Here is a 144179-nt window from a genome sequence, read left to right as displayed (position 1 = left end):
GATAACGGTACCGAGACTTCAACGAAAGGTTGAAGAGGCGTGGTTTGAGTGAATTGGAGATACTGACAAGTAGAATCATAATAAAAGAGTGGACCTTGCGCATTCGGGTCCAAAACGGGTTGCCCATGGGCATCATACGACCCCCCTCCTGGAACAGGACCAGAAGAGGGTTGAGCACTTTGTGCAGGGTCGACGACTCCAGATGAAAGTTCCGGCTGGCCATTACTCACTTGACCGTGAGAGGGATCAGCACCAGTGTTTGTAGATGAAGACGCTGTCACGGCACTGACGACCGGAGTCGAGTATGCTACACAAACAGTTGGATTCATGGGAACCGAGGTAACAGGTGTAGTATGGGGTTGTGAAACAAAGGGTTCCGTGGTGGGAATGACATGAGGATCCCACATAGTCGTAGCAGGAGTCCTGGCAGCTATTCTATCCCTTAGCGACTGAAAACGCGGGGGGAGTGGAGAAGTAGCTGGGATGGGAGTGTCAATATTCGACACCACAGGTGTCTCACTTGCACTGGGAGATGTCTCATCCATGTGGGAAGTAGACATTGGAGACGAAACACCAAGAGGGGTAACAGGAATATCGTCCTCGTCAGGCTCCCAGATAGGGTTCCAATCTTCTTCGTAATCCTCGTCGCCCGGGGCACGTATGTTGATAGGTTGGATACTCGGGATAACAGGAAGAGTATCGCTTACAACTGGTACCTCAGGAGCAACAGAAGATGGAGAACCTTGATCACTTGGACCGGGAGTTGACGGGTCAGCCAGGATGACAAACCCCACACAAAACCTAAAGGAAACTAACGATAAAGACCCTACTCAAGCTAACGCACACAAGATCTAACCAGGTAATGTTATCGTGGCCGAATAAATTTTTAAGACACAGGAACTAAACTTGACCTTTTCATGTTTCAAGAGTCGAGAAAAGGATGAAAAGATGACTCTAGTCTCCTTCGAATGTTTAATGAGCACGAAGTGACAAGACGCTCACTGGCACCTTTTCTTTTAGGGAGTCCGAAAAGGATCAAAAGTGACTGCTCTGGAGACTCTAGGCAAAGGGTTTACCAAGCAATCCGTAAAACTGCTTATACACCTTGGCAATCGTATGAGAACCAAGGACTTTCCGTACTGCAGTCAATCTTCCCGAATGTTGTGTTCGGTGCGTTACGGTTCGCAGGGCGGCAGACTCGGCTTCCTATGGATCAAGGATAAAAGCCTAGTGGGGTCTCCCTATATACGCGACGGTACGTGGGAGCACAGTCCATGTTAGACCACTATCGAGTCACAGAAGGAGGAATCACCCAACCGTAATGTGAAACAATAGTGACTATGTTTAAAGACGCCGGAACATGTCTCTAGCCTAGACCTCTAGATGTTTGCGTTAGGTTCTAATGCGTTTTTAGGTTTATTCGGTTTATTTTATGGTTGATCTTGAATTAAGTTTCGGTTTCAGGCCCTATCGTGTGATCTCTCACAATTACCTAGATGCAAACTACATGCCAAAGAATACCATTTCGTTCGATGAATTCTAACTATGAGAGGGTTAAGAGTTTTCAATCAAACAAAATGAACTCAGTCAATCAAACAATCTAATGCAACTAATGGCAAAGGAATGAGACTTTTCTTTTGAGAACACAAATCAATGAAATGCTCTTTTTCCGATTAACTATTGAATGCAAAAGACATTAGTTCGATTTCTTTTTCAATGGCACAATGCATTTAAAATGAATTTTGAGAGACAGCAACACCGAGTAAAGAGAAACAAAAATCACTCAATGAAAAACACAACAAGCGTGAAAAGAGCCGGTTGAACCCAAGCAATTGTAATCTGTGTCTGGGTAGCGAGAAGTAATCGAAACAATCCAAGGACTGGTTCGATGACAATCACCTAAACAACCAAGCAAAGAAAGCAAAAGAGGAAGGTTTTCGCAAAAGCAAAGGCAAGTAGCAACGAATCTTTGTGAACGAGTGATAAAACAAAGTCAATCCAGCAAAAATGGGATGATAGCACTAGGTCACAGGACACAAAACAAGATCCGCCTGACAAGACTTCGCAAGCAAGTGCTTCACAGTTCAAATAATAAAAATCAAGTCATAAACCAGGTGGAAAGAGTAGGAGATAGTCAAACCAACAGGCTCAGGAGGTAAAATTGAAACAAATTCAATTCTACAGGATCAGCGCAGGTAACACTCAGCAACAATGCACTGACCAGAAGACATGCGTAGCAACAAAGCGCTGTCAGCGCGGAAGTACACGGCTTAGTCGCGCTGGTTCATTTTTCAGAATCGTCGCGACTGTTAAGCGTACAAGCGCGATGACCACGGAGTCAAAGAAACAGTTATGCGCTGTCAGCGCGACTGTTTTGATATAAACCGCGCTGAGGCTAAAAAACAAGCACAAACAAGCCAAAAGCTCCCAAACCAAGGCAATAACTCTTTGGACAATTAAGGCACCTCCCAGATTGAACGAGGAAGGTTAAAAATAGAGGACTAACCCCTGATCTTTGAAAAGAGAGTAACAATCAAACTCAAAACAAGAATGAACAAAAAGAGACAAACGCTAGCTCCCCAGTGGAGTCGCCAAATTGTTGGAGAGGTAAATCCCCTCTACGGATAGAGGCGATCCCTACTAGCCCAGAATGGGTCTAACAACAATCAGTCAATGCTACTATGCAAGTTCCTAATTGCAAATAAAGGATAGGCAAGGAACACCTACTTGGATTCCAACGCTATTGTTTGATTGAAGAGATGTCGTTCTCGCTCCTTCGCTTTGGCCGGTCACGATCTTCCACGATCCTTGTAGATAGATACCTGCACACATGAAGAGAAACACAAACACAAGCGTGAAATCTAATAAATGCAATTATACATCAGTCAGAAAGGACGTAATTCACATTAACCATTGCAAAGACAAATGAGAATGGAACCATAATAGTAGTCATCTATTATTAATCAATAACAGAGAAAGGTACAACCAAAGTTCTGACGTTGAGTCCTTCTCAAGAGGGTCCAGCCAGCAAGTCTCTTAAGCATTCACCTTTGGAAGTAGATCTCCCAAGAAAAAGAACTCTCTCTCACCCAAGCAACACCTCACAACCTTCCTTAAGCTCTAGCAATCTCACACTAGTCACACCAACTACCTACTAGCAGTAGCACTTTAAGCACTATCAACTCCACACTATCCAAACTAGCTGCTCATGGCAATGGTAGAGGTTTAAATAGGAGAAGGAGTCTCCATGAATGGTGGGAGGATGAGCTTATCTCCAAAGAAAGTGGTTCAAATGACGAACAGACATGCCATAGAAGGGAGGGCGACATTTACAAGGCCAACAACCAGGTCTGGAGTCATCTGGAAGGCTGGCTGTTAGAACAAACTCGCCCAAACTAGATCAGCGCGGGAGTATAACTGAACTGGGGCGCTGACATCGCATCTTAATAACGGAGCAGGCTATGTCAGCGCGACTTAATACAAACATAGGATGCGCTGGCTCATGAAATTCGACCAGCGCGGAAAACCCGTGTGCTTCCGCGCTGGCAGCGCATCAGTTGCACTATCAGGCGCCAGTCAACGCGGTTATTTTAATAACAGTCGCGATGATGAAATAAACTTTGGCAAAGTGGGTCATTTGGCCAAATTAGAGAGCATGAGCATGATTAATTTGAATTCGTGACACAGTAGGGAGACTGACAGGGAGACAGTGACAAATTACTGCGTAACAACTGCCTTCTGTTATTTTATCGCTTTGCTGTTCATTGGTTCTTTGCATGATTGAATAACTCTGTTTTATATTTAATTTACAGAATTGTTTCTTGATTAGTTTCCTTTCATTTCAGATTGAGTTTCGTTGATACATCTCTTGCTCGATGTAATCAACTGTAATGAACTATAACTATTGCTGTTAAGAACTCTCAGATTGATGCCATCATTATTTTACATTCGAATGAACATGATTTAATTTCTATCAGTTTCTAAGGGAAGAGTTATTTTTACTGCACTCTTAGCTGATAGCGCTATTATATAGATTGCATTGTTGTTGCTTAGATTACTACAGGATTTGAGTTCCTTAAAGGATTGGACTTTCTTTTAATTGTAATTAGAATTTATTTGTTGTATCCATTTATTCCTATATTTGAGAGCACTGTACTACAATTCAGAAACATTACTCTTGAGTAAATAGCCGCCACAAACTGTGTACACTCTTGAAATATAAAATCTTGCCCGGTTTGATAATTAATATGGGATAAATAGGAGTTTTAAAAGGCACCTTTTATCAACCAACAACTTTGAACATCCTATTGCATTCTTTAGTAAAGATTTAAGAGTTGTGTCTTTGAAATATAATATTATGGAAAAATAGGCCTTTGCATTAGTTAAATCAATAAAATATTTTAGAATATATATGTTGGGATGGGGTCCCTTAGGGTCAATTTTTGGGCAAAAGCCCAAGTTTTGCCATGTAAAATGTAAAGTCTCTGCAAGTTGTGGTCGCAGAGCACGTAGATAGTTAAAGTGTCATAAAGGGTTTTACCCTTCTTTTATCTAAGTTGAGTCGGATTTTGAAGATCGAACCATGGGATTGTATAAATAGGTGTGTCTTAGGATGTCTAAGACAAGTAATGAAGATTGTCTATGGGAGAAGTCTGAAGAATTAGCGAGAAGAGTAGGAAGAAAGGCTCTGCAGCTATGTGTGCAGAGGCCTAAAGTACAATCCACAACTAAATGCGCAGACCCCTGCAGCTAAGTGAGCAGGGAAGTCTTAAGTCTGTAATTAGAACTGAAGTATCAATAAAGAGATTATTCGAGAAATTCTTGTGTTTGTCTATTTACTTCTGTTACGAATGAATGCGCTTTTATTCTATGATGAATGACGGGTTTATGAGATAATATTGTATTGATGCATGACTTTACATGGTTTATATTGTTATATGAACACAATTAATATTAACTGGTTACGCGAAGAATATCTTGTTTCATGTTAAAGTTATTGAACACTTAAGTCGACCTAAGTAATTACGGGGTTAAGGGAAATCTTTGATGTGCATAAGTAGTTGATCTACCTATTCAGGGTCTACAAAAGACAGTCATAGACCTTCGCGGAGGTCTAGAGGCTGATTAAGGGAGTTATATCGGTAACCCATAAAGACACATCGATCTGTGGGAAAGAAGATTTAGGTCATAAAACGACATCATGCTCATCTCTGAGTGCGAAAACTTAGTTCCAGCATCCCCCCATACTGCTTCAGGTGAGACTTCAGTCGCACTCCATGGATTGATGCCGAAAGGGCTAGTAGTGTAGGGATTTGTTTAGCGAAACTAACTCTGAACCTGGGTCTGGACCCAGTAAGCCAACAAATGGTTTCGTTGCCGGAACTAGGATCTGCATAAAGAGATGTGTGATGTCGCATCACTAGAATCCAACTAAGAAGGAAATTGAGGAGTGGTTGGATAGAAAGATACACGAATTTGCGGCTCAGGAAAATAGAATTTCGTGCCTGACAAAAGAATAGTGGTTGGAAAGGTATCTATACACAGAGATACATGAAATTTTCTTCTGTTCCTTCACGATCGAGCTATATGAGTGGATCGCTAAATTGGTAGATGGATAAGGAAGGCGGAGGCTTGACAGTCCAATAGTGTGGACTCTGGAGCTAGTACGCAGATTGGAAGCCTCTGAAAGAAGATCATGCGTGCTATCAATCACTGGCTTGATCGCGTCATAGGAGGATTTGTGACAGAATTCCGGTCGATACCTTAGTCATCTACAATGAAGCAGAGCAACGTTTCTTCAAGAGACCATGAGGTAAGTATTCAAGATCTTTGAATACTTAGATTAAGGTTCTCTTGTGTGAAAAGCAGTTTATTCCATTACCTTGATGCTTGGAGCTATGCGAAGTGGAAATTTCTTCAGGGATAGAGGGAGAACAAGTCTTGAATATAGCTAGCTGATTGAACCTCCTCTAAGTGACGACGAAGGAGCAACACAGGCTTTACCGTAGAGCGCTGTCTAGTTAATAAGGCAAGGATTCCCGCGAATATCCCATCCGCCCACACCACCTCCACCTTCACCTCCACAACATACACCTTCACCCACACCTCCACCACCTCCGCCGCCATTCAATATGTTGAATACGATGAAGTTGCCCATTTTCAAGGGCTTCGGAAATGAGGACCCAGACCAGTTTTGGTTTGTGGTGAAGGCTGTGTGGACAACACAGAATATTACAGATGATCATATGAAGAAAGCATAGTTGCTTACTATTGTACAGGATCGTACGCTAACATGGTACATTAAGTATTGCACTAATAACCCGATGGCATCATTGACGGACACTCAGACCACGCTGAATAAGGAATTCAATAGGCCCAAGTCTGAATTGCAATCAATTGTTGGATTCAAGGAAATCATGATGAGGCCGGGCGAAACACCCTGGGAGCTGGATCAGAGACTGAAGTGCCAAATCCATGAAGCTAACATGAATCTCACCGATGGGCAGCACCGCGAATGGTTTGTAGCCTCGCTCCTGCCTCACCTAAGGGTTGCCTTATCATAGCAAAATATTGGGACCGAGGCGGAAGCCCTGGAAATTCCGATGAGATTGCATGAGACATCGATTCAAGATGCTTGTTTGGGAGTTCAGTGGATTCACGTGGAGTTGCAAAATCTTTGCCTAGAGTTCCAAAGCTTGAAGAAAGATAGAGCGGCTCGGCTAGAGGTGTGCAAAGAAGTTGGTGCTTGAAGTGTAAAAGCAAGGGGCATGATAAAGATCAATACTTGTCTTCGCAAATTATGTTGCAGGAGGAGGGCCAATGCCTCTGAGGCCGGAAGCTCAAGCAGGGCCAAGTACAAGGCACGCGTTGTGGTGTGTTATCTGTCAGATAGTTGGAAAACATGTAACAGAAAATTGTCACTTGCTACAGAAATTTGTGCAAACACCGCAACAACTCTTCTGCAACTTCTGTAAATCAGTGGGTCATGATGAGCGTAATTTCCATAGCTATGAGCTGATGATGGAAAGAATGCCTACGTATCGAATGCAAACAAAAACTTGGCCTCCGGATCAAGGTGTTGGGGGAGCTTGCGGAGGATATTAGGGCCGCGGACGAGGCCGAGGACAATAAGGACCTACAAGAGGTCGAGGACAGGTTATTTTCTACAATTGTGTTGGGCCAAGATAGTACGCGTGGGACTGTACGAGCCAGACGCACCTATCATGCCGATACTGTACTCAGTTTGACCATGCCATAGAAGACTGCCCTGTATCAATAGCTAAGATTTAGGAGAAGAGGGCGCAGCCTCAGCATCCCACCCAGAACCTACAAATGATGAGGGCCGAACCCTGCGAAGAGGATCCCAATGTAAATATCGTGCTGCGAAGCGGAATGATGACTGGCGAAGATAAAGGAAAGCAACCTGAAGAAAGTGAGTGGGTCCACAAGGCTCCAAAAAAAGAGGTTGGGTTTGACTTGGAGTGCGCAAAAGAGACATTCATGGAAGCAAAGAAAAGCTTCGCTGAGGCTTCTACCTCAGGAAGTCAAGACAAGTTGTCTGAAGAAGTTGACCCCTCCATGCTTACTACCTTCTTGGAGACCTGTATGAAGCTGCTACGCGATAGCAAGGCCGTGAAAGGATTACAGGAGTTGATAAATAAGTGTGCTGGTAAAGAAAATTCTCTTGAAGGACCTCACATAGTCAGAAAAATTGGTAAGCATAAGGCAAGAATAGGGTGTGAGATGAGGCTCACTGCGCAAATAGGAGAGTATGAAATGGATCAAGTTATTTTGGATCTTGGGTCAGACACGAATGTTTTACCTAAGCAGACGTGGGAAAGAATGGGGAGACCTTCGTTGTAGTGGTCTCTGATCCAATTGTGGATGGCTAATCAATAGAAGATTATCCCCATGGGAAGATTGCAGGGAGTGATAGTAGATATTGAAGGGGCGGGCACATTGGCCGATTTTAAAGTAATAGAAATTGTTGATGACAACAATCCCTACCCTGCGCTCCTAGGCATTGATTGGGATATCGAAATGAATGGGGTAATCAATCTGAAGAAGCAGATAATTTCATTTGAGAGGAAATCACTTCGCGTAGTAGTACCGTTGGACCCTGCAAAAGGACTGTGCTATATTGAACCGGTCCACGATTATGAGGAAAGTGACGATGATTTGGACCAAAGTTATAAGATAGCAACGTGAGATCAAGATTGGGTTAATCCGACAGCTGATGGATGTATTGCATGGGATCACGAAAGTTCTTGTACATCATATTCAAATGAGGAATTAGAACACTGGTAGAATAGGTTGCACGAAGTATCTACATTGTGTTGTAATATGATGACTAAATCACTGCGCTATGTATCATCAGAGGTAAGAATTTTTCCTTAATATGATGGTCTAACTAATGTAGATAAATTTTTGGATGCATTTGAAAGGGAAGTGCCTGAGAAGCATTGCTTCCAAGCACTGGATTTGGCACTGCGCACTATGCCCGCAAGATGGTGGGGTATGCATAAAGATAATTTTGATGGGTGGCGCGAGTATAGAAAAATGATGAGATTGCGGTTTGGTTGACCAAAGGTTCGACTAATAGAGAAATATGATGGAAGGAATGATCCACATGATTATTTAGAAAAATGGACTAACGTTTATGGGAAAGAGCCCCAACCTAAGTGGGTAAATTTATTCTGTCACACTTTGGATGTAATACCAATGAACTGGTACTTGGAAATAGAGCTCCGCCATGGAACTGAAGAGTGGGACGTTTTGAGACAGGGATTCTTGATGACAATCATCTTTGAAGATGGGTTCAAATGTATTGGCGAGGCGCTGCAGGAGGTTAAGGCAACGATCTTCAGAATACCATAGGATCCTTTGGATTTGATTCAACCAGATTGGAGCACCCAATTGCGCGATGCGCTAGAATGCTATAATGTGACTGTTGAAGAAGAAGATGAGGATCAGAGGAACATTAACATCCCATAGGGGGAAGGCCACCACGAGGTGGAGGGATCACAGATAGAGAATCTAGATATCACCGTGCTGGAGCCTGTGGAATGGATTCGCGGAGTAAACAAGTTAGGATTGCTGATGTTGTGGGTGACCCACTACCATTGCTCAAATATAAACATGATCGTCATTAAGCAGTTGCTATGCCTGGTGCATGACGGGTGCTTGTTGATATCCATCACCGATATGCTGATCCATCGGATCACACTATTTCCACAGTTAGGGTTAAATCCGGCCAAGGCATTTGGCAGAAAGATGAGTGAGCGCGACCTTGCTGAGAAGATGAATGACAAGTTTAAACTTGTGAATAAGTCGTGCGGAAACTCGATTACTTCAATCACTGACCCCGCGGTAAAGGTTGCCACATAGATTTTGGCTGGAAAGTTTATGAGAAAGTGCTACACGGACGAGGTGTCGACATCAGTGGTTTCATTGGTAGCATAGCACACAGAGGGCGTACAGTTCAATTGGCTGCGCTGCCTGTGTAGTGAGTTCCTCACGAACTGCAGAGAAGCATAGGATGGGAGTAAAACCTTCCACTATTCATGGTTATTTCTATCGATTGTGTTGGTCACTTGGGATTTATCGGAGGACAATCAGTTCCCTCTAGTAGAGAAGGATTTGGTAGAAGCTACGAAATTTTCATCTCTCCCGGCCATGAAAGAGGCTGCATGGGTCATAGAGAGAAAAGTATTTTGGGTACTGATCGAGGGGAGCATTTGCACGACCATCAACGAGAAGCCGCGGTTGTCACCAACTGTGTTCGAACAAATTTCAGGTTACGTGGAGTTCAAAGAAGACTTCCACCACGTATACATCTAGGCACAGAAGGATCCAAAGCAGAAGTGGTTTGACCTACCCTACGTTGCTACCGATGACGCTATTGAATAGGTCATCAATCACTGGCCAACATATTGGAATTCTCCTTCCGATCTGGCCACAGGGACTAGCAAGTCTGCGGAAAAGATGAAGAAGGACGCGACCAAGTAGAAGGTTCAACAGTTGGCTGAGAAAAGAAGGAAAGAGGCTGAGGAGAAGGCCCGGGTAGAAGCGGAGCATGCCACAAAGGAATAGGCAGAGCAAGAAGAGCACGGCTCTGAGCGGAGTGAGAAGTCACCTTCACCCCAAACAGAGGAGGAAGAGCAGTGAGAACAAGGTGGCAGTGATCAGCAGGAGTAGAGCACTCCCTTCTGAGTGAAGCGGTAAAGGGAGTAGGAAAAGGAAGGGCCGCGGAAGAAAACAAAAAATCCAAGCTGTCCCTCAACCAAATTACTTTGATGGATGGTGACCTAGATGAAATTGGAGACAAGGTGTGGGATATTACAACAGAATTGTTGCAACAGTTTGAGCAGCAACAACAATAGGCACTGAGCACCATCTAGAAGGATCTGCGTGAGCTGTAGATCCAGACGACTAGAATCTAGGCAGGTGCCATTGGAGGCAAAGATAAGGAAGCTTGCTGCAGGTGTATGCGACTCCAAGACGGAAGTGGCCAAGGTTCAGTTTGAATAGAACCTAAAGATAATGGAGTTGGAGTTGAGATCACAGCCTTCAACTCCGCGACTAGTAAGAGAACAACACGAAGTTGCTGTGAAGGGTGGAATCACGACAGTGGATGTCATGGTGGTGGATTACACCACACTCTTCAAGAAATCGATGGAGATAGTCATGGCTCTGCAGGAAGATCCTAACCTACAGAGGTTAAACATAGAAGCCCGTCAATTGCAACAACAGTATGATGAAGCGAGAGTGATGATGCACACCGTCGCTATAGCACAAGGATTGGGCAAGTTGCAAGAGGTGAAGCAGCTGCTTGAACAGGTAGAAGCAGCGCTGAGGAAAGAGACAGTCCTCAAGGCCAAATTGGGGCCTTGGATGGATGAGGCCTACATTATTTCTGCCAACATTCAGGAGAATTTGGCGAGCCTACAGAGCACATAACAGCAAATCAAGGAAGATAGTGTAGGACTGGCAATGGAGCAGATCAAACAGGTAGCCACGTAGAGCGCGACTGAAGTAGTAGTGGCACAAGTCAAGTTGGGAGATATCCGTAGTAATATCTCCTTGCCAACAGAGTGACTTGAGGGTGAGTCACGATCTTTGTGTTGGGGGCCTGTTGGGATGGGGTCCCTTAGGGTCAATTTTGGGGCAAAAGCCCAAGTTTTGGGGAAAAAATCCCAAGTTTTGTTGTGTAAAATGTATAGTCTCCGCAAGTTGTGGTCACAGAGCGTGTAGATAGTTAAAGTGTCATAAAATATTTTACCCTTCTTTTATGTATGTTGAGTCGGCTTTTGAAGATTTACCCATAGTCTGCAGACCATGGGATTGTATAAATAGGTGTGTCTAAGGATGTCTAAGACAAGTAATGAAGATTTTCTATGGAAGAAGTCCAAAGAATTAGCGAGAAGAGTAGGAAGAAAGGCTCTGTAGTTGTGTGTGCAGAGGCCTAGAGTAGAGTTAGCAGCTGAGTGCGCGGACCCCTGCAGCTGAGTGCGCAGGGAAGTCTTGAGTCTGTAATCAGAACTAAAGTATCAATAAAGAGATTATTCCAGGAATTCTTGTTTTTGTATATTTACTTCTGTTATGAATGAATGCACTTTTATGATGTGATGAATGATGGGTTTATGAGATAATATTGTATTGATGCGCGACTTTACATGGTTTATATTGTTATATGAATGCAATTAATATTAACTGGTTACGTGAAGAATATCTTATTTGATGTTAAAGCTATCGAACACTTAAGCTGACCTGAGTAATTACAGGGTTAAGGGCAATCTTTATGCACGTAAGTAGTTGATCTTCCTATTCAAGGTCCATGAAAGACAGTCGTAGACTGTTATGAAACCAGCTCAAGAAAAGATAGAAAAGATAGATCAACGCCTTAGAATTCAGCCTCTTCGAGGGGGCAACCTCCTTTACATTACATAAATGAACAATTCTTGGATGATACAAATGACACAACCTCCTTTATATATATAGAAGTCTAAGGAGCCGCAATATAATCCAGCCGACCTAACAATAATAATATAAAGCCACAAAAATAACAATAGAGGGATTCTATGGGGCACAGAAATAACAATATGGGGGTAATAGGGGCACAACAATATAAATAAGGGGTATAACTACAATAGTAATGGGGTAATCACTAGTATTATAGGGACCCAACATGCCCCTCTCCTTCAAAAAAGTGTTGTCCTCAACGCTTGAGTAGTTCTGGATACTTCTGCATAAAATTCTCATCCTCCCATGTGGAATCTTCAGCGGATAAGTTCTTCCACTTGATAAGATACTCTGAAATTGATCGATTTCGTAGCTGTCGAGTTCTTGTTTCTGTGACTGCTTCCGGTTCCAATATAATTTTTCCTTCCTCGTCAAGTTCTGGCAATATTGTTTGAATTGGGAGCTTGTCACCTATAACCTTCTTTAAACATGAAACATGGAAAACTGGGTGCAATCGAGAAGCTGCAGGAAGCTCCAATTTGTATGCCATAGTACCAATCTTTTGCAACACCTTGTACGGACCATAATACTTTGGTGATAATTTATTATCCTTCTTAGCTTGCTTTAGGGACATTTGCTTATATGGTTGTAGCCGTAGGAATACCCAATCACCTACATCAAAACTTCTTTCACTGCGATGTTGATCTGCCTGTTGTTTCATTCTATTTTGTGCCAACACGAGGTTATCCTTTAAGAGTTGGAGGACTTGTTGTTGATGTTCGATGTGATGTTCCACTGCCTGAACCTTAGAATTTTCTCTTAAATATGATGTGATGGATGGTGGTTGATACCCATAAAGTGCCATAAATGGGGTCATTTTTGTTGCTGTATGGAAGGAAGTGTTATACCACCATTCAGCCAGAGGCAACCATTTGACCCATTGTGTCTGTTTATCAGATACAAAGCAACGAAGATATCCTTCCAAACATTTGTTTACTATCTCAGTTTGCCCATCAGATTGAGGATGATAAGATGAGCTATGAGCTAACTGAGTACCAAGACAAGAAAATAATTCTGTCCAAAAATTTCCAGTGAAAATGGGATCTCTGTCACTTACAATAATCTTTGGGTTTCCATGTAGCTTTTGAATTGTTTCCATAAATGCAGTAGAAACTGTACTGGCTTTAAATGGATGTGATAATGCACAAAAGTGTGCATACTTGGTAAGTCTGTCAACTACCACCATGATGACACTCTTTCCCTCAGACTTGGGTAAACCTGTGATAAAATCCATTGAAACCTCCTCCCAACGTTGGCTTGGAATGGATAAAGGTTGTAATAGACCCGGTGTCTTAATTGTTTCAACTTTATTTTGTTGGCAAACCAAACATTCCGCCACAAACTTTTGAATATCTGATTTAAGGCCATCCCAAAAAAATTCCTTCTTAACCCTGTGGTAAGTTTTTAAAAATCCTGAGTGCCCTCCTAAGGGAGAAGTGTGCAATTCCATAAGAATCTTTTGTTTTAGCTGGGAATTCTTACAGAGGTATAAGCGATCTTTGTACCATAACGAATCATTTTGCCAGCTAAATGTATCAGAAGTACTGGAATCTTGTTGTAGCTTTCGAATAAGTGCCCACACTTCTTCGTCATTCTTCCATTCCTCCCTTGCTTCGTTTATCCAATCTGGTTGGATAATAGAAATGGCACACAACAATGCTTCCACATCCTCATCCTTTCTTGAGAGTGCATCTGCCACCACATTTTGCTTCCCTTTTTTGTAGATGATTTCAAAGTCATAACCCAACATCTTTGTGACCCACTTTTGTTGCTCTTCAGAGGATAATCTTTGTTCTAAAAAGTATTTAAGGCTATCATGATCCGTTTTTACCTTGAAGTGTCTTCCCATTAGGTAGGGTCGCCATTTCTTAAGTGCATGGAGTATTGCCAACATTTCCTTCTCATAAATAGCTTTGCTTAAAAACTTTCCCTTGATTGGACGACTTTCAAAAGCAATGGGTCTTTCATCTTGCATTAGAACAGCACCAATTCCATTTCCTGAAGCATCACATTCCACAATAAAGGTTTTTGTGAAGTCCGGTGTAGCTAAGACCGGTGCTTGGCACATTGCCTCTTTAAGATGTTCAAAGGCCTTTGTTGCTTCCGGAGTCCATGAAAATGAATCTTTCTTCAATAATGTTGTTAGAGGTGCTGCTATTCTCCCATAATTCTTAACAAACTTGCGATAATACCCTGTCAACCCAAGAAATCCTCGCAGATGCTTTATGGATGTGGGGATTTTCCATTCCTTAATGGCTTTAATTTTGCTAGGGTCTACCTTAACTCCTTCATGAGATACAATATGACCCAAATATTCCACCTCCTGGACTCCAAAGAAACATTTGGATCTTTTTGCATATAATTGTTTCTCCTCCAATAGTTGTAGCACCCTGTCAACATGTTCAACATGATCCTTCCAAGACTTGCTGTAGATTAGTATATCATCAAAAAATACTAACACAAATTTTCTAAGGAATGGTTTGAAAATTGAATTCATCAAACCTTGAAATGTTGAAGGTGCATTGGTAAGGCCAAAAGGCATGACCAAAAATTCATAATGACCCTCATGAGTTCTAAATGCCGTTTTCGGAATGTCTTCAATCTTCATTCTGATTTGATGATATCCCGAACGAAGATCCAACTTGGTGAAGTAAATTGATCCATGCAATTCATCCAGTAATTCATCAATGACAGGAATGGGGAACTTATCTTTAATAGTGAGCTTGTTGAGCTCCCTATAATCTGGACACATGCGCCATGATCCATCCTTCTTGTGCACCAATACTACTGGAGCTGAGAAAGAACTTTGACTCGGTTGAATTATACCAGCCTCTAGCATTTCTGCAACCATACGTTCAATTTCACTTTTTTGGACATAGGGATATCTGTACGGCCTGATGTTTGGAGGAACACTTCCTGGAATCAGATGAATAGCATGATCATGATCACGCATAGGTGGGAGACCTTTGGGAGTCTCAAATACCTTGGAATGATTGTCCAGGACTTTTTGGAGATCTGGAGAAATAGATGATTCCAATGTGGAAACATCTAGCGAACATAATTGTGCAATTACACCTCTTTGCTCCTTTTTTAGAAGCTTTGTCATACCATTAGAGCTGATTATCTTTCCTGGTTTCCCTGCAATACCCCTTAATTCAACTTCCTTTCCTTCCAAGAAAATTTGATGAAAAGTTCTTGAAAATTAAAAGCTATTGTACCCAAGGATTGTAGCCATTGGACTCCTAGTACAACATCAGCACCTCCCATTGGAATGGAAAGCATTGGGCTAGTCAATACATATTCTCCCATGGATAGCTTGATATTATGGCACTTTCCAGAGCAATTTATTGTTCCTCCATTTGCAATCATCACTTGACACTCTGGTGCTGGATATAGGAAGCAATTCAATTCTTTTGCTACCCTACAATGAATAAAATTGTGGGTGCTTCCTGAATCAATCAACACTATTACCTTTTTCTTCTTGATTTGTCCTTCTATCTTGATGGTTTGAGGAGTGGTAATTCCCGCCAATGCATTACAAGATATGGTCGGATTTATTTGTTCTTCATCTAGGCTTTGTTCCTGGAATATATCCTCTTCTTTTGACCTTTCTTGCTCCTTTTCTTCTTCCTCTTCACAATCTATGTAGAATAATTTCTTCTCAGCACACTTATGACCTTTTGTGTATTTGCTATCACAATTGTAACAAAGCCCTTTTGCTCTTTTTTCTTCCAATTGTTGTGGTGTCAACCTTGTAGGTTGTGGAAGACTATGGGCAACAACACTTCCGTCTTTATAGTTGTGAGTGGTATGCTTCCTAGTTGCCATAATTTTGCTTTCCATTTTTCTTGCTAACCTGAATGCCTTCTCTAATGAATCAGGTTCCCAAAGGCGAACATCATGTTGGATATTATCCTTTAAAGACCCTATGAACACATCAATCCTATGCTCCTCTGGAATATCTTTTACCCTTATGTTCAATTTTTGGAACTCCTCAATGTGCTCCATTATTGAACCCTTTTGTTTGAGACTTATCAATTGGCTAAAAAAAGTGTTGCTTTTTGTATCCTCATAATGTGCTATCAATTCTTCCGTAAAAATTGCCCAAGTGATAAATTGTTTACGAGAACAAAGCCATTGATACCATACAAACTGATTTGGTTCCAAATATAAAGTTGCCATACGTACCTTTTGTGTGTTTTGCACATTATTGAGATCGAAGAATTGCTCCATCTGTAATATCCATGTGGCGGGATCCTTGCCATCAAACTTCCTCATATCGATTTTTGGAACATGGTGAGTCTTCGATCCAACATTAGAGTCTATGGAATCATGATTAACATTTCTTTTGTTCTCATCATGAGTTTCCTTTACTACCTTTTCACCATTAGTGACCCTTTCTTGTAGCAACTTCTTCAATTCTTCCATGTCTGTCTTCAAATCTATCTTCAAATTTACCATCGAATCCTCCATCTTAGCTTCCATGCCCTTTATCTTAGATTCCACGCCATTTATCTTAGATTCCACACCATTTATCTTAGATTCCACGCCATTTATCTTAGATTCCACGCCACTTATCTTAGCTTCTGTTAGCTTTTGTGAGCGTGACATTTGTTGCACTTGTTCTTGTAATTTTGATATATCATGTAGCATTTCTTCCTCTTCTTCATGAGTCATGCTAGAGCTTTCAGGTTCCTTACTAGGTGTTTGCATTTTCTTTCCTCGGGGCATCAGTTACCGATAATAATGCTTTACTATGCCCTTTGAATTCCGTTAAACCAAGCTTACACAAAAATAAAAAAAAAACTACACACCTTTTTTCACTTTATAGAAGCCTGATATTGAATCTGATGTATCTCTGTAATTTCGGATCATCCAGTTCTGAAATTGCTACCTGTAGTAGCCTTCTGCGTCCTCTTTCCAATGCCACAAGTCTGAGCCAAATTGGATTCTCCAAGGAAGAGTTATGTGAAATCTCCCACAGTGACTTGCTTTTAGACTGGTTCAGTAGAGCGAACTTGTACGACGTGCCACGAGTCACTGTTTCAACCTTTGAATCTGAAACACACATACAAGAAACTACAGTCCGTCCTCTTTCTGTACCTTTTTACGAAATTTCAATCCGATCCTCAGAGAGAAAGTTATGACGATTTTCCCCAGGTCACCTGTTTTGAATGTAATTCAGGAGTCTGCAAAAAGACCAACTTCCTCAGATCATATCTCCGAAAATATCGCGCAAAAGCTCTGAAATTCGGACCCAAGGTTCAGCGCGAATTCTTCTCAAATGGGTTTTTTTTGCGACTTCTGAAACGTCACAGAAAAAAAGTTATAGCGAAAATGCCACGATGACCTGTTTGGAGCAGCGAAACCCTAGAATCCAAAGCTCTGATACCAAATGTTATGAAACCAGCTCAAGAAAAGATAGAAAAGATAGATCAACGCCTTAGAATTCAGCCTCTTCGAGGGGGCAACCTCCTTTACATTACATAAATGAACAATTCTTGGATGATACAAATGACAAAACCTCCTTTCTATATATAGGAGTCTAAGGAGTCACAATATAATCCAGCCGACCTAACAATAATAATATAAAGCCACAAAAATAACAATAGAGGGATTCTATGGGGCACAGAAATAACAATATGGGGGTAATAGGGGCACAACAATATAAATAAGGGGTATAACTACAATAGTAATGGGGTAATCACTAGTATTATAGGGACCCAACATAGACCTTCACGGAGATCTAGAGGCTAATTAAAGGATTTATATTGGTAAGCCATAAAGACTTATCGATCTGCGTGAAGGTAGATTTAGGGAATAAACATCAACACGCTCATCTCTAGGTGCGTAAACTTGGTTCCAACATCCCCCCATACTGCTTCGAGTGAGACTTCAGTCTGTGGTTTGCGGATTGATGCCAAAAGGGTCAGTGGTGTAGGGTTTTTTTTGGTGAAACTAATTCTAAACCTGGGTCGGGACCCACTAATCCAACAATATATTTTGTATTCCCATATTATTGCTTATGTAGCTAATGCAATGGTTAAGGACATTTTGACATAGAATGGACCTGATGGAAAGCATGAGGGCTTCACTCAATGAAAATTTGGCATAGCACGTGCATTCGTGGCATATTAAACAATATCCTTAATTTGACTACATATTGGAAAATATATCTAAAAATCACTTTATTTAACTCCCTACCAATACGAATCCAATACACCTTTCCAATTTAAAAAACCCCTACTTTCACTAGATATTGTAAGTATCCATTTTTTCATTAACATTTTTTATACCCTTTTATATTTACATCTCAAGTATAGTGACATGAAGCCTCTCTTATGACCCCACATACATTCTATAATGCACCTTTCTTCTTTTGATATACATTGTATATGCATATTAGTTCTCCCACAATTACTCAACCCACACTCAAGCACATCTCACTATGATTTGTGGCATTTAATGGTCTAAGGAACACAAAGATAAACCATGTTTTAGGAAGATTGATTATGTGCATGTATATAAAATGACATATAAATTGATCTATATGATGATGAAAAATAAATTGATGAATCTTTATGAATACGTTTTCAGCAAATAAAGTGTTCAAGCACAAGTCTAGACCCTCTAGATGAAATGCCACTATCTACAACCAATGTTGGGGCCTCAAATCTCAAATCCATATAAAGTGATGAGTTTTACCCCCGTCACTTAATTTATGATTCACTTAGTACCTCTCAAGCAAGAGAACTCATTACAACCTATTTGGGTCTTTAGAGAGGAATAAAGAGAGCAACTTTCTTGTGTGTTATTGCAATGTATATCTAAGAATATTGTTATACTCATGCATTCATGGTGAATTACAATGGACACGAGAAAACAACCGTATTTATAAGTAACAACCTTTATTTTTGTGGTATTTAAAAATTACAAGCAATATAATAGCAATTTGTTATTTTTTTGCTAAACATTGTATATATAGACTATGGTATAGGAACACTAAGCTAGATGAAAGATTGTCTAGTCTCTACAATGATGTGATGTGCTCCTTTGTAAATTCTCAATAAGATAAATCTTTTCTTTCATTTACCATTTTTTTCTTTTTAATGGGATCCAAGTTGCTAAGTCAAATAATTGTATCGTATTCATAAGAATGTGTGCTTGATTAAGTATTGTATTTTATGTTGTGATTTTCCTAGTTCACTTATAAACTAATGCAAAATATCTAGCACATATTGAATGTGAATTCACACTCCAACAACATATAAGAAAACTATAGCAAATTCTAATGACAAATGGAATTCACATAGAGGATACCCTACCAGAAGTTACACTCAACCTTAAATTATTACCCTCCCTTCTTTAATCCTATAGCATGGATTATTCCTTCTTCAATGTGAAATATTTCTCTAATGTTGATATGTAGATGATGTGACTGTGGCCTATCCATATCATAAACATGGACTCATGGAATTAATTAGAAAAATGTGTTCTTTGCCAAGTTCAAGGATTATTTTCCAACAAGGATGAATGAGTGAGGATGAATGAGTGGCTCATTTTGGTCAAGACTAGTTGGCTGGGTTCACTTCTTGTATTGCCAAGGCCAAGGATTGTTCAAGAAATGTAAGAACCCTATATTTAATGGAAAAAATATAAAATAATCTATTTTGTTAAGTTAATAAATGAAGTATAATTTTTAATTTACATTCATAGCACTTCAATCCATCATTCCTTTCCTGATTCACAATATAATTAATTGATGAACACTTTCCTACCATTGAATTTATGGAATTACTCAAAGAATTGTTTTCCCAAAACTTGTGGTTCTAGCTTGATATGATGCAAGACTCATGATATAATGTTCTAGGAAATAAATCAACATTGATTTAATTGAAGAGACCACTTGGCAACTTGGGTAATTTCTAATTTGGGCAATGTATAGCCTTGAGGGAAAATTTCTTAGCTACATCTCACATGCACAAGTACATTATCATGACCAACATCATGATAAGAAAGAAAAAAAAAATCAATCAACATAAACATATCCATCTACCATTGCTAACGACATCAAATCACATGAAAAATATATCTCATCAATACATCCAAGCTCATCCAACAACTACTCCAATCTGTGAAATCTCATACAAGCTAAGGGGTAATAGGGTATATTATCTATAATGTTTTTATTGTTCCAATTTCAAGTCATTTCATCCATTTCACTTGGAGTAATCCATTCCATTCACATATTTAGAGGTTACCATTTCATAATTTTAGCCTTCTCTTTCTAAAGATGCTTTTCTTGATGTGCATATCAAGACTAGTAGGTGTCATCAATAAGGTGTATACAATTAAAAAAGAAAACACACAAAAATCCAACTTTTATATATTTATTATTGTTACATGAGACATAAATGTTAATTTTCATTAGGTTTTATAAAATAGAAGTCGTAAATATGTTTTTTATAAAACAGAACATGGAAAATGCAAATCAAAACTTAAATCAAACAATTGGGAATGAAGGTAGATCGAACCACTAAAATGGAAAATGGAAATAATAAGTATTTATAAGTATATGTGTGCATAATCATGTCTACACATAATAAGTGGCCAAGGTTCATGGGCATAAGGTGTGGGTGCAATGGCAAAGACTCTTTTTTGAAGTCAGGGAGCCTCTTGGTGCATGAGAATGGGAGGCTAGAATATCATGAATATTTTTTAATAAATATCTCATTCCAACTAGTCAAGTTGAATAAAGGAGAAAGGTTGAATACTTATAAAGATGTTACACTATATCCCAATAGAAATTCATATCATATGGATTGTTTAGACTTTGAACCATGAAGAATCTAACATCCTCACAAAATATTTGTTCTGCAACCTCCTATAGAAACAAATATCCTAATGTGTAAGCAATGTAACTGTCAGGCCAGGATATAAATCCTTAAAACAAAACTCTGTTTTATTCATTAAGGATAAACATTATTATATACAAGAGGGAGTGACAGTTCAGTTAATCTCCCAACTCTCTATCTTCTCTATTATTTATTTACATTAATTACAGCTGTTCACCCAATCCTTCTCATTAGGTGTCAACATTCCCCCCCTTAATCTGAAGGGTTGTTGGTGAGTCCAAGCATCGTTCTGAATCTTTCAAGATTTTCTCTTCCAAGTGCTTTGGTGAAGATGTCTACAATTTTCTCATTATTGGAACAATGGCAGAGATGGATTGTTTTGGCCTCAACATGATGTCGAATCAGATGATATTTAGTATTGATGTGCTTTGTTTGATCATGGAACTTTGGGTTCTTGGCCAACTTTATTGCAGATGTATTGTCAATCATGAGTGGAGTTGATTGCACTTGTTTTACCTGCAAATCTTCAAGAATTTTCCTGAGCCACACAATTTCTTTTGTTGCCTCAACTACTGCCACATATTCTGCCTCTGTTGTAGAATTTGTAGGAACTGATTGTTTGCGTGATCTCCAGGAGACAGCTCCTGATCCAAGACTCATAGCATAACCTGAAGTAGATACCCTTGTTTCTTTATCTCCATCGAAATCTGAATTAGAGTATCCAATCAAGCTGAAGTCGTCCACCTGTGTATACTTGATTCCAAAGTCTTGAGTACCCTTCAAGTATTTTAGAACTCTTTTTGCAGTAGACCAATGTCCCTCACAAGGCTTTTGCATAAATCTGGAGAGGATTCCAACAACAAAAGAAATGTCTGGTCTGGTAGTTGTCAGGTAGTTGAGACTTCCTACAAGCTATCTATACTTTGTTGCATCCTCAAATTCTTTTGCTTCATTTGATGTGAGCTTTACGTTTTGTTCCATTGGAGTAGTTAGAGGATTGCATTCAGTCATACCAAATCTGTTCAACAGATCTCCAATGTATTTCTTTTGAGAAAGGAATATGGACTTTGGATGTTGAGTTACTTCAATACCAAGATAGTAATGAACATAGCCCAAATCAGTCATTTCAAAACCTTTCTTCAATTCCTTCTTTATGGATGCAATGTAGCTTTCATTGTTCCCTGTTATCAAAAGATCATCTACATATACTACAAGATATACAATTGTTTTGCCAACTTTCTTGACAAACAGAGTTGCATCATCAAGATCATAATGTTTGAAATTGAGTTTCAGAAGATGCTCCGTCAATTTTTCATACTAGGCTTGTGGTGCTTGTTTGATGCCATAAAAGGATTTCACAAGTTTGCATACTTTATCTTCATGTCCTTTCATAGCAAAACCTTCAGGCTGGGACATAAAAACATTTTCTTTTAGATCTCCATTCAAGAAAGCAGTTTTTACATCCATTTGATGGACTTTCCAACCATTCTGAGCTGCTAGGGCAATGAGTGTTCGGATGGTAGCCTATTTTGCTGTGGGGGAAACAGTCTCCTCATAATCGACCCCTTCCTTTTGTGCATAACCTTTTGCCACAAGTCTGGCTTTGTGCTTTTCAAGTGAGCCATCAGCTTTATACTTGTTCTTGTAGATCCACTTGCAACCAATTGGTTTGGTTCCCAATGGAGGATCAATCGGCTTCCAAGTGCCATTATTTATCAGGGCATCATACTCCTTTTGCATTGCTTCTTTCCATTCATCATGAGAAGCAGCTTCTTTGAAGGAAGTTGGTTCAAAATCTGTAGACAAATTTAATTCACAATCATAAGAAACATCCATATAAATAGGTGAATCAGAGTCATTTACATTACCTCCATTTTTCTAATTTGAATTTCTAGTTCCTGTTTTTCCAACCTCATCAGGATGAACACTTTCAGGTGTCTTTGTTAGCCACTTTGGGGGACCTCTCTTAGATGGTCTAGGCTACTCTGTTGAATGAGTTGGGGCTGAATCAAGATTGAGTCTCCCAATTATATCAATCACATCACTCAAGGTATCATCTGTTGTTGGAGATTCATGTAGGGGAGAGAGTGCTTCTGAAGAAGATTCCACAGGTTGATCTAGTATAGGAATCCCCCCTTCAAGATGTGGAATCTGATTATCAAATTCTTGAAATGATTTTACAGTTGTGTATCTATCCAAGAGATCAAGTTGCCTTTCAACAACATTGTCAGTTTTGTATGATTCAAGAAAGATTGCATCTCTAGAGACAACAAACTTTTTGTTGACTTCATCATAGAGATGGTATGCTTTGGAGGTATTTGAATACCCCAGGAAGATACACTTACGACTTCTTGCACCAAGTTTGTTTCTATGTACTTTTGGTATTAAGGCATAATAGGTGGAACCAAATACCCTAAGATGCTTTACCGAATGAATATGCCCATACCACATTTCATAAGGAATCTTGCTTCTAATAGCATTAGATGGAAATATATTCTTTATATATACAACACACAGAATAGCATCAGCCCAAAACATTACTTTTACATTTTTGAAGAAGAGCATGGAGCGTACCATATTTAAGATTGTCCTACTCATTCTTTCAGCTACTCCATTCTGTTGGGGATTAAGGCACAATTGTTTGATGTTTGATCCCATGTTGACGAAGATAGTTTTCAAATTCATTTGAAGTGTATTCTTTTCCATTATCGATGCTAATAGAACCAATATGAGATTGTGCATTATTTTCAATCCATGCATGAAAGTTCTTGAATGTTTGAAAATCATCAGATTTATTCTTCAATGAATATACCCAACACATTCTGGTATAGTCATCAATAAATGTCATCATATATTTATTTCCATTTGCAGAAGAGACAGGCATTGGACCACATAAATCTGAATGAATGAGTTCAAGTTTTCTATGTGCTCTGGAATGTGAATCATGAAAGGGTTGTTTGCTATGCTTTCCTAGAATACAAGCATCACATTGCTTAAGCTTCCTAGGAATTGTAGGCAATCCAGCAACACCATTTTTCTTTAATAAGCGAAGGCTGTCATAGTTCAAATGTCCAAATCTAGCATGCCATAATAGACTTGATGGAAGTGTACCTTCTTCATAATTATAATTGTATGAGAAATGTTGTGCATGAGCAGAGGTACCTTGCAGCTTGAGAAGCCTTTCTTCTTCAATCCCTGTCATGACAAGTGAGTGGTCAGATGCTTTTCTTACCTCAAGCTTGCCATCAAACATATGAATGGAGTGGCCTTGTTGTCTGATATGGACCAAGGACAACAAGTTTCTCCTCAACTGAGGGAGATATAGAACATGATGCAGAAGAAAGTCTGGAAGACCAGGCAATTTAAGCCTGATTGTGCCAAGCCCTGATGGCTTGAGTTTTGATTGGTCTGCAAAGTAAACTACTCCATCAACATTGTCAGTGAATTCTTCAAAAAATATTTTCTATGAGTCATGTGGCAAGTTGCTCCTGAGTCAAGCAACCAATCATTTTTCCAAGAAGCAAGTGAAGCATTAAATAAGTCTTCATTTACTCCAATATTACATTGTGCCACAACATAATGAGCTGATTCAGATGCTTTACCTTTGTCTGTGTCATTAGTTTTACCTTTGGGTTGGTTTCTTTGCTGCTCAATTTTATCCCAAGGTATCTTGCATGTGGAGGCATCATGTGATCCATTTCTTTTACAGTGTATGCAGTGCAAATATGACTTTTCTCCTTGAGAGTGTCTGCCCCCCTGCCTATGAAATATCTTCCTCTACCTCTTTGACCACCTCTTCCTTTGGAAGAGTCTTGGGCAAGACTCTTTTCTTTATGAGCAAGGCACACAGCCTCTTCAGAAGATTCAGGGGCTGTTTTCTTTCCAAAAGCTTTCTCTCTTTTAGCAAATTTCTTTATAAGAGAGTCAAAGGTGTTATCTTTGAGATTTCCATTTGCTTGCAATGACTCAAGATAATTAGAGTAAGTAGGATAAAGTGCCTTGAGAAAAGCAATCAGAGGGATATCCATTTCAACATTAGTGACTTTGATATCATGCATTATTGATTTTACTTCGGATGCCAGAGCAAGAGGATCATTATTTTGTAATTCAAGGGTGAAGAGTTTAATCATGAGTTGAACAATTTCAAGTGCAGAGTGTGAGTCATAGAGTTCCTTCAGCTTTTGTAATGCTTCAAATGCAGTTGAAAATGGTTTGATGTGTCGACTCACCTCTTCACTTATAGATGCAGCAATCAATGCATATGCTTTGTTGTTTTTATTCTCCCAAATGGCGAGCTCTTTGTCAGAGGTAGGTTGAACTGGGTCTTTGTCTCCTCCAACACACACTCCTTTCCACAGCTCATTAAAAATAAGAGTGTGTTGGAGTTTCCTCAACCATTCAGGATAATTCTCTTTTCTGGTGAGAGTTATTCCCACAGTAGAAATGATTGAATGCATATCGAACAACATAATAATTTTAGCGTTCAACATTCACCCGAATACCAGAGTCAGAGTTTGACTGTAACTGTCTATGGAAGAAATGAACAGTGGATGAGCAGAGGATGAGTGGTGGATGAGCGGAGAAATAATGCGGAGGAGGATCGTTGATGGTAGAAGATCAATGGTTATCGGAGGCAAAGAAGTCCAACCGTTAACAGTTATCGAAGGGCGGTTTTAAGGCGATGAGCGAAATATCAGACGGACGCAAGGCGGTAAGTGGTTTAGAGAAGGGAGCACCCGATTCCATAGAGTGATGGACACATGGCTCTGAGGAGAGAGAAGAAACCGCTTCTATCGGACGGGAAAAGGTCGAGCATGTTGGCCGCACGATATTGATGTGGGCCGTTAGATCTGAGGTCAAGAGATCTACGGTCGAGGTTGATCGGGAGGAGAGAGAAAAAGGTGTGCATATCGGGCGGGTAACCGCCATGCAACTTATGCGCCCGATATCATCGTCAGCCATTGGATCTGAGGGTGGAGATCAACGGTCGAGAATGAGCCCGTAAAACCTTGGGAACTGTGTCCGAGTGGGGTCTGGTAAGTGCGTCAAGCGATAGGAAAAACGATGAATTGGTGAATATATCAAACGATGGTGAAATACGGTGAATATGGTAAATATATATAAACAATTACATGTTGTTATTCAAAGGGAAGGGCAGTAATAGAGAAAAATCAAGCTATTACAACACTATTGAACACAGCAGCAACGTATTAGAATTCAAACGATGAGAATTTGTAGAGATTTGACAAAGATGTCAGCCTGCAAGAGAATCTACAAAATAGAGAGTGAAGGAGTTAAAAATTTAAAAGGAAGGCCAAAAATGGTGCCTACTCTGATACCATGTCAGGCCAGGATATAACTCCTTAAAACAAAACTCTGTTATATTCATTAAGGCTAAACATCATTATATACAAGAGGGAGTGATTATTCGGTTCATCTCTCGACTCTCTATCTTATCTATTATTTATTTACATTAATTACAGTTGTTCACCCAATCCTTCTGATTAGGTGTCAATAGTAACATAATTTTTTTTTCCTACATTGGCTTAATAACAATAATAATATAGTTAGGGTCATACTTTAAACAAAGACCAAATTGATAACTATGAACCCCTTGCGTATGGAATACATGTTCTAATAGAAACATATTTTCAATAATAATAATATAGTTAAATTTGTAGCTCAAACAAAGAACAAATTGATAACTAAGAACCCTTTATATATGGAGATGTGAGACATTTATACTAACAAAATCTTTTTAGCAAATTGTTAGTTGGAACCTGTAATTTGTTCATATAAAATGCAAAAAAAAATATTTATAGCCCAAGAAATGAAGATGATATCCTCTTATTTATAGGATTTTAATGAAATGGCAACTAAGATATAACATTAAACAATATCCCCAAACTTAACCATTTAAGGTTAAACAAGAACCTTGTTTTAACATGAAAATACAATAGAATTTCTAACTCTATATTGATCAAGCTTTGCAATTCTTGAAACCTGATAAAATCACTACATATGGAACCATTATGATGAACCTTCTTAATGTTGGATTACAAAATTATTTTGGAAAATAATACAAACATACCATAGAAACTTGACAAAAGAGGGAAATCCAAATTGATATCAAAATTTTCAAATTTGATCATACCATCTAGTTACACATAATCCCAAATTTAGTAATAATGAAACAAATCCCCTACATTGCTTTTTATACAACTTAAATGGATCTAATAATTAAGAACATATGCTTTCCCCTTATGGGTCATATGTTCAATTCCAATAGGGGTATATATGTTCATGTGATCAACTTGTTGTTTGAAAACAATTGTACGGTGCTAGCAAAATTCATTCTTTGCTTATTAAGTTGAATGATGAATTGTATTTGATTGTTCCCAATGATATTCATTCTTTGCTTATAAGTTGAATGATGAATTGTATTCAAGTCCAAAAGACTTTGGTTGTTCCCAAACACATTTAACTGGGGCAATTCAAAAAATTAATCCTCAGCTCCACCAAAATTCAATTCCCAAAGTTTTATAATGAACTCTTATCAAATCAAAATTTTCTTCAGTAATTCAAAAAAATAATACTCATCTCCATCGAAATGAAATTCTCAAAGAGTCATATTGAGCTCTTTAACTCTTATCAAAACAATTTCTCTTATCAAAATTAGTATCATTATTCTAATGATCTTGAACCCTATATTAACTAAACCTTAATTTTTTACATAATCAAATTTACTTCAATTATCATCTTTTGATATCAATCAACAATCCAAATTTACCTCAATTACCATCTTTTGACATCAATTAACAATTCAAATTGACTTCAATTACCATATTTTGACATCAATTAGCAATTTGAATTAACATCAACAAAAAAATTGTTGAAAAAGAAAAGTCCCTCAAGGAGACAAAAAAATATGATCATTAATTTAACTGAAAATTAATTTAAGTAATAATTTAAAGCAACTATAATTAACAATTCAAATTGACATCATGTAATAATTCAAAGAAACTATAATTAACAATTCAAATTGACATCAACAAATAAAAGTCGTTGATAAAGAAAAAACCCTTGGAGGGATACATCAACAGGGAAACAATTGTTGATAAAGGAAAATTCCTAAAGATCGATTATCCAAAATATTATTTTTGAATAATCATTTTTTAACAGTTTTACATTTTGAAATTTGACTAGAATTCAACAAAGCTTTAGTCAGATTGTGATTTTTTGTTATTTAAAATGCATAAGTGGATTCAACACCCTGCAAAATCCCTGAACCACTTAAATTATGAAATTCACAGCTCAAACTTATGATCCTAACACAAATGTCTTAAAAAAAAACTCCAAAATATAAAAAGAAAAATGTACAACCCATCGAAAAGAGGAAAATCCATAGTAAATCCCTAGTTTACTATAAGTATCATGCTTGAAAAAGGAAGATGCCTACTATATTTCGAAAAAAAGGGAGTTTCCTCGAGACATATTTCGAAGGAAAAATATGGTTTAATTTTGAGACAATAATCCAGAGAGGCCATAATTAGTATCTTTTAAGTCGTGTGGTACGTCACTTTTAATAGCTCAAAGATGAATGAAATTTACAATGTAATCACAACAAATGGGTTTTCTCAAAAATCTCATAGAGTTCGGATCAATCTAAGTTTATTATTGCTTGTTAAATTAAATGCCAATATCTTACAACTAACTTGGACAACGAATAAAATAAACCAATAACCTCACGTACTTGCAATAACAGAATGAGACAACATCACATTTTGCAAGTTGAACCTTTTAGCTAGGAACCAAAAATGTGATGTGATAACAGAAAAAGATAACATCACATTTTGCAAATTGAACCTTTTTGCTAGGAACAAAAAATGTGACGTGATAACATATACAAGACATCATCACATAAACAAGCTAGATAATTTGTGATGAGAAAGATGGATAACCAAATTCATCAATCCAAATTACTAACACCCACAATATGTTCCTACAAGCAAATTATTTTATAGAAATGGTGCCTTGGATCAAAATATGGTGAGACAAGATACCCATAACGTGTTCCTACATGCAAACTATTTAAAACAATAATGAGATTCCCTAGATCTCAATCTGGTGAGACGAGTTCTATTGTCACGTGAGACTTTCCTCTTCATTAAATCTAATATAGATAAGTTGATTGGATGCCCGTTAAAAACAACTATTTACAGAGACAACTCTAAGAATGAACCCATATTTCCACGTCCACAGAAGAGCCTGAACCCAAGTAAATTTTATAGCATACAGAACAAATGAACATATAAACATCCACGATATAAATTTTGCCCCAATAGGGAATAAAAGCATGATGACACTCATTCCAAAAAAGATATATTATAGAACATGGGTGAAAAGCTAACATTTACAAACACATTGGATTTAATAGTAGACTTATGGGAGGATTATTCTTATTGAAAAATGTAAGTCAACAAAGAGAAAAGTTTAATATACAAATTACAAAAAGGGACAAACGATCCTTCAAAAAACCAATGAAATGTATTGTGAGAACACGCTCATTGTATCCAATTAAGAAAGGAACAAAAGATCTCTAACATCGTGAGTGAATTTACAAAAAATTATCTTATATTTAAACAAAAGACGGTTAATGGAACCCCTCAACAGAATTACAAATTGTTTCCATGTAATTTGGTAGTCTTGAATAAAATACTAATGTGATGGAACATATCACAATATTCAATTCTCCACGTGTTTTGAGTTTCTGACATGTTAGTGTCAGTCTTTGCAGCCTTCCTCCAGTGATCATACATGCTCTTACAAAGTGATTTTAAGGTGTCGAGGTCAAATTTTGTCATTTTAGTGAGTCTTCAAGCAAAATTTGGTCACTAGGTATTAGGTCTAGTGTTTGCTTTTACTCTTGTCAAAGTTGTCCAAATTCCGGTCCATGTCACTATTCAGCTAAGTGTACCATCATTCAGAGGGTTGTCATCATCATGTTAGGTTCCAATGTGTCATTTTACACCTTGTTCATGCTTCAATTGTGCCTAGGTAAGGTTCATTTCCCTCTCTTAGGGTTTTGAAGGTAATTTCTCTTGGATGGTAAAATCATCAGCAAAACTTGTATTCTAATGTTCATACACCTTCCCCTATCCTTAATGTACCTTATTAAACACTTCCCATTACTGATATCCCTCAAATTCCTCATTTTCACACAAACCCTAGTTTCTTGCTAAAATTTGACAAATTTCTAGGCTAGACCTATGTTTTGCCCTTTTGGACCCCTTACCCTCACTCAATCTTTGAAATTACACTTTCCCCTGCTTCCTAACATCCCTCCCTACTTCCCAAAATTTTATCAAGAATTTAGAAACCCCTTATCCCCTTCATTTCACTTCATTTTGACAAATCCCTTGTTCCACGCATCGAGATAGGTTTTACTCCAATGATGTTTCTGAGCAAGTAAAGATGAATTTGGGAAAACTGAGAGAGGTTTTTTTCCAAAATAGGCCATGGAAGAAAAAAATCCTTCACGTTTTACACAGGTGTCATGGTTTTAGAGAAATGTCAAAAATATAGTTACCTCAGGAGAATTGATGCACCTCTGAAGTGACCTTGGGAAAATAAAGATTTCTTCTAGCTTGGTTGGCCAAATGACTTGCTTGATGAGTCAAATGATAACTATACACAAATATATTTCCAATGAGCTATCATGAGCTCAATTTGGGGTTGAGGAAGACCTTCAAAAGTTGACTGTAACAACACTCTACCTTTAGGCAGCCTCATTTTGAATATTTTGACCAGTTTTGGGAGATTTGACTTTTGACAAGGCAAATGAACTCCAAATTGAAAAATTCAAGTTGGGTTGGAAAGTAGACTCTATAATCTTTCCAACAAGCTATCCTTTGCCCAATTTGGACACTAGGAAGACCTACAAAACTTGTCTGCAAAAAGGCACTACGCATTGGGCAGTGGTTTACAGTGTAATTTTATAACTGGCACTATGCATTGGGGCAGTGCGGCACATTGGGCTACAAAGCCTAAATTCCATTCAAATATTCCACCAAATCTCCCAAAATTGTAAATGCCTCATTGCCCAAGTAATTTCACACTCCAATATCTCCAAACCCTATCCATATCCCTAAACCCTACTCACATCCCTAAACTCTTACTCCCATCCCTAAACTCTGTTCACACATACATTTTTACACTCTTTTCCATACACTTTACCCATTTCATTCCTCCACCATATTGTCACACTGTTATCCACAAAACCATCCATATACAACCACATTTTTCAAAACCAAAGGAAAACAATGGAAAGAGACAGTGATCATGGGTATGAGCAAGAGATTGAACATGACCGGAAATTTTGGCTTGAGAGAACAAAATTGCACTTGGAGAAGATGCTGGAGAAGGCCAAAAATGAGGAAAACATGTTGAGGAACATGGAATACCACTACTTGGCAAGAAACATGGTGTGTAAAGCAAGAATCAGGATTTTGAAGGCCAAGTTGAAGAAGGCATCGAGGAAGCAAAAAGAGCAAGATAGACTTCAGATCTTGGCTGAGGCTTTTTTGGCCCAACACAGCTCTTGATGAAAGACACTTAACCCAAATTTCAAGAAATTTGGGACACTATTTGCAATTTTGAAATTTTTGGCCTAAAAAATAGGTTTTTCTGCCCGATGTGCGCGCGCTTTTGCTAGGGACCTCCTTTTGAAGAAAAATCAGCATTTCTAGATTTGTCATGAAAAAATATGCGTGCCTGCAAATGACCAAGAAATTTTGACAGGTTTTATGCTTCCAAAAAGGTCAAAAACACCTCAAAAATGACCTTTCTGCCCCTTTTTGGACACACAGGAAGCAGTGTTGGGAGAACTCAGTTTTGGAGGGGCAAACAGAGGCCAAATTCAAAAATTCCACTTGTTCTGGAACGTAGACAGGCAGACCTTTCCAAAAATCCTGCTTGGAGAAAATTTGCACACCGCGAAGGCCTCCAAAATCAGCTGCAAGAAGGCGCTATGCATAGGGAAATCAGCGCGGCACATTGGAGGAAATTTGCTCATTTTTGGCCAAAAACTCTGTTTTTCACCTAGTTTCTTCACAGTTTGAATTTTCTCCTTCTAATTGTCAAACTCATAATGTAATTTAATGTGACATGATGGATTTTGATGTAATTATGCTAAATTTTCACTTATAGAGGTAGATTCATCCATTAAAAGGTAGTTTGGAACTGAATGAATCAATGTCCTAGCTTTTAGAGGCAAGCTGTTCCACTACCTACTTTTTAGTTCTCAATTTAGATCTTGTTGAAACAGCTCCTAAACTCATGATCTCGACCCCTAAAGCCTAGCATGAGTTGTTTGGTGCCTATATCTAGTAGTTTTTCAGTCATTGAGAAAGGTTGGACTTTTGGGAAAGCTTGGAGCTTCATTGTATACTCATTTTCAACAATTTGGCCAAGGAATAGACCAGGGTTTGCAGCACTTTATGGGATTCCTGTGGCATCTTGATTTGGTATTTTGTTTCCTTCTATAATTGTAAGTTTACATGTGTTTTATGTATGTCATTATCTCTCTTTGCTTTCATCTTAACTAAATCAAGCAAGGATAAAGGAAGAATACATTGAAAGTGCAGTGTTCTACCTAGGGTTTGTATAGTTATCTATGTTTTCAGCTGTTTGAAGAGGATCCCTGAGTTTTTCATGCCCTTTTCAACTCCTCACCTATCAAAATCCCTCCATCTCACTCAATTTGAAGTACCAAATCACTTGCCTACCTTGCCCCATAGAGATCTCTGCAAAACTGAGCCTCATTCCCCAGACCCAAATTTGCCTTTCACATTTGGGCCAACAAAACATCATTAAATTCAATCAAACACCTCCGTACACATACCTAGCCTAAAATCATTCATCTCAAGCTTCATTGGCCTTTTTTTCTGAGATTGACAAGGAGAGAGTCCTCTCCCGACCTGGTAGGGCTAGCTACCAGGTTAAGCATGGTTTGATGTTACCCTAGATCCTACCTTTCTCAGTATGGGGTTGATTTAGGCCCTAACATAGTGGCGACTATACTAGGGAAGAAACGTTTGTTGTTTGCTTTATAAAATACAGACGGAGCCTGGAGTTAGCCAAGTAGCCTTCGAAACGCTCTTGCTTTGCAATAGCAAAAGGAGATGAATGTTGCTTCAGTCAACCTCCGGTCTAGTTTATGAACTGAACATCTGGTTTCCTCAGTAAAATGTAATCAAGTTCAGATCTGATTGTTGATGGTGGACAACGATTAGACATTGGAAGGCTAAAATCATTCACCTGGTGATTCCAAATCAGTTTCGAGATCATATCCAAGGAGTCCATTGGAGGATGAACCTGACCAACAGAAACATGAAAGGACAATATGGAAAGATCAGGTATTCAAGTTGGAATTTCATCCAAGACATTTTGTTCTTTGTTCTAAATTATTTCTTCTCTTTTCTCGAGAATGTCAAGAAGGCTTTGCAAAGTATATTGTATTAGAGAAAATATCCTCAGCCTGAATTTGACTCTTTCCCTTTGAAGATTGTGACTACCAAAGTTTTGCATGCCTTTGATCTTGATCAAGACCCTTCTTCTGAATTTTATGATGACCGTCTTCAAACTGATGAGCCTAAAGAGACCAAGACTGATTCTACACCTTCTGTATATCCTCCTACACCTTGTAAAATTCCAGATCGATACAAGCCTCTGATTTTACCTCCTATATTCCATGCTTTATCTAAAAATCATGACTTATATCTACCAAGATTTGATGGTGAACGTGACAAAATCACTGTTGAGAGACATGTATTGAAATTTGAGTCCTTTCTTGACCTTTTTTAAGTTGATGAAGAGGATGTTAGAATTAGGCTTTTTGCTCTTTCTTTGCAAGGCAAAGTTAAGAGTTGGTTCAAAACCCTGCGTGATGCGAGCATCGCAAATTTCTAGCAGTTCGTCAAAGTTTTCCTCAACAGGTGGGTGGTAAGAAAAAACCCTTGATTATAGAAGAGTATAACCAGCTGAAAAGACAACCAGGGGAGACAATACAACAATTTTCTACTTGATTTAACCAAGTTTATTTTTTTATGCCGGTTAATATAAGGCCTCCTCCTGGATCTGCTCTCTTGCACTACCTAGAAGCCTTTGATCCGGAAATGGAGTTTCAGTTGAGAGAAAGGAATCCTGCAACACTTGAAGAGATGCAGAACAATGCAGTAGATGTAGAGGCTCATTTTATGATCCAAAGTGCAAAGTTGAAGGAAGAAGAGATGAAAAGCATAGATCCAGAGGAATCGACATCTCTAGAGGTAAACCTTGACATTTTGTTAAGTACAGTGGAAGAGATGATGCAAAGGATCATCACAAGGAATGAGTATAATGTTCAAGCCCATGGCTTGCTGATTGAAGAAGAACAAGTTGCTGATCCAAAACATCTTTTTTCTTATCCCAGTTGCCATAGATTTGATAATGATTTTTTTATAGATCATCTTGGAGAAGAGAGATCTATTGATATGACATGTATGCTTGATGATGTATTTTATACTGATGATTTGCCTCAGTTTGATCAGTATGATGATGATTATGTTCTCCAAACAGAAGCTAATCTTATAGACAAACCAGCAGCTAGTTTGTGGGAGGAAGAAGTTCACTTTCAGCAGTTCAAATACAGTGATCAGTCATCACATATCAGCTATGGAAATGATGAGGAAAGTGCAGAAAATTTTGAAGTGAAGGATCTTTGCCTTTTTGTTTTGCTTCATTTCAGTTCATCAAAGACAACTTTCATGTAATCAGAAATCAACTGTCAACAAGTCTTGATCTGGACCATCTTGAGACCAATGAAAACCTTGTTCAAGACTTTTCATATCTAGATTTGCAGCCCTCGAATGCCTTTGATTGTCAAGTTAAAAATAAAGACTTGGAAGCTGGAACATATGATCAGATGATGCAAGATGATTCCGTACCTCTCTGTTTTGAATAATTTCAGTTTTTGAAGGAAAATTTGCATAATTCATTTTCAGTAAAGGTTGAACAGCTTGTAGGGAATCATGTAATCTCATCGGAACCAATAGAAAATGGGTGCAACAGTATTTTCATGTCTTTCACGATCCAATAGCTGATGTGTTGGATGATGTCTGCAGTCAAAGTCCATCTCCATTGACTACATGTGAGCCTGAAATGTATACTGATACAAACTTGATCCAGCAGCCGGTTTCTTTGTCATTTTCAGCAGGAGTCTTGTCACAAAGCTCAAATCAAAGTTTGCATTCATGGTATTAAGGGAAGAGAAGTAATCCATTGGATGAGCTAAGTCCCAGTGTGCATGTATTTCGAGATCCTTATGCAGTGTTTTTTGAGGCAGATAGAGAATCCTTATACAGTGATCAGCCATCACATATCAGCTATGGAAATGAGGAGGAAAGTGCAGCAAATTTTGAAGTAAGTGAAGGATCTTTGCATTTTTGCTTTGCTTCGTTTCAGTTCATGAGAGACAACTTTCATGCAATCAGAAATCAACTGTCGACAAGTCTTGATCTGGACCATCTTGAGACCAATGAAAACCTTGTTCAAGAATTTTCATATCCAGATTTGCAACCCCCGAATGCCTTTGATTTTCAAGTTGCAAAATAAAGACTTGGAAGCTAGAACATATGATCAGATGATGCAAGATGATTCTGTACCTTTCTGTTTTGAATCATTTCAGTTTTTGAAGGAAAATCTGCATAATACATTTTCAGTAAAGGATGAGCAGCCTGTAGGGAATCATGTAATCTCATCGGAACCAATAGAAAATGGGTTGCAGCAGTCTTTTCATGTTTTTCACGATCAAATAGCTAGTGTGTTGGATGATGTCTACAGACAAAGTCCATCTCCATTGACTACATGTGAGCCTGAAACATGTACTGATACAAACTTGATCTGGCAGCTAGTTTCTTTGTCATTTTCAGCAGGAGTCTTGTCACAAAGCTCAGAAGTTTGCATTCATGGTATGAAGAGAAGAGAAGTAATCCATTGGATGAGCTAAGTCCCAGTGTGCATGAATTTCGAGATCCTTATGCAGTGTTTTTGGAGGTGGATAGAGAATCCGTCATTTTTAGCAGGAGTCTCATCACAAAGCTCAGATGAAAGTTTGCATTCATGGTATGAAGAGAAGAGAAGTAATCCATTGGATGAGCTAAGTCCCAATGTGCATGAATTTCGAGATCCTTATGCAGTGTTTTTGGAGGTGGAAAGAGAATCCATAGTATTCAATGGATCTGTTCACAAGTTTTCATGGGTGTTGCCTTTCAGTAGGTCTCTCTTGTTGTTCATAAGTGAGCACTTGTGGAGAATTCAAACAGCAACTGAAATACTTACTTGGTTGCATTGGTTGTTTCATTTCACTTGATCAGGTGATGAATGGAACAACTAGAGTAGGTTGTATTGAATAAGCTCCATTTTGAGCATATTTTCTAGTTTGTTGATTATGTTTAAGTATCGAGTCAGTTTTTAGTTGAGTGAGAGTCAGTTTGTGTTGTCAAGTCGTTAGTTTTCAGTCATGCATTTCAACTTGAGTTTTTGACTCCATTGCCCAATGGATAAGGCACTGGTCTGCTTCCCAAAGATTTGTTGTTCTTGGCACCTCCAAGGAGATACCATCCCAATTGGAGCCAATATTAGTGTCAGTCTTTGCAGCCTTCCTCCAGTGATCAAACATGCTCTTACAAAGTGATTTTAAGGTGTCGAGGTCAAATTTTGTCATTTCAGTGAGTCTTCAAGCAAAATTTGGTCATTAGGTATTAGGTCTAGGGTTTGCTTTTACTCCTGTCAAAGTTGTCCAAATGTCGGTCCATGTCACTATTCAGCTAAGTGTACCATCATTCAGAGGATTTTCATCATCATGTTAGGTTCCAATGGGTCATTTTACACCTTGTTCATGCTTTAGTGGTGCCTAGGTAAGGTTCATTTCTCTCTCCTAGGGTTTTGAAGGTAATTTCTCTTGGATGGTCAAATCATCAACAAAACTTGTATCTTGATGTTCATAAACCTTCCCCTATCCTCAATGTACCTTATTAAACACTTCCCATCACTAATATCTTTCAAATTCCTCATTTTCGCACAAACCCTAGTTTCTTGCTACAATTTGACAATTTTCTAGGCTAGACCTATGTTTTTCCCTTTTGGACCCCTCCCCCTCACTCAATCTTTGAAATTCCACTTTCCCCTGCTTCCTAACATCCCTCCCTACTTCCCAAAATTTTCTCAAGAATTTAGAAGCCCCTTATCCCATTCATTTCACTTCATTTCGACAAATCCCCTGTTCCACACATCGGGATAGTTTTACTCCAATGATGTTTCTGACCAAGTAAAGATGAATTTGGGAAAAATGAGAGCGTTTTTTGTCCACAATAGGCCAAGTAAGAAAAACCTCCTTCACGTTTTACACAGGTGTCATGGTTTTAGAGAAATGTCAAAAATACAGTTGTCTCAGGAGAATTGATGCACCTCTGAAGTGACCTTGGGAAAATCAAGATTTCGCCTAGCTTGGTTGGCCAAATGACTTTCTTGATGAGTAAAATGATAAATAGACACAATGCTATTTCCAATGAGCTATAATGAGCTCAATTTGGGGTTGAGTAAGACCTTCAAATGTTGACTGCAACAACACTCTGCTTTTAGGTAGCCTCATTTTGCACATTTTGACTAGTCTTGGGAAATTTGACTTTGACAGGGAAAATGAACTCCAAATTGAAAAATTCAAGTTGAGTTGGAAAGTAGACTCTATAGGCTTTCGAAAGAGCTATCTCACACCCAATTTGGACACCAGGCAGGCCTCTAAAACTTGTCTGCAATAAGGCGCTACATATTGGGCAGTGGTTTATAGTGTAATTTTATAGCTCGCACTACACATTGGTGCAGCGTGGCGCATTGGGCTACAAAGCCTGAAATCCATTCAAATCTTCCACCAAAGCTCACAAAATTGTAAACTCCTCATTTCCCAAGTAAGTTCACACTCCAATATGCTCAATTCATGAGTTTGTCTCAGTCCTCTTAGTGATTTAATAAGGAAATATTAAAACCCTAGCTCGTTGCATAGTTTCACTGAAAATCTGCCTAGGGTTTGCAAAATTGCCATTTTTTGCTGTCTTATTCCCCTATACCACTTTCACATCCACTTAACTACGTTTCACTAGTTTCATTTCCCGTTCCTCCTCTCATTTCCACTCATCCTACTCCCCTATTCCCGAAACCCTAAAACCCAAGCTTCTAGGGTGAAACCCTAGTTTTCTTCATTGCACTAATGGTTGTATACCCTATCCCCTTAATCCCACTCCCCTCATACATTTTCCCCTTAATCCCATTCTCCACATATAATTTCCAAAACTCTACACTCCCCAAACCCTATCCATATCCCTAAACCCTACTCACATCCCTAAACTCTTACTCCCATCCCTAAACTCTGTTCACACATACAATTTTACACTCTCTTTCATACACTTTACCCATTTCATTCCTCCACCATATTGTCACACTATTATCCACAAAACCATCCATATACAACCACATTTTTCAAAACCAAAGGAAAACAATGGAAAGAGATAGTGATCATGGGTATGAGTAAGAGATTGAACATGACTAGGAATCTTGGCTTGAGAGAACAAAATTTCACTTGGCAAAGATGTTGGAGAAGTCCAAAAACGAGAAAAACATGTTGAGGAACATGGAATACCACTACTTGGCAAGAAACATGGTGTGCAAAGCAAGAATTAGGATTTTTAAGGCCAAGTTGAAGAAGGCATCGAGGAAGCGAAAAGAGCAAGATAGACTTCAGGTCTTGGCTGAGGCTTCCTTGGCCCAACACAACACTTGATGAAAGACACTCAACCCAAATTTCAAGAAATTTGGGATACGTTTTGCAATTTTGAAAATTTTTGCCTAAAAACAGGTTTTTCTGCCCGATGCGCCACTTGGCACACGCTTTTGCTAGGGACCTCCTTTTGAGAAAAAATCAGCATTTCTGGATTTGTCATGAAAAAATATGCATGCCTACAAATTTCCAAGAAATTTTGACAGGTTTTGAGCTTCCAAAAAGGTCAAAAACACCTAAAAAATGACCTTTCGGCCCCTGTTTGGACACACAGGAAGCAGTGTTGGGAGAACTCAGTTTTGGAGGGGCAAATGGAGGCCAAATTCAAAAATTCCACTTGTTTTGGAACGTAGACAGTTAGAACTTTCAAACAAGTTCACGTGGAGCAAATTTGGACATCGGGAAGGTCTCCAAAATCAGCTTCAAAAATGCACTATGCATAGGGAAATCAGCGCAACGCATTGGAAAAAATTTGCTTATTTTTGGCCAAAAACTCTGTTTTTAGCCTAGTTTCTTCACATTTTGACTTTTCTCCTTCTAATTGTCAAACTCATAATGTAATTTAATGTGACATGATGGATTTTGATGTAATTATGCTATATTTTCACTTATAGAGGTAGATTCATCCATCAAAAGGTAGTTTGCAACTGAATGAATCAGTTTCCTAGTTTTTAGAGGCAAGCTGTTCCACTGCCTACTTTTTAGTTCTTAGTTTAGATCTTGTTGAAATAGATCCTAAACTCATGAGCTCGACTCCTAAATCCTGGCATGAGTTTTTTGATGCCTATATCTAGTCGTTTTTCAGTCATTGACAAAGGTTGGACTTTTGGGAAAGCTTGGAGCTTCATTGTATACTCATTTTCAGCAAATTAGCTAAGGAATAGACCAAGGTTTGCAGCACTTTATGGGATTCCTGTGGCATCTTGATTTGGTATTGTGTTTCCTTCTGTAATTGTAAGTTTACATGTGTTTTATGTATGTCATTATCTCTCTTTTCTTTCATCTTAACTAAATCAAACAAGGATAAAGGTAGAATACATTGAAAGTGCAGTGCTCTACCTAGGGGTTGTTTACTTATCTATGTTTTCAGCTGTTTGAAAAGGATCCCTGAGTTTTTCATGCCCTTTTCAACTCCTCACCTATCAACAACTCTCCATCTCACTCAATTTGAAGTACCAAATCACTTGCCTACCTTGCCCCATAGAGATCTCTGCAAAACTGAGCCTCATTCCCCAGACCCAAATTTGCCTTTCATATTTGAGCCAACAAAACATCATTAAATTCAATCAAACACCTTTGTACACATACCTAGCCTAACATCAGTCATTACATGAGTCATCTCAAGCTTCATTGGTCATATTTTCTGAGATTGACAAGGAGAGAGTCCTCTCCCGACCTGATAGGGATAGCTACCAGGTTAAGCATGGTTTGATGTTACCCTAGATCCTACCTTTCTCAGCCTGAGGTTGATTTAGGCCCTAACATAGTGGAGACTATACTAGAGAAGAAAATTTTGTTGTTTGATTTATAAACTATAGACAGAGCCTGAAGTTAGCCAGGTAGCCTTCGAAACGCTCTTGCTTTGCAATAGCGAGAGCAGATGAATGCTGCTTCAGTTAATCTCCGGTCTAGTTTATGAACTGAACATCTAGTTTCCTAAGTAAAATGTAATCAAGTTCAGATTTGATTGTTGATGGTGGACAACGATTAGACATTGGAAGGCTAAAATCATTCACCTGGTGATTCCAAATTAGTTTCTAGATCATATCCAAGGAGTCCACTGGAGGATGAACTTGACCAGCAGAAACATGAAAGGACAATATGGAAAGATCAGGTATTCAAGTTGGAATTTCATCCAAGACATTTTGTTCTTTGTTCTAAATTATTTCTTCTCTTTTCTCGAGAATGTCAAGAAGGCTTTGCAAAGTATATTGTATTTGAGAAAAGATCCTCAGCCTGCATTTGACTCTTTCCCTTTGAAGATTGTGACTACCAAAGTTTTGCATGCCTTTGATCTTGATCAAGACCCTTCTTCTGAATTTTATGATGACCGTCTTCAAACTGATGAGCCTAAAGAGACCAAGACTGATTCTACACCTTCTGTATATACTCCTACACCTTGTAAAATTCCAGATCAATACAATCCTTTGATTTTACCTCCTATATTCCATGCTTTATCTAAAAATCATGACCTATATCTACCAAGATTTGATGGTGAACGTGACAAAATCACTGCTGAGAGACATGTATTGAACTTTGAGTCCTTTCTTGACCTTTTTTATGTTGATGAAGAGGATGTTAGAATTAAGCTTTTTGCTCTTTCTTTGCAAGGCAAAGTCAAGAGTTGGTTCAAAACCCTGCCTGATGTGAGCATCGTAGATTTCTAGCAGTTCGTCAAAGTTTTCCTCAACAGGTGGGTGGTAAGAAAAAACCCTTTCTTGATTATAGAAGAGTATAACCAGCTGAAAAGACAACCAGGGGAGACAATACAACAATTTTATGCCATATTTAACCAGGTTTATTTTTTGATGCTAGTTAATATAAGGCCTCCTCCTGGATCTGCTCTCTTGCACTACCCGGAAGCCTTTGATTCGGAAATGGAGTTTCAACTGAGAGAAAGGAATCCTGCAACACTTGAAGAGAAGAAGAACAATGCAGTAGATGTAGAGGCTCATTTGCTGATCCGAAGGGCAAAGTTGAAGGAAGAAGAGATGAAAAAAATAGATCCAGAGGAATCAACATCTCTAGAGGTAAAGCTTGACATTTTGGTAAGTACAGTGGAAGAGATGATGCAAAGGATCATCAGAAGGAATGAGTATAATGTTCAATCCCATGGCTTGCTGATTGAAGAAGAACAAGTTGCTGATCCAAAGCATCTTCTTTCTTATCCCAGTTGTCATAGATCTGATAATGATTATTTAATAGATCATCTTGGAGAAGAGAGATTTGTTGATATGACATGTATGCTTGATGATGTATTTTATATTGATGATTTGCCATAGTTTGATCAGTATGATGATGATTATGTTCTCCAAACAGAAGCTAATCTTATAGACAAACCAGCAGCTAGTTTGTGGGAGGAAGAAGTTCACTTTCAGCAGTTCGAATACAGTGATCAACCATCGCATATCAGCTATGGAAATGATGAGGAAAGTGCAGCAAATTTTGAAATAAGTGAAGGATCCTTACCTTTTGTTTTGCTTCGTTTCAATTCATCAGAGACAACTTTCATGCAATCAGAAATCAACTTTCGACAAGTCTTGATCTGGACCATCTTGAGACCAATGAAAACCTTGTTCAAGAATTTTCATATCCAGATTTGTAGCCCCCGAATGCCTTTGATTTTCAAGTTGCAAATAAAGACTTGGAAGCTGGAACATATGATCAGATGATGCAAGATGATTCCATACCTTTCTGTTTTGAATCATTTTAGTTTTTGAAGGAAAATTTGCATAATACATTTTCAGTAAAGGATGAGCAGCCTGTAGGGAATCATGTAATCTCATCATAACCAATAGAAAATGGGTTGCAGCGGTCTTTTCATGATTTTCAAGATCCAATAGCTAATGTGTTGGATGATATCTGCAGTCAAAGTCCATCTCCATTGACTACATGTGAGCCTGAAACGTGTACTGATACAAAGTTGATCCAGTAACCGGTTTCTTTGTCATTTTTAGCAGGAGTCTCGTCACAAAGCTCAGATCAAAGTTTTCATTCATGGTATGAAGAGAAGAGAAGTAATCCATTGGATGAGCTAAGTCCCAGTGTGCATGAATTTTGAGATCCTTATGTAGTGTTTTTGGAGGCAGATAGAGAATCCGTCATTTTCAGTAGGAGTCTCGTCACAAATCTTAGATCAAAGTTTGCATTCATGGTATGAAGAGAAGAGAAGTAATCCATTGGATGAGCTAAGTCCCAGTGTGCATGAATTTCGAGATCCTTATGCAATGTTTTTGGAGGCGGATAGAGAATCCATAGTATTCAATGGATCTGTTCACAAGTTTTCATGGGAGTTGCCTTTCAGTAGTTCTCTCTTATTGTTCATAAGTGAGCACTTGCGGAGAATTCAAACAGTAGCCAGAATACTTACTTGGTTGCATTGGTTGTTTCATTTCACTTGATGAGGTGATGAATGGAACAAATAGAGTAGGTTGTATTGAATAAGCTCCATTTTGAGCATATTTTCCAGTTTGTCGGTTGTGTTTAAGTATCGAGTCAGTTTTTAGTTGAGTGAGAGTCAGTTTGTGTCATAAAGTCGTCAATTTTTAGTCATGCATTTCAACTTGAGTTTTTGACTCCATTGCCCAATGGATAAGGCACTGGTCTGCTTCCCAAAGATCTGTCGTTCTTGGCACCTCCAAGGAGCTACCATCCCCATTTGAGCCAATGTTAGTGTCAGTCTTTGCAGCCTTCCTCCAATGATCAAACATGCTCTTACAAAGTGCTTTTAAGGTGTCGAGGTCAAATTTTGTCATTTCAGTGAGTCTTCAAGCAAAATTTGGTCACTAGGTATCAGGACTAGGGTTTGCTTTTACTCCTATCAAAGTTGTCCAAATGTCGGTCCATGTCACTATTCAGATGAGTGTACCATCATTCAGAGGGTTGTCATCATCATGTTAGGTTCCAATGGGTCATTTTACACCTTGTTCATGCTTCAGTTGTGCCTAGGTAAGGTTCATTTCCCTCTCCTAGGGTTTTGACGGTAATTTCTCTTGGATGGTTAAATTATTAGCAAAACCTATATCCTGATGTTCATACACCTTCCCCTATCCTTAATGTACCTTATTAAACACTTCCCATCACTGATATCCCTCAAATTCCTCATTTTCGCACAAACCCTAGTTTCTTGCTACAATTTGACAATTTTCTAGGCTAGACCTGTGTTTTGCCCTTTTGGATCCCTTCCCCTCACTCAATATTTGAAATTCCACTTTCCCCTACTTTCTAACATCCCTCCCTACTTCCCAAAATTTTCTCAAGAATTTAGAAGCACCTTATCCTCTTCATTTCACTTCATTTCGACAAATCCCCTTTTCCACACATTGGGATAGGTTTTACTCCAATGATGTTTTTGAGCAAGTAAATATGAATTTGGGAAACCTGAGAGAGGTTTTTTTCCACAATAGGCCAAGTAAGAAAAACCTCCTTCACGTTTTACACAGGTGTCATGGTTTTAGAGAAATGTCAAAAATACAGTTACCTCAGGAGAATTGATGCACCTCTGAAGTGACCTTGGGAAAATCAATATTTCTCCTAGCTTGGTTGGCCAAATGACTTTTTTGATGAGTCAAATGATAATTAGACACAAAGATATTTCTGATGAGCTATCATGAGATCAATTTGGGGTTGAGCAAGACCTTCAAAAGTTGACTGCAATAGCACTCTGCCTTTAGGCAGCCTCATTTTGCACATTTTGACCAGTCTTGGGAGATTTGACTTTTGACAAGGCAAATAAACTCCAAATTGAAACATTAAAGTTGGGTTCGAAAGTAGACTCTATAAGCTTTCCAAAAAGCTATCACCTACCCAATTTGGACACCAAGAAGGCCTCCAAAACTTGTCTGCAAAAAGGCGCTATGCATTGGGCAGTGGTTTACAGTGTAATTTTATAACTGGTGCTACACATTGGGGCAGTGCGGCGCATTGGGCTACAAAGCCCGAAATCCATTCAAATCTTCCACAAAAGCTCCCAAAATTGTAAATTCCTCATTGCCCAACTAAGTTCACACTCCAATATGCTCAATGCATGAGTTTGTCTCAGTCCTCTTGGTGATTTAATAGGGAAATATTAAAACCCTAGCTCCTTGCATAGTTTCATTGAAAATCTGCTTAGGGTTTGCAAAATTGCCATTTTTTTCTGTCTTATTCCCCTCTACCACTTTCACATCCCCTTCACTACATTTCACTAGTTTCATTTCCTATTCCTCCTCTCATTGCCACTCATCCTACTCCCCTATCCCCAAAACCCTAAAACCCTAGCTTCTAAGATGAAACCCTAGTTTTCCTCATTGCACTAATGGTTGTATACCCTATCCCTTTAATTCTACTTCCCTCGTACATTTTCCCCCTAATCCCATTCTCCACATATAATTTCCCAAACTCTACACTCCCCAAACCCTATCCATAACCCTAAACCCTACTCACATCCCTAAACTCTTACTCCCATCCCTAAACTCTGTTCACACATACATTTTTACACTCTCTTCCATAAACTTTACCTATTTCATTCCTCCACCATATTGTCACACTGTTATCCACAAAACCATCCATATACAACCACATTTTTCAAAACCAAAGGAAAACAATGGAAAGAGACAGTGATCATGGGTATGAGCAAGAGATTGAACATGACCAGGAATCTTGGCTGAGGCTTTTTTGGCCCAACAAAGCACTTGATGAAAGACACTCAGCTCAAATTTCAAGAAATTTGGGACACTTTTCATAATTTTGAAAATTTTGGCCTAAAAAACAGGTTTTTCTGCCCGATGCGCTGCGCCACTTGGCACACGCTTTTGCTAGGGACCTCCTTTTGAGGAAAAATTAGCATTTCTAGATTTGTCATGAAAAAATATGCATGCCCGCAAATGGCCAAGAAATTTTGACAGGTTTTGAGCTTCCAAAAAAGTCAAAAGCACCTCAAAAATGACCTTTCTGCCCCTTTTTGGACACACAGGAAGCAGTGTTGGGAGAACTCAGTTTTGGAGCGGCAAATGGAGGCCAAATTAAAAAATTCCACTTGTTCTAGAATGTAGATAGGCAAACCTTTCGAAAAATCCCACTTGGAGCAAATTTGGACACCAGGAAGGCCCCCAAAACCAGCTACAAAAATGCACTACGCATAGGAAAATCAACGTGATGCATTGGAGGAAATTTTGCTCATTTTTGGCCAAAAACTCTGTTTTTCGCCTAGTTTCCTCATAGTTTGACTTGTCTCCTTCTAATTGTCAAACTCATGATGTAATTTAATGTGACATGATGGATTTCGATGTAATTATGCTAAATTTTCACTTATAGAGGTAGATTGATCTATCAAAAGGTAGTTTGCAACTGAATGAATCAGTTTCCTAGTTTTTAGAGGCAAGTTGTTCCACTACCTACTTTTTAGTTCTCAGTTTAGATCTTGTTGAAACAGCTTCGAAACTCATGAGCTTGACTCCTAAAGCCTAGCATGAGGTTTTTGATGCCTATATCTATTAGGTTTTCAGTCATTTAGAAAGGTTGGACTTTTGGGAAAGCTTGGAGCTTCACTGTATACTCATTTTCAACAATTTGGCTAAGGAATAGACCAGGGTTTGCAGCACTTTATGGGATTCCTATGGCATCTTGATTTGGTATTGTGTTTCCTTCTGTAATTATAAGTTTACATGTGTTTTATGTATGTCATTATCTCTCTTTGCTTTCATCTTAACTAAATCAAACAGGGATAAAGGTAGAATACATTGAAAGTGCAACGCTCTACCTAGGGTTTGTTTAGTTATCTATGTTTTCAACTGTTTGAAGAGGATCCCTTGATTTTTCATGCCATTTTCAACTCCTCACCTGTCAAAATCTCTCCATCTCACTCAATTTGAAGTACCAAATCACTTGCCTACCTTGCCCCATAGAGATCTCTGCAAAACTGAGCCTCATTCCCCAGACCCAAATTTGCCTTTCACATTTGAGCCAACAAAACATCATTAAATTCAATCAAACACCTCTGTACACATACCTAGCCTAAAATCAGTCATTACATCAGTCATCTCAAGCTTCATTGGCCATATTTTCTGAGATTGACAAGGAGAGAGCCCTCTCCCGACCTGGTAGGGCTAGCTACCAGGTTAAGCGTGGTTTGATGTTACCCTAGATCCTACCTTTCTCAGCCTCAGGTAGATTTAGGCCCTAACATAGTGGCGACTATACTGGGGAAGAAAATTTTGTTGTTTTCTTTATAAACTACAGACAGAGCCTGAAGTTAGTTAGGTAGCCTTCGAAACGCTCTTGCTTTGCAATAGCGAAAGTAGATGAATGCTGCTTCAGTCAATCTCCGATCTAGTTTATGAACTAAACATTTTGTTTCCTCAGTAAAATGTAATCAAGTTCAGATCTGATTGTTGATGGTGGACAACGATTATACATTGGAAGGATGAAATCATTCACCTGGCGATTCCAAATCAGTTTCGAGATCATATCCAAGGAGTCCACTAGAGGATGAACTTGACCAGCGGAAACATGAAAGGACAATATGGAAGTTCACGTATTGAAGTTGGAATTTCATCCAAGACATTTTGTTCTTTGTTCTAAATTATTTCTTCTCTTTTCCTACGAATGTCAAGAAGGCTTTGCAAAGTATATTGTATTTGAGAAAAGATCCTCAGCCTACGTTTGACTCTTTCCCTTTGAAGATTGTGACTACCAAAGTTTTGCATGCCTTTGATCTTGATCAAGACCCTTCTTCTGAATTTTATGATGACCGTCTTCAAACTGATGAGCCTAAAGAGAATAAGACTGATTCTACACCTTCTGTATATACTCCTACACCTTGTAAAATTCCAAATCGATACAAGCCTCTGATTTTACCTCCTATATTCCATGCTTTCCCTAAAAATTATGACCTATATCTACCAAGATTTGATGGTGAACGCAATAACATCACTGCTGAGAGACATGTATTGAACTTTGAGTTCTTTATTGACCTTTTTGAAGTTGATGAAGAGGATGTTAGAATTAGGCTTTTTGCTCTTTCTTTGCGAGGCAAAGTCAAGAGTTGGTTCAAAACCCTACCTGATGCGAGCATCGCATATTTCTAGCAGTTCGTCAAAGTTTTCCTCAACAGGTGGGTGGTAAGACAAAACCATTTCTTGATTATAGAAGAATATAACCAACTGAAAAGACAACCACGAGAGACAGTACAACAATTTTCTGCTAGATTTAACCAAGTTTATTTTTTGATGCTGGTTAATATAAGGCATCCTCCTGGATCTGCTCTCTTTCACTACTCGGAAGCCTTTGATCCGGAAATGGAGTTTCAACTGAGAGAAATGAATCCTGCAACACTTGAAGAGATGCAGAACAGTGCAGTAGATGTAGAGGCTCATTTTTTGATTCGAAGGGCAAAGTTGAAGGAAGAAGAGATGAAAAACATAGATCCAGAGGAATCGACATCTCTAGAGGTAAACCTTGACATTTTGGTAAGTACAGTGGAAGAGATGATGCAAAGGATCATCACAAGGAATGAGTATAATGTTTAAGCCCATGGCTTACTGATTGAAGAAGAACAAGTTGTTGATCCAAAACATCTTCTTTCTTATCCCAGTTGTCATAGATCTGATAATGATTGTTTTATAGATCATCTTGGAGAAGAGAGATCTGTTGATATGACATGTATGCTTGATGATGTATTTTATACTGATGATTTGCCACAGTTTGATCAGTATGATGATGATTATGTTCTCCAAACAGAATCTAATCTTATAGACAAACCAGCAGATAGTTTGTGGGAGGAAGAAGTTCACTTTCAGCAGTTTGAATACAGTGATCAGCCATCGCATATCAGCTATGGAAATGATGAGGAAAGTGCAGGAAATTTTGAAGTTAGTGAAGGACATTTGCCTTTTTGTTTTTCTTCGTTTCAGTTCATCAGAGACAACTTTCATGCAATCAGAAATCAACTGTCGACAAGTCTTGATTTGGACCATCTTGAGACCAATGAAAACCTTGTTCAAGACTTTTCATATCTAGATTTGTAGCCCCCGAATGCCTTTGATTGTCAAGTTGCAAATAAAGACTTGGAAGCTGGAACATATGATCAGATGATGCAAGATGATTTCGTACCTTTATGTTTTGAATCATTTCAGTTTTTGAAGGAAAATTTGCATAATACATTTTCAGTAAAGGATGAGCAGCCTGTAGGAAATCATGTAATCTCATTAGAACCAATAGAAAATGGGTTGCAGTAGTATTTTCATGTTTTTCACGATCCAATAGCTGATGTGTTGGATGATGTCTACAGTCAAAGTCCATCTCCACTGACTACATGTGAGCCTGAAACATGTACTGATACAAACTTGATCCGGTAGCTGGTTTCTTTGTCATTTTCAATAGGAGTCTCGTCACAAAGCTCAGATCAAAGTTTGCATTCATGGTATGAAGAGAAGAGGAGTAATCCATTGGATGAGCTAAGTCCTAGTGTGCATGAATTTGGAGATCCTTATGCAGTGTTTTTGGAGGCGGATAGAGAATCCATCATTTTTAGCAGGAGTCTCATCACAAAGCTTAGATCAAAGTTTGCATTCATGGTATGAAGAGAAGAGAAGTAATCCATTGGATGAGCTAAGTCCCAGTGTGCATGAATTTCGTGATTCTTATGCAGTGTTTTTGGAGGCGGATAGAGAATCCATAGTATTCAACAGATTTGTTCACAAGTTTTCATGGGAGTTACCTTTCAGTAGTTCTCTCTTATTGTTCATAAGCGAGAACTTATGTAGAATTCAAACAGTAGTTGGAATACTTACTTGGTTGCATTGGTTGTTTCATTTCACTTGATCAGGTGATGAATGGAACAACTAGAGTAGGTTGTATTGAATAAGCTCCATTTTGAGCATATTTTCTAGTTTGTAGGTTGTGTTTAAGTATCGAGTCAGTTTTTAGTTGAGTGAGAGTCAATTTGTGTCGTGAAGTCGTCAGTTTTCAGTCATGCATTTCAACTTGAGTTTTTGACTCCATTGCCCAATGGATGAGGCACTGGTCTGCTTCCCAGAGATTTGTTGTTCTTGGCACCTCCAAGGAGCTACCATCCCCATTGGAGCCAATGTTAGTGTCAGTCTTTGCAGCCTTCCTCCAGTGATCAAACATGCTCTTACAAAGTGATTTTAAGGTGTACAGGTCAAATTTTGTCATTTCAGTGAGTCTTCAAGCAAAATTTGGTCACTAGGTATTAGGTACAGGGTTTGCTTTTACTCCTGTCAAAGTTGTCCAAATGTCGGTCCATGTCACTTATCAACTAAGTGTACCATCATTCATAGGGTTTTCATCATCATGTTAGGTTCCAATGGGTCATTTTACACCTTGTTCATGCTTCAATTATGCCTAGGTAAGGTTCATTTCCCTCTCCTAGGGTTTTGAAGGTAATTTCTCTTGGATGGTCAAATCATCAGAAAAACTTGTATCCTGATGTTCATACATCTTCCCCTATCCTTAATGTACCTTATTAAACACTTCCCATCACTGATATCCCTCAAATTCCTCATTTTCGCACAAACCCTAGTTTCTTGCTACAATTTGACAATTTTCTAGGCTAGACCTGTGTTTTTCCCTTTTGGACCCCTTCCCCTCACTCAATATTTGAAATTCCACTTTCCCATGCTTCCTAACATCCCTCCCTACTTCCCAAAATTTTCTCAAGAATTTAGAAGCACCTTATCCCCTTCATTTCACTTCATTTCGACAAATCCCCTTTTCCACACATCGGGATACGTTTTACTCCAATGATGTTTTTGAGCAAGTAAATATGAATTTGGGAAAACTGAGAGAGGTGTTTTTCCACAATAGGCCAAGTAAGAAAAACCCCCTTCACATTTTAAACAGGTGTCATGGTTTTAGAGAAATTTCAAAAATACAGTTGCCTCAGGAGAATTGATGCACCTCTGAAGTGACCTTGGGAAAATCAAGATTTCTCCTAGCTTGGTTGGCCAAATGACTTTCTTGATGAGTCAAATGATACCTAGACACAAAGATATTTCCAATGAGCTATCATGAGCTCAATTTTGGGTTGAGGAAGATCTTCAAAAGTTGACTGCAATAGCACTCTACCTTTAGGTAACCTCATTTTCCACATTTTGACCAGTCTTGGGAGATTTGACTTTTGATAGGGCAAATGAACTCCATAGTGATACATTAAAGTTGGGTTGGAAAGTAGACTCTATAAGATTTCCAATGAGCTATCTCACACCCAATTTGGACACAGGGAAAGCCTCCAAAAGTTGTCTGCAAAAAGGCGCTATGCATTGGGAAGTGGTTTACAGTGTAATTTTATAACTGGCGCTACACATTGGGGCAGCGCGCCGCATTAGGCTACAAAGCCTGAAACCCATTCAAATCTTCCACCAAAGCTCCCAAAATTGTAAATTCCTCATTTCCCAAGTAAGTTCACACTCCAATATGCTCAATGCATGAGTTTGTCTCAGTCCTCTTGGTGATTTAATAGGGAAATATTAAAACCCTAGCTCCTTGCACAGTTTCATTGAAAATCTGCCTAGGGTTTGCAAAATTGCCATTTTTTTCTGTCTTATTCCCCTCTACCACTTTCACATCCCCTTCACTACATTTCACTAGTTTCATTTCCCATTCCTCCTCTCATTTCCACTCATCCTACTCCCCTATCCCCAAAACCCTAAAACCCTAGCTTCTAGGGTGAAACCCTAGTTTTCTTCATTGCACTAATGGTTGTATACCCTATCCCCTTAATCCCACTCCCCTCATACATTTTCCCCTTAATCCCATTCTCCACATATAATTTCCCAAACTCTACACTCCCCAAACCCTATCCATATCCCTAAACCCTACTCACATCCCTAAACTCTTACTCCCATCCCTAAACTCTGTTCACATATACATTTTTACACTCTCTTCCATACAATTTACCCATTTCATTCCTCCACCATATTGTCACACTGTTATCGACAAAACAATCCATATACAACCACATTTTTCAAAACCAAAGGAAAACAATGGAAAGAGACAGTGATCATGGGTATGAGCAAGAGATTGAACATGACCAGGAATCTTGGCTTGAGAGAACAAACTTGCACTTGGAGAAGATGCTGGAGAAGGCCAACAACGAGAAAAACATGTTGAGGAACATGGCATACCACTACTTGGCAAGAAACATGGTGTGCAAAGCAAGAATTAGGATTTTGAAGGCTAAGTTGAAGAAGGCATCGAGGAAGCGAAAAGAGAAAGATAGACTTTAGATCTTGGCTGAGGCTTCCTTGGCCCAACACAGCACTTGATGAAAGAAACTCAACCCAAATTTCAAGAAATTTGGGACACTTTTTGCAATTTTGAAAATTTTGGCCTAAAAAACAGGTTTTTCTGCCTGCTGCGCCACTCCACCTGGCACACGCTTTTGCTAGGGACCTACTTTTGAGGAAAAATCAGCATTTATGGATTTTTCATGAAAAAATATGCATGCCCACAAATGGCCAAGAAATTTTGATAGGTTTTGAGCTTCCAAAAATGTCAAAAACACCTCAAAAATGACTTTTCTGCCCCTTTTTGGACACATAGGAAGCAGTGTTGGGAGAACTCAGTTTTGGAGGGACAAATGGAGGAAAAATTCAAAAATTCCACTTGTTCGGGAAAGTAGACAGGTAAACCTTTCGAACAAGCCCACTTGGAGCAAATTTGGACACCAGGGAGACCTCCAAAATAAGCTGTAAAAAGGTGCTACGCATAGGGAAATCAACGTGACGCATTGGAGGAAATTTGCTCATTTTTGGCCAAAATCTCTGTTTTTTGCCTAGTTTCTTCACAGTTTGACTTTTCTCCTTCTAATTTTCAAACTCATGATGTAATTTAATGTGACATGATGGATTTTGATGTAATTATGCTAAATTTTCACTTATAGAGGTAGATTCATCCATCAAAAGTTAGTTTGCAACTTAATGAATCAGTTTCCTAGTTTTTAGAGGCAAGTTGTTTCACTGCCTTCTTTTTAGTTCTTAGTTTAGATCTTGTTGAAACAGCTCCTAAAATCATGAGCTCGACCCCTAAAGCCTAGCATGAGTTGTTTGATGCCTATATCTAGTAGTTTTTCAGTCATTGAGAAAGGTTGGACTTTTGGGAAAGCTTGGAGCTTCATTGTATACTCATTTTCAGCAATTTGGCTAAGGAATAGACCTGGGTTTGCAGCACTTTACGGGATTCCTATGGCATATTGATTTGGTATTGTGTTTCCTTCTGTAATTGTAAGTTTACATGTGTTTATGTATGTCATTATCTCTCTTTGCTTTCATCTTAACTAAATCAAACGAGGATAAAGGTAGAATACATTGAAAGTGCAGTGCTCTACCTAGGGTTTGTTTAGTTATCTATGTTTTCAGCTGTTTGAAAAGGATCCCTGAGTTTTTCATGTCCTTTTCAACTCCTCACCTGTAAAAATATCTCCATCTCACTCAATTTGAAGTACCAAATCACTTGCCTACCTTGCCCCATTGAGATCTCTGCAAAACTGAGCCTCATTCCCCAGACACAAATTTGCCTTTCACATTTGAGCCAACAAAACATCATTAAATTCAATCAAACACCTCCGTACACATACCTAGCCTAAAATCAGTCATTACATCAGTCATCTCAAGCTTTATTGGCCATATTTTCTGAGATTGACAAGGAGAGAGCCCTCTTGCGACCTGGTAGGGCTAGCTACCAAGTTAAGCGTGGTTTGATGTTACCCTAGATCCTACCTTTCTCGGCCTGAGGTAGATTTAGGCCCTAACATGATAGATAAGTAAACTAAAATATTGAACTACTTCTATTACTAGTCCCAGCTAATATAATTTAAGAGTTTTGAACTACCAAAATGAAGAAATACACTAGCTTAGAAAGAGAGACTTTGTTGTAATTTGCACAATGAATATAGGACAAATATAGCTTCCTATTTGCCAAGTGGAAATTCTCTAGACTAATTTACCTGTTGTTGGTAATTTCCATATGCATAAGGGGCATAACTGTACATATTGGGATCCTGAGGTTGTGGTGCATAGCCATAACCTGCATCATATCCTTGTCCGTAACCATAATAAGCTCCATTCCATTGATTTGGATCTGGTTGTTGGTGTTGTACCCACCCAATAGTCTACAACTACAACAATATAAATCCATCATATGAACTGACATCAAGAATAATCACTTAAACAACAAATGTACCATTAAAAACACTTACTTGTTTGTTTGCAGGACTTTGTCCCCAAGAAAGATGAATGGCTTGCTGACCAAGAACTATATCATGTGGAATTTGCAATGCTTCCTTTGCAGAAGTCCTGTAAATGGAATGATTTTGTAAAAAACAATACATAAATTAAACTATTAAAATTTGAACCAACATTGGTTTGTAAAATTTCAGATTCTACATGAAGTGGCAAGCTTATGCATGTCGAGAAAATGAAGAGTAAAAAGCTACATTCTAATGCTTTGCATTGTAGCTTGACATGTTGAAATATACTATACAAGAAAGTGTGCAATAGGTGCTTAAAAATCTTCATAAGCAATACCTGTTACTAAACTGGACAAATTCACAACATTTTCCCACTCGTATTTTGACATGCACAAGTTCTCCAAACTGGCCAAATAATGATCTCAACATTTCATCTGTCACAGTTGGGTCTAAGCCACCCACAAATATCTGTCCAAAAGGAAAATAGAATAAGAATATAAAGTAACAAATTCCTTGAAGAAATGAAAGCATGCAAAGAGAAACAAAAATAGAGGAATGCATAGTTGTATTATTTGGATCATTATCTGAGGCAACTACTTGAGGAGGAACTGCCACTGCAGAAAACAAAGAACTTTCAAGGGGTATAGGACATTTATAGAATAAATAAAGAACAACAACAAATACTAAACAGATGACATATCTCAATAAATTGTTGAAATGTGGCAACAAGAATATTCCAATTTAATTTGTCCTTGAACTAAATTGTGAATTAAAATTGAATTTAGTCTTAACATCTACTTGGAAATAATTAATTAAGTTATTTTGACTTAATTAGTTGGAGAAATTCAAGTTAGAAGTCTTTCTGAAGTCATGCAAGAGTTATCCCTTAAATTAAGGAGATAAGCCTTAAATTAAGGAGATAAGATTGAGTTATATTTGAGTTGTAATTAGTTAACTTAGTTTACTGAGTTAAGTTAAACTAAGTTAAGTCCATTTAAATTAGTTCCAAACTATTTGAGGAACTAATAGAGAGTTAATAGTCACTTGATGCATTCATGCACTCAACAAGTGTACTCCAGTTAACTAAATATTCCCTCATCAGAAACTCATTCATGTCTATTCAGATAAAGACTGAGTTGAGATTAAAGACAAGGATAATGTACTATCAGTTGCATGTGTTTTCCTATAAAGAAAACTCATGCATGCAGAAGGAAAAATTCCTTGAGGATTGTGTCGTTCTGATAGTGTGTGAGAGCAGTGTTCCACTTGGTGAGGTGAGAAACATCCCAGAGGAATAGCGCAAGGAAATAGGAGCTTGGAGGGTAGAGAGGAAGGCTTGTGAGAAGCCAGGATTGCTTGTGAGCATCTGTGAGGATTGTACTGAGAGCTGGATAGTTGTGAGAGCTAAGGCTTTGTATAATTCCTATGTATTTCCACCTTGTATTCTAATACAGATAGCGCGGTTTTTAGCTGAGGCTTTCCCAAAAGTATTTTCATGTGTATTGTGCATTGATTCTTCTTCTTCTGGTTATATTGTTCAGCTCAATCTTTAAGCTTCTGCAAATTTACGGTAGAAGTAGGTTATAGTATTCTATGATTTATATTGCATTATTAGGTTAACCTACCATCATATTTTCTACATGGTCTCAGAGTAGCGAGATTTGTAGAGAATTAGAGAATTTCTACATGGTATTGGAGCCAAGTTTATCAGAGCTGTGAACATTATACTGAGAAGAGAATTCGAAGTTTGAAGTTCGAGGTTGCAGGTGAAAATCGAATTCTTATCATACTTCAAGGTTTGCCAGTGGTGTTCTATGGCTTGAGACTCGAGTATGCCTTGGAAGGTAGCCTGAATTACATAGCATGGAAAGATAGAATGGAGGAGGTATGAGAAGATAATGGCTTGAAGGATTTCATTGATCTAGAAATCCCAAAGCCAGCTTCAACTAATGCACAAGAATTGGCTGAGTGGAAGAAGTTTGTGGTGAAGGCGAGATGGATCGTCCTTGAGGGAGTTCAAGACCGTATTGTCTCGAGTGTCCGTGGGAAGGATACTCCATTTTCAATGTGGAAGACATTGAAGGACCTATACCAGAATAGTAGCAACTAGAGGAAATTGGCGCTCAAGGATAAGCTTCGAAGAATCAAGATGGAGAAGGATGATACTATTTCCACATATCTAAACAAGCTCACCACTTGTAGAGATGAGATTGGTAGTGTGGGATAACTACTGTCGATAATGATATGGTGAGCCTCTCTCTCCTTGGCCTTCCAAAGAGCTGGAATAGCTACCAAGACTCTGTGAATGGAAGGGAGAAACTGCCAAATTGGGAATGACTATGGTTGGATCTCATGCAGTAGGAGATCAAGAGGAGCACACGAGATGGTTCTTCATCCAAGGATGATGATGAAGAAAATTTGGCCTTAGCAAGTAAGGCAAGGAAAGGGAAGGGGAAGGCTTCCCATTCCAAATCGAATTCTTCTCATGGAGGGAAGAAGAGTGACAAGTCTAAAGTGAGATGCTTTAATTATCACGAGATGGGACATTATGCGACTAATTTCCCATCAAAGAAGTCCAAGAAGGGATCCTCGGAAGGATCGGAAGGTGAGGCATTAGCCTCTCAGTTCGAAATGGACTTTACCCTCATCGCATGCATGGTGTCATCGATGATGGGTTGTGTCTGGTATCTTGATAGTGGATCCTCATTCCACATGATTGGTGATAAAAGTTTATTCAGTACCTTGGAGGATAAAGAGCTCAAGATGCGCATAGAGATGGGTGACGATGGAAGGTATAGTGTTTCAAGAGTGGGTACAGTTTCTTTTCAGAGGGAGCATGGAGCTCCTATCACCTTGATAGATGTGAAGTATGTGCCTGGACTGAAGAAGAACTTGGTATCGGTCACGATGTTGGAGGACAAAGGCTACAATGTTTTCTTCAGTAAAGGAAAGGTTTTCCTAAGACACATAGCCACGGGTCAGACCAAGAGGATAGGGATTCATGTGAAGAATCTCTATAAGCTAGAGGTAGATAATTGTGCAACATTGAGTACGAAATTTGAATTGGTGCAAAGCCAAAACATTGGTGAGTTGTGGCACAGGCGGTTTGGCCATTTGCATCATGGGGCTTTGAAGATAATGCAACAAATATCTACAGGACTTCCCAAAGTTAAACTTGAGAAAGTTAACACATGCAAAGGTTGTACCTTGGGAAAGTACACCAAGTCTTCCTTTCATGATCGAGACAATCGAGTAAAGGCTATCTTAGAGTGAGTTCATACTAATGTGTATGGACCATTCTCGACGACATCCACAGGGAAGCAAAGGTATTATGTGATTTTCATTGATGATTTTTCTCGTAAATGCTGGATTTATTTCATGCAAAATAAGGAGCAAACCTTCTCAAAGTTTTGTGAGTTCAAATCTTTGGTCAAGAAAGAGTCAGGGAATAAGATCAAGGCCTTGAGAAGCAACAACGGTGGAGAATATGTCTCTCAAGAGTTTAATTACTTCTATGCAGCGGAAGGAATTAAACGGCAGTTGACGACACCTCATAACCCCCAGCAGAATGGGGTGGTCGATAGGAAGAACATAACTATTGTAGGGGTAGCATGGGAAATGCTACATGACCAAGGCCTACCACTTCACTTGTGGGTTGAGGCATGCAACACAACAGTCTATTTGCAGAAAGGAAGACTGCATCGCATACTTGGGATGAAGACACCAGAGGAAGCTTTCTCTAGTAAGAGACCAGATGTGGGTCACTTCAGGATCTTTGGCTCATCAGTATATTTACATGTGACAAAGGATGCACGGAAGAAGCTTGAGTCGATAGCAGAGTTGCGGATAGTTGTGGGGTACACTAATAAACCTCACAACTATCGGGTGTACTTTCCTACCAGTCGGAGGACAGTGGTTTGCAGAGATCTCAATTTTGATGAGTAGAAGGCCATGTGAGTTTCCCTTGAGAGGGAGCTCCAACTACAAGCTATGGAGGAACTGTTAGTTCCTAAGGAGGAGGATCCTCAGACTGATGCGGAGCAGATGCATGCATAGGTTCTAGGAGTGGAGACATCCACTCAAGCAAAGTCTTCTAGAGATGGACGGAAGTGCACAAGAGAAGCCAACAGATTGTTGCAGGATGTGAGAGAGAATGTGGGAGCACCATCTTCTCAGAGCAGACAAAGGAGGTCACCTGAGAGGCACACTGGATACATGGCCCTTACTAGGGAATGTGTTAAGACTGAGCCATATTTCTTTGAGGAAGCAATGCAACAACCGATTTAGGTTGATGATATGGTGGAGGAGTATAACTCCATAGTTCGTAACAGTGTTTGGGACATGGTTCTGAGATTGGAGAACAAGTCAGTTGTGAGTTTCTGTTGGCTTTACAAGGTAAAGCAAGCTGCTGATGATGGGAGGATCATGTTGTTGCAGTATATTTTGACAGAGGAGAAAGATGTTGACATTTTGACAAAGGAATTGTCAAAGTGTAAATTCGAGTTCCATAGAGACAGGATCGGGGTGGCAGATAATCCCTTTCTTGTTGAGAGGGAGTGTTGAAATGTGGCAACAAGAATATGCCAATTTAATTTGTCCTTGAATTAAATTGTGAATTAAAATTGAATTTAGTCTTAACAGCTACTTGGAAATAATTAAGTAAGCTATTTTGACTTAATTAGTTGGAGAAATTCAAGTTAGAAGTATTTATGAAGTCATTTAAGAGTTATTCCTTAAATTATGGAGATAAGATTGAGTTATATTTGAGTTGTAATTAGTTAACTTAGTTTACTGAGTTAAGTCCAGTTAAATTAGTTCCAAACTATTTGAGGAACTAATAGAGAGTTAACAGTTAGTTGATGCATGCATGCACTCAACAAGTGTACTCCAGTTAACTGAAGATTCCCTCATTAGAAACTCATGCATGTCTATTCAGAGAAAGACCCAGTTGATATTAAAGACAAGGACAATGTACTATCAGTTGCATGTGTTTTCCTATAAAGAAAACTCATGCATGAAGAAGGAATAATTCCTTGAGGATTGTGCAGTTCTGACAGTGTGTGAGAGCAGTGTTCCACTTGGTGAGGTGAGAATCATCCAAGAGGAACAATGCAAGGAAATAAGAGCTTGGAGGGCAGAGAGGAAGGCTTGTGAGAAGCTAGGATTTCCTATGAGCATCTGTGAGGGTTGTACTGAGAGATGGATAGATGTGAGAGCTAAGGCTTTATATAATTCCTATGTATTTCCACCTTGTATGATAATACAAATAGTGGGGTTTTTAGTTGAGGCTTTCACCAAAGTATTTTCATGTGTATTGTGCATTGATTCTTCTTCTTCTGGTTATATTGTTCAGCTCGATCTTTAAGCTTCTGCAAATCGATAGTAGAAGTAGGTTATAGTATTCTGCTTTGATTTATATTGCATTACCGGGTTAACCTATAGTCAGATTTTCTACATGGTCTCCGAGGAGCAATATTAGTAGAGAATTAGAGAATTTCTACATAAATTACCACGTAGAAAACCCTACATTAATAAAAAATCACATAACATTTCATAAACAATAAACATAGGCAGAATTGATGGCTAAAGAAACTATGTTGAAAGGAACAATCACACCTGATACGACGAACTAGTAACCAGGGTGTAATCAGTTGCCACCAATGACAATCATCTTGCTAAAATCCTTTACGAAAAGCTAAAATAAATGATGTATGACAAGAATATTAGGCATGCATTCATAATGGGTAAACATAACATAACATAAAATAATAGTTATTATTATTATCCAATTTTAAGGTTACAACCAAGATAGACACCAAATTGGTGTATGAGATCCCCTTGTTTGTGGGACAAGGGACCCACTTCCGCATAGCAATTTAACTGCTAATTCTACGAAGGCATACATACTATACCCCCCTTTGGTTTTGAACCTGTGATCTTTTAGGAGGAAACACATGCTCTTAACCATTAGGCCCACATTAAAGTGAGACATATGGGCACCTATGTTTTAGTTTCGCAAAACCAAAGGCAACATAGCGCAAGACAATTTTTTCTAGACTAGTAAACTAGCCATTTACTCAAAAGGTGCAAAGAGATGCCGATAAGATTCTATAAGAGTGTTAAATTGAAAAAAACCATTGTATTTTAGTTTCCATAATTGAAAAAAAAAATACAACTTTAATACAAAAAAGTTATATTTTAGTTTCCATGATAAAAAAAAAAATACAACTTTAAAGGGACAAAGTATTGTTGTTATATTGAATATAATCAAGGCCTGCTAAAAAAAGTCCTTTATAAAAGTAGCCATCTGAGATTATCAAGTTTGTACTCTAGCAAAATTTGAGCATACAGATCAACACATTCAACCTCCCACATCCCACCTATGTTGGCCTTCATTTCCATCTCTTGTGTTATCCAGTTGGTGCACTCTTTGTTTCCCTCTCCCATTTTTCAAAATTCGCACATGTAGATCAACACATTCAACCACCCACATCCCACCCATGTCAGCCTTCATTTCCATCTCTCATGTTATCCAGTTGGTGCACTCTCTGTTTCCCTTTCCCATTTTGACTAGGATTTCATTGTTTCAGTGATTCAATCTATTTGGAAACTTTAAAATGGTTTTTATAATATCTTGTTGAGTATTGACTTTGCCATTTTTTAATATTGAATCCTATAAATTCAACTTGTATTCCATTAGCAGCGATTTATTTTTTTGGGGAATGATGCAATGTTTTTTTTTTAAATTATGTTTTTTTCTAAATGACATTTATGGATTGATACTCATTAAATAAAAATTACATAAATATATGCCATAATTAAATTGTAATATGAATTGAAAATGTAATCCCTCCATATTTAAAAATGAGTTATTAGATCGCAGAAGCTTAAAGGCATGACCAACCAATATATTGTCCTTGTGAAGCGGTGAAGAGTGATTTTTATGTTTTTGCTATCAAATTTACTATATATCTTTTTATTGGTTAAATGAGTTAATTATGTATCTTTATGCAACATGAGATATTTGAATTTGGTTAAGTCATTTAAAATAATATGGATCCTCATTTTTGTTAACTGATAAAGATGCTTGCAAACTGATCCAACAAATGCAACATCTCAACATCTCTGGGTGTCAATCACAAAAAAAAATGTGCTAGAACCTCATCACTCAGCTAGAAAATCCCACAGATTTCATGATAGAAATGTCCTTGTCCAATTGCATCTGGCCTGTATAGGAATGGATCAGACAATGACCAATTTTCACATCTAGTAGATGCCTCCTTGTAAAAGGGTAATGGAATAGGACTCAAGTCAACATTTTCTTAAGTGAACAACAAATTCCTATAATGTGTGTGATTATCCCATCATCACCATGAATTGGAGTCATAACATAGGTCAGATGTTTGTATTTTTCTATCGCAATAAATCAAAGAATTTGAAGTAACACACAAAATAATTTCACTAGTAATATGAACATTATGATCTGAGAATCTTGCTAATTTTTTGATGTGTCATGTATCTAAGCATGAGAAATAGTTTATGGACTTGAAACAGGTATATCAAACTCATCAAACTATCAAACTTGCACAAAATGGAGGCTAGATTATTTTAAATGAACAATGCTTGCAAATTAAAATGGATATTAGTGCAAGCAGAAAAGAAGAAACTTAAAAGTACATTATCTAAAGTTTGGATACATGTAAATTGTCCATTAACTAATTCTCCATGCACAATTAGCATGTACTACTGAATCACCAACCCCTCTCCAAATCCATAAACAACTAAATTTCCTACAAAACCCGAAAGAAAATGTGCACTATTCCCAAAATGTGAATCCAAAATATGTGAGTCTAACAAGCTCTACAAAGAGTTGGTCCTAAACTACCAAACCGTCCAACAGGGAATCTAGGTTCGATTTTATCTCTTCTACCTTAACTACACTACTTACTCATCTTTCAATAATTTTTAACAATATATATTAATCATTAATTATCACCAAGTTACCATAACAGAACCCCTTTCCTTCACCCCCAATCCCTCATAATATAATACAGGCCACAGGTGATGATATTTGATATTTACCACTTTCCTCTACAAAGTACTCATAGACTCTTAACATTCATGAAATGAATGTCTCATTATATACTTAGTACCATAAGTCCACCAACTTCAATTTGACACTTTCCATTGTTGGGAAACTATTTTTATATGCATTTTCTATGATAGGAAGAAATGCAAGTGAGTCTTCCACATGCCTTTCCATTACAGCACAACGCTCAATAACTGCAGTGAGATTCATGCACTGTTAAGTTGAAAAACAAAAAACAAGAGTAAGCCCAGGCTCTTTAAGGCAATGTATTTAGCCCTTAACACCATGAATTATAACTTAAAGAAGCATACAATGTTGTCCACTTCACATTTTAGCATTTACATATTGAATGGTGGACTTAATAATACTTGTTCAGTTGTTGCAACAATTGCAAGCCATAATCCCCATTAGACTTCACAAAGGCAATGCCCATAGAAATAAATAAAGGCACAAGTTTTTGAGGTCATGCAAGAGCATCTTTATTCTCGGGGGTAGCATAAAAATAGGCATGCTTGTGAAAGTCATTACAGACCTAATTTTTGGCAACATGTAGATATTAATAAACATGAAAGTTATTTTTCGATGTTGGGTATTTTGAGTGGAACGGTGAATAAAATTGAAGCATAGACAATTAATTTTCTTGTAGATTGTAATATTTGAGTTGGGTAGAGAAATTGGTGAGAGATAACATTTAATAAATAAGATATTAGGGGAAAGGCACGGTCTCTGCGCTAGAGAAAATTTGTCTCTATGACCATGATTGAAGTGCATCCTATGTTATTGTTTTATTGTTCCATTTAGTGGCAGAGTTTTGATTTCTTAGGAAAAGGTAGAGAAGCTAACTTTAAGAAAAGGTTAAATTATAAATTTCTAGGATCAGCTTCAACGATACCAATAGCTTCACCAAATGGTTGTGTCACATAGAAACTGAGAAGATGACTCTCCATCATATGGAAAAGAAAACAAAGTTGAAGATGTCGAAAAACAAATTTGTATTGTACCCACTCAACTATCCCAATGAAGCTTACGCTTAGGTTTTTCAAAGTGGAATATAAAATAGTTATTAAGGAAGAAGTGTTGAAGAGAATCCATAAGCAAGTAGGAGGTTACAAAGTGTTGAATGAAAGGGTAATTAATAGGTTCAATTACAAGGGAAAATTAGTTCAGTTACAATGGAAAATTAAAAGATAATATTTTAAGATGAAAGGATATGATGGGGAGGAAAGGTTTTAAGTTATGATAGTAGAGAAGAAAGTTATGCAAAAGATCAGAAGTATCCGTGTTGGTTGGATAGAAGGGATTGACCAACATGTAAAGCATCGATAGATCACAAGTTCCTCACAAGTTCCCCCTTTACCTCATAAATAAGTAGCTTCCCAAGTGAGAATATACTAATTTTAGGCAACATTAATTCTAAGAGTAGAGTTATAGATGAGGCAACCTTTTCAAAACTTTTTACAAATACTAAATTGTATGCCAAGCATATTACATAGGCATAAATGCAAGTGAGTCAAATTGCGGACCTTTATTCCAGACCATTTGGAGAAATTCCGAAAATAAAATATGTGCACTCGACAAAAGATAAAGAATTGTTGTATATGGAGTAAAGTTCCATAGGGACCTTTGAACTGTAGGTCCTTGATGTAGAAGAATCCTATTTGTTACTAATATTAGCCCATAAAAATCATCATGCTTTTGAAAACTATTCTTATGACATGATTTTTTGCTTGAGATTCTAATCAATAGATAATTTTGCTACATGTAATGAATATGAACAACATTAAATCTCAAAACCATATTGGTAAGGGAGAATAGTTTATTCATTTCAAACGTGTGACCTCTGTTGAAAACAAAAACTTAATACACCTTGAATTTAGAATAAAACAGGAAAACAAATACCTAGTTCCAATCAAGGAGAGTATTGACAAAGAGCGAGGTTTGTTCCTGCTATTTCATACTCAGTGTGTAGAGAAAACGTGGAACATCCAAGCCAATACTGCTTCACAATGTCAACAGAAGATACCATCCAGAGCTTTCCCTCAAGACAGTCAGGCTTTATATAAATCCAATGAGAAGAAAACAACTCAAAACTGAAATGACCCAATCACAGGGTTCTGAATTTTGCAACGCCTCTACCTTTCCTTTCAACTTTGTTGGAAGTTCAATACCTCAATACCCAATGAAAATATAAAGGAAAAAAATGGAAAATGTGACCAAGGCTCCAGCTATTGCACCCAACACATCACCCACCATTCCGCTCACACCACCATTCCTCTCATAACTGACATGCATTTTGTGGTAACTAAAGAGACATATGTCAAACTATGAGTAAAAGGGAGACGAGACAAATGTCTAGTGGAGATGAAAAGGGTATACAAAGTTTGGCCTGACCATTTTCCAAAATATACACCTATCGGTGTAAAAAATAGGTTTACATCCAACTAGGCATCCCCTCAACCTTTTATGCCAAGATCCACAACAATTACACTTCTGAAAAATCAAATATTGGCTTATATGATTGAGAATTCATATGTTGCACCATCCATCCACATAATATTAATCTTAGATTAAATTAGCCTTTAAATTTTGAAGCTGGAAACATCCTGAGGGGCTCAACAAATAACCCATGTTACTGGAAATTCCACTCCTAGGCACTAGAAACATGACTCAAAACATTCATCACTTTTCAAATTTGTCAGTAACTCCTCTTTTGGCTTTATTTCCAAGTTTTAAATTCACAAATAATGCTTGTTGGACATTGAATAAACCAACACTCCCTGTGTGTTTCTCAACATGGACTAATTGCCTCTCATGGATCCTCATCTTTGGCAATGTGATCATTGACAAACACCTACAGGTTTTGGTCTAACAACAATCATGATTCCCAACAAGTAGTATGAGAGCATAGGTCACAAATTCGATCCACACCTAGCTTGGGCTTGGGGGGGTGTCACACGGAATGAGTCGATCTTGCGGACAAGATTGACCTTCCTAGAATCTAATGATATCTAGTGACAAGCAAGCCAATCAAAAACTATCTTTCTCTAAATATGCAATTATAAACAAAGGCAAACAAGTGTTTTAGGCCTACCTTGGGTCCAATGCAAGTTTGTGGAAGCCTCGCTCCTTTGATCCAAATGAGCTCCCTTGTAGAGAATCTGCAAACACAAACAAGCAAACAAATTAAATAGCACCTGAAAAGCCAATATCATAAAGCATACTTATCATGATGATCAAGGAATTCATGAAACAAATGACATAGGACAATTTGTTGAGAAAAATGAATCTAATTGTATTAATTCAAATCAAAGAAGAACTTTACAACCAATGCCTTGATGTTGTACAAGCTCCTCCCAGGGTCCAACAAGAAGTCTCCTCTACTTTGACAAGTTTCACTCTCTTCCCAATGAAGCCAAAAAGGTATGTGATCTCTCCTCTCAAGCTTAACTAGGAAGTCTCAATTCCACCAGCATTTACCCTAAAAAATGTTCAGCTTCTAACCTCTCTAGCAACCAGCCCAATTCCTTAATTTATAGTGCAATGGAGGGAAGTTACTAGGTCCTCCTTCAAAGGGATAAAGCCCTCCTTCAAAGGGATAGCTCCTCTCATCAAGGGATTAGCTCCTTCTCTTTTGGGATGCATGAACCACCTAAGAGCGAACAATCCATGTCAAAATTCCTTCTAGAATCATCTAGAATTAACCCAAAGTGAGTTTTTTAGAATAAACTTGCGCCTTTTTTACTTTCATAGGGGTCCACCCCCACTCATTTAGAGACAGAGCGGGCAGGTCCGCAGGTATTGTGAACAGGGGGTGCGAGACTGCAGGTAACAGTGAGAGAAAGTGCGAAACCAGATCTTTGTTGATTTTTAATGTCTTTCTCTCATTTTCAAAGCTTGACTTGAAGAGCTGAGGTCTGAGACTTGCTTAGGAGGACAGTACAAGTGATGATAGACCCATACTGACTGCAAATAGTCATGGTGACGATATTTTTGTGTAACAGATTGCCCCCTAAAGTGCGAAGTCTGTAGTAGATGAGGATTTCATTTATTATCTAGGAAGAGTGAAGTACTTTATCATTTCTAGGATCATCTTGTGGAGAGCCTGGTTGGAACCTGTAAAAACATTCAGTGCAAAATATATATATGAGATCATATCATCGCTGAGGTAGGCATTCCCATACTCAGATCAAAACTGACTAGAAAACTAACTACTGCTCTGATATAGGAATGATCTTGTGATACATCACAAGTATAGACACATGCAAACACAGTATGGACGCAGCCATTTGTTTATGAATAGTCCACAGTATAATGAATACAAAATTCCTCGCAGCCTGGATGGCAGAAACTAGATCCAGGGTCTTCATTTCTACTTTCCGAAATAGTACGATTCTAACCATGCAAATGAATGTGTTGAAGTCGAACATGGTAGAAACCACTTGATTACCAGTCCATGATGTAAACTTTTAACAAGTGTGAGAGAAACCACTAGTAATGTCAATGGCTCTCAAAGTACTCAGTACAATCCATGAGATGTGAATAGATGTGTTGATGTCGAACATGTCACGGAATCCTTTGATCGAAGGTCAATGATGCAACCTGTCGTCGAAGGCGAGAAACCTGCCATTGAGGCATGCAGATCCCAAGGTACTGACGATTTCTAGATCATCTTTCTAGATAATGAGCTGGAGTCGATAGAAAGTGATCCATCGTAGGCAAGCCCACAACACGAAATCATAGATCAAGTTTGAAGAAATTTAGTTGCAAGGACTGACTCAGGGATGGTCAAGATGGATGACAGATATTTTGCAGATGAATGGCTTATTGGCACTGACCTCTTGAACACATAATGACACAGCAGATGGTTTGGTGACAATTGACCCAAAGTTAATACCCAGAAACCGGCTGAAGACTTTCAATGTGGTTTGATCAACTGTTAGGCAAAGGATTTCCCAACCCAGGTGAATGAAAGTGTCGTGTTCAAGAGTGGTTACAAAGTATGACAAACAGGCTCATTTTTCTCTCTTTTCCCCCACCATTTCTGGCAAGTACCTCTTTATTTTTGACAAGCTTGAGGAGGATAACATTTGCTTGATTATAATCTCATCCTTCGGATGAGTCCAACTTAGTTTAAATTCAAACCCTAAGAAGGAGTGGTCCGTTCCTGTTTGTAATTGAACAGGTCCTTTACTGTTAAATTTTAACGAGTCCAGTATAGGAGAAACTCGGCGTTTTTCAATTTTAGAGAGTCTGAAAAAACTTAAGAAGACTCCAGGGTTGACCTTTTTCGTAAATTTGTGTCTCCCAAGCCCAAAAAAGTATAAAATAATACTTGAGAGAACCGCTTGATCATTACGACCAAGGAGTACTTTTCGTAATTAGTGTCTCTGATCCGAAAAAGTAAAAAAGCGATCAATGACACGTCATTTTATAACCAATATCGAATTTGAAACGACAAAAATCCGGCAATCTTTTCATGTTTTTACGGTCAGAAAAAGAGCTATAAGTGGACCATCTTTTTAGTTCCATTTTAACGAGTTTAAAAAGAAAAACTTGGCGATCTTTTCATGTTTTAGGAGTCAGAAAAGAGCTTAAAGGTGACTCTAATGTTTTTTCGTCGAAAATGACCGATTTCGCCTGAAAAATCCGTTATCCTGAACAAAAACTCAAACATTACTCATACCTGTTTAAAATGGATAAAAATGCTGCAAAAGTTACCTTTCTAAAGTGAAACATAAACAAATTAACAATTCATTTATTCAAAAAACTTATAAAAATGGCTTTCGTCAATTCATTTTTACCGTTTGAGATTTGGGTGAGAAAATAGAGCTTTTGGTCAGAAACTTCCCGTGAAGATTGCGGAAAATCCGTTTGTCGAAATCGAGTGTCGTCTCCTCTAGGTAATCCACATCATCCTACTCTTCAATTTCATCCGTTTCAATTTGTTTTTTAGGGTTTCATTTCATTTTTTATAGGATTTTTAGGCTAGAAACCCGCGCGCGGGGGCCTGCAGGTATAACACAGGCAGCCTGCGGACCCCGACTTTTTCTCAATGGGGAAAAATTCAAGGGTCCGCATCTGCCGTGAAGGAAAGGTGCGGACCCATGCACTATCTCTAACAAAGAGGGTGCAGTCCCCGCAGCAAGGGTTTTTAACCCTAAATTTCTCAAAATTCACCCAAACAATTCAATTTTTTATATTCTAATTCGCCTTTTTGTTGGATGTAGAGTATACATCATGCTTGATTGGCGAGAACGGGAGCATGAGGATGTAGATCTTGCCACGTTAAATCACCAACCTTCGATCGATGCATTGAAGGCATGTGGCTTGTACAAATTCTGGGCCATACCTGGCATGAGGGCCCAGGTGGACTTCTTGCAGTGGCTGGTAGACAGGTGGAGCATACAGGAATAGTGCTTCTTCATTGGTGGTCACCAGCTCAAAATGGAGCCAGCAGACATATACTTTTTGACTAGTTTGCCTAAGAGAGGTGAAGACTTGACTCTATTCGGGACTAGGCCAGGTGGCCAGTCTGTCGATAGCCTCCGGCTAGAGTTCTGTAACAACCAGACTAGAGACAAAGGGATAGACATCAAAGCCATATCCCATCCTAAACTCATGGTGATCACGTTTACTGTTACCAAGCTCTGTGGGAGCGGCGCACTACATATAGCCATTGGATCCCAAATTCGGTCCGATGGCAGTTGACTGCTTTCGAGGCACCATATTCAACTGGTGCGATGCTGTGTTGGCTAATGTAAAAGGCCAACTGACTAGAGCCAAGAACGGACAACTGAAGACCTTTGGATATGGTGCTTTAGTTGTGAGCTTTGGTCTGGAGAGGGTCCCAATGTTGGTCCCGCAACACCTCACTGTTGGAGCTGGACTTCCTCGAGAGCCCAAACTGATGTGATGGGTTGCAGTTATGGCCCGGCATCCTGATGAGGGGACAGAGGCCGTTCGATTCAAACCTGAGTATTTCCATTGGTTGGAAAACTAGGTTTTTGCTATTCAGGACTTTCCTTATGCTGGGGTAGATTTTCGCGGTGACCCAGACATGGCTCTTCCACCAGGAGAGCAATGGGATGACTCAGGTAAAATCAATTTCAACATTTTCCTATTTATTTATTTATTTATTTATTTTAATCTTGTCCCAAAACTGATAGTAAAAGTTTCAAATGCAGATGTGGGTCCACAGCGACCAGCCGCTCTCCAGCCTTACGAGAGGAAACAACCAGCTGTAGCGGCACCAGCCCCACAGGAGGAATCAGCAGAGACCTTGGCCGAATTGGAGAGCCATCTAGAGCGTTTGACAGTAGACATTCCAGAGACCGGCATAGATGACATTCCTCGTTGACTATAGTGCTATGTGATTGGGGTCCCAGGACCTTTTAGGAGGTTCGTTTGTAAGGTGGCCCGTACAGTGGTTTCTTATCGAGATCATCACCAGTGATAGGATGATCGCATATTGTAGACACATATGACATTTTTGTTTTTTGTACTTATCATTTTTGCTGATCATAAGGTGTTTTTCAACCTATGATCGAGGACAATGTATATTTTGACACACTCCTATATTATACTATATCACTATTACCAGCTTATCTTGTAAAACATGTTATGGAATGTTTTTAAATTTATTTGTATGATTGTTGAAAATGTCTACTTAACATTCGAGAAGCAAATGCATCTGCTAATGTATTTAAAGATCTTGGAATATGCTGATATTCAATATAATCAAATTCACGTTCCAAGAGACGCACTCTCAAAAATAATCTCAATAACACTGGATTTCTAATGGCATATACTCCATTAAGCTGTAATACAATGAGTTCAGAATCTAACCTCACTATCAAACTCCGAATCCCAAATGAAATAGATTCAGATAATAACTCAATTACTACACTATACTCTGCAATGTTGTTTGTTGTTTGACCGAGGCTTACCCCATGCATAGATACCAACTAGTCAGAGGGCGAATAGATAACCCAAGCTGCGGAAGAAATATTCCGTGTATTACGACAAGCACCATCAGCAAAACCAATGTATGTTTGGAGAGGCATCGACATCTGCAATATCAAGAGTAAAACCAAGATAAGCAGGAATAATGACGAAAAACACTCTCTAAGCTAAGCACACTTTTTAAACTGAAACACACCAGCTAGAAAGCAAACTAACCTAACTAAAAAATCCCCACACCCATTTTTAAGCATAATACCTCTTCAGGTAAAGACCATTTCTGGGTTTACCTAAAGAGTCCCCGTCAAAGTATACCAATTCATAGGCCCCTTTTGCTAGCTTTCACTTGACAACATAGGGACCATGCCACATAGGTATGAATTTTCCAGCGCCTAATTTATCATTTTCTTGATCGTACAATAAGACTAGGTATCCTTCTGAAAAATTTCTAGGGGTCACATTTCGATCATACTAAGCTTTAATACGTTTTGCATGAGTTTCGATCGCCAATGAAGCATCATGTCGATTCTCATCTAGCTGAGCCAAGTATAACAAACGTCTTTCCTCTTCGGAAGTGGCTGGAAGTAACTCGATGGCCATTTTCAATGATGGGATTTCGCATTCAATGGGTAACACAGCTTCCAGGCCATAAACTAGTTGGAAAGGAGTGAACCCTGTTGACGTTTTTACTGAGGTTCGATATGCCCAAAGCGTTGAAAATAGCATGTTATGCCAATTCGACCTGTGAATCCCAATGATTCGTCGGATCATGATGACTAAAACTTTGTTGATGGCTTCAACAAGACCATTAGCTTGTGGATAATAAGGAGTTGAACTATCGTGACGCAAGACAAGCTGGCCTGTAAGTTCAGTCATCATAACGTTTCAAAAATGATGCCCATGATCAATGATAATCACTTGTGGAACACCAAACCTAGCAATTATATGATTGAACACGAAAATTGCGGCTGTTTTGCCATCTGCCTCAAATGTAGGCATTGCCTCGGCCCACTTGGTAAAATAATCTACCGCAAGGATGATATACGCATGACCCCTGGCCGAGTGAGGGTTACATGTAATAAAATCGATACCCCATTTTGCAAACGGGCCGATGGAAATTATAGGGTGGAGAGGAGCAGGTGGAGCACGCATCTTTCGATCAAAAATTTGGCAGTTGTGGCATTTTCGGACCGCGTTAATACAGTCTTTAAACAAAGACAGCCAGAAGTAGCCAGCGCGCAATATCTTTTGGGTTGTGGCATACCCAAACATATGACCGCCACACGCTCCAAAGTGACAGTCATTTAGAACCCTTTCAGCTTCCTCGTGAGTTAAACAACGTCAAAAAACAGAGTCTGCCCCATGGCGATAAAGAGTATCTCCAATAATTCTGAATTGTTGGGACTGGAATCATATTTTGTGATGTTCTGACCTTGATATTTCTGGCCGAAAGGATTGGGTCTGGAGATAAACGATGATATCCCCATACCACGGATCCAAAGTGATGATTAGAAACAAGGATTCGTCCGCAATGGGCTCCTCCGCCACAGTTTCCGTGTCAGCACGCGGGAAGTCACACATTAACTCCGCAAAAACTAAAGATTTCTTCGACTTAGACTTTTCAAATTCCAAGTCAAACTTCTGCAGGATGACAATCCATTTGGAGTACTTTCCCCCTAGTAATTTCTTGGTTAAGATATAGATCATAGGGTTGCAATCAGAAATTACTGTAGTTTTACGTAGTAAAATGTAATGATGAAAACGTTGGACAGCTTGAACAGCTGCCAATGCCAATTTCTCCACATGTGAGTATTTTAGGTCAGTGGGATTTAAAGTTCGACTAAGGTAATATATCACATGTTCAGTGCTGATTTCATCTTCCTGAACTAACACCATTCCAATGGTGGAATGGGAGGCGGCGAGATACAAGAAATAGTCCTGGTTGTAGTTGGGAGGATGCAATAACGGTGCAGGGGTCAACGCGTGTTTTAGTGCATCAAAAGATTTCTGAGCTATCTTATCCCAAAAGAATGGAGTATTCTGTTTCAACAACCGGGTAAAACCCTTTCTGATCTCAGCGTAGTTAGGAATGAATCGGCATAAAAAGTTCGCTTTCCCTTGCAAACTTTGGAGTTGGCAAAGACTCGAAGGAGGAGGCAATTTGAAAATAGCTTCAACCTTCGAGGGATCGACGCGAATGCCGGCTTGCGAAACAACAAGCCCAGCAACCGAACTATTTCTATACAGAAAACACACTTGTGTGGATTCAACCTAATCTGATAATGCCTACACCTCATAAAGATTGCTCGTAAATGGATGAGATGATCAGATCGATGTAATGAATGAGCAGGCAAATCATCGAGATAGGGTTGCACAATGTGCTTGATGTCATGAAACATGTAATACATGGCCCTTTGAAAAGTTGCCCCGACGTTCTTGAGCCCAAAAGGTAATTTGCAGTAAGCAAATGTCCCCCATGGACAAATGAAAGCCGTTTTTGGTTGATCGACAGGTAGAATATTGATTTGATTGCATTCGGAAAAACCATCCATGAAGGAGAATATTTCACTGCCGGCACAATTATCAATGATTTGATCGATATAGGGAGTTGGGTAATTGTCTTTTGGACAAGCTCGATTAATGTCCCTATAATCGATACATATTCTTATTGTCCCTTGCTTTTTGTTAACCGGAACAATATTCGATACCCAATCCGTTAAAGGGATCGGATAAATGAAACCTGCTTTGAGTAATTTTTCAACTTCTGCTTTAATAGCAACAACTTTTCTCAGGTGAATCTGACGCAAACGTTACCGGACGGGTTTAGCATCTGGGTAAGTTTTCATTTCATGGACAACAATTGCAGGGTCGATTCCTGGCATTTCCTCATATGACCAGGAAAACACGTCGTAGAATTCTTGAAATAGGGCCTTATATGTTTGAATTCAATCTTCCATACACGAGGCACCTATATGAATGTTTTCAACAATTCCAGGCTTAACTGAAATATCAATAGGAAAAGTTCGAGAAATGTTTCCCAAATTTAACTCTGAATAAGGATTTTTCATTGGATTCTGAGGTTCCTTGACATATTCAGTTGTAAAAATTGATGAAAAATCATTTTCAAAACGATCACTCTCGGGTAAAAACGAAGATCTATGATGGAGATCTTCCCATGGTAAATCATTGACACATAGGATTTCACGAATTTGCTCATCAGTGTGAACAAATTCGGAAAACTTTGTTGAATCCGAGTTTGATGTGAAAAGTTATTCCTCATGGACCACATTCATTAAGTCAATTTTGGTTGAAGATGGGTTGGAAAATGACTGCACGGCCTGATACGCAATTTCATATGGACTCAAAGGCATGACATCACCAAATGAGTCTATCTCATATTCAGAAGGTACGATCCAAGGATCATCATAAACAATGGTGTCTGACGAAATCATATGAATGGCTGCAGTAGAAGATGATGTGTTGATAGGAGGAAAAGGAAAAGTTCCCAGTAAACCGGCATCTTTAACCAGTCCTACTCCAACATCCTTATACGGGATGGTCGTTTTACCGACATGCTGAATACTTTCAGAAGAGGCCGGGTCGGATGAAAAGTAAGTCAGCTAGTCTATAGTTACGATCTTTCCATTATGAGGGAACTTTATAAGCCGAAAGACCAATGAAACGACAGCTGTCATAGCGTAAGACCAACTACGACCCAAGAGAAGGTTGTAATCTAGAGGGGCATCAACCACTTCCACATCTAGATTAACAGTTTTGCCTTCAACCCCTATAGGTAGATCCTGAAGAATGCCAAAAGGATGAAACCCATGGCCATCAAAGGCCTTTAGAATCGTCAGGGATTGATTTAGCGAAGGAGAACCAAGCAATCTCCAACACTGTATCGACATAATACACGTTGAGGCTCCCTAACCAATCACAATCCTATAAATAGGTCTATTTTTGACCAACACTGGGATCTGGAAAGCCATTTGAAGAGGTAAGCGCGGTGTACTATTTTCTAGATAGAAAATTATAAGGTTCGAGTCCTGAACGTCAACAGATCCTATAGCCGACAATAGTAATTTATGTTGTGCTGGACATGATTGCAGCACTTCCAAGGCTGACATTGCTGAAAGTGAAACAGCTAAATCTTCAACAATGTTATAGTTCTGAGCTGCTCTCGCATGTGGATTGAAAGTTGAATTTCGAAGTATACCCTTGGCGGGTGGTTTGATTACTAAGTCTGGGTTAGGTTTCTTGATCTGTAGTGGATCGGAACCAGGAGCTGAGGTTGATGGGTTAGAATGAGAAGATTCTGCTTCTTTACCATCAACAGGACTTTTACTACCATAATCATGCGATCGAGTCGCAATCCTAACATGGGACATCATCAGTATGGGTTCTTCGTTGGCATTTGAGGAAGAACCTATCATCTTACTATCTTGACTTGGAAAAGGATCCTTCAAAACAGCAGGCGTTTGGGAACCTTTGACAATTTTCGCAACCTCTACACGATGAGGGCAGTCTCTTGTAAAATGCTCTTCGTCACAAATGAGACAAGGATAACGAGGTTTGCGTTTCTCATCATTTGATTCCACTTTTTCTGGTTTCTCTTTCGAATTTTTATCTGTTTTATTTTTCTTCTTCCCTTTCTTCTTACCACCAAATTTTGATTTGGCTGTAGATGACTCTACAACATGAATATCGGTGGAAATTTCCACGGAAGAATCTCCTGTCGGGGAATCTAGCAAGGTTATGATAGGAGAAGAATTCTTGGAAGACTTCTTCTTACTTTTGGTATTAACCGTACCAATCATACCAGTAGCGGCATGATATCCTGAAGGAGCTGCAGCGATTTGATTTTGCTTAGGAAGATTGGGGATTTTCTCGTGTAACGTACCTGACTGCGTATAAACTAAGTCAAGGTACTGTGCTTGAGAAATTACTTGCTCTTCAGTAACGACTCCGGCCTTAGCTACATCCTCAGTGATCTTTGGCAATAAAGATTTTACAAACCATTCAGCTAAGATCTGATCCGAAATAAAAAACTTCACTAAACACCGTCGACGTCTCCATTCATGAATGTGATCTAAAATGTAAGTGGACGTTGAATGCTTTAATGACGTTAATAATTCCGTGCCATTGTCATATCTGACTGGCAACTGAAAATGAGTTAAAAACGAAGTAGCTAACTGACTAAAATTATAAAAAGTGGCTCGCGGTAACTCAATGTACCACTTGGCCGCAAGACCAATTAGAGTGTGCTAGAAAAGCCTTAAACAGATTGAATCATCTGAAATGGAATTAGACGCACACCATAGGTGATAAGTCATCACATGGTTCGACGGGTCCTCTCCTGATTTGCCTTCAAACTTAGGTATATCACTAGGCAACTTATTCGGCATTGGTGGCCAAAACGAAAGATAGTTAATGGGATCGTTCATTAGGTGCGACAAGTCAGGCAAGTCTAAAGTTGTGATAAACGGTAACTGACGATTAGGGTCCCTAAAACTCTGGGTCATGAGACCAGCCCCAGGAGGAGGATATCTAGGATAACTAGGTATTGGAATTGCATTTGGGATATTATATCCTCCCGGAAAACCAAGATTAACCGGACCGTATTGGGGTTGCTGAGGTTGTTGATATGTATACCTAGGGTATGGTTGATACTGATAGACTGGCTACTGCACAGCAGGACCGAATTGGTACTGTCCCTGGTGCGGTTGATAAGTAAATTGAGGTTGACTTGTGACAACCGTACTTGAACCAGGTTATCCTACAGGCATCTGAACCGAAGTTTGAATTGTGGATCCAGATTGAGGTAAAGATGTCTGAGGAGTTGATACAGGAATAGTAGAAACCGAAGCTATCGATACTCCAGAAGTAGGTGGGGTAGATTGAACAGATGTTGCAGCAGTTGCAGCAGCCGTTTGAGGCAGAGTACGAGGCGTACTAGGCCTAGGCTGAGAAACTACCGAAGGTACAGAAGTTTGAATACTAGACTGGACAGGTTGCTAGGGTGAAACAGAAACTAAGGGTTGTCCAGTTTGAGATGACAACTGTACATTCAGTTGCAAGACCTATTGAGTTTGAGATGGATCCCACATTAAGTTCATTCCGGGGTACGGACCCATAAAAGGTTGAGAATATTGAGGACTATAACCAGGTTGAGGGTAGGGTTGATAATTCAGAGGTACATTTCCAGTTCCTTGAACATATGATTGACCGGAAGGTGGTTGGAAACCTTGGTTTGAGTACTGACCTTCGGGTTGATAACCCTGAGGCACGTACTGATACTGGGATTGACCTTGAGGTACATATTGATACTGGGGTTGACCCTGAGGTACATATTGAGTCTGGGGTTGACCTTGAGGAATGTACTGTCCCGTAGGTATGTACTGTCCTTGAGGTTGCCCCCCAGGCGCAAATTGGGTACCTTGAGGTTGCCCCCCAGGCAATAATTGAGGATTTTGAGGCTGCCCCCTAGGCGGTAACTGGACACCTTGAGGTTGAGGATTAGGAATAGTACCTGACATCATGAGAATATCTTCTACACTCAACGGCTTAGTACCATTGTTTCCAATTAATAACCCTTGTTCAATGGGTTGAGGAGATGCTCCCGAAAAAGTACCAGTAAGTGACTGATACCCAGAGGGAACAGAAGGACCGCCGTACAAAAAGGATTCTGGAGATTGAGAAAACATGGATGACTATCTTGACATATTTAACGGAGGATAGTAACCTCTAGGTGTTGGGTGATAAGGAATACGAGGTGGTGAAAAACTTAGTCCCAGGTTTTCCAAAAAATTGGTCAATGAAAGATACCAAGCACTGCTCCTAGGTGGACTGTAAAAGATTGATTCACACTCCCTAAGTTCGATAACATGTTGAATTTCTGGGATAGGGATGCCTACTTCTTCTTCCAGAGTAGCGAGTTCTTCAATAGCTATAAGTCCAGAAGGAATATTTTGGGTAATTATTCTTTCTACCCTGGGTGAACCAGGACCACTAGAAGTTGGAGAGGTAAACCCTAATGTTGGAGTAGCGGCAAATTCACTTTCAGGTTCATATATTTCAGGTTCCTCACCTAAATTACTAGTAGATGAAAAGCTACCAGTAATTTCGGAAACAGACACATATTGTGGATTATAATCTGCTACTAAAGCTTGAAAATCAGGATGTACCACCAAAGAAGACTCTCCTTCTTCAGGTGACCCAACTCTACTGTCTCTAGGAGTTATGAGGGCTCTTAACCCTTCAGGCTGGCTCGGTGAAAACTCAGGAGGTTGGCCCCGAAGTCTACGGGACTTCCTCGGTAATTCAGCCACGATTAAAAATTTTAACTACTTCACACGAAAACAAAGTAAAATCTCAATGAAAACCACCTAAAGCCTCTAAAGAACCAAACAAATTTGAATCACACGCCTAAAGAATCTAGGAGATCAAACCACACACAAACAGTAACTTTCCGTGCTGAAAACACTAGTTGGTGATGAAATCCAACGTCGCAGAGTTCAATACAGAAATGGCAGTTGGAACAATTACCTCAACAACCTACTTAATGAATATACTGGCACAAGTTCCTCCACTAAACCATCTCGAGTGAAGAGAACCCCCCCCAGAAAATCCAAGTGAGTCTAGTCAACGTCTGCTCCAGGTACAGTGGGATCTTCCCACCACTGTCACCTTAGGAAGAATCCTATAGAATATGGTCACTAAGGTTACCAACGGAAACAAATATACCTGGGGGAATAGTCTACGATCCAATACGCATGCAAGGGAAGAGTAACAAGCTCAATCCCCTTGAAGGTTCCTTGACATAATCCAAGATTTACTAACAAGTGACCCCAGGCTCCTCGACAATGGTTAATCCAAGGTTTACCGTTTTTAATACGTGAATATCTGGCGTCGTTCCCAATGAGGAAGGATTGATTCCCACACTGGTTCAGACATGATCTCGTGCTTCTCCTTTAAGAGGATCTTTCCTAGATCATAGATGCAACAATTGGATTTCTCTCCTACCGCAAGATACAACTACTTGTTTGTTTTACTCTCTTGGAGAGTTAATTACTCCCTACTCCAAGGCACTAGCCTAAGCTATGTTGGTGTATTAGAGCCCTAGAAATAAAAATATTACTAGATAGATTTTACTTTAAGCGTTATTTTTATTGGTTTTTGTTTAAGTCAAGAGGTGCGGAGATGAAACTCGTGGTGTGAAGACTCGACTCAAAATCACTAAAAAATGCACTTAAGATGATTAAGCAATCTTTTCTCTTCAATGAACTTCTAGCTAGGAAAGAGTTTAAGAATGCAAATGTTTGTAAACACAAATCTTTCTTAACAAACAAATTAAAAGAAGAGCTTTTTGTCTTTTCCAATGCACTCAAAATGAGACAACTAGTTATTTTCATAAAAATTTCCCTTTTCTTTCAAACATTCAAACACTACAAAAACAAACTTTTTCCAAAAGATATTTTTTATTTTTTATAAAACACTCAAAACTATGGAAATAACTAATCTTGAGATCTATAAACTATAAAAAACTATTTGAAGTCAAAGCTTACAAGATGTCTTTTTCAAGGATGTTTTACTTAGCTATAAACAAACTAAGGACTAATTTGTCCAGAATCACAAATCAGTCAAAAAACAACCAATTTTTGTTTTCTTTTCTAAAAATGAAATCCAAACTTTTAACACAAGCCTTTTCGAAGTTTCGCTAAGAGAAAACACAAGATGGGTTCCTCAACAAAGGCAAATTTTGCAAATGGTCAGACTCATAAGAAGGCCAGTAAAAACCAAGGTGATCTGAGGCTTCTACAGCATCTAAGCTCTGAGCTACTACAAGACCAAAATGAAAATCATGCCTAGCAACCAAAACTTCTAGGAATTTCATCTAAAACCCTAACACCAATGGAATTAACCTAAGAAAAGTTCTTAACAAGTCATATACAGGTCTGGGCAGGGGATAACAACATCTAAACAAAAACTAAGCTAACTACAAGAGAAAATCTTAGATTTTCCAAAATTTTGACAGGGTCTGCAGGCCCACGGTTCACACAAGTGCGGTACTGCTCTGTGCTAAAAGCAAGAGTGCAGATAGCTCCACACTGTGTTGCAAGCTGAGGGTGCGGTCCTCTCCCAAAGTTATGAAAAACAAAAAATAATCCTAGATCTACTAAATCTACCCAATTCCACACACAACAAGCCAAAAATAGAAACAAAAACATAGTTTCTCAGGTCAAAGTAAAGCAAATAAAGAAATCAAGTCCCCAGTGGAGTCACCATTTTGTCACACGGAATGAGTTGATCTTGCGGACAAGATTGACCTTCCTAGAATCTAACGATATCTAGTGACAAGCAAGCCAATCAAAAACTATCTTTCTCTAAATATGCAATTATAAACAAAGGCAAACAAGTGTTTTAGGCCTACTGTCAGACGGAAAGAGTCGATAGTGCGGACACAAATCAACCTCCCTAGGAGCCTAAGACTCTCTAGTGACAAACAAGACAAACAAGAGCAATCCTTCTCTAAACATGCATTTACTATATGGGAAATCAAGTGTTTAGATCCTACCTGTAATCCAACGCTGTTGTAGCTGTCCAGCTCCGCTGATCCGGATGAGCTCCTCCTTCACTTTGAAACCTGCATACACTAACAATCAAACGATTAAATAGCACTTGATAATCTCATAGAATAAAACATATTTAACACATAGACCAAGGAGTACATGAAACAACTCATAAATAACAAGTTATTGAGAAGAATGGACTCATTTGCATTAATAGGTAACAAAAGGAACAAATACAACCTGAGCCTTGGTGTTGTGCAAGTCCTTCCCAGGGTCCATCAAGAGTTCTCCTTTACTTTGACAAAGCTCACCCACTTCCAAATAGAACAAGCAAAGATGGCAATCTCTCCTCACAAGCTTCTAAATGGGAGTCCTAATTCCTGCAGCATTTACCCTTAGAAATGTATAGCTTCCAACCTCTCCTCCTTCTGACCCAATGCCTGTATTTATAGTGCTCAAGAGGAGGTTAATCAGGTCCACCATCAATGGGATAATCCCCTCTTTGGATGGGATAGCTCCCTTATTGATGGGATAAGTTCCTCTTTGGTAGGGGTGCATGAACCATCTGGAGGCGCTCAATACACGTCGAACAACCTTCTAGAATGCTCTAGAAATGACCACAAGTAACTTTTTAAAGATGAAACTTGCGCATTTTAACCTTTACAGGGGGACGCACCTGCCCCTTTACTTACAGAGCATCCAAAGATGCAGCTTTTGTGAACATTGGGTGCGTCCCCGCAGGTAAGGTTGAGAGAACCTGCGTACCCAGAGATAAATACATTTATAAAGACTTTCTCTCTTTTTTGGAGTTTGACATGGAGAGCAGAGGTATAAGACTTGCCTAAGAGGATAGCATGACTGTTGATAGAGCCATACTAACTGTAAATAGTCATGGTGACATTTTTTAGTGTAACAGATTGCCCCCTAAAGTGTGAAGCCTGTAATAGATTAGGGTTTTGTATTATCTAGGAAGGGTGAAGCGCTTTATCATTTCAAGGATTATCTCGCGGAGAGCCTGGTCAGAACCTGCAATTTTCAACACAAAATACATGTATAAGATTATATCATCACTGAGGTAGGCATTCCCATACTCAGATTAAAACTTTAACTAACGGACTAACTACTCTGATACAGGAATGATTTTGCAGTGCATCATAATCATAGACTTTTGTAGACACAGTATGGGCGCAGCCATCTGTTTATGATTAGTCTACTTAGATAATGAATACAAAACTCCTCGCAGCCTAGATGGTGGAAACTAGATCCAGGGTCTTCATTTCTACTTCCCGAATTGGTACGATTCTAGCCATGCGAATAAATGATTTGATGTCGAACATGGTAGAAACCACTTGATTACCAGTCGATGATGTAAACTGTTAACAAGCGTGAGAGAGACCACCAGTAATGTCAATGGTTCTCAAAGTACCCAGTACAATCCATGAGATGTGAATGAATGAGTTGATGTCGAACATTTCACGGAATCCTTCGATCGAAAGTCAATGATGTAAACTGACGTCAAAGGCGAGAAACCTGCCATTGATGCATGCAGACTTCAAGGTACTGACGATTTCTAAGTCATCTCTCTAGATAATGTGCTGATGTCGATAGAAAGCGACTCGTTGCAGGCAAGCCCGCAACACGAAATCATTGTTCAAGTTGAAGAAATGTTGCTGTAAGGACTGACTCAGGGATGGTTAAATGGATGGTAAGTATTTTGCAGATGAAAGTTTTGTTTGCAGACCTCTTGAACACATAACGACACAACAGATGGCTTGGTGACAAACGACTCAAAGTTAATCCCCGAAACCCGGCTGAAGACTTTCAAAGTGGTTTGATCAACTGTGAGGTAAAGGATTTCCCAACCCAGGTGAATGAAAAGTGTCGTGTTCAAGAGTGGTAATAAAGTTTCTTCTGAGACAAAAGGTAACAAATGGGCTCATTCTTCTCTCTTTTCCCCCACCATTTCTGGCAAGTACCTCTTTATTTTTTACAAGCTTGAGGAGGATAACATATGCTTGATTATAAGCTCATCCTTCGGATGAGTCCAACCTAGTTTTGATTCGAACCCTAGGAAGGAGCGGTTCGTTCCTGTTTGTAATTGAACAGGTCCTTTACTGTGAAATTTTAACGAGCCCAGTATAGGAGAAACTCGGCGTTTTTCAATTTTAGAGAGTCTGAAAAACTTAAAAAGACTCCAAGTTGAACTTTTTCGTATATTTGTGTCCCTCAAGCCCGAAAAAGTATAAAATAATACCTGGGGGAACCGCTTGATCTTGCGACCAAGGAGTACTTTCATAATTAGTGCCACTGACCTGAAAAGTAAAAAGCGATCAAGGACACGTCGTTTTATTTCCGTATCGAGTTTGAAACGACAAAAACCCGGCAATCTTTTCCTGATTTTACGGTCAGAAAAGAGCTATAAGGGGACCGTCTTTTAATTCCGTTTTAACGAGTGTAAAAGAAACGCTCGGCAATCTTTTCATTTTTTAGGAGTCAGAAAAGGGCTTAAAAGATGACTCTGATATTTTGGTTTGTGAAAAATGACAATTTTCCCTCTAAGTCCCTTTGTCCTGCACAAAAACAACACATTACTCATACCTGTTTAAGATAGGCAAAAATACATCGAAAAACATCCTTTCATGGTGAAAAATGAACAAATTCATCCAAAAAACCTATAAAAAGACTTTTTACCATGTCATTTTTACCATTTTACTGTTGAGGTTGAAAAAAGGGCTTTTGGCAAGAAACTTCCCGTGGTCGCTGCGGAAAATCCGACCGTCAGAATCGAACGCCGTCTCTTCCAGGTATTTTACAACATCCTACTCTTCAATTTCATCCGATTAAAATTGTATTTTAGGTTTTAGTTTTGTTTTTTGGGGGGGTTTAGGTTTCAAAATGCGCTCTGCGGTGGACGCAGGTGCCCTTCGGGTGACCTGCGTCCCCCGACTTTTTCCTATACAGGAAAATGGTCGGGGGACGCAGCCCACCTTCAGGCCAGCTGCGTCCAGACGCCCTGTGTTCTAAACGCGGGGTGCGTCCTCCGTGGAATGCGGAATTTGAAACCCCAATCCTCACAAACAACCATTCAAATTTCCCCAAATTAATTCTAATCATTGTTTCTTGGTGTGTAGGGCACTCACCATGTTGGATTGGAGAGAAAGAGAGCACGAGGACGTTGATTTAGCTGCAATTGAACATCAACCTTCCATTGATGCCCTAAAAGCATGCGGGCTATATAAATACTGGGCCATACCTGGCATGAGGGCTCAGGTGAAATTCTTAGAATGGCTGGTTGAGAGATGGAACGTTCAAGAGCAATGCTTTTACATAGGAGGGCACCAGCTCGAGATAGAGCCCTCTGATGTATACTTTCTCACTGGCTTGCCAAATAGAGGCGAGCAACTCAATCTAGCTGGGACTAGGCCGGGTGGCCAATCCCTTGCTAGTCTCCGGGCGGATTGGTGCACACCCAATGCACACCATGCGAAAGGCGTGGAAATCAAACACATCTCTCTGCGTGAACTCAAAGTTATAGCTTTCACGGTTACCAGAATTTGCGGCGCGGCCGCTTTACATATTGCCTCCGGGTCCCAAATGCGGATGGCGATTGACTGTTACCAAGGCACCATTTTCAACTGGTGTGATGCTGTGTCGGCTAATATGAAAAGCCAACTGACTAGGGCAAAGACGGACGACTGAAGACCTTTGGATATGGGCCTCTAGTTGTGAGCTTTGCCTTAGAGAGAGTTCCGATGCTGATCCCTCAGCAACTCACTGTTGATATCTTGGGTCCTCGGGAGCCAAAGCTGATACGATGGGTTACGGTGATGGCCCGGCATCCTGACGAGGGCGCGGCGGTTGTTCGATTCTCTGATAGTTATTTTCACTGGTTAGAGGACCAGGTTTTTTCGATCCAGGACTTTCCGTATGCCGGAGTAGATTTTCGAGGTGATCCGGACATGGTTCTTCCACAGGGAGAACAATGGGATGACAGAGGTACTTTATTTTTCACAAGTTTTCAAATTATGTATTTTTTTGTTTTTTATATATATCGTCTCAAAACTGACAGTAAATTTTTTAAAATGCAGATGTTGGTCCACAGCGCCCAGCCAACCTCCGGCCTTTTGAGAGGAGACATCCAGTTGCACCGGTACCGGCCCCACAGGACGCGGCTGCAGAGTCACTAGCTGAGTTGGAGCAGGATCTAGAGCGTCTGACGGTGGATATACCTGAGACTACCATAGATGATATTCCTATCAGACTTCAGCGCTATGTAGTCGCAGTCCCTGGAAATTTAGGAGATTTTTGTGTAAGGTAGCCCGTGCAGTGGTGTCGTATAGGGAGCACCACCAGTGATTGGCTAGTCACTTTGTAGACACATGTGACATTTTTGACTTTTTGTACTTTATCATTTTTGCCGATCATAAGGTGTTTTTCAACCTATGATCGAAGACGATGTATATTTTTTGACACACTCCTATCTATATATATATCACTATTACCGGCTTATCTTGTTTAACATATGTGATGAAATGTTTTTAAATTTACTTGCATGATTATTGTAAATGTCTGTCCAACATTCGAGAAGCAATTGCATCTGCTAATGTATTTAAAGACCTTGGAATATGCTGATATTCAATGTAATCAAATTCACGTTCCAAGAGACGCACTCTCAAAAACAACCTTAATAACACAGGATTTCTAATGGCATAAACTCTATTAAGCTGTAATACAACAAGTTCAGAATCTAACCTCACTATCAAACGTCGAATTCCAAATGAAATAGATTCGGATAATAATTCAACCACTGCACTGTATTCTGCAATGTTGTTCGTTGTTTGACCGAGGCTTACCCCATGCATAGAAACTAACTCGTCAGAGGGTGAATAGATAACCCAAGCTGCGGAAGAGATATTTCGTGTACTACGACAAGCACCATCAGCAAATCCAATGTATGTTTGGAGAGGCGTCGACATCTGCAATATCAAGAGTAAAACCAAGATAAGCCAGAATAACGACGAAAAACACACTCTCTAAGCTAAGCACACTGACTAAACTAACAAACATACTAGCTAGAAAGAAAACCTAACCTAACTAAAAATTCTCCATACCCACCATTTAAGCATAATACCTCTTTAGGTAAAGTCCATTTCTGGGTTTACCCAAAGAGTCCCCATCAAAATCTACCAGCTCATAAGCCCCTTTTGCTAGCTTTCGCTTTACAATGTAGGGTCCATGCCACATAGGAACGAATTTTCCAGCACCTAGCTTATCGTTAGCTTGATCATATAATAGCACTAGGTCTCCCTCCGAAAAACTTCGAGGGGTCACATTTCTATCATACTGAGCTTTCATTCGCTTCGCGTGAGTCTCGATTGCCAATGCAGCGTCACGTCGAGTCTCATCTAATTTAGCTAAGTACAATAAACGTTTCTCCTCTTCGGAAGTAGCTGGAAGTAATTCGACAGCCATTTGAAGTGATGGGATTTCGCATTCAATGGGTAACACAGCTTCCAAGCCATAAACTAGCTGGAAAGGAGTGAACCCTGTTGAAGTTTTCACTGAGGTTCGGTATGCCCATAGCGCTGAAAATAACATGTTGTGCCAATTCGACCGATGAATACCAATGGTTCGTCGGATCATGATAACCAGAACTTTGTTGATAGACTCAACCAAACCGTTGGCTTGCGGATAATAAGGAGTAGAGCTATCGTGGCGCAAACCAAGCTGGCTTGTAAGCTCAGTCATCATGATGTTTCGAAAATGGCTCCCATGGTCAGTAATGATTGCTTGTGGGACACCAAACCTAGTTATAATATGATTGAATACGAAAACTGCAGCTGTTTTGCCGCTTGCGTCGAATGTAGGCATCGCCTCGGCCCATTTAGTGAAATAATCAACCGCGAGGATGATATACGCATGCCCCCCGGCCGAGTGAGGGTTACAAGTAATAAAGTCGATACCCCATTTGGCGAATGGACCAACGGCAATTATAGGGTGGAGAGGAGCAGGTGGTGCGCGCATCTTGCGATCAAACACTTGACAGTTGTGGCACTTCCGGACTGCAATGATACAATCTTTAAACATAGACGGCCAGAAATAGCCAGCGCGCAACACCTTCTGAGCTGTGGCATACCCAGACATATGACCGCCACATGCTCCAGAGTGACAATCATTCAAAACCCTCTCAGCCTCTTCGTGAGTTAAACAACGTCGAAAAACTAAGTCTGCCCCCCGGCGATAAAGTGTATCTCCAATAATTTTGTATTGCTGGGATTGAAACCGAATTTTTCGACGTTCCGCCTTTGAAGCTTCAGGCCGAAAGGTTTGGGTTTGGAGATAGATGATTATATCCCCGTACCACGGATCTAAAGTACTGATAAGAAACAAAGATTCGTCCGCAATGGACTCCTCTGCCACAGTCTCTGTGTCAGCACGAGGGAAATCACACATCAATTCCGCAAAAACTAAAGATTTCTTAGACTTGGACTTCTCGAATTCCAAGTCGAACTCTTGCAGGATAACGATCCATTTAGAGTACTTGCCCCCTAGCAGTTGTTTTGTCAAAATGTAAATCATAGGGTTGCAATCCGAAATAACTGTAGTTTTACGGAGAAGAATGTAGTGACGAAAACGCTGGACAGCTTGAACGGCTGCCAGGGCCAATTTCTCCACATGCGAATATTTTAGCTCAGTGGGATTTAAGGTCCTACTGAGATAATATATCACATGTTCCGCTCCGAATTCATCTTCTTGAACTAACACCATTCCAATGGTGGAATGCGAAGCTGCGAGGTATAAGAAGTAGTCCTGGTTGTAGTTGGGAGGATGCAACAACGGTGCATGGGTCAACGCGTGTTTAAGTGCATCAAAAGATTGTTGGGCAATCTCGTCCCAAAAGAATTGAGCGTTCTGTTTCAACAACCGTGTAAAACCTTTAGTGACCTCGGCGTAGTTTGGGATGAATCGGCGTAAAAAGTTCGCTTTCCCTTGCAAACTTTGGAGTTGGCGCAAACTCGAAGGAGGAGGCAATTTGATGATAGCTTCGACCTTCGAGGGATCGACGCGAATGCCGGCTTTTGAAACAACAAATCCCAGCAATCGACCTGTTTCTATACAGAAAACACACTTGTGGGGATTCAACCGAATTCGATAATGCCTACACCTCATAAAGATTGCTCGTAAGTGGACAAGGTGATCAGCTCGATGTAAAGAATGAGCAGGCAAATCATCGAGATACGGTTGCACAATGTGCTTGATGTCATGAAATGCATAAGACATCGCCCGTTGAAAAGTGGCCCCGGCATTCTTAAGCCCAAAAGGTAATTTGCAATAAGCAAATGTCCCCCATGGACAAATGAATGCCGTTTTTGGTTGGTCGGCAGGTAGAATATTGATTTGATTATAGCCCGAAAAACCATCCATAAAGGAAAACATTTCACTTCCGGCACAATCATCAATAATTTGATCGATATAAGGCGTAGGATAGTTGTCTTTTGGACAAGCTCGATTTATATCCCTATAGTCGATACAGATTCTTATTGTTCCTTGTTTCTTGTTGACCGGAACAATATTCGATACCCAATCCGTTAACGGGATCGGATAAATGAAACCTGCTTTCAACAGCTTTTCGACTTCTGCTTTAATCGCAGCCGCTTTTCGAGGGTGAATCTGACGCAACCGTTGCCGGACGGGTTTAGCATCCGGGTAGGTTTTTATTTCATGAACAACAATGGCAGGATCGATTCCCGGCATTTCCTCGTAAGACCAGGCAAACACATCGCGGAATTCTTGGAATAGGGCCTTGTAAGTTTGGATTTCATCTTCTGTACATGCGGCACCTATATGAATGTTCTCCTCAATTCCGGGCTTCACTGAAATATCAATGGGAATAGTACGAGAAATATTCCCAAATTCAACTCTGAATCAGAATGTTTCATTGGATTCTGAGCGTCTTTGACATATTCAGCGGTAAAGATAGATGAAAAATCATTTTCAAAACATCATCTTAGGTAAAAACGAAGATCTGTGATGGAGATCTTCCCATGGTAGATCGTCTACACTTAGGATTTCGCGAAGTTGTTCGTCAGATGACACGACTTCGGGAAACGCTATCCGTTCTAAGGTTGATGTGAAAAGTGATTCTTCACTGACCACATTCATTTGGTCGATTTGGGTTGAACGCGAGTCGGTAAAAGACATGACAGCTTCATAAGCAATTTCATATGGACTCAAAGGCATAGCATCACCGAATGAGTCTATCTCAGATTCAGATGGGACGATCCAAGGATCATCATAAATAATGTTTTCTGATGTAATCATATGAATTGATGCAAATGAAGGGTCTGCGTTGATTGGAGGGAAAGGAAAAGTTCCCAGTAAACCGGAATCTTTAACTAAACCTACGCCAACGTCCCTATAAGGGATTGTCGTCTTACCGACATGCTGGATACTCTCTGAAGAGGCTGGGTCGGATGAAAAGTATGTCAGCTGATCAATAGTCACGATCTTACCGTTATATGGAAACTTAATTACTCTGAAGACCGATGAAACGACCGCCGTCATAGCATATGACCAACTTCGACCCAAAAGAAGGTTGTAGTCTAGAGGGGCATCAACCACTTCCACATCCAGACTAACGGTTTTACCTTCTACCCCTATAGGCAATTCCTGTAGAATACCAAACGGACGGAACCCACGGCCATCAAAGGCCTTAAGGATGGTGGGGGATTGGTTCAACGAAGGAGAACCAAGAGATCTCCAACATTGAATCGACATAATACACGTAGAAGCTCCCTCATCAATCACAGTCCGATGAATAGGCCTGTTTTTTACTATCACTGGGATTTGGAAAGCCATTTGATGGGGTAGACGCGGTGTACTATTTTCTAGATCGAAGATTATCAGGTTCGGGTCCTGAACATCAACAGCTCCGATAGCCGACAAAAGTAATTTTCGTTGTGCTGGGCATGATTGCAGCACTTCTAACGCCGACATTGCTGAGGGTGAAACAGCTAAGTCCTCAACAATGTTGTAATTCTGGGCTGCTCTCGCATGTGGATTGAAAGCAGACCTTCGAAGTACACCCTTGGCGGGCGGTTTGATTACTAAGTCCGGGTTAGGTTTCTCGATCTGTAGTGGATCGGAACCAGGAGCTGAGGTTGATGGGTTAGAGTGAGAAGATTCTGCTTCCTTACCATCAACAGGATTCTTACTACCATAATCTTGCGATCGAGTCGCAATCCTCACATGAGACATCATCAAAATGGGTTCTTCACTGGCAGTCGAGGAAGAACCTATCATCTTACTCTCCTGCTTTGGAAATGGATCTTTCAACACAGCAGGAGTGGGAGAACCTTTGACTATTTTCACAACCTCGGCCCGATGAGGGCAATCTCTTGTAAAATGATCCTCTTCACAAATAAGACAAGGATATCGAGGTTTGCGCTTTTCGTCATTGGTTTTCGACTTTTCTGTTTTCTCTTTCGGAGCCTTGTCTGCTTTAGCCTTCTTCTTTCCTTTCTTCTTTCCACCGTTTTTTGATTTGGCCGTAGATGACTCTACAGCGTGAATATCGGCGGAAAGTTCAGGAGAAGACTCTCCTGTCGGGGAATCAGGCAAGGTGATTATAGGAGTAGTAGAATTCTTGGAAGACTTCTTCTTGCTCTTTGTGTTCACCGTACCAATCATACCATCAGCGGCATGAGATCCCGAAGGAGCAGCAGCGATTTGATTCGATTTTGGAAGATCCGGAATCTTCTCGTGTAACGTACCCGACTGAGTATAAACTAAGTCAAGGTACTGCGCCTGAGCAATGACTTGCTCCTCAGTAACTACTCCGGCCTTAGCTACATCTTCAGTAATCTTCGGTAATAATGATTTAACAAACCATTCAGCTAAGATTTGGTCCGGAATAAAAACTTTCACTAACCTTCTTCGACGTCTCCACTCATGAATGTGATCAGAAATATACGTGGACGTCGATTGTTTTAGTGAAGTTAATAACTCCGTGCCGTTATCGTATCTGACCGGCAACTGAAAGTGAGTTAAGAACGAGGTAGCTAACTGGCTAAAATTGTAAAAAGAGGCCCGTGGTAACTCAATGTACCACTTGGCCGCGAGACCAATGAGTGTACGCTGAAAAAGACGTAAGCGGATCGAATCATCCGAGATAGAATTTGAAGCACACCAGAGGTGGTAAGTCATCACATGATTGGACGGATCCTCTCCAGACTTACCTTCGAACTTGGGTATATCACTGGGCAACTTATTTGGCATTGGCGGCCAGAACTGAAGATATTGAATTGGATCATTCGTTAGGCGCGTCAAATCTGGTAAATCCAAAGTTGCGATAAACGGTAACTGCCGATTAGGATCTCTAAAACTTTGAGTCATGACACCAGTCCCAGGAGGAGGATATCCAGGATAACTAGGAACAGGAATCGCATTAGGGATATTATATCCTCCTGGAAAACCAGGATTAACCGGACCGTACTGGGGTTGTTGAGGTTGTTGATAAGTGTACCCAGGATACGGTTGATACTGGTAAACTGGCTGTTGGACAGCTTGCCTTTGTTGGTACTGTCCCTGGTACGGTTGTTGAACAAATTGAGGTTGAGAAGTGACAACCGTACTTATACCAGGCTGACCCATAGGCATCTGGACCGTGGTTTGAATCGTAGATCCAGACAACGGTAAAGATGCCTGAGGAGTGGTTGCAGAGACAGTAGAAACCGGAGCTGTCGATACTCCAGAAGTAAGTGCGGTAGATGCAGCGGTAGTTGCAGCAGCCGTTTGAGATGGAGTACTAGGTGCAATTGGCGGCTGAGTAACTACCGAAGTTACAGAAGTTTGAACATTTGACTGGGCAGGTTGCGGTTGCTGGGGTGAACCAGAAACTACGGGTTGTCCAGCTTGAGGTACCAACTGTATACTTGGCTGCAACACCTGTTGACCCTGTGATGGATCCCACACTAACATTCCAGGGTATTGACCCGTAACAGGTTGAGAATACTGAGGTCCATAACCGGATTGAGGATAGGATTGATAATTGAAAGGTGCAGTTCCCACACCTTGCCCATATGACTGACCTTGAGGTGGTTGATAACCTTGACTCGAGTATTGACCTTGAGGTTGATAACCTTGGGGTAAATACTGATACTGGGGTTGACCTTGACCTTGAGGTTGGTACCCTTGAGGTTGATACCCTTGGGGTTGATACCCTTGGGGTTGCCATCCTTGAGGTTGCCATCCTTGAGGTTGATATTGATACTGAGGTTGACCCTGGGGTACATATTGAGGCTGGGGTTGACCTTGAGGCATGTATTGTACCATAGGTGCATACTGACCTTGAGGTTGCCCCCCAGACACGATTTGTGTACCTTGAGGTTGCCCCCCAGGCGTTAACTGAGGCTGCCCCCCAGGCGGTAATTGGCCACCTTGAGGTTGGGAAACGGGAACTGAACCTGACATCATGTAAATGTCTCCTACACCCAATGGTATATTACCACTGTTTCCAGTTAATAACCCATGATCAACGGGTTGAGGAGATGCCCCCGCAAAGGTACCAGAAAGTGCTTGATACCCAGTGGGAACAGAAGGACCACCGTGTAAGAAAGATTCAGGACTTTGAGTAAACACGGACGACTGACTAGACATATTTACAGGAGTATGAATACCTCCAGGTGGAAAAGGAGTACGAGGTGGAGAAAAACCTATCCCTGAGTTGTCTAAATAATTAGTTAACGAAAGGTACCAAGTAGTACTTCTAGGAGGACTGTAAAAGATAGATTCACGCTCCCTGAGCTCAATAGTAAGTTGATCTTCAAGGTGAGAAACGCCTATTTCTTCCTCTGGAACAAGTTCTTCGATAGCAATCAAACCAGTAGGAAGATTTTCGGTGATAACTCGTTCTATTCTCGGTGAATCTGGAACACTAGAAGTTGGAGTAACAGGTTCAGATATTTCAGGTTCTTCGCCTGTATCACTAGCAGACGAAAAACTACCAACAAGCTCAGAAACTGTAACAGCTTCGGGATTATAACCTGTCTCTAGACTTTGGTAATCTGGATGGACTACCAAGGAAGATTCTCCTTCTTCAGGTGAACCTACTTTACTGCCACTAGGAGGAGTTACAAGGACCTTCAACACTTCGTACTGACCCGGGACGTCTTCAGGGGATCCACCCTGTGATCTATGGAGTTTCCTCAACAAATCAGTTCCGGTAACAATCTCAGGTGACTTGCCCCGAAGTCTACGGGACTGTCTCGGTAATTCCGCCACAGCTAAAAACTTTTAACTACTACACACGAAAACAAAGTAAAATCTCAAATCAAACCACCTAAAGTCTCTAAAGAACCAAACAAATTTGAATCACATGCCTAAAGAATCTAGAGCGTCAAACCAAGCACAAACAGTAGCCTTCCAGACCGAAAGCGCTAGTTGGTGATGAAGCCCAACATCGCTGGATTCAGTACAGAAGTGGCGGGTGGAACAGTTACCCTGGCAACCTGCTTAATGAATAGACCGGCACAAGTTCCTCCACTTTAACCGTCTCGAGTGAAGTGAACCCCCCGGAAAATCCAAGTGAGTCTAGCCGACGTCTGTTCCAGGTACAGTGGGATCTTCCCTCCACAGTCACCTCGGTAGAATCCTAAAGATAATGGTCACTAAGGTTACCAACCGCAACAAATGCACCTGGGGGAACAGTCTAAACTCCGACAGCACGCAAGGGCAGAGTATCAAGCTCAATCCCCTTGCCGGCTCCTTGACAATAATCCAAGGTTTACCGACAAGTGACCCCTGGCTCCTCGACAATGGTTAATCCGAGGTTTACCGTTTGTAATACGTGCGTGTCTGGCGTCGTTCCCAACGAGGGAGGATTGATCCCCTCACTGGTTCGGACACGAGCTCGTGCTTCTCCTTTAAGAGGAGCTTTCCCAGAGTACAAATGAGACAATTGGATTTATTCTATCACAAGATAAGCTACTTGTTTGGTTTTTTTGTCTTGGAGAGTTAATTACTCACCTACTCCAAGACACTAGCCTGATCTAAATTGGTGTTTCAGAGCCCTAGAAAATAAAAGTTACTACGTCGATTTTACTTTAAGCGTTAATTTTATGGTTTTCCTTAAAGACAAAAGGTAGAGGAAGTGAAACCAATGGTGTGTAGACTCGACTCAAACCACTACAAAGATGCACCTAAGATGATTTACACTACTTTCCTTTTTCAATGAAATTCTTAACTAAGAGAGTTGAGAGATGCAAATTTTATAGAAAACAACTTTCTTAATAAAGACAATCAAAGAAACAATTCTCTTTATCTTTTCAAGCATACAAACATGACCACTCTTTACGTGCACGAAAAACTCTTTTTCTTTCAAAACTTTTCAAAGCTACTTGAAACAAAACTTTCCAAAGGAGATGTTTTTGTATTTTCTCTTTTTAATAAAGCATATAAATCTATTTTAACGAAAATCAATCTCAAAAACTATAAAATCTATGAAAACTTGACTCACAAGCAAATGAAAAAAAAAGGAAATTACTCTAAGCAAACCTAACAAGGCAAAAGCTCACAAAGATGATTCTAGGTTGTTTTACTTGACCAAAATCAAGTCAAGGACCAGCTAATGCAGAATCAAAAGACTAGTCAAAACAAAACTCAAATCTTTTTGTTCTTTTTGTAAAATGGAATTCAAGACTCAATCAACAAGCACTTCGAAATTTGCCCAAAGAAACAACTCAATGGTAGGGTGCTCTCACAGGTAGACTTTATGACAGGTCTGACTTCTAAGAATGCTGACAAAACCAGAGATATCTAAGGCTTGACAACTTCTACCGCCAAAGTCACTACAAGACCTACTCAAAAATCAAACCCTAGGGCTTAAACTTCTATGAAATCCACTAAAACACTCAATGCTATCGAAACAAGTTCAGGTGAAGATCTTTGACAAGAGACTAATGAATCTGGGCAGTAAAAACTAAGAAAAAGCAAAATCTAAGAGAAAAAATGCAAAAAATGGAATTTTTTCAAATTTTAGCAGGGGACGCAGGCGACCCGTTAAGACAGGTGCGGGCCCGCTCTGTGCACACAGCGACAGTGCGTCCAGGGACGCACTGTGCAATACTCAGAGGGTGCGTCCTACTGGAAAATTCAATAAAAACCAAAATGAATCTAACCCTAAGCTAACCCACCCAAAGACAAAGTCACAGAGCCAAAAACCAGAAAAATAAACCAATTTTCTCAGAGCAAAGTTCATACAAAGGAAAAGACTTTCACATCAATGGAGTCCCCAGTGGAGTCACCAATTTGTCAGACGGAAAGAGTCGATAGTGCGGACACAAATCAACCTCCCTAGGAGCCTAAGACTCTCTAGTGACAAACAAGACAAACAAGAGCAATCCTTCTCTAAACATGCATTTACTATATGGGAAATCAAGTGTTTAGATCCTACCTGTAATCCAACGCTGTTGTAGCTATCCAGCTCCGCTGATCCAGATGAGCTCCTCCTTCACTTTGAAACCTGCATACACTAACAATCAAACGATTAAATAGCACTTGATAATCTCATAGAATAAAACATATTTAACACATAGACCAAGGAGTACATGAAACAACTCATAAATAACAAATTATTGAGAAGAATGGACTCATTTGCATTAATAGGTAACAAAAGGAACAAATACAACCTGAGCCTTGGTGTTGTGCAAGTCCTTCCCAGGGTCCATCAAGAGTTCTCCTTTACTTTGACAAAGCTCACCCACTTCCAAATAGAACAAGCAAAGATGGCAATCTCTCCTCACAAGCTTCTAAATGGGAGTCCTAATTCCTGCAGCATTTACCCTTAGAAATGTATAGCTTCCAACCTCTCCTCCTTCTGACCCAATGCCTGTATTTATAGTGCTCAAGAGGAGGTTAATCAGGTCCACCATCAATGGGATAATCCCCTCTTTGGATGGGATAGCTCCCTTATTGATGGGATAAGTTCCTCTTTGGTAGGGGTGCATGAACCATCTGGAGGCGCTCAATACACGTCGAACAACCTTCTAGAATGCTCTAGAAATGACCACAAGTAACTTTTTAAAGATGAAACTTGCGCATTTTAACCTTTACAGGGGGATGCACCTGCCCCTTTACTTACAGAGCATCCAAAGACGCAGCTTTTGTGAACATTGGGTGCGTCCCCGCACGTAAGGTTGAGAGAACCTGCGTACCCAGAGATAAATACATTTATAAAGACTTTCTCTCTTTTTTGGAGTTTGACATGGAGAGCAGAGGTATAAGACTTGCCTAAGAGGATAGCATGACTGTTGATAGAGCCATACTAACTGTAAATAGTCATGGTGACATTTTTTAGTGTAACACCTACCTTGGGTCCAATGCAAGTTTGTGGAAGCCTCGCTCCTTTGATCCAAATGAGCTCCCTTATAGCGAATCTACAAACACAAACAAGAAAACAAATTAAATAGCACCTGAAAAGCCAATATCATAAAGAATACTTATCATGATGACCAAGGAATTCATGAAACAAATGACATAAGACAATTTGTTGAGAAAAATGAATCTGATTGTATTAATTCAAATCAAAGAAGAACTTTACAACCCGTGCCTTGATACTATACAAGCTCCTCCCAGGGTCCAACAAGAAGTCTCCTCTACTTTGACAAGTTTCACTCTCTTCCCAATGAAGCCAAAAAGGTATGTGATATCTCCTCTCAAGCTTAACTAGTAAGTCTCAATTCCACTAGCATTTACCCTAAAAAATGTTCAGCTTCTAACCTCTCTAGCAACCAGCCCAATGCCTTAATTTATAGTGCAATGGAGGGAAGTTACTAGGTCCTCCTTCAAAGGGATAAAGCCCTCCTTCAAAGGGATAGCTCCTCTCATCAAGGGATTAGCTCCTTCTCTCTTGGGATGCATGAACCACCTAAGAGCGAACAATCCATGTCAAAATTCCTTCTAGAATCATCTAGAATTAGCGCAAAGTGAGTTTTTTAGAATAAACTTGCGCCTTTTTGATTTTCACAGGGGTTCGCACCCACTCCTTTAGAGACAGAGCGGGCAGGTCCACAGGTATTGTGAACAGGGGGTGCGGGACCGCGGGTAACATTGAGAGAAAGTGCAGAACCAGAGCTTTGTTGATTTTCAATGTCTTTCTCTCATTTTCAAAGCTTGACTTGAAGAGCTGAGGTCTGAGACTTGCTTAGGAGGACAGTACAAGTGATGATAGACCCATACTGACTCCAAATAGTCATGGTGACGATATTTTTGTGTAACAGGGGGGGGGGGGTCTTGTACATTGGATAAAGTGCTCCCCATGTGTTTCTTAACATGAACTCACCACCTTTAGTGGATCCTTATCTCTCGCAATGCAATCATTAAATAAAACTTGCAGGCTTTGGTCTAATGACAATTCTGACTCCCAATAATGGTATCTTGAAATTTTCATGCCTAGAGGCAACTTGGGGCAATTGCTATAGATATGACCCAAGTTCAAATATTGGCAAGCTATCAACTACCCTACAAGGGGTCTACCATATTACCAGGGCATGTGGCCTCGCAGATGTAACCATAATTTGTGCTAAGCAATGTTCTTGCCTTGTGATAGCATGCATGCAATTAATACATAATTTGCATTGACCTAACTAGTACCACTACTCATTTCTCAGAGCTCAGGGTTTACCTTTCATATCTTCTGGAACTTGGTCTGCTTGGAAAGAACAATTTATACTAAGAATTGTTGTTGTCTTGTTGTAGAATGTAAGAAATTAATACATAATTTGAATTGACCTACCTAGTAGCACTACTCTTTACTCAGATCTCAGGGTTTACTCTTTGCATCTTCCTAAACTCACACTTATTAGAAAGAAGACCCCAATGCCATCCTCTCCCCCACAATACAAGCGTCAGGGTTCACCAGATATAAAACATAGCAGGTTCAAATATTGGCAAGCTATCAACTACCCTGCATAGGGTCTGCCATATTGCAGGGGCATGTGGCCTCTCATATGTAGCCACAATTTGTACCTAGCATTATTGTTGCCTTGCTATAATGTGTAGATAGTTAATACATAATTTACATTGACCTAACTAATACCACTAGTCTATGCTTGGATCTCAAGGTTTACCTTTCATATCTTCTTGAAGTCAGACTGCTTGGAAAGAACAATTTGTACCAAGAATTGTTGTTTCCTTGTTGTAGCGTGAAAGAAATTAATACATAATTTGCATTGACCTACCTAATACCACTATACCTTGCTCAGATCTATGGGTTTACATTTTATATATCTTCCTGAACTCACACAGCTTGGAAAGAATACTTCAATTCCCTCCTCTCCCCCATAATACAAGGGCCAGGGTTTAGCAGATATACAACACAATAGGTTCAAATACTGGCAAGCAATCAACTACCATGCATGGGGTCTGTCATATTGCAAGGGCATGTGGCCTCTCAGATGTAACCACAATCTGTGCCAAACATTATTATTTCCTTGTTATAGCCTGCAGGTAATTAAAACATAATTTGGATTGACCTACCTAGTACCACTAGTCGTTGCTCAGATCTAAGGGTTTAGATTTCATATCTTCCTGAAGTAAAAGTTCTTAGAAACAATAATTTGTACCAAGAATTGTTGTTGCCTTGTTGTAGTTTGCAAGAAATTAATACATAATTTTCATTGACCAACCTAGTAGCACTAGTCCTTGCTTAGACCTCAGGGTTTACCCTCTGTATCTTCCTGTGCACACCTTGCTTGGAAATAATACTTCAATGGCATCCTAACCCACAATAAAAGGGCCAAGATTCATTAGATATATGATACAACATGTTCAAATACATGCAAGCTATCAACTACCCTACACGGGGTCTGTCATATTACAAGGGCATGTGGACTTTCAGATGTAGCCAAAATTTGTGCCAAGCATTGTTGTTGCCTTGTTGTAGCATGCAAGCAATTAATAATGATAATGAGAGTCAAGGTATCTAGTACAATCTAACAAGTGTGAATAGATGAGCTGAAGTCGGACACCTGTAAGAATCTATCAATCAGGAGACAATGAAGGTTTCCCACTGTCGATAGCGAAGGATCTGCCACTGATGACTGCAAACCCCAGGGTACTGCCAAATGGACTCTAGACCTTTTCCCCAGAGTAATGAGTCGTAATGGATAGGGAAAGATCCTCTAGAAGGAAGGAATTAAGGCATCCTTCATCAATCTAGCGCGAGTGTAACCCGTAGGCCAATAATGTGGAAGGAATCGGATGAAGAAAGATGTAGTAACTCAATCGAAGCATGTTTCTGGCGTACACAAGATGTAGCTAGTGCATGATAGAAACTCTTTGAACCAACCAATAATGAAATTTGACACAGAGGCGAGGAATCCACCAATAGGGTCAAATGGAAACCAAGGCACTACACAAATCCCAATGTGTGATAATGAAAGCTAATGTAGAACACAAGGGAAACCACTCAGTCAAAGACCCATGATACTGATCGATGCTGAGCACAAGGTGACCTATAAATAATGAAAATAGGGCCAGGGTGTGGCTCTAGGCCTGTCCTCAAAGCAAGATGTTGTTATCGATAAGGACAAGACCCACTAGCAAGAAGTCAATGGAGACCTTCTCAAACCGGCACGAGTCAAGGACCAATATAACTGATGTGATGATAGACAAGACACTGAAAACCAGGGACGGTCGACTGAAAAATAGGTCAAGAGACACCACAGAGAGGCCGACTTAGGCTTACTTCCCTTGAACAAAAGTATGACTCAATGATGACAATGTGGTAGCATATGATGACTCTGTATAAGCTCGCCATGCAGGAGGCACGAACGAACTCTCCATATGATTAGAAGAGACAACCAATCAGAGGAGAACTAACTAAATAACAAGGTTAAGGCGTACATAAGTCAAGCTAAATCCCACCCAAGTGGAGGAGATGCTTTCTTTGAGTGCTTTGTTCAAGGGCTACACGACTGACTCTAGCTGCCAATAATAAATGGAAATGTTGTTCTGTTCCTGCTCTTTTTGGAATATGTAATTTTTTTGTCTTTTTCTTTAAGCTGGAAAAAGAATAAAAGAATGATATATTACAATGGAAAGAATGAGTGTCAGTGAAATAGATGATCTAGTTCCTGGGATGGGAACATTCCTATGCTCAATGTAGGGAGGCGAAGTTGGTCAAGGACACTCAAAGGGATGTTCCTTCCATGGGTCTAAGGGTGTGTCAAGTAGCAGAAGCTAAGGGATTGCAAGTTTGATTTTTGCAAAATACATGGTCAAAAAGTGGCTTAAACATGAGTCTGAGTGAAGCCGGCTCAAGGCCAAAAGGTGCAAATGGTAAAAATGCAATGCAGTTGTACAATGCAACACAAAGGAGCCTCTAGGGTATAAGGCCAGAACAAGGTGAAGAAGCAAAGAGGAATGAGTCTTCAACGCACAAGTTATGGCAGGACTAGAGAGGACTCTCGAGCCTACTCAATGAAGCAGCATGGGCAACCAATGTCAGTGAGGTGCTAACTACGATGCCCATGAAAAGGATGGCTCTACCATCATGTCATGATTTAAAAAGTCGGCGAGTGAAGATGGTTTACGAACCATAACATGATGGGATCGACCCTATGGCAAGTGTATCGACAAATGGAGGCTAGTATGAAAAATGCAACGGAAAAATGGCTTCCATAACCTATATGCTAGTGAGTAGACGATACTTGCCATGACGGGTCAGCAGTCATGCAACCGACTTGAAATTTTCGAAAAAGCATCCAAAATGTCTTGAAAAACCACCTATTCTTGACAATCCAAGCTCCCAAGTTAAAAGATTCATGAGACGAAACAAAATCAAGTTTTGAAAAAATTTGACATTTTCAAAGCTTATAAAAAGATTTTTTGACTCACCATTGTTACCATTTGTGTTGAGAGCAAAAGCTATGGAGAAAAAGAAGCAATCTTGCCCCCCAAAGAATTCAACTATTCAAATTGGCTCAAAATCACCAGGTAACCCCCAAATCTAGCTTGCATCAATTTGTGATTGTTTTTAGAAATTTTAATTGAGGTTTCACCATTGGAAATTATGTTAAAAATCTCAATGCGGCGTATACGCGGGTTGGTTATGAGAAACCCGCGTATACGCAGGCCCTACATGCGACTATGTATGAAATGGACCTGCGTATACGCGGTTTGAAATTAAAACATAAAAATCTAACGGTTAAACTTGATTTTCTTTCAGGATGACAATCACCTGGAGGGAAAGGGAGCATGCTACTATTGATGATGAGGTTATGAATGATCAACAAGCCTTGGATGCATTGAGAGGATGCGTTTATTAAGATCTTTCAAAATGCCAAATATGAAGGCAAACACCCACTTGCTTGAAATGTTAATCAGCTATTGGAGTATTGAAGATGATGAGTTTATTATTGATCAAATACCTTTAAGGATAGAGATAGAAGATATTTACTTTATCAATGGACTCTCCCAGAGAGGAGAAGTGGTGCATTCGACTGGACGATCACGAGGTAGTCTTTTAGTGGAAGACTACGTGCATATATACTATCTAGGGCATCCAGAGAAGATTGGAAGCCAAATTCCAATCAAACATGTAGAGAGTTTGTCCTTGAGGATCATACTGTTCACCATAGCCAAGGTAAATGGATCAGCCTCATTGCACCAAGAGTCACGACTATCCATGAGCTTAGCCATATATTGTCTCACTACTGTGTTTGACTGGTGTACACCTCTTCTGACCAATATGAAGAGTCAGCTATCCTCCATTCAGAAAGGACAAACCAAGAACTTCGAATATGGGACCATTTTGTGCTCCTTCTTCTTCGAGAAGGTTCCAAGGTTATGTCCTAGAGTATCAGTTCCTATCAATCGCCCTCGAGATCCTCAGATGCGTAGGTGGGCCGACTTGATGAAATGCCTTGGAGGCGGAGACATACCGAGGACTAATTTTGATGATGATTTCTTCTCCTGGTGGGAGAAACAAATCATTGCTATGGATGACTATCCCTATGCTGGCATGAATTTCAGGGGAGATATGGATCTTATGCTGCCACCAGACACAACATGGGAAGAGATAGGTAACCATTTTTTAAATTTTTGTCAATTTTTATGAATTTTTATGATTTTCAAATATGAAAATGAACTTAAAGATATTTTTGATGGGATTAAATGACTGATATAATGATCATGTTCCAGATGTGGTTCTGGTATGACCAGATGGATTTTCATGGCATAGGCATCACGGAAGAGGTTCCGAAGAGGCAGCTACGGAGACTGAGAGAGTCTTATATGCAGTCCAACGTAACTTGGTGAGATTGACTCACTGAGTACCGATGGAGACCATAGAAGATCTACCAAAGGATATGCAGCGCCACATGGTAGGAGTGCCACGCGATTGGGTTCGCCTTTTTCGGCGTGTGGCCAAAGCAGTGGTCACCTACTTGGCCACTCATCCTAAGCCGGGTCATTAGATGTACTGGACATCATTATGGGCATTTGAGTCCTGATTTTGTATATTATTTTTTTGAAAACACTTTATGTACACATGGGTGATTTTATGATATATATATATACAGTTCTAGATCTTTTATGTTTGATTTTATCTTAATGAATGAATGATATGCCAATCTAAAGCTTGATTAGCGATAGAATCTGCTAATGAATTATCAGATCATAGAATGTACAAATAAGTAATATAAACAAATGATCTTTGTAACACCCTCACTCTCAAGTATTGGCGATATAAATAAGGATCCCAAGCCCGATAAATGTTATTTAATTGTGACATTACCAGTTGTGAATCAAGATAGACTACCAATGAATCGATTCCATAAGAAATAGATTCAGATAGTAAATTAACGACAGCAGTATACTTGGCCATATTATAGGACCAATACATACTCCCCTTGATACCATCAACTGACCAGTTGGATAATAAATCACCCAAGTTACAGAAGCGAGGTTCCGAATGCACCGACTAGCACCGTCAGTGAATCTGAAATAGATCAAGTCATCCATCAACACCTGCCAAGGCAGATCAAAAAGTGTCGATATCATAAAAACTTTCGATAAGATATGTACAAAAATACAAAATATACAAATAAGCCATTGCTCGACCGTAAGCTAAGAAAAATACTTCTTGAGGTAGAGCCCATGATGGGGCTCCACCAGCTTGCTTCTAGAGATGTTTATAGGTACAGTCATTGAGCCAATAAATATATTACCTTGGGTAGAAAATTGTGTTGGAGCCAAAGGAACCATACAAACATCGCTAGTAGGCTGATTGGAGGACCTAGACTCGGCTTCATGCAAAGGAGGACGAAAATATGAACGATGATGTAAATCTTCCAATGGTCGATCTATAGCTGTCATTGCTTTGAATATCGCTTTGTCAGACGGAAAAACTGTATCTAAGCAATCCAAAGCAGAAGTGGAATTAACGGTCCAAGTAGGAGCCACATCACCATCTAACTCCTTTTCCAAAGAAGGAGTGGGATGGTAATTTGTAGAGTTATTGATAGATTCATATCTAAGCTTTGCTGTAGACATAGGAGATTTTATTCCACCCACCTTCCCTTCATCTGATGTGGTCATAGATGAAGGTAAGGTCCCAGGATCCGAAAAATAGTGAGTTCGAACAAACTCTTTCCGTAAAGGCTCCTTGGAGGATGAAATTGTATCTATTCTAGCTGTAGGAGGGGGAAGATCAAATACACCCATCAAGGAAGAGTACATCCCGACTCCTAGATTCTCGATAAGTTGACGAGGATTATCTAGCAAGGGAACAGTAGAATATGAATTTGCACGAGGGTCAACTGGAGAATAATCCAATTGATCAACCTTAACAATTTTCCCCTCATGAGGAAAACAAAGGACTTGAAATAGAGTCAAAACGATGGCATCCATTTCATAAATCCAATTTCGTCCTAAGAGGAGATTGTAATCTAGGTTGGCATCAATGATTTCTACTTCGATATTAACGACCTTTCCTCCAACACATATAGGAAAGGTTAGTATAATCCCATGTGGCCTATGAAAATGACCGTTAAATGTTGTCAAGAGTGTGGGTGAAGGAACAGCCGAAGGTGATCCAATGGCCTTCCAACATAACATCGAAATGACACATGTGGAAGCTCCCTCATCTATAACTGTTTGAAAAATGTTAGTTTTTTGGTAAGTAGACTTTATTTGAAAAGCCATATGATGAGGGAGTATCTTTTTGACATTCAGCATGTCAAGAGTGAGCACTAAAGAATTGTTTGGATCAACTGCCCCTGTCACTGAAAGCAAAGCACTTCGTTGAGCTGGACATGACTAGAGTACCTCTAAAGTAGACATAGCGAATGGACTTTGAGCCAGATCCTACATAATGGAGTAGTTCTGGGCTACCCTAGCATTAGGGTTGATAGTCAAGCATTTGGCGGAACCTTTCGGTATCCGAGGTATAGACTCGACAAAGGATTGCTCAATATGAAGTGGATCCGTAGTTTTGAGAACAGATTTATCCTTGGATGTTTCAGCTTCACCATAATCACGTGACTGTGTGGCCACATTGACGTGAGAACCCATCATGAAAACATTTGAGGAATTGTCCCCCTCTTGGTTGCCCCCTACAGAGGTACCAGCGTTTGAATTTTCACCAGCAAGCAATTGCTGCCCTTAGGGGAAAGGGTTAGTTAAGACAGCTTGGGAGCTAGAAGACCCTTACTGCACTAACAAGCGCTGAGCATCTTGAATTTTTGGGTAGAGATGAGTCAAATGGTCTCCACTGCATAGCTTGCATGGAAACTTAACTTTCTTCTTAGACTCTTTTCCACCGTCACCGGCATTATTTCTGGGCTTATTCACATTACCCTTCCCATCTTGACTCTTCTTTTTACCTCATCCCTTCTTCTTCCCATCAGAATTTTGATTTCCTTTTGGGTTAGAAGCTTGAATGACGTTTACGGAAAAAGGTTGAGAAGGTGGAGTAGTAGACGGTGCAGCCTGATTGGAAGAAGCAGTTTGTATAGACAACTGCTGCAATTGGCTCAGAAGGTTCACCGCATTTGCATCAATCGATCCAACAATACCATCAACATGCGGGCCTGGCTTCGGTTTGGCTACATCAACCGTGGATCTAGGAGCATCAGGCAAGATTTTCTGAAGGGTCCCAGACTGAGAATATATCAGTTCTAACTACTGGGTGTGAAAGATAGCCTGCTCTTCGTTATAAACTCTGGACATAGAAACATCCTTGGAGATCTTAGGTTGTAATTATTTTAAAAATGATTTGAGACAGAATTCAGGTGGAATTTTGGCTTTGATGAGCCGCTTTCTCTGTCTCCATTCCTGAATATGATCAGAAATGTGAGTAGCTGTGTCCTGATGAAAATTGGCCAAAAGTTCAGTTCCGGCTTTATAATGGACAGGAAATTGAAAATGGTTTAAGAAAATGTTAGCCAAATTGGCGAAAGATGTAAAGGTGCCCCCTGGCAACTCTATATACCACTTAGCCGCATTTCCAGTTAAGGTGCGTTGAAATATTCTCAACCTAATCGAATCATCGACGAGGGAGTTCGATGAGCAGATTGAGCGTGGCCAGAAAAGGAAGTCTAGGAGGACCTTGGGGATTCCACCCACATTGGGTGGGGTTCCCAAAAGTTTGAAAAGAATGACCTGGATTTTAAAAGGCACTAGGTTGCCCGAAGTAACTGGTAGAACCTATTGAACCAAAAGGTGACCCTTGTGGTCCAGCAAAACTCAGAGTTTAACCAACTCCAGTCGAAACACCTCTGTAACTGACAAAGTTTCCCCTTAACGAATTATTATATGGAGTGGACAACCCTTGGTAAGGCTTCCAAGCATTAGCTAAGGGTGGAAAACTTCGAAATTAATTGACCGAGGAGTACAACACATTCACTTGTTGCCCGAAAAATGGATTCCTAGTTCTGATCCCACTAACCGTGGGGTTAGTCCAACTCTGAAAGGGATTAGTACCTTGACCTATGAAAGGAAAAGGCATAGACCCCACCGTCAGATTGGAATGTGGTATATGACCACTTCCAAAAGGAAAACCTTGAAAATATGCCGATCCACTCATCATGGACGTGGAGGTAGTTAATGGTACACTTAATGGAACTAAAGGAATACCTTGAGAGGGCATTCCAAAAGGGAAGAATCCAAAACTGGATGCATGCGCATGGGAACTTCCACTCGTCGACAGAATGGAAGTAGACCTAAACAAGGATGTGCTGGTAGTAGATCCAAATAACGATGTAGAAGGGATGGAAAGACTTCCTCCCCCTTATATTGATATAGGAGTTTACATACTCGTAGCACTCATGGTGGATGCCATGCTTCCAGCAGTGGTCATCGAAGGGATGCTTGTGTGTGGACCTGGGCTTGAAGGCTTGTGTGTTGGAGTTCCGACATATAAAAATACGTCCGGATGATCAGAAGGGAGAGGAGAATTCGGAGCCGCAACCAACTCTGAGAGCTCTTCTACCTCAATATTATCTTCTGACTAGAAGAGTACCCAAGAAAGAACTGGTGTGTTCCTCTCTGGCTTTGTGGTAGTACCAGGTCTACCTTGTACACTGATGCCCCCAAGTGGAGGATCAATCTCTAATGCGCCAGCTGCCACTGGTTGAAAACCACTCGCAGAATCACTCCTACGTCTTCTAGGAGAAGGCTCTGTACTCGCAGGTGAAAGCCCACAAAGTCTACGGGACCGTCTGAGTGATCGATCAACCACTTTGAATTATTTAATAAGATCTACTTAAAGACTCAATAAATTTGAAAACTAGGCCGACTAGGAGCACAGAACACACACTAAAAATGTTGCTAAATAATTTAGCAGTCAAACAACTTCCAAGTATTTCCACTCCTGGTGATTAGGACCGGACACCAAAATACAAGAAAGTGAATAATAAGGGCCTTCCAGACATAGACTGGGGTAATTACACCCCAGGTCTACTAGCGAAGGTATGAGAGGAAGTTACGTTGACCTCCAAACAACAACCTTTGCCGGTGCAAACCCCCAAGCTTCATAGGGTGCCCTCCAGAAGTACCGCTGAAAGTGATGCAACATCGACCTCAGGTGCCACGGGATTCCCCTCCGTGGCCACCTATGTAGATCCCTAGGATAGGCAACTAAAGATACCAACTCATGTCAGAAGCCAGGTAGAACAGTCGTGAGGTAAGATCTGACAAGTAAGAGTGGGGGTACCTCTCGTCCTTATCTTCAAAAACCCTCATGCTTAACGCCCAGTCACGGAGCTTTCCCGATCTCCCTAAAGCTATTGGATTTTCACTCTTTATTCAGACTTCTACGTTTGACAATTTAGAGTGATCTTGGAGAGTTTACTTTCCTCTCGCCTAATCTAAGGCCCTAAATAACCTAAAACTTGTTGGTGTACTTATTGACAATATAAAAAGTTCTAGTTTATTTTATTAGCGCTTGATTTTAAGTGGTTGTTCTTTTTAAGTCAAAGGGACAATACGGAAGTGAAACTAATGGTGTTCGTTGATGCAAAAGAAATTAATGAAAAACTAACTTATATGCAATGCACTTGTTTGTTCTTCGATGAAAAGAAACTTCTAGTTAGGTTCTAAGAAACTTCTATTAAAGCAAAAACTTTTTTCCTTTTCTTTTCTTGTAACAGACTTCACACACAAAAACTAAAAAACTATTGATGCTCTAATGATGTGAAACTACCCTAATGCAAAGTGTACATGATGATGCAAAAAATCTAGATTACTCTAAAAAGAAAATGAAAGTAATTTGTTTTATAATCCAACTTAAGTGTTTTGAAAGGAATAAGAATTTTGAACACAAAATCTTTCCCAAAACAAGGAGGACTAAACAAAAAGATCCCAAATCACTCTCAAAAACCAAAAGAAACCAAACACAAATTCGGCAAAGAAAGCAAAAATAATGTTTTTTAAGGACTTTTCTTTAAAAAAAAAAGCAATAAAAGCAACTTTTCAAAAGTACTCAAAATGCTACCAAAGACTCAAAGATCAAAAGCAAATCACAAGGAAACTTTGCAAGTTGTCAATTCAACACGAATGAAAACTTAAAAAAATAGGTGTTTCAAGACGCACTAAATGATCCAAAAGCAGCAAAAAGAGGTTTGAGACACTGATCAAGAAATCAGGAAAAGCACACTTTCAAACTTGTCAACAAAAACTTTCGAAAAGCAAGAAGAAGTGAATGGCCACAAACTTAACGGGAAGCAAAGCAAGCAAACCATAAAAATGAAGTTTGACACAAAGATTGCAAGCAATATTTTGTTTCGCAAAACCAGAACAATCATCTTGCTTTGTGTGTTTAAACACAAATGATAACACTCACTGTAAAGCAAACCGAGACCAAAAACTCTTCAAAGCAGGAGAGAACTCAAGACAGTAGGCTCACTGAAAAACTAAAAAATGAAAATAGAAACTAACCACTCAGGAAGCACACAGGCCAAGAAACAAATCTTTCCAGATAAAAATACTTAAAAAAATCATGCAAAACAAATGTATACGTGATTGTGTCTTTACACAACTGCGTGTACATGCATTTTAGCCAAAAGAAACCCACATATACGCGGCTTCAGTTTAGAGAAACTTGTGTGTATACGCCTCTGTAACCCAAAAAAGGTGCATCTATAAAAGTTTACAAGAAAAAACAAAAATGAGGCATGATGAAAAGGATTAGACTTGAAGTTTGAGTTCCTACAGAAGCAGACAGTACAATCACAGCAAGCAAACTGAAAGCTGAGCCCTGATTGGCACTAAATAACCCAAACTAGGAACAACAAGATTGTTGTCCCCAGTGGAGTCGCCAATTCTGTTAAGGGATAAAGTCCCCTAGGGCTTTGGGTCAGAACCCTAGCAGAGCAAGAGTAATCTATAGCAAGAAACAAGCATATAACTCAGGAAAAATGCTTAAACGAGCAAACTATGCAAGGATGTACATACCCGGGGGTCCTTCGTTTGGGTAGTTCCAGCCAGGGTTCAAACCCTCTGCAACTCCTCACGATCTTTGAACCTGCAAAACAACCAATTCAAAGATGCACAACAACATATAGATAAAGCATTATAGTGAAATCAACTTTATAACATATAGTTAGATGGTTAGTTATACATTGAAATAGTCATTCATACATAAACCATAACAATAACATCAGATGCATGAACAAAGTTGATATCAAGAACAAGACAATGTTTCTTTTATTGCAGATAACTATAATCAAAACATAGAAAGAGTTCACCTGAGTCTTCCTCTTCCGACTCCAAGCAGAACCGTCCTCTGGGTCCATCCAGTCCCGGTCTTCAAAAGGCTCCTTCCATAACGAACACAAGGATATCTCCCACAAGTCAAAGGATATCAACTCTCAAGGAAACAAGGGTTTCATAAACTTGGGGAAGTGGTTGAAGCACAAGGATCTTCAAACTTGATCAAGGGATAATCTCAGTAGAGTAATTCTCTATTTTCTCTCTCCTCCTTAAGGCCTTCCCATTGAAGTCCTTTTATACTTCTCCCAAAGTAGTTTTTTAGTTGGGAAAATGTTGGGCCATGGGCACTAATAGGTAATCAACAGGTAAAAATTGTGATCTCCTCCCATAATTAAGGAAATTTATTTTTTTTAAGTGTTTTAAGACATATACGCAGGTTGGGTATATACTGACCCGCGTGTACACGCTTTTAATATAGAACAAAGTTGCGTACAAGGAGTAAAACACTGTTTTTATAAATATTTGGACCAAGTCTGGAAGGAGGGGTTTCCCTAGGCCATAAACCAAGCATCACAAAGACATAAGGTGACATTTGGAGCTATAACAAGTGCCACTATTCCTTGCTCAGATCTCAGGCTCTACCCTTTATATCTTCCTGAAAGACTGAAGGTACATTATTCACTAACTTCAAGATTCTCATGATTACCTTCACAATTAATTATTACAATAAGGGTTGTGTACAAGGACCTTTCCATGATTTGAATCAAAGATAAGCTTACAATGCTTTCAATGCATTACCTCTATTTCAATACAACATGCCCCTAGAATAGTAAAAAGAAAGACTGAAGGTACATTACTCACTAAAATTCTCATGATTATCTTTGCTATTAATTATTATAATATGGGTTGAATAGGGACCTTGAAATGAATACATTCATAGAGGTGTAGAGTAGAATCCTAACCATAGGTCATTTGGGTAACCACACAAAAATCATTAATAATAGAATCAACCTAAGTAGCTCACTGTATGTGCAAGTTGTTTCACAATGAAACCTTTTTCTTTGATCTATCTAATTTACACACAAGGAAAATCTCACAAATTTGACTTGTGGGTTGATAGGAACATCATGTATTGATAATATTTTACAATGACACACAACAATCCACTCTAGCTCATATCACCTACCTTCCTATGCAAGAGGATCTCCAGTCTAGCTCATATCACATAACTTCATACACAAGAGTATGCAATTTTCATGTGTTGGGTAACCTGTAAAGTTAACACTAATCCCGAAGGTAGATGATTGGATCCAAAGGATCTAGTAAAACATAATAGATGTAAGAGTATATCTCAGGAATCAACAAATAAGATGAAAGATGCAATGTCAGATATACAATAGCTTCATTAAACCCAATTTCTTACATCTTGTTTGAGAAGTTTGTAATACCAAACATTACCAACTGTTTCAACTCAATTTAGATAGGCACCCACCAAATAAGGTGGCATCCACTTGGCTATACTGACACAAAATACAAAAATAATATTGAAGCCTCCCATTTCCTTACATCTAGTTTGAGTAGTTTATAATACAAAACACTACTCAAGCATTGTTCCAGATACATCTATAGTAGCCAATTGTTTCAACTCAATTTAAATAGGCTAAGTTATATGACAAGACAACCACAACATAAAGGTGGCATCCACTTGACTATCCTTTACAGAAAATCCAAAAGATAGTCTCAAAGCCTCCAAACTGTAAATCAATCATTCATGACAACACGATACCTATGCCAACCATTTACCATGCCTGCCTACAAGATGCCTTGAATGTTTGAAAATATTTTCTAAAGATACAGAAGATGAAAAATAAAATGGACAATGAGAAATTGGGGGAAAAATCTTATATCATTCTATGATAAAACTTCAAAAAAAAGAATTGAACAGTAAAATTTCTATCAAAAATGAAGGAAACAACCATATTAAAATAGGAAATGGAGAAAGTGACTATATAAACAGGATTTTGGAAAAGGAAAGCTAACAAGGTGGACAAATCATGAATATACAAGAAAAAAATTGTTCAACAGTAGCATAAAATGCTACAAAAATGTCAAATGAATGACAAAATAACAGTTCATTACATAAACAATATAACTGACCTAAGTGAGGCCACCCACTAAAAGGATGCTTTTTCTGTGCTGAATTTTGTTCCAGGCCCCTAACAGAACAAAGCCTCTTGGCATCCTACTTTGAGACAACATCAGTTTTATAAGCTTTCATAACTTTGATGTCCAATTAAATTTTGCCCAATTTCAAAAAGGAAAGGAAAATAATTGGAAGGAAATGAATTTGCAGATCAACTAAAGCAACCACCATGGTTTCTCTTGAAGTAGTTAAAATATAAATTAATTCCAAAACTTCAAAAAGTTGGCTTGTATAGAACTCACTGTTGGGTTGTGTTATATTCCTTCCACGACTAGGCTACCTAGTTAACTGGGGGGCTAGAGGGGGGCTAGTGCCCCCCCTTCGTTGCGCTGATTGTGCAGTGGGGGGGTCACAGGGGGTTTGAGGGGGGTGGTTATCCCCCCTCTACAGGGTCTGGGGTAGTGCCCCAGGAAAATTTGTTTTTGGACCCTATATTAGGTGGGGCGAACCTACCTATGGTTTTGTGCATGGTTTTTGTACATGGTTTTGGGCGCAATGCTTTTCGGTCCATGGTATTGGATGCTTCAGAATGTATATATATTTATTGTAACATTGAAAAGAACATAATGAAAAATCAATATGGTAATCACAGTTTTGGGATCTAGGAGAAAATATCTATGTATATTTGTTTTATGTGTTATGATCTCGCTATTGTTTATTTTCTATTTTTAGAATTCGTATGTAGGTAATTTCTGTATGGGGTTAAAACCTACATTTGGTATCATAGTTATTTTGGCTTTAGGGGAACACCTTTGTTGATAAGGGGTTTCGCTCGGGCATGTGGTAGACCTTGCTCAGTGGGAGATCTGCGGGATCGATTCTGGTGGTGAAAGTAGATGGTGAGTAGTGGAAAGATAGAGATCGAGAAATTTAATGGTTAGAGTTTTGAGTTGTGGAAACTCAAGATGGGGGATCTGTTGGTGGATAAAGATCAATGGATCACGATAGATCAGGGTATTAAACTAATAGTAGTGTCCGATGAAGAATGGAATAAGTTGGATCAGAAGGAAAAGAGCACAATACGATTGTGTGTCTCAGATTCAGTATTGCTGAATGTATCAGGGGAAGCTATGTCGAAGGCTTTGTGGGACAAGTTAGGGACTTTATACCAATCTAAGTCTCTGGTCAGTAAATTGTTCCTATGAAAAAAGCTATATAACTTGAGGATGAAAGATGGAGACTCGGAGACAAAGAAATTGAACACATTTAATATTGTGGTAAGTCAGTTATTATTTGTTGATATTAAAATTTCAGATGAAGATAACTGCATCAATTTGTTGCGTTCTCTACCAGATTCGTGGGATAGTCTGGTTATTATGATAGGTAGCAATGTAACTGCCTTATAGTTTGATGAAATAATCTCATCCTTGCTGACAGAGGAGATGAGACGGAAAAATATGGAGAGCCAGAATGGTGATGCCTTATCTATATGAGAACGGTCCCAGAACATAAACAAAAACAAGTCATCGAGTGGGAGATCTAAAGCTAGAGGGAGATCTAAATCTCCAGGAAAACCTGTAAAGGTGTGCTAGAAATGCGGAAAGGAAGGGCACTACAAAAGGGATTTTAAATCTAAAGCTCGTGACAAAGGAAAGGGATCTGATGATTCTCCTTCCGTAGAGGCGAAAACCACCTCAGATGAAGGTCGGGATGTGTACCTGGCTTCTTCAAGTACACATGTAGATCATGAGGCATGGTTGATTGACTTAGGTGCATCCTTTCACTTCACAGTGGTTCTGGGAGTATTAGAAATATGATGGTGGTGATGTCTTCTTGGGGGATGACAAGAAGGCTAGAATCATTGTTCGTGGAAAATTCAAGTTGAAGTTGCAAGGTGGAAGGATTAGAACACTTCCAGATGTTCTGCATATTCCTGCATTATCCAGAAATCTGATTTCTGTAAGCAAACTGGATGATGCAGGTGTAAAAACAGTGTTCGAGAAAGATACCTGCAAGATGGTTCGAGGAGCACTCATACTGATGCGGGGAGTTCGGATTGGAACTCTATACAAGATGCAAGGTAGCACTACTTCCTGCAGAAGAGAGAAAGAGAAGGAGATGCTCTTGCTCACTTCCCCCGTGTACCATTGGGTGCAATAGTTCTGTGGTTCCTGAAAGTGGAGAAGAAAATCTAGTGGTCTCTAGAGAAAATACCATGCTATGGCATCAAAGGCTTGGACATATTGGAGAGAAGGGCCTTCGAATACTTCATGGTAAAGGTATGGTATAAGGTATGACTAATAGCTCTCTGGATTTTGATTTCTGTGAAAATTATGTATATGGGAAGTAGAATCAGGTGAGTTTCCCCTTTGGTGGTAAGAGGGCGAAACAGATATTAAGCTTTTGCATAGTCATATGTTTGGACCTGTGAAGGTTCCATCACTAGGTAAGTTTGTGTACTATGTATCATTTATAGATCACTTCTCAAGGAATACATGGATATATTTCCTCAAGAATAAATCTGGAGTCTTTGACAGGTTTAAAGAATTTAAGGCTCTGGTGGAAAACCAAACAGCGAAGAAGATAAAGGTGTTGAGGATAGATAATGATGGAGAGTTTTGCAAGAAGGAATTTGAAGAATTCTATAAGAAGTGTGGTATAGCATGACAGAAGTCTACACCATACACACTTGAGAAAAATGGAGTTGTAGAAAGAATGAACAAGACATTGATGGAAAGGGCAAGAAGCATGCTCAGTGGTGCTAGGTTAAGACAATAATTTTGGGCAAAGGCGGTGGAGACAGCGTGTTACCTAGTCAACATATCACCTTCATCAGTGTTGGAGGATAAGACTCCACAAGAGGTATGGACTGGTAAGAAACCCTCTCTTTCACATCTGAGGGTATTTGGATGTGATGAATATGTACATGTTCAAAAGGAGAAAAGAACAAAGTTGGATAATAAATCTAAAAAGTGCATCTTTATTGGGTATATGGATGGTTTAAAGGGTTATAAGCTTTGGAACCTAGGAACAAGGAAGGTTGTGTAAAATCGAGATGTGGTGTTCAGAGAGGTGAAAGAAGTAATTAAACATGAAGTACCAACAAAGGAACATGAGAAGATAGAGTTTGAGCTAAAGGAGGAAGAATCAGACTCTACAGAAGAAGAGGAATCTGAATATGAAGAGCCACAAACTCCGGTTGCAAGAAGATCAGTTCAGGAAAGAAGGTAGCGAGAAAGGTATAATCCATCTGCTTTCTGTTCAAATTTTTCTTTATCTATTACTGATGATGATCCTAGAACTGTGAAGGAAGCAATAGATTCAAAGGATGGAAAACTATGGAAAGAGGCCATGGTTGATGAAATGGCATCTTTGCACAAAAATGAGGCTTGGGATTTGGTGGAGTTGCTGGCTAGAAGGAAACCAATTGGCAGAAAATGGGTGTTCAAGAAGAAGACAAATGCAGAAGGAAAGTTGGAGAAATAAAAAGGTCGGTTGGTAGCAAAAGGTTATCCCCAGGTATTAGGAATTGATTTTGGTGATATTTTTTCTCTTGTTGCCAAGGTAGCTTCTATTAGATTAATTTTATCTGTTGCTGCTGCTTTTGATTTTGAGGTAGAACAGATGGATGTGAAGTCAAAATTTCTTCATGGGGATCTGGAAGAAGAGATCTACATGAAGCAACCTGAAGGCTTTGCGGTGAAGGGTAAGAAACCATAGGTATGCAAGTTAAAAAAGTCTCTGTATGGGTTAAAACAGTCACCAAGGATGTGGTATCAGAAATTTGATACATTTATATGGGGACTTGGCTTCACCAGAAGAAAAGCAAATCACTATGTGTATTTTAAATTAATTGGTGACCATGTTATTTATCTGGTCTTGTATGTTGATGATATGTTGCTGGTTGGAAATGACAAAGAAATTATCCAGGATTTGAAGACCCAATTGTCCTCCAAATTCAATATGAAAGATCTTGGTGCTGCAAACTATATTTTGGGCATGGAAATTAAAAGAGATCGGGTGAAGAGGAACCTCTAGTTAAACCAGAGGATGTATGTCGAGACAATACTACAGAGGTTTAATATGCAAGATAGTAAACTGGTGAAGGTTCCTATTCCTCTAGGTGTGAAGTTATCTATTGAATAGTTTCCCAAGACACAAGAAGAGGAAGAGGACATGTCCCGTGTTCCATATGCAAGTGCAGTCAGTAGCCTGATGTATGTGATGGTCTGTACTAGTCTAGACATTGCACATGCATTGGGAGTATTGAGCAGGTTTATGTCAAAACAATGGAAGGAGCACTGGACAATAGTGAAGTGGGTTTTTAGGTATTTGTGTGCCACTAGTGATTATGGTTTGTGCTACTGCAAGGAAGACCAGGATTGGAGATATGGATCAGAGAAGACCTACCAATGGGTATGTGTTTAACCTATTTGGAGGTGCATTCAGCTAGATGAGTAAGAAATAACTTGTAGTGGCACTATCAACTATAGAGGCAAAATACATGGCAGCCACTCATGCAAGCAAGGAAGCAATTTCATTGTAGAGATTGTGTTCAACTATGGGGTTAGTACAGGGAGCTATAAGGATAGACTGTGACAGCCAAAGTGAAATTTTCTTAGCAAAGAACCGTGCTTATCATTCAAAGACAAAGCACATTGATGTTCAATATCACTTTGTGAGGGATATGATATAAGACAAAAAGGTGTTGCTGGTAAAGGTGGACACTTTGAAGAATACTGCAGATGCATTGAAAAAATATGTGAGCTCTAAGAAGTTCTCTTGGTGTAGAGAAACAATGGGAGTTGTAGCACTGGATAAATGACTAAGCTCTCTTGTGGCCCCCTGTGGAAAGAAAACAACAAGTGGGAGAATGTTGGGTTGTGTTATATTCTTTCTACGACTAGCCTCCCTAGTTAACCGGGGGGTTAGAGGGGGGGTAGAGCCCCCCCTTCGTTGTGTCGATTGCGCAACGGGGGGGGGGGGGGGGGGGGTCATAGAGGGTTTGACGGGACCAGTTAGCCCCCCTTTATGGGGTCCGGCGCAGCGCCTCGGGGAAATTTTGTTTTGGACCCTATATTAGGTGGGGCAAACCTACCTATGGTTTTGTGCATGGTTTTCGCACATGGTTTTGGGTGCGATGGTTTTTGGTCCATGGTATTGGATGCTTCAACATGTATATGTATATATATATATATATATATATATATATATATATATATATATATATATATATATATATATATATATATATATATATATATATATATATATATATATATATATATATATATATATATATATATATATATATATATATATATATATATATATATATATATATATATATATATATATATATGTATTGTAGCATTGAAAGGAACATAATGAAAAATAAATCTGGTAGTCCTAGTTTTGGGATCCAGAAGAAAATCTCTGTGTATATATGTTTTATGTGTTATTCTCTCGCTATTGTTTATTTTCTGTTTTTAGAATTCGTATACAGGTAATTTCTATACGGGGTTAAAACCTACACTCACTAGTTTTAAAAACGTCACACATCACCTAACCAAATTCTAGTGTAATTTAAAAAAACTCGTAATGGGGTATAATGGATTCAAAGATAACTGGAATTAGGAATATACAAAAAAGCAACTGCAATACTAACCAACTACTAATTTAGAAAGGAAAGTACTCAATACATAGACTAGAGCCTAAAGCTACACAGCGCAGAGGAAAGAAAAAGCAGATCTTATCCATATCAATGGAAAATATGAATTTTTCCAACCAACACAACCATTATTCACCATTCTAGCATCTGCTACCAAACTAATAAAATATTCAAAAAATCAATACATTTATGTATACATTTTCACAACTTACGTTTAGGATATGGTTGTTGAAAAATTGTGGTCTTCTTTGTTGTGGCAGGACCTATTCACATAGGTATTGAGGAAAAAAACACCCCATTCATCTTTGTCATAGCCCGAACTTGTTCATTCTCATCCCCAAACCTTACAAACCCATATCCCTTTGAACGACCTCTAACCCTATCAGTAACAACCTTGGCTCCTTTTACAGTTTGGTATCTAGTTTAGAATATCTCTTGCAACAAATAGTCTGACACATTAGATGCCAAATCTCCAACAAATATAGGATAATCAGGTCCAATCTCAGGTCGCTTTTCTCCAATGCCAAAGGTTTCCCAATTTATCCTATAAAATTTTCTAGTGTTGAGCATCTGTGCACCATTGTAAGTTTGCAAAGCTCTCTCATCTCCTGCGTGGCTTGCAAACTCCACAAAGCCATAACCCTCTGATTGTCCAGTCTATTTATTGTGAATCATTTTAATAGAAACAACTTGCCATTGACAACATGAATATGATCAAAACAACTATGTATCCTCTTGAGCACTAGAGAAGGTATGTTATTATCATTTATTTTTTCTTCTTTTCTTTAAAACTCATAACCTCTTTACATCATGAACTAGGTAGATGACAAGAAATTATGATAAAATCTAGAAGATTTGTATGCAATGTGAAATAACTAATAATTACCCTTTTCTTATGCAGAAAAAGGAGAAAACGGAAGATTGTTGTCCCAAAGGAAAAGACAAGACAAAGTTAACTGTTGTCCCTTTGATAGGGAACCGCATGCAAACAAGGTGATCCAAATTGGAGCGTATCAGCCAGGAAAAGGAAAAGGAGATACCAAATCGGCGTAAGAGAACAAGAGGATAACTGAGAACTAATAGTTTGGTGAATCCCTCAGGATCCTTTGATCCTGAGGGATCGCTACCTTAATGATTTTTTGTATCGTTGATATCTCCGCTCGGCTGTTATAAGAAGGGGCAGCACTGCTAGCTCGGGGGACGAACTGTTGTTGTTTTTATGAAATTCTCCTTTGTATTTGAAACTTTGATCATCGACTCTCTTTGAAGAGTGATTCACTATAACTCTGTTTTGATGTTTTAATATATAAATCTAGTTGTCGTTCCATCTTTGATTTTGGAGTAATCTTAAGCAGTGTGTCCCTGGAGGCTAAGGGCTCGACCCTGGTGGATCACTTGCTCCTATACCATTATTTACGATTCGTGTGTGGTTTTATCTTTTCTATTCGCTCCATTTGGTAATCTGACGTGCCTTGCTATTTTACATATCGATTTTGTTATATTTCGTTTACACTTGACCAAGTAATGTTATTCTCTGCAATAGGAATGCTATGCTATTCATTCTAACTTTGTATCGCATCGTTGTTCCTTTAACCATTGATATAACATTGCTGCTCTTTACAAATTACCACTGTTGTTCGATTACAGAGTAACAGTGCTGTATATTCATAAATCGGTATTACTGTATTTATCTATGGTTTACGCTTAAACGTGATTGTTGTTCATTTGGGATTGTTGTTCCATCATGATCACAATTGTTGTTTCTTTATAACTGTGATTCATACTTGTTGTATCGAAGCCCAGATTACTGTTCCTTTCAATATTAAGCATGTCGTGTGTAATATTTGACCTGGTTTGCTGTACATTTATATTTGATTCAAGTTGTTGTTCTATATTTCATTTCTGTTAGTTTGCCATTCTATTTCTGTTTGCTGTTCAATTCATCTTTAAAGTAAGGATTGTTACTTAATTCCTGTAGGATATAATTACTGTTGAATTCATTTCTGTAGGTTAAGGTTTTGTTGTTCAATCCTGTTAATAAGATTAGTTGCTGTTCCATTTCCTGTCATTTGAATTATCATTGCTTTGGTGTGCAGAACGATCTGAGACTGTAGTGAACATTGACATATGTTGTCTAGTTCCCAGATTGATGATCTTTTCCTTGATTGCCTTTTAATTGCATCAGTTTACAGAGGGAAGAGTTACCATTACTGTACCCTTGACTGATAAATTGCTATAGCTTTCTGAATGCATGATTTGAGTTTTAAGTTTCTTTTTGTAAGTAGATTTTATTCCAAGCATCTGTTTACTCTTGTATTTAGAGAACTATACTACTAGCATTACTCTGACAAATGACCGCCTCAAACTGAGTACACTCTTTGAGATAAAAAATCGTTCCTGGATTGACAATTAATGTAGGGTAAATAGAGGTGAAAAAGACCCTTTTTACTGCTCAACATTTTGGCGCCATTGTTGGGGAAGAGTGTAGCCATTTGTTTCTTTTCCAGAGTAGTGTAAGAACCTGCTAGGAGAGAATTGGGTTTTAAAAACGGAAGGTAAGAACTTACATACGGAGCATGTAATAGCCCTGCTCCCCTACCTACTTTCCTGCAGATTTGTTGCTATTTTTTTTGGGTAGAAATTAGCATTTGATTTGTGTGCATGACTAAGTAGAAAAATCCTGAAAAGAATCCCAAACCACTACCCAAGTCTGATAAAGCTAAGGGGTTGGTGACCCTTGGCCAATCAACCTTTATAGACGAAATCCTTAAGAAAGCAGAATCTCAGCCTTCAGTAAGACCTAGGAAAGTTGCTTCTAGACAACCTACTAGTTCCCTTCAGGCCACAGGATCACCATCTGTAGCCTTTGCTGAGGCACATAGTCAAACCGAAGAGCAAGATTTTCAAGAAATTGATAATTCTAGCCGAATATCATTGCAAGAAGGGAATCTTAGCAACCTCTCTGAAGGGAGAGGAGAAATAGGGGAAACTGAAGAACCAAGATCTCCTCTTGGGATAATTCAGCCATTAAGTAGCCCAGATAAGGGAAATGCTGTAAAAATCATTCATAATGAAGTTGAAGAACCTCAAGAATCAGAATCCCCCCAGACATTAGGCGCTATCATCATCCCAGATGAAGGAAGCGTTGTTAAGGCCATTCCTGTTGAATCCATTCCCCCTCGCTAGCCTAGGAATACCCTCCTAGACATCCCAAAATATTATTGGCACATATTTGACCAAATGGCCTAGAGCCAGCCAAACACTCAAACCTCTACACTACAATATCCCATTGTGGATACTGCAGCTAATGCACCTATGAAAGCAATCAGCATATCCCTACATTTCATCAGAAGATCTGAATGCATTCTTGTTTAAATTTGATGTGCTGTGTAGAGGATATGACTATACCACCGATCCCTAGAAACTGAAATTGTTTCCCTCTACATTAGAAGGGGTTGCTTTAAGATGGTTTATGGGATTGGGTGGTGGTGTTATAAATAACTAGGATCAAATGAAAGATGCTTTTCTAAAAAAATATCAGGACTATTGCAGGTCTAAAGAGTTAAAAGATAAAATATTTCAGATGGTAGCTAGACCGAATGAAACATTAGAAGAGTATGTTGAATGTTTTCAGTATAATCTTCAAAGATCTCCTTATGCATCATTACCCTTACCTGATAATGTATTAAAAACAACATTAATTAGAGGAATGAATGAACAATGGATTGAAACACTAAATATTATGGGAAAAGGAGATTTTTATTAGGAAAATTTTGCTAACATTATTGATTTATGTATCAAAAGTTCAAGAGGCAGCACAAGAATAAAACCAGCAGAACATGACAGGTTTACAAGAGACAACAAGATCTCTTTAGAAGGAGTAACTCGTGCAAAAATTGGAAATTTATTCGAAAATTTCAAAACTGACATATTGGGGACTCTGACAACATAACTTGATATTATGCAGGCCAAGCAGAAATAAGTAGAGGTAGAACAGAATTTGGCAATCTTATGTCCCAGATGCAGAAAGAAACACAGCCACGAAGAGTGTCCATTAGATTCAGTTCAAGTTTGCACCATTTTTACAGAAGACCATTCTACAGAGAGATGTCCCTCACTTCCTGGATTGAAAGCAGTATACAAGGAAGCAGAATAAGACCAGAACCGGTGTACCTACTCAATCAACGTCGTCAATGGCAGCCGCGACAATCAGGTATGTTCCCCAATCCAGCTTCTTCTTTTCAGCCTCCACAATATCATGCTCAGCAATATAATACAATGTGGCAAAATCAACCTCCCTTCTCAAATTGGTCACAACAACCATTTCCTTCATCATCACCATGGCCGAATCAAGCAAGTCAACCCAATTGGCCAAATTTTCCCTATACCCCACCATATTGGCAAAACAATGTATATCTAGCACAATGGTCCCCTCCTACTTCATAGAGTCAAGCCTGGCAGACAAACTGGCAAAGACCAATGAATTAGCCAGTAGGAACCATTCCGCTCCCTCAACCTACACTGCCAGCATTACAACAAAACCCCCAGTCTAACTTAAGACCGCAACTCTTGGCCCAACCCAACCCTAATCCAAGTAATAGACCGGTTCAATCTATCCAAATAATTGAAACATTAGAACTAGAAACCAATCTAAAAGAATGTAATGACCTTCAATTAAGATCTGGGTGCTTAATAGAAACAGAGGGAGATAGAATTGCTCAAGTTGAAAATCAGTTACCTATATAACAACCACCACAAGAAGAGGATGTGATCAGACAACAAACTCATGATCAAGCAACCACATCTTCTCCCCCATTCCTAGAACGATTAATTATACCTCGACCTATACAACATCCTGATTTTGACATTCTGGGAGAACTTAAAAATCTGTACATAAAAATCCCACTCCTCCAAGCCATCCAAGACATCCCAATATATGCAAAGACCATCAAAGAGCTATGTATAAAAAAACCAAGGAGGAGAATAACAAATAACCCAACAGTCCAAGTAGTTGGCACCTTATCTGACCTATTATCAGGAAAAGAAACACTCATTAAATATGAAGACCCAGGAAATCCAATAGTAACAGTACAAATCAATGGACAAACCTTTTCAAATGCCTTAGTTGATTTAGGGGCTACAATTAATATCCTAACAACTACCACTTGTCAAAAATTGGGCATTACATCAGTAGAACCGACTTCCACTTTATTAGAACTGGTTGACTGATCCGTGGTTAGGCCAGAAGGCACACTACATGATGTCATGGTATCCATTGATTCCTGGGAGTATCCTGCCGACTTTCTGATAATAAACCCCAAAAACCGACTTGATGGACATCCATTGATTTTAGGCAGACCTTGGCTTGCAACTGCTAACGCTTATATTGGCTGCCGACAAGGCAGTATGACCATAACTAGAGGGGCTAATATCAAGAATCTAGCCTTATATCCTCCAGCCCAGCCAAGTGTCACAATAATAAGAACTAACAAACATCCTATATCATACCTCACTGAAAATATTATATCCCCATTAACCATAGAAGATGCCCTCGATTTCAAAGATCAAACAGAGGATGATGTCATTAACAACTTTATTAGCCAAGCTGAATCTAGATCCCACATACAATGTCACATGATAGAAGCAACATTTGATAATGAACTAGAAGAAGATCCTCTCAAAGACACTCATGAACAAACAATACCTACTACCTCTATGTCAAATAGAAAAATAGTAGAAATTGAGCCAGGAAAAACTTTAAACATTAATGGAAACCTGACTCCCGAACAAGAAGAGAAGCTAATCCAACTACTAAGAAAATACAAAGAAGCATTTGCATGGGATTATCCTGACATGAAAGGAATCGATCCCCAGTTATGTACACACCACATTTACACAGAAAAGGATGCAAGACCTGTTCGCCAACCACAAAGGAGACTTAACCCTCATCTAAAAGACATTGTAAAAGCTGAACTTCAAAAACTTTTAGATGTGAACTTCATTTACCCTATCTCCGATAGCAAATGGGTCTCTCCACTTGTAGTGGTGCCAAAGAAGAATGGAAAGTGGAGGATTTTTGTAGATTACAGAGAGCTAAATAAAGCAACACAAAAAGACCACTTTCCCCTTCCATTCATTGACCAGGTATTAGATACTTTAGCAGGAAAGAAATTATTTTCTTTCTTGGATGGCTTCAATGGATACAATCAAATTCAGATTACCCCTGAAGACCAAGACAAAACTACTTTTACCTGTCCTTAGGGAACATTTTCCTACAGAGTTTTACCCTTTGGCCTATGCAATGCCCCTGCCACATTTCAAAGGGCTATCCTCAGCATCTTTTAAAATTTGATAAATGAAGGGCTTGAAGTATACATCGATGATTTTACACCATACGGAGATGATTTCGACCCAGCATTGGACACACCAGAAAAAGTGTTGCAGCGATGCATTGCCACCAGGCTCTGTTTGAGCCATGAAAAATACTATATGATGATGACTGAAGGACTTATTTTAGGCCATTATATCTCAGTAGCTGGAATACAGGTAGATCTGTCTAAAATTCAAAGTATTTTGTTAATACCTACTCCTACCACTTAGACAGAGGTACGCCGTTTTCTTGGATTTTCTGGTTATTATAGAAGATTTATAGAACATTTTTCTCATATTGCTGCACCTTTATATGCACTAACAGGGAATGTTGACTTTGTTTGGACAAATAAATGTGACTGTGCTTTTGAGGATCTGAAAAAGCTTGTGTCAACAGCCCCAGTGCTCAGAGGTCCAAACTGGGACCTACCATTTCAAATTTCATCAGATGCTTCAGACACAGCTATTGGAGCAGTCCTTGGGCAGGAAGAAGATAAAAAACCATATGCAATTTATTATATTAGCAAGAATTTATCTCCTACTGAATTGAACTATATTGTTACTGAAAAGGAATTTTTAGCTGTAATACATGTTGTCAATAAATTTAGGCATTATATCACTGGATATCCTGTTATCTTATATACAGATCACTCTGCCATAAAATATTTAGCAAATAAATCAATCACAAATGGTAGAGTAACCAGATGGATGATTTTGTTGCAAGAATTCGATATCACAATAAAGGACTCACCTGGAAAAGAAAATCTTGTAGTTGATTTTCTCTCACGAATGCCAAAACCAGTGGAAGCAGTAGCGGTCAAAGATCAATTTCCAGATGAACATTTGTTCGCTATCATTGTTAAAACACCCTGGTATGCTGATGTTGCGAATTATTTAGCAGTAGGAAAATTACCAAAACATCTAACCCCCAATGAACGAAAGCAGATTGTCTAGCCTAGTACTCGATTTTCTTGGATTGGGGGCCACCTGTTTCATACAAGGGAAGATATGCACATCAGGAGATGCGTCCGTGAAGATGAAATTTTTGACATTTTGAAAGCTTTTCATGATGGACCATGTGGCGGACATTTTGCATATCAGAAAACTGGTCACAAGGTGCTGCAAACAGGGTATTATTGGCCCACGATCTTCAAAGATGCAAAGAAGTTAGTTCAAGCTTGTGACAACTGCCAAAGAGCAGGACACCTTGGACAGTCTGACGAAATGCCCCTGAACCCATAGCTAGTCATTGAACCATTCAAACGATGGGCCCTAGATTTTGTTGGTCTAATTAACCCATCATCAAACTAGAAAACATATATTTTGGTAGCAACAGAATATGTCACCAAATGGGTTGAAGCAGAGGCATTGCCAAGAGCTATAGAGGATTCTGTCATACAGTTCCTGTTCCACATATTTGTGTGATATGGCCTCCCAAGAGATATAATTACGGATGGAGGACCATAGTTTGCTGGTAATAAAATTTCTGCAACACTAAAAAACTATCATATTCAGCATAAAATTACTACTCCATACCACCCATAGGCAAATGGTCAAGTAGAAAGCACGAATAAAATAATAGAAGCAATACTGACAAAAACCATTGCGTCACACAGACACGATTGGGCTACAAGATTGCTGGAAGCCTTGTGGGCATATAGAACAACATGGAGAAGTACTACCGGTTATTCACCATACCAGCTAGTATTTGGAAAGGAACCCATCTTTCCAATAGAATTCGAAATACAGACACTGCGAACAACACAAGAAGTCGGTCTAGATTTAAACGAGGCCCAGATTAATAGATTATAGCAGATCAATGAGCTAGATGAAATCAAGCTCTCTACCCTTCAACATACTGCGTTGATCCAACAACAGTGAGCCAAATGGCATGACGCCCTCATTAAAAAGAAAGTCTTCTGCGAAGGAGATTGGGCAGTCCTATATGATTCCAACTTTCAGGATTTTCTGGGGAAACTTCAGACTCGCTGGCTGGGACCATACAAAATCCAGAAGGTACATGATAATGGCACCATTACTCTAACCACCATTGATGGATCCGGACATACCTTTAAGGCAAATGGCCACCGAGTTCGATTATACTGCAAACCACTTACTCGGGAATCCTTCTACCAGCAACTTCGTGAAGACTCCGACATGCAGATTCTAGTTGAGGAAGAGAAATCTTCCTCACCTTTGGTTCATTAAGTGATTTGATTGCTCTTACATTCTGTACATAATTCCTTTGTTTTGTTAGTATAAATTACTTTCTGTACATATTTTTGCATTTATGTAACGTTTGCACTTTGCTGTTCCTTTTGGGAAGGAACAACATTTTCACCACCTTGCTGTTCCTTTTTGAGGAAATAACACTTCTGCACTTTGCTATTCCTTTCGGAACGAACAGTATTTTCACGATTCTGCTATTCCTTTTTCAAGGAATAGCACCTCTGCATTTTGTTGTCCCTTTCCGAAGGAACAGCAGTTCCACTATTTTGCCATTACTTTTCGAAGGAACAATACTTTTGCATTCTGCTGTTCCTTTCAGAAGGAACAACATTTTCGCCGGTTTGCTGTTCCTTTTCGGAAGGAACAACACTTGCATTTTTTTTTTGTTCCTTTTCCGAAGAAACGACACTTGCATTTTCTGTTGTTCCTTTTTCCAAAGGAACAACATTTTCGTTTTTTGCTATTCCTTTTCCCGAAGGAAAAGCACTTTCGACTTTTGCTATTCCTTTTTTCGAAGGAATAACACTTTTGTTTTCTGTTGCTCCTTTTTCCGAAGGAACAACACCTTCGTTTTTTTTGCTGTTCCTTTTTCCGAAGGAACAACACTTTCGTTTTCTGTTGTCCCTTTTCCGAAGGAACAACACTTGCATTTTCTGCTATTCCTTTTCCGAAGGAATAGCACTTGCATTTTCTGCTGTTATTTTTCCGAAGGAACAACACTTTTGTTTTCTTTTGTTCCTTTCCGAAGGAACAACACCTTCATTTTTCTGTTGTTCTCTTTTGAAAGGACAACATTTTCGCATTTTTCTTTTTTTGCTTGCACTTGTTTTCTTTGTTGTTCCAATTAAAGGACAACTGTTGTTCCTCTTAATGCACAGTAGTTTCGAGTATTTTTCTTCCTTTTGCTTGCGATTTTGTGCATAGTACCTGTTTTATCTTTTTCTTCTTTGTGTGTTTTATCATTTAGATCATTTTTGAAGCACAACTATACACCTATGCAATGAATACAAAAACTAGAGGATACTGAAATCAACAAATTACATAAAATCGTTATCTTTACAAGAAATTTCTTTGAATTGATAAGAGAAAAGAGGAAAGGACACAACTATTGATCACCTTGTTGTCATTATTCTACTAATACTGATATGATTGGTTATCTTTATCATGATGGTTCTTTCTAAATTCCCATAATCCTCTTTGATCATTATTAAGGAATAAGAACAAAGGGTATATTTTTCTATTGAGATGTTAAGACTTCTTCCACCATCCCTACTCTTAAGGAGTGTTGAACCACCCTTTGTGTATAAATAGGAAAAGTACTTTATAAAAGAAAAAAACAGAGAAAAATGTTTATATGATTTGCTAACATGGTTTGTCAGATGAAGGATAAGGGGTCTCATCAAGAGCCAGCCTACCATGTTCATAGGGAAGAAAGTGAAGTGGAATTCCCACTATGGCCACCACACCAGGGATATGATCCAAGAAGCACATCAGAAAAAATAAAAGAGTCCTTGGAATAGGAGGTCTCATCACGAGCCGGCCTACCCACCTTTCACTCCTTCCTAGTGAATGGCATTATGATTTATCTGGTTACCAAGCTAGCATAATGGCCTCCATTCTGACATTGCACAACACTTTCCTAAGCATACACAAAGGATCATGGTTCCATGGGTGAAATAAACAACTCTATCAAGGTTATGGACACCTGTGGGAAACAGAGCTCTGTTGATGGTATTGAAGTCACATTCCTTATACACCAATAGCAATTATAAAACCCTTCTTCTTCTTATATCTTTGTAATCGGTCAAATGAGATTATGTACATAATTCCTCCAAACCTTTAATACATGAAAATCTATTACAATCAATTATGACGGAAAAAGTTGATAATGACTACATCAGACCTTTTGTGCACGTCAGCTGTCCTATCCTCCAAATCTCGCATCATATCATGACATTCTCTTATTTATTAAGCGATTCTATTATACACCTCGATTTTGGCAATCTGCTCGTTCTTGTAAACATGGCATCTCGGTATACGTTGTTCCTTTATGACTCTGTACCATGGCAGTTCAGCACACCACTCCCTCATTTGACGGCCGAGGATGACCTATCACATTGCAGGGGGGGAGCAGGTGACCTCATAATTTGCTGGCATACGTGTCAGACTATCATTTGGAGAATTCTCACTCGGGAATAGCAAGGCTTAATGGTATATTGTTTTCCAATTTGCATGGCTTGTTGTTCCAAAGCTATTTTCGTGTTATGCTCTGCAACAATTAGAAGTAATTTGAAATTTGAACAAGCTTGCTTTTTCATCATTTTCTCTATGTTTCCTAACAGCTTGAACAGCCTGCTATTCCATTGCCATCTCTTCATTTTTTACAGTGTGCTAAGCATGGGAGGAAGATCAATTCGTAGAGAACCACAGGTGTTGATAGTCTCTAATGCTACACGAGAAATCCTAACAAGGGCAGGATGGATAGTTTATCTCAATTGTCTACAACAATCCAATGAGACCGTGGCAATTGAATTTTTGCAGAACTTGCAAGAACATCACTCCATGGTAAGAGGGAGATAGATAGCAGTCACCGATGACATAATTGCAGAGGTCTCAGGACTGCCAGCCACTGGACCTGTGTGGACTTTGAAGAAGGAGAGACTGTGAAACGTCATAAAAATCTTCCAAGATGAAGGCCAGAACCTGACTGTAAGAGGAAAGGGAGTTCTACCAGCAGCATTAGGAGAGCCGTGGGCAGAATTGGCAAGAATCATCTAGAGTTACATCACTTGTGAAGGCAGGAAAGACGTGGTAAGACCACACCACCTTAAACTTTTAGCCGTATTAAAACAAAAATGCACTGTGAATTTGCCTGCGTTTTTAAATTCTTTATTACACGATGTTGCCCAAAGCATGAAGAAATCTCACCACGTAGAATCGGTAGTAAGTCACCATGGGTTGATACGACTGATAGTTAGCTATAGTCTTTCTCGGCAACAAAGCAGTTGGGAAGAACTGATCTTCACAATAGACGGGAGACTAGCTTTGCCAGCCCCAAAATGAAAACATGCTGCCAGTACATTGAATAGACCACTGAAACGAAGGAAATCCGTTAGATTGGCATGGATCAGAGGGAGGCTAGAAAATTCCCAAGGGAACACCAGTCAACCAGTGGAGATAGATGATTCAAGGGACGAGCAACTCCCACAATTGGAAGGAGAGGAGAATGAAAAAGAATTGGAGGAAAGCAATGAAGGAGAAACAAAGGAAGAGATCGAGCAATCTGGGTAGGCGGAAGAAGAAACAGAGCAACATGAAGAAAGCCCATTGCAAAATCCGTTGCAAGAGGATGAATTGGCCCAAATTCTAGCCAATATGGGCGAATATGCTCAACCTCTTAGCCCACTAAACCTCCACACTGAAGAAGAATTGAAGGAGCACTCTGTTCATGATAAGAGTGCATCCGAAGAATTGTGTGATGAGGAAGAAGAAGAAGAGAATCACTCCGGCCATGATAAAAGTATATCCAGAGATAAAAGTGATGAAGATAAAGAAGAGGAACAATCTGTTCCTAGTGAGAATACACCGGAAGAATTTCATGAAGAAGAAGGGGTGGAAGAAGAAGTTACCCAGGAGATAGCAGAACAAGCTAGGGTTTCTACCCCTGAACAACCCGATCAGCAGAACAATGAGGAAGCACCCCAAGAAGAAAATCAGGAAATTGGTCAAGGCGAAAGTCCAGGCCCGAGTAAGCGAACGGTTGTTCCTTCCAAGAAAACAGAAGAAATCAAAAGATTACAAAAAGAACAACAAAGACTGCTTAACGTGATAGCACGACTTTGACAACAAATCAGGGTTTTGAAAATGGGGAAGAAAGCAAAAAGGACCTCGGTGGTAAAGCATGCAACCACTCCGGTGAAACCCCTTAAGAAAAAGATTAAGAGGACTCAAGTCCAGCCTGTCATTCAAAACCAAAAGGAACAGCATTCGGTTGTTGCCCATGTCGAAGTACAAACAGATAACATATCAGCCTGTGACAAAGAAGTTCAGACAGAGGCACAGTCCTCTGAGGAAATTCAAACCATAAATACAGGACGATGCAATAAGAAGATTCAAGTAAACCTCCCGCTTACAACTACTATGTGGGATAGTGACCCGAGGACAGTAACTCTGTGAAAGGATTTGGTGCAAGCCCAACAAACAATAGAGAAACTTACAGAACAAACTGTCTCTCGAGAAAAGTATGAGAAATTACAACAGCAGCTAAGGAATGTAAACTTATCCGAAATCCAGGCCTCTGAAGGATGGTGAAAGGAAGAAGAAAGAGTAAAAAAGGTAACTCATAGACTATATGTAGTCATCAAACAAATGGATACCTTATGCTCTTTGTATACTGACGTCCTAGCGTGCAGAGCACCTGTTAGGAATTATTCTTTGTTTTTAATGGAAAGATATTTGCAATTGAAAATTAAAGCTGTTAAAGCAGGAGCCCCTATAGAAATAAATGCTACTGATGACTTCAAAAATTGTTGTAAGCACTATGGGGTGAAGGTTCAGAGATTATTATGTGAATTCTATTTGCACAACCTTGTGTTAGATCAAGAAACAGAGCAAAATTCCATCCCTTTCGTTGGGGATGTCCAATTGTAGGCATTCATTTCTTTTGGTGTTAATCAAATAAAATGGATTAAAGCCTACAATGCCTTTCAAAGACAAGACAATGGATTAGAATTATGGGTGAGAGCTGAGCCTAGAGACCCATTGCAGTTATGGAATAAACATAGGAACCTAATGAGGACTCCGGGCGTGATTGAGGCATTAGGACCTATTAATACAGAAATCAATCGGCAAGGGATAGAATACTTCTCTACCATCAAGGACCTTGCCATTGCAGCTACCAAATTATGATATCAGACTTCTAATCTGAACCTCCAACACAGGGAACCGTTTAACTATGAGAACTTTAAGCTAGCTGCTGATCGCTTGGGTCTCTATGGTGACCTTATTTTGAGAGAAGGCCCATCTTGGTTAGGCCATAGGTTCCGAAGTCCGGTCATTTGGCACCCTGCACCAGGATACCAAGCCTTATATGAAATGCCTGAGGTTCAGACATGACATCTTTTTGAGCACCTAGCTAGGCATCATGGCTGTAGACCACCTCATGAGATCCCATCTCCAATTGACTCCCCCACTACCTTGCATGTCAACTACAATGTTTTCATGAGGACATGAAAAAGAGTAAGCAGGGGAGTGTGTTGAGCACTAGAGAAGGTATGTTATTATCATTTATTTTGTCTTCTTTTCTTTAAAACTCATAACCTCTTTACATCATGAACTAGGTAGATGACAAGAAATTATGATAAAATCTAGAAGATTTGTATGCAACGTGAAATAACTAATAATTACCCTTTTCTTATGCAAAAAAAGGATAGAACGGAAGATTTTCGTCCCAAAGGAAAAGACAAGACAAAGTTAACTGCTGTCCCTTTGACAGGGAACCGCATGCAAACAAGGTGATCCAAATTGGAGCATATTAGCCAGGAAAAGGAAAAGGAGATACCAAATCGGTGCAAGAGAACAAGAGGATAACTGAGAACTAATAGTTTGGCAAATCCCTCAGGATCCTTTGATCCTGAGGGATCGCTACCTTAATGATTTTCTATATCATTGATATCTCCGCTCGGCTGTTATAAGAAGGGGTAGCACTGCTAGCCCGGGGGATGAACTGTTGTTGTTTTTATGAAATTCTCCTTTGTATTTGAAACTTTGATCATCAACTCTCTTTGAAGAGCAATTCACTGTAACTCTGTTTTGATGTTTTAATATATAAATCTGGTTTTCGTTTCATCTTTGATTCTAGAGTAATCTTAAGCAGTGCATCCCTGGAGGCTAAGGGCCCGACCCTGGTGGATCACTTGCTCCTGTACCATTATTTACGATTCGTGTGTGGTTTGATCTCTTCTATTCGCTCTATTCAATAATTTGACGTGCCTTGTTGTTTTACATATCATTTCTGTTATATTTCGTTTACACTTGACTAAGTAATGTTATTCTCTGCAATAGGAATGCTATGCTATTCATTCTAACTTTGTATCGCATCGCTGTTCCTTTAACCATTGATATAACATTGTTGCTCTTTACAGATTACCATTGTTGTTCGATTATAGAGTAATAGTGTTGTATATTCATAAATCGGTATTATTGTATTTATCTATGGTTTACGCTTAAACGTTATTGTTGTTCATTTGGGATTGTTGTTCCATTGTGATCACAATTGTTGTTTCTTTATAACTGTGATTCATACTTGTTATATCGAAGCCCAAATTACTATTCCTTTCAATATTAAGCGTGTCGTGTGTAATATTTGACCTGGTTTGCTGTACATTTATATTTGATTCAAGTTGTTGTTCTATATTTCATTTCTGTTAGCCTGTCGTTCTATTTCCATTTGCTATTCAATTCATCTTTAAAGTAAGGATTGTTACTTAATTCCTGTAGGATATAATAACTGTTGAATTCATTTCCATAGGTTAAGGTTTTTCTGTTCAATCTTGTTAATAAGATTAGTTGTTGTTCCATTTCCTGTCATTTGAATTATCATTTCTTTGGTGTGCAGAATGATCTGAGACTGTAGTGAACATTGACATATGTTGTCTAGTTCCAAGATTGATGATCTTTTCCTTGACTACCTTTTAATTGCATCAGTTTACAGAGGGAAGAGTTACCATTACTGTACCCTTGACTGATAAATTGTTGTAGTTTTCCGAGTGCATGATTTGAGTTTTAGGTTTCTTTTTGTACATAGATAGTATTCGAAGCATCTGTTTACTCTTATATTTAAAGCACTATACTACTAGCATTACTCTGACAAATGACCGCCTCAAACTAAGTACACTCTTTGAGATAACAAATCGTTCCTAGATTGACAATTAATGTAGGGTAAATAGAGGTGAAAAGGACCCTTTTTACTGCTCGACATATCCAAACAAACATTTCTGATAATAAAAATGCAAATAATATTTAGTAGATTTTAAATTTGAATACATAGTACAATGAGATAGGAAAAAAGAAGTAAAAAACATAAATTACAATTAATATACATAGTCTAATAATGTCAACTCAGAAGTTAGCAACTCCAATCACCTCAAACAAGTCTACAATGCAAGTGGCAGGGTGTTGCCTCAAAACAATGGCAACAACAATGGAGGTAGTTTTTAAAAATATCAAAGACTTCAAGGGAGGTCTCGCCACCATCATCGCTACTCAAGGAAAAATTAACAACTGAGACACAAGACTAGACCCTCAGCACTTGTAACAAAAACCAAGAAAAAGTCTATAGCCCCATTCATATTACCATGGTGCATGAATTCTCAATAATGGATATCACAAGTAAAAAATTCATTGTAGAGAATAAAATTTCTTGAGAATGAAAACAAGAAGCTCCATTCAGACGTACTAGACCTCAAACAACAGGTTTCTGAAATGAAAAAACATGAAAACATACACTTATGAAAACCAATTGTAGACTCCCGACACACCAAACATAAATATCAAAACATAAAAAGATAGCAAGAGATGAGATCACAACAAGCCCTTTTTAAAAAAGGAAGATGAGATCACAATAGCCTCCCCCACTCACCGTGGGGAAAGGGGTGGTACAAACAAAACTGAACATCTACGAAGCCCTGGAGCTTAATCTTAGAGTGCATGGGCTCCCCTTCCCATGGCCCCATCAAATCCCCTAAAGATAGTTCCTGAGGCAGAGGAATGTGATGTAGAGGTAGAACCATGTCTAGAAAAGAATAGAGAAGTGGGAAAAAGGGAGACGAGGCCAGCACAAGCATTACTAGCTAATGAAACATCCCTTAGGGTAAAATGTTGCAAAGAACACATGACAAGGTCATATTTAGATGCCAAATACCGTAGTTTCCATGCCACAAATAGATGAATGTTGCCTCACTGATTATCTCAAGAAGTAATCCGAAGTTCGTTGTGCTCTCGATACTCCAGAGGATATATGCCAATTACCCTTGCTTCCACACCACAAATAGATGAATGTTGCTCACTGATTGTCTTAGGAAGTCACCTGAACTTTGTTGCACTCTTGATACTCCAGAGGAAAAGTTCACTAGGACCCCAATCTAAGATATATGAGTTATCCCAATCTTCATTAGGTTTCACAACTTCTGTTGTAGGGGGAAGAACCTTGACCAAATCAAACAAACTCCAATGAATCTAAAACAAACTTGACCCCCAAATCTCATACACATAAAGACAAACTAATTATTGATGGGAATGCGATGAGACCAATCTAGAGACAGGGGTTTTTGTAAAACACCCTATCTGGAGATAGGAACGAGACTCGGGAGGTGTGGCTCCTGATTGTCACCATGTTCACTATGCTTAGGAACGAAATTCGGTAGGTGTGGCTCCCGATTGTCACCTGTTCTCTATGATCAGGAATAAAACTCAGCAGATGTGGTTCCCAATTGTCACCATGTTTGCTATGCTCAGGAATAGAACTTAGCAGGTGTGGCTCCCTAGTTTGGCCACGTTCGATGCACTCTCTAATTATTGATGGGAACTATGTTGATGGGAACACGATGAGAAAAATCTAGAGATGGGGGTTTTTGTAAAACAGCCTATCCACAAATAGGAACAAGACTCGACAGGTGTGGCTCCCGACTGTCACCATGTTCCCTATGCTCAAGAACCAAACTCAGCAGGTGTGGCTCCCCAGTTTGGCCAAGTTCGTTGCGCTCTCTACTCATATATTAGCGCATTCTTTTTGGCCTCCGCTTAGCCCATATATGCAATAAAAATTACCTTATAATATATATATTATAATATTAAATATAAAAACCCTTTTACCCCTTGTTATATAGCCAATATATAATTTTATGTTTTTTTCCATTTTTTATACCCTAATATGAACGCACGTGATATGGTATTGCCTTGTGAGTGAAGGCCCCGTGATTGAAAGCGAGGCAAATGGATTGCTGTCATTCTGGAGTATGACTTAGAAATCAAGCCCACCAAGTTAATCAAAGGTCAGGGACTAGCCAAATTGATGGCTGAGTCAAATTTCCATGCTTTGGATATTAACTTGATTGATTCATTAGATAATCAAGAGGAACAGGCGACTCCACAAATTGATGAGGCATTTCTGAACTCACCCTGGTATGCAAACTTGCTTTATGTTTTATTTAATTTAAATTCTCCTCCTGGTTTGACAAAAACAAAGGCAAGATTTCTAAAGTTAAATCTATTAAATTTTTCATAATAGATAATGTCTTGTATTGGAAAGATGTTGGGGGTATTTTACTTAAATGCTTGTTAAAGGATGATGCAGAAAAAGTTATGTAGGAATTCCATGAAGGAGATTGTGGTGGACATCTTTATTGGAAAACCATTGCCAATAAAATCCTTAGAGCTGGTTTCTACTAGCCTACCCTTTTTCCTGACATTCAAAAACGAGTCACCTCATGTCATAAATGCCATATTTTTTAGGGAAAGAGAAATTTTTTTCCCTTGCCATTAAAGCCTGTCTCTATTAAAAGCCCCTTCCAACAATGGGGATTAGATTTCATTGGTGAAATTCATCCCTCTTCCTCTTCCCAACATAAGTGGATTCTTACATCCACTGACTACTTTACCAAGTGGATAGAGGCCACCCCTTCTAGAGTTTCCACTGATGTTGTCATTATTAAATTTCTTGAGACTAATATCCTCTCAAAATTTGGTTGTCCTAGAAAACTCATCACTGATAATATTGTGGCCTTCAAATCTCAAAAGATGGTTGAATTCTGCCATAAATACCACATTACTTTGGGAAATTCAATAGCTTATTACCCTCAGGGTAATGGGTTGGCTAGATCCTCAAATAAAAGCTTGGAAAACATCATAAAAAGCTGTTAGAAGACAACAAAAAGTCTTGGGATAACAATTTGGTCAATGCACTTTGGGCTAATAGAATTACTACTAAAAAATCAATTGGCATGTAACCATACCATTTGGTCTATGGGATGGATGTAGTTTTTCCATCCTGCTTAGGAGTTCCAGTCATGAATATCATTCAAGAAGTGCAAGATGACCCCAATGATGTAAAGAGAAGGATTAATCAAACTATCCAGTTGCAGTAGTCCAGGGAGGAAGTATAGAACAAGACCCAAGTGATTCAAGAAAATGTTAAAAGGATCTTTGATAGAAGAACAAAAGTTGATGACTTTAACATTGGGGACTAGGTTTTAATATGGGATTCAAGGAGAGAAGACAAAGGAAAACATGGCAAGTTCGATAATCTTTGGAATGGGCCATATATTGTTCATGCTTTTAGGGGAAATAATGCATTCTAGCTTAAGGACCTAGATGGGGCAGAGATACCTAGAGGTCCTGTCAATAGCAGGATTCTAAAACTCTACTTTTCTTAGCCTACAGATTTTCCTTTCATCATTGTAAATAGCATAGTCTTTATGGTTTTGATTGGGTAACCTATTAACAAAGGTTGAAGCCTGCAGTGAAGGCCCTAAGCCCAGATTGATGAGCTACCAATAGTATCCTAAACAACAAAGAAATCAGATGAAGACATTATATACATGAAGTACTCAAGGCTACTGATCATTTGTTCTTGACACTTCACTTGGAGAAGTGCCATCCCCAACTAGAGCCACTATTAGGGTCCTATAAATTATAGGATCTCAACGTGATTGAGTATTTTGTATTTGTAATTTCATATTGTACATAAATTTCAATATTCAAATGATTTCCAAAAAAATATGAAAAAAGAAAATGAAAAGAGGGTATGTTAAAAAATAAATAAGCAAAAAAAGGAAATAAGAACCCCACAAAAGAAAAAATAGAAAATAATACTGAAAGTGCTGCAAGTCTAAATTCCACTACTGATAAGTTAGTTCTTTTAATTCATTATCAAATAAGGTTGTGTGCAAATTGTTTTTGAATGCCACAATGACTAAAATTATGTTCAAGTCATACAGTTTAATCATGACTGAACACATTTAAATTTCTATTAAATAGGTTAGTGAATAAAGGTTTACCAAATAGTTTAATCTTGGTAAATCAGTAGCTAGGTAGAAATAAAATTGATTCAACAGTTTAATCTAAATCAATGGTAAGATAAGTGATAGGATAAGGTAGATTTTCATAAAATAAAAATGATTTGGGTCTGCTAGTTTTAATGCACCCTGCAAAGTGAGAAGAGAAAATGTTAGCTTAAAAAAAGAATTGAAATGAAAAAGGGTAGGTAGAAGCACTATGGTGATTAGAGGAAAACATGAAGATTTTATCCTAAATCAAATGTTAAATATTATTTTCATGTGTAGAAGAAAAAGCAAAGGAATTAGATTTTGACTCTAAAGTTTGGTGTATCAGATAATTTTTGGTATATTATCCCCTATCCCTAAAGTTTCAATACCCCAAAATCACCCCTCCACTCATATTTTTCATCCACTCCCCTACCCCACCATACGCTCAAGTCATTTGCCCGCTATGCATTAAATACTTTATTCTACCCCACCAAGAGCCCCGTCACATCACATTAACATCCTGTCACTTCTCCCCTCATCCGCGCCCACCTCTTAAAATCTGACAGCCCACAATACATTTCATCCCCCCCCTCACCATTTGAACTTTACCATCGGGGGGGGTCTGAAATGGGCAGTATTGAAACTTGCGCCCACCGCAACATGTTACCACCATATGATTTTTCACCTCCCTGGCCGAAACCATTAACTGCCTCATCCCCCCTTCGAAAAGTGGTTTCTCCGCTAAGCAAAACCACTGCCCTATCCGTTGTGCTCCCACCAGTCACCCTTTGCCATGTCATTCGTCCGTTGCTCCACCAACCACATCTGCTCCCTCACAAATTAATCCATTAAGCAATTAAATTTCTTAATCATTAATCCAACGGACCCATGCCACCATCAACAAGAAAGCCAAAAAACTATATAATCCCTCCTTTCACCCATTCACCGATTACTGATCTTATACACTACTATTTCTCTGTTACAAGTGTGCTAGTCCAAACTGCAGCAAGTTCACCCAGCCAAGGATATTTCTAGCTAATCCAATTTCAGGCCAGTACCTCTATTTTCTTGTCTGCAAATCCCAAGTCCCCTTTGCACACTATAAGCCTGTACCGTTTACCAATATTTTCAATTTATCCAATCATGCCTCTGAAAGACAAGGGATCAGAGGAACCCGTGAGTCCTCTAATCCACCCACCCATAAACTTTCAACATATTCCTTTGGCAGACATAGACTATAAAATCCATGAAACCCTTTGTGAATTTGATCTTTTTGAGATGTATTGCTGGCTTGAGGAAACGTTTATAGATAAATCTAATGATATTCAACTATGGGAATCCAATTTTCCCCACTATATCTTTCCCTGTACCCACAACACCCTTGAATTCATTAGGAAGTTTCATGCTTGCTATATACCTAGCCAAAGAGCTATTATTGCCCCCACTGGAGAAATTCTATTCACCATCACTCCCCATGCTATAGACCAAATGATGCAATCTCCTACAGAAAAGAATGCCACCCCTTTTTTCCATGAAGAACTTGTTGAATTATATCAAAAGATAGACTTTTATAAAAGATCCAAAACCTTTGAGCTTTTCTTGACTAAATATGCCCCATTACCCAAGAAAAATCCTCCCTATCCATCCTCTATTTTCCCTAAGAGAGCCAAGAAAATCATCACAGTCATCTCCTATCTCCTTGGCTATTACTCAGATCAGTGGGTAGATGAGGCAATCATAGGATTTCTTTCAATTTTCTCTGCAGATTCCAAGCCTTCCATCTTGTTCAACTTTAGCCAATTTCTTGCAAATTCTATTCATGAATAGATTATCAAATTCTAGACTGACGAAGTATTTAAATATGCTTCTGTGTTAGTGTATATGTTTTTATATTTTCAGGGAGACAACCTCAAGCTTTCTTTGCAAAAGTTGGATGAAGAAGGGAATCAACAATCAGTCATCTTCTGGACTACACTGGTGATGAAGGAACAAAAGGAATATTCATACAAACAATTCATAGAGATGTTTGTACATCTAGCACTCAGTCTCCTAAGTAGCAGGACAGAGCCAAGAATCAGTGAGGAAATCAGGAAATTTTTGCAGTTATCAGACCAAGTCCAGACAAGGGATTGGTACCTTTATCAAAATTACACAGAGCTGAGGATATTTGGGTGTGAGCTTTCCCCTTACAAGCTGCCAAAATTCCTCCCAATGAGGATTTTTTCTCTAGAATACATCAGGCAAATGCTTAATATGGATGAGATTCACTTTGTAGCTGCCAAGAAGAAATCCCAATTCAAAATCAAAACACAAATAGGGCCTTTTATTTGTAACAGCAGGGCAGCAGGGGAAGAGGTAGACAAACTATTGAAAGAAATGAAATTCAGCCTTAGTTTCACCTGGTCATATGATCCATTAGGGGTCATCTCCAAGTTGAGGGTAGAGAACAAATCTACTGCTTATTTTCACACATCCAGACCAGAGATTGAAAAGTATAAAAACTAGCTAGAATGGACTGAGAACACTCTACAAGAGGTAGAGGAGCAGTTGGTGTCCACTTCAATAGTACAGACTCCTATCACAAAAGAGAAAACAACAAAGAGAAGCAGAGAAGAAGAGTCACCTTCAGTGACTAAGATTTCTAGTGAAGGCTTCAAAATCATGTATAGGAAGAAGGCCAAGCTACATTCCAAACTAAGCCTAAACAAGGATTCAAAGCAAGAGAATATTATCACCACTAAGGAGCCACTTGTTTCCTCATTAGTGGGTGATCAGACTACACTTTCTCCCACTACCTCGACAACTTCACAAGATCAGCAGCAGACCATGCAGACCAACACATCTACCACAGGGGAGACAGAAAAGAGTATATTTGATATATTCAAGGAGATTAAAGTAAGAAATGAGGCCTTGAATATCAATACATACAATCATTTCTAGAAGCAAACTTCCAGCTCTCAAAGCATACTGCTGTCAGCCTTTGATTCAGAGAAAGGAAAAATGCAAATGGCCTTCCTTCAAGCACAAATCCCATAACCTAAGGTAGCATCAGATTACAAGAAGACATCATTTGAATTTGATGTGAAAGAAATACATCCCATTGACCAAATGGAGATGCACAAGCATACTGGACAAATGATTTCATCTACTCTCACTAGCTCTTCTATGAGTTTGTCTAAATTATAGGTTACATTAGCCAATGCTCAATCACAATTGAATATGGAGAAAGTCTCTGCACTAGCCAAAGACACCAGGATCAAAGCTTTGGAGGACTTAGTGATCAAAGTAGGTTATGATCCTGAAAATATCAATGTTGCAGAAGAGATCGTAAGGAAAAATAATACAGACATAGCAGCATTAAGGAAGCAATTAAAATTACCAGCCACAAAAGATCCTCTGGCCAAGGACATTGAAGAAACAGAGTCATAGAAGGCGGACATGATGAAGCTCATCATGGAGCAGAGTGCATAGTTGAAGCAAATGGAGATAGAGATGGAAAAGATAATCAAATAAAAGAAGAAAGCTACCAAAATGGCTCTTGTCCCTTTGGAAGCACTGCCTATCATAGCCATTCCTACAACTACATCTTCTACAAAAAACATAGGGGTTGTTACAGATCAGTTAGCAAGTGCAATGCAAAACATGTTTCTCCAATCTGGAGAAATCAAAATATTGTAGGCTTAAGTCAATATTCTGCAAGATAAGAAGACAAAGACTGAAACTTTTTATGCAGCAAAGCTACAGATAGCACAAAACCAAATAGAAGTATGGAGGAAATCAGCGACTGAGTCCTCTATTGGCCACACACTGGCCCAAGTTAAAGAAATTATCTGGAATAATATTATTGAAGAAATGGATGAAATCTAGCCTTGTATCCAGATTATATTTGAGCAGAAAGAGTTATTGGAGAAATCCAAGCAGGCCATTTCCACTATCAACACTGAATTGGGAGAATTCCTACCACATCCAACCACATTATCAAATTTTTCAACCCTAAAAAAAGATATGAATTGGATGATTTGGGAGTAGATGACATAATAGAAACAATCTTAGAAGTAAAGAGAGTTCTGACAAAGAATAATTTGATTGTGTAGCTGACAAAGAAATGTCACACTTTGGAGGTAGCAGTTTATAGGTTTTTCACCAAAATAGAAGCATTGAATAAGAAGGGCATGCCTTCTTTATTTGTAATCAATGACAAGTTGATGACCAAGGAAGACTATATGAAGAATCTAAAAGGCATTGCAAAGGATACAGCCAAGTCTTACCACATTAAAGGTGTTGGCTCATTGGGCCCTTACCCAGGTTCAGAAGAGTTATTAGCCAAACAAATCCCACAGCTACTGGCCCTTTCGGCAACATCCCACAGAGTGCGGATTGAGATCTCACCCGAGGTAGCAGGGGAGGGTGCTGGAACCAGGTTTCCACACCCTTGGGATGTCTTGATGTGGTCTAGAGGGGTCACGAACCATCCTGTGGCCTTGCACCACTCCATACTATTATTGGTCTTTTGCGTAGATTTGTGTAGGTGTACTTTTTGATTAATGAAATTATTATAGATTTGATCTTCTTGTTACAATCTTTAAGCAAACATTTAATAATAAAACCTAGTGTGTGCAATTATAAAAAGATATAAACTCATATAACAGATGCATAAACCAGAACAAAATAGATCCGTGATACTTCAGAAACCATTTATCTTTATTAAAATCTTCCGTCAATGCAACTAGATCCACCCTACGCACTCAGCTGCAAGGGTTCGCTCACACGGCTGTGGACTCTACCAGGCCTCTGCGCACATAGCTACAGATCCTCTATCTAGCTACCAACACCCTTGACTCAGACTTACAGATGCAAATAATACTGTCTTCACAAACCCATAACACCAAGATCCAAAACAAAACTTTCTCCCCAAAAAACTGACTTCTAGCCCTAGAGCCCTACTCTATCCGTGGACCATGGGCAGGCCGACTCTCTTCCTATTATTTTACATTATTCTTGGGTAGACAACCCTTTGACTTGACTCATTACAATTCATGCTCCACGCACTTTGTGGAGTCTTTACCATATTTTTTCCCAAAATTGTGGACCTTGAGTCCCAAAACTGTTACACGGGGCCTCCGCTACCCAACAATCCCCCATCACAATCAATGTGACTCGTCCCAAGTCACTCGACTGGTGTGGAAATCTTTGCATGGAGGTCATTCAGCAACTTCTATGCTTCGCTTGTGCTTGCAACAAAATAATCCGCCATCTGCTTTACTCGTTCTACATGAGCCACCTATGTATTAGTATCTAATTTTGTTGCTTGCCTGGGTTCAGATGCTACCTGCATGTGTGCTAACATTCCCTCGATGTTGGAAGAGACCGTAAATGCCTCATCCAGCCAAGGCTGGATGCATTCTTTAAGCACGACTTCCTTCTGCCGAGCCGCGTCAACCTGTGCCTTGAGAGCTTGGGCCTCCCTCATTCTGGCTAGTCGTTGTGTGATGGCGACTGTTTGTACAGTCCCCCAGACTTTGTCATATGCTTGCTATAACTCCCGTGCTTCTATTTCTACCTGTTGTAGCGTTGGGTCATCCTGTAGAGATGTGAGTGTAAGGAGGGAGTAATCCAACAATCTCGAGCAATCTTGGACTGCACGCTTTATGACTTCCAACCCTGCTTGAATTTCACCGCAGCACTGCTCCCGAACTTCTGGGGGTGTGGGTGGTTGTGCCTTCAGTCCGTGATTTTCAAATTTAATTCCCACTGATATTTCGTGGCCTCCTCTTGGGTCGTACAAAATCCAGCGGCCATGTAATGGATCTTGTCCGTTATTGGAAGTTCCGCTGGGACAACCAACTCTGGTACCTTGCTACAAGCCACCACCATGGCTTGTTCCACTTCCTGGTTGTGGGCAACCAAGTCATCATGCTATAGGCTAATCTACTATAGATTTTCCTTATGCTCCATTAAGATTTGGAGTGTGCAGCCTTCCCTGGCACACAGCTCAGCTGCTATGCCATCCTGCAGTTGGTAGAGGGTTTCTCGAGGCAGAGCAGTCAAATTCAACCCCCAACTTCGCATGTCACCCTCAACTTCGGTTAAGACAGCACCTAGTGGCAACACTAAAGTGTTCATTGTGTGACTATGCACCATCTACTCGGCTGCGGCTGTATCATCTGCTAGGTTTGGTATCATCCCTCCCGAGGGTCGCACCTGTAATGCCTGCAGCTGCGCTTGGAGCTCCCCCAACACAGTTGTCTACTCTGTCATCAGCTCCTCCAATGCACTAGTAGCGAGATTGCATGCTGGTTCGTTGTTGTCAAGAAATTGTTTCTCCAATGTCTTAGCTATTCTGTACTTCTTTCGTGCATGTGGAAATTCCTTGCTGCGTGACCTTTTTCCTTGGTTTGATTTTGTGGTAAATTCGGTGCATTCCTATGTCTCCGATTCCTTCTGCCTATCCTGTTCTGAGGACATTTCTTGATCTTCCGTGGTTTCTTCAGAAATTACTTCCTGGGTCGCCTCCTGTAGTGAAGCGGCCTTTTGTCCCTAACATGTCCTTTCCACCAGTTTAGTGAGTTGCAGCTGGATTTCCTTCTTTTGCTGCTATGTTGCCATCCTTTCTAATGCGGCCCTGTCCGAGGCACGCCATTCCGGTGGCCATGCTGCCAATACTTCGTAGATTTCATCGTCTGTTGCAATGAATGGGAGCTTGACCCATGTTCGCTTTGGATCCTTCCGTGCCCAAATATAGAGGTTGTGCATGTCTGCTTTGAACTCGGTCGTGCTTTGTAAATTGTTGTAGACCGTTGGGGACATCCGCAGTCTGCGAGCGATCCATGTCCGGATACTCGCTTCCATGAATATCCAGAATACCTTGATCTCCCGGACCCTCGTGGCATCCTTTGTAGCCCAGAGTGAGGTAAACCACACTGCTTTAGGTAGGTTGTGCTCAATGCTAGGAAACTGGCTACCCTGCGGCAATTCTCCTGCAACCAGAAGGATTGATAGTAGCAACCATGCATAATGGAAAGTCTTACCTTTGTCCTGTGCTTCCTTACAATTTGTCAGAAATTCGTCGCATAAGAACTGCGCCTAGTTGAATTGGACTCCTTCTGCACACTACTCCGCAAGTGCAATAACAGGGGTTGGCACCTCATTTGCGCGGAATTTCCTCATGAGTTTACTAGCTAGTAGCTGGGTGGTGACTTGCACCCCTTGGTCGTTGATGCTTGCTATTACATACCCACGCTTTCCTTTTTCCAGCTTATATTTAGCCTTCATTGTTTCTGCAAGACCCACATCGCTACTTGTTTCGGCTATGTCTATGGGGTCGTTCCCTTTAATCGGCAGGTGAGTAATCTGGTGTACTAAATCAGCTGTGATCGGAATCGTCTCTTCCAACTAGAGATACCCATCATGTACTAGACAGAGATACTGTCGGATCACAAAAATGGTGATGGCCGTGTGGTTATAGTGGGGTATCCACCTCAGATTAAGTAAGCCCACCTTTTCCACACTGAGTAACCATTTCCATGGTAGTAATCTGTCTACGTCCAATTGGGGGAACTTGTCCCTGTCCGCTAGATCCCAATATTCGAACTTGATACTCGGTACTTGGCCCAGAGGCAAACCATCAAACCTTATCTCATCCGAAAGAAGCAGGGTTTGTAGCGTAATCTTTGTAGCGTCCAGGTCCTTTGGTATCTTGACCGTCCCATTCCATGGAGAGACATATGGGGGTAATGATCGTATTTGGAATGCATCTTCTTCTTCCTCATCCTGTGCTTCAATCTGAGCGATTAGGGCTTACAAATCTTTGTCATCCTCGTTGGGTTTGGTGGTGATTGCTTTGCCCATTTTGGCTACTGACCTTTTACTGAATCTCGGTGATACCTTGACTAGCCCCATCGTCTGCAAGTTTTTCCAAGGCTGTGGTGTGCGTGGGGACATTGGAACCTTGGGGGCTGCAACCACTTCATCTAGCTCTTCCTGGGTTGGGTGCAACTCTTCCGCAAAACATGCTCGGGTTCTTGCCATGGTACTCATGGGATGCCTGGTAGCAGGGTGTTTACTGGTCTTCACTAGTTCAGATCTCACATATCCTAGTGTTGTCCAGAGGGTGTTATAGAAGCGCATAGATTTGAATATATCCCTTCCCTCCACTTCTAGTTCATTAAACTCTTCTAGGCAGCAGATCTTTTCGTATCTATCTTGGAACTTCTGTCTTAATGACTCGCCGCCCGCTCCTCTCTGCTGTAGCTGGAATTCCTTGTTAGGAATAGTGGCATTAACAGCCACCTAACAACCTATCCACATGGCAATGTAGCCCCTTTAGCGCAACCATGATCATGCTATCTGAATGGCCCTGCACGGAACCTTCTTTCCACACCGACCTTTTGCAAACTTTTTTATATTCCCGCACCTTCTTTCAACTGTGGGGGGTGCTGAGACTGTGCTTTCCACAGCTAGTCAGGTGGTCACACCCTAGGTGAGATGTCTCAACATCTCTACTAGCCTAGGCTGTGGGCACCTTCTAAGTACCTTCGTATCCTTTAGCTCCTTAGGTGCTTTTGTATGGGGTACACTCCTTCGTTGGTGTGGTCATAGCCATGATAGCAAGGTCACAGCTCATCCTATTATCGAGGTAGACCTGGTACCCATATGTGTAGATTCCCACGGCCCGCTTGTGTGACGCCCTATTTTATTATGCTGATTCCTTTCCCTAACCTTGTGCTTTTCGTTCTCTGTTGTGCCCATTTTTCATTAATTTCATGAAGCCTGATACTACCGCGCCCATTCTGGGTTCCCTCTTGTCTTACTATTAAGAAGCGCACCTTCGCCTCCCTCCTGTGATAGGTCCATCAACTCTCTGGTATCCGCAGAGTCCTAGTGGACCGTCTTCCACTGTTCATGCGCCCTCCTACATTCCTGCTGGTTTTGTCGCGGACAGCTGGTGGGCTACATTGCTGCGATGAATTCGGGTTTTTGCTTTGTATGCGGTTATGCATTAGCACACCATACACCTGCACCCTACGTTGCCAATGGATGCTCACCCCCTTTTGTCTTCAAACCCGAGCATGCACCCATCTCCTATATTCGCACCACTTTCCCCTAATCTTTTGGTGTATATTCCACCCTTGTGCAGTTGTTTCACATGACGACCTCGTTTGTGCACCCTGCTTTTCTTCCAAAATCACTGGTTTGCAATGGTCTACAGGTTCCTCTGCTTTCGTTGCACCCTCATCGATCAGC

General features: G+C 39.4%; 1 pseudogene; it reads right to left on the bottom strand.

The window, feature by feature from the left end:
* Window positions 1-53401: 53401 nt before the first annotated feature.
* On the bottom strand, window positions 53402-140810 carry LOC149184837 (polyadenylate-binding protein RBP45-like; annotated as a pseudogene).
* Between the last annotated feature and the right edge of the window lie 3369 nt (window positions 140811-144179).

Source organism: Pinus tabuliformis, chromosome 3_2, assembly GCF_031772625.1.
Source record: "Pinus tabuliformis cultivar Carrire ecotype Pingquan chromosome 3_2, CPIR1, whole genome shotgun sequence".
Classification (NCBI taxonomy): Eukaryota; Viridiplantae; Streptophyta; class Pinopsida; order Pinales; family Pinaceae; genus Pinus; species Pinus tabuliformis.
The sequence above is the reverse complement of the archived record's forward strand: the minus strand, read 5'-3'. Positions and strand labels throughout refer to the sequence as shown.